The sequence below is a fragment of the Hirsutella rhossiliensis genome (assembly GCF_020360975.1).
Source record: "Hirsutella rhossiliensis strain HR02 chromosome Unknown scaffold00019, whole genome shotgun sequence".
NCBI lineage: Eukaryota > Fungi > Ascomycota > Sordariomycetes > Hypocreales > Ophiocordycipitaceae > Hirsutella > Hirsutella rhossiliensis.
The window spans coordinates 666,200-790,924 of NW_025408685.1; the positions used below are offsets into that span (position 1 = coordinate 666,200).

At 54.5% G+C, this 124,725-nt stretch overlaps 19 protein-coding genes across 19 annotated transcripts; 11 read left to right on the forward strand and 8 right to left on the reverse strand.

Moving 5' to 3' along the window:
• Window positions 1-11,407: 11,407 nt before the first annotated feature.
• HRG_11231 (endonuclease-reverse transcriptase domain-containing protein) lies at window positions 11,408-14,500 on the forward strand (the record flags this gene model as incomplete). Its single annotated transcript, XM_044869701.1, has 4 exons — window positions 11,408-11,423; window positions 11,491-12,965; window positions 13,021-13,866; window positions 14,144-14,500. 4 exons carry the CDS (start codon window positions 11,408-11,410, stop codon window positions 14,498-14,500), a joined length of 2,694 nt encoding a protein of 897 aa, XP_044715254.1.
• A 7,763-nt stretch (window positions 14,501-22,263) lies between these two features.
• On the forward strand, window positions 22,264-24,809 carry HRG_11232 (transcriptional activator of glycolytic enzymes domain-containing protein; the record flags this gene model as incomplete). Its single annotated transcript, XM_044869702.1, has 4 exons — window positions 22,264-22,398; window positions 22,479-22,961; window positions 23,420-24,028; window positions 24,153-24,809. The coding sequence occupies 4 exons, from the start codon at window positions 22,264-22,266 to the stop codon at window positions 24,807-24,809; spliced, it is 1,884 nt and encodes a 627-aa protein (XP_044715255.1).
• An 8,050-nt stretch (window positions 24,810-32,859) lies between these two features.
• Window positions 32,860-34,779, forward strand: HRG_11233 (centromere DNA-binding protein complex CBF3 subunit; the record flags this gene model as incomplete). Its single annotated transcript, XM_044869703.1, has 5 exons — window positions 32,860-32,916; window positions 32,966-33,193; window positions 33,452-33,787; window positions 33,870-34,478; window positions 34,552-34,779. 5 exons carry the CDS (start codon window positions 32,860-32,862, stop codon window positions 34,777-34,779), a joined length of 1,458 nt encoding a protein of 485 aa, XP_044715256.1.
• Window positions 34,780-35,513: 734 nt separating this feature from the next.
• HRG_11234 (centromere DNA-binding protein complex CBF3 subunit) lies at window positions 35,514-36,653 on the forward strand (the record flags this gene model as incomplete). The annotated part of the gene is made up of 1 exon (XM_044869704.1): window positions 35,514-36,653. One exon carries the CDS (start codon window positions 35,514-35,516, stop codon window positions 36,651-36,653), a length of 1,140 nt encoding a protein of 379 aa, XP_044715257.1.
• Window positions 36,654-36,753: 100 nt separating this feature from the next.
• On the forward strand, window positions 36,754-37,098 carry HRG_11235 (centromere DNA-binding protein complex CBF3 subunit; the record flags this gene model as incomplete). The annotated part of the gene is made up of 2 exons (XM_044869705.1): window positions 36,754-36,910; window positions 36,989-37,098. The coding sequence occupies 2 exons, from the start codon at window positions 36,754-36,756 to the stop codon at window positions 37,096-37,098; spliced, it is 267 nt and encodes an 88-aa protein (XP_044715258.1).
• A 3,666-nt stretch (window positions 37,099-40,764) lies between these two features.
• Window positions 40,765-43,943, forward strand: HRG_11236 (ATP-dependent DNA helicase PIF1; the record flags this gene model as incomplete). Its single annotated transcript, XM_044869706.1, has 4 exons — window positions 40,765-41,721; window positions 42,043-42,161; window positions 42,214-43,218; window positions 43,538-43,943. The coding sequence occupies 4 exons, from the start codon at window positions 40,765-40,767 to the stop codon at window positions 43,941-43,943; spliced, it is 2,487 nt and encodes an 828-aa protein (XP_044715259.1).
• A 2,012-nt stretch (window positions 43,944-45,955) lies between these two features.
• HRG_11237 (reverse transcriptase) lies at window positions 45,956-46,843 on the reverse strand (the record flags this gene model as incomplete). Its single annotated transcript, XM_044869707.1, has 1 exon — window positions 45,956-46,843. One exon carries the CDS (start codon window positions 46,841-46,843, stop codon window positions 45,956-45,958), a length of 888 nt encoding a protein of 295 aa, XP_044715260.1.
• A 1,474-nt stretch (window positions 46,844-48,317) lies between these two features.
• Window positions 48,318-49,579, reverse strand: HRG_11238 (uncharacterized protein; the record flags this gene model as incomplete). The annotated part of the gene is made up of 3 exons (XM_044869708.1): window positions 48,318-48,616; window positions 48,645-49,055; window positions 49,111-49,579. The coding sequence occupies 3 exons, from the start codon at window positions 49,577-49,579 to the stop codon at window positions 48,318-48,320; spliced, it is 1,179 nt and encodes a 392-aa protein (XP_044715261.1).
• A 14,176-nt stretch (window positions 49,580-63,755) lies between these two features.
• HRG_11239 (uncharacterized protein) lies at window positions 63,756-64,271 on the forward strand (the record flags this gene model as incomplete). The annotated part of the gene is made up of 1 exon (XM_044869709.1): window positions 63,756-64,271. One exon carries the CDS (start codon window positions 63,756-63,758, stop codon window positions 64,269-64,271), a length of 516 nt encoding a protein of 171 aa, XP_044715262.1.
• A 2,413-nt stretch (window positions 64,272-66,684) lies between these two features.
• Window positions 66,685-69,795, reverse strand: HRG_11240 (reverse transcriptase (RNA-dependent DNA polymerase) domain-containing protein; the record flags this gene model as incomplete). The annotated part of the gene is made up of 6 exons (XM_044869710.1): window positions 66,685-66,819; window positions 66,880-67,620; window positions 67,687-68,468; window positions 68,736-68,839; window positions 68,936-69,018; window positions 69,076-69,795. The coding sequence occupies 6 exons, from the start codon at window positions 69,793-69,795 to the stop codon at window positions 66,685-66,687; spliced, it is 2,565 nt and encodes an 854-aa protein (XP_044715263.1).
• Window positions 69,796-70,549: 754 nt separating this feature from the next.
• On the forward strand, window positions 70,550-71,680 carry HRG_11241 (uncharacterized protein; the record flags this gene model as incomplete). The annotated part of the gene is made up of 2 exons (XM_044869711.1): window positions 70,550-71,150; window positions 71,232-71,680. 2 exons carry the CDS (start codon window positions 70,550-70,552, stop codon window positions 71,678-71,680), a joined length of 1,050 nt encoding a protein of 349 aa, XP_044715264.1.
• A 644-nt stretch (window positions 71,681-72,324) lies between these two features.
• HRG_11242 (uncharacterized protein) lies at window positions 72,325-75,527 on the forward strand (the record flags this gene model as incomplete). Its single annotated transcript, XM_044869712.1, has 11 exons — window positions 72,325-72,561; window positions 72,766-72,863; window positions 72,938-73,011; window positions 73,180-73,263; window positions 73,522-73,757; window positions 73,819-74,074; window positions 74,123-74,143; window positions 74,581-74,799; window positions 74,872-75,067; window positions 75,113-75,257; window positions 75,354-75,527. The coding sequence occupies 11 exons, from the start codon at window positions 72,325-72,327 to the stop codon at window positions 75,525-75,527; spliced, it is 1,740 nt and encodes a 579-aa protein (XP_044715265.1).
• Window positions 75,528-77,026: 1,499 nt separating this feature from the next.
• On the reverse strand, window positions 77,027-80,335 carry HRG_11243 (PIF1 protein; the record flags this gene model as incomplete). The annotated part of the gene is made up of 8 exons (XM_044869713.1): window positions 77,027-77,794; window positions 77,868-78,058; window positions 78,169-78,435; window positions 78,499-79,049; window positions 79,113-79,210; window positions 79,404-79,904; window positions 80,128-80,172; window positions 80,255-80,335. The coding sequence occupies 8 exons, from the start codon at window positions 80,333-80,335 to the stop codon at window positions 77,027-77,029; spliced, it is 2,502 nt and encodes an 833-aa protein (XP_044715266.1).
• A 148-nt stretch (window positions 80,336-80,483) lies between these two features.
• Window positions 80,484-82,430, reverse strand: HRG_11244 (ATP-dependent DNA helicase PIF1; the record flags this gene model as incomplete). Its single annotated transcript, XM_044869714.1, has 7 exons — window positions 80,484-80,733; window positions 80,840-81,064; window positions 81,141-81,364; window positions 81,423-81,954; window positions 82,012-82,061; window positions 82,171-82,223; window positions 82,286-82,430. The coding sequence occupies 7 exons, from the start codon at window positions 82,428-82,430 to the stop codon at window positions 80,484-80,486; spliced, it is 1,479 nt and encodes a 492-aa protein (XP_044715267.1).
• A 5,153-nt stretch (window positions 82,431-87,583) lies between these two features.
• HRG_11245 (ATP-dependent DNA helicase PIF1) lies at window positions 87,584-92,956 on the reverse strand (the record flags this gene model as incomplete). Its single annotated transcript, XM_044869715.1, has 6 exons — window positions 87,584-88,160; window positions 88,226-88,611; window positions 88,832-89,774; window positions 89,842-90,905; window positions 90,964-92,323; window positions 92,367-92,956. The coding sequence occupies 6 exons, from the start codon at window positions 92,954-92,956 to the stop codon at window positions 87,584-87,586; spliced, it is 4,920 nt and encodes a 1,639-aa protein (XP_044715268.1).
• A 2,391-nt stretch (window positions 92,957-95,347) lies between these two features.
• Window positions 95,348-96,556, forward strand: HRG_11246 (uncharacterized protein; the record flags this gene model as incomplete). The annotated part of the gene is made up of 3 exons (XM_044869716.1): window positions 95,348-95,529; window positions 95,594-95,788; window positions 95,854-96,556. 3 exons carry the CDS (start codon window positions 95,348-95,350, stop codon window positions 96,554-96,556), a joined length of 1,080 nt encoding a protein of 359 aa, XP_044715269.1.
• Window positions 96,557-108,255: 11,699 nt separating this feature from the next.
• On the reverse strand, window positions 108,256-108,549 carry HRG_11247 (uncharacterized protein; the record flags this gene model as incomplete). Its single annotated transcript, XM_044869717.1, has 1 exon — window positions 108,256-108,549. The coding sequence occupies one exon, from the start codon at window positions 108,547-108,549 to the stop codon at window positions 108,256-108,258; it is 294 nt and encodes a 97-aa protein (XP_044715270.1).
• A 434-nt stretch (window positions 108,550-108,983) lies between these two features.
• HRG_11248 (uncharacterized protein) lies at window positions 108,984-109,857 on the reverse strand (the record flags this gene model as incomplete). The annotated part of the gene is made up of 3 exons (XM_044869718.1): window positions 108,984-109,035; window positions 109,403-109,477; window positions 109,550-109,857. The coding sequence occupies 3 exons, from the start codon at window positions 109,855-109,857 to the stop codon at window positions 108,984-108,986; spliced, it is 435 nt and encodes a 144-aa protein (XP_044715271.1).
• Window positions 109,858-116,766: 6,909 nt separating this feature from the next.
• HRG_11249 (uncharacterized protein) lies at window positions 116,767-118,092 on the forward strand (the record flags this gene model as incomplete). The annotated part of the gene is made up of 1 exon (XM_044869719.1): window positions 116,767-118,092. The coding sequence occupies one exon, from the start codon at window positions 116,767-116,769 to the stop codon at window positions 118,090-118,092; it is 1,326 nt and encodes a 441-aa protein (XP_044715272.1).
• Between the last annotated feature and the right edge of the window lie 6,633 nt (window positions 118,093-124,725).

Genomic DNA, 124,725 nt, shown 5'->3' on the forward strand with positions numbered 1-124,725 from the left:
GGGACGGCAAGCTAAATAAGACGGCGAGGAAGGAGTTTATGGGCGCGCTCCGGCACAAGGACCCTTATTCTGTACGCAAGGCCCTAGCACAGCTCTTCTTTGGCGCTGGCACGTCGCCGGCGAACCGCCCCGTCCTTCCGGCGCCGTCAGGACTGGTATCGGATCAAGGTCCTCGTCGGGCGGGACCGCGAGCAGGAGCTCGTACCCGACGCAGCTACAAGAGACCTGGCGTATCTTCGGCGCTGCCGGCCTTATCGCGTCGAAGAAGACGCACCTCCCGCGCAGGGTGGGCGCCCAGGACGCGGAGACCCATGGCACGTCGCTCGCCCAGATCTCGCAGGCCGGCCGCTGGAACCAGAGCGTGCTCTGCCAGGCATATCTTACGCACCTACCGCGGCAGTTCATGCGTATCGTCGCCGGCTTCTCGGCTTCCCCGGGGGACTACTTCCTCGCGCGTGCGGCTCACGAACCCCCGTACGTCTTACAACGGACTATTCCTCACTTGGCTTTGAAGGACGGATCGAGGACCATCCAGAATTCACCGTGCTCACGGACACTGCAACACAAGTTCGTGGCGTTTTAACTACCGAGGGTTATCTCGGTCACGTTTTTTGCCTTAGCCCTGATGCTCTCACACGTCTGAAGAGAGATGTTTCGCGTTGCAGTAACCTCGCAGAAATACGAAATTATTCAACAAATGACGTCCTCACCGCTTTAGCTTGGAAAACAGTAATGGACGCAAGGTACTCGGAGACAAGCCTTCGAGACAGCGACATCTCAGTCCTTAATTTCTGCGTTGGCGGACGCACCAGATTGAACCCTACTGTTCGCGCAGATACACTGGGATGTTTTATGACTTTCGGCCAGGTTGAACTACCAGTTCGACAAATAACTACTTCAGAGAGCCTCGCAGCCACTACGGTATTACAAACGGTTGGTAAGTTCTTGTATTCGTCTTCCCACAACCTCTTCACTCTTGTAAAAATCGTCCCATGCCATGCCTTTGGGCAAATTTTCTGTATATGAGTCCTTCCTCGGACATTGACCACCCTGCTTCCACCAGCTTCGCAGCGAAATTGGTAGTTTCTGAGCGGAGCGGGGTTACATAATACAGCAGTCCGAGTTGCACAGAGTTAGCTTCAGCAACCGATATGTTATTCAGGCATTCTCTCTATTTTTGTATCTATCGGAAAGAGTGGCCTTTCAGGACTAGGAGAATGGGCATTGGGCAAGCGCCAGGGTGCCGCCGACTTCCTTGCCTGACCATGTTGACCTCGGCACAACTTTATCCAGCGTATGTGTAAGAGGCTGGCCCGGAGTTTACTCAACAAGCAGGTGCCTATGTGTTGTCTATCTAGAGCTGAGGAGGAAAGGAAGCTGAACTTGAGGCGTAGCCTCGAGTGCGAGCTTATATTACCCTTCACAGAATGTTCTCGCAGCTTCCGGGTCAGCGCTCCTAATAGTGTGGACCATTAAGAGGACTATTAGTGCACACTGTGGTTTACACTATTAGTGCCGCACTATTAGTGTAGTGTGCGTTTCTCACACCACACTGGTGGTTCAGTGTAGCTTGCCCAAACTGAACGGGTAGTTCAGTGCAAGGGTCCAGACTAATAGTTGCACTATTAGTGCGCCCCATGATTACCAGCAACCCGGATTTTACTACCTTGAAATAGGGTTTCGGATTGATTTCCAACGAAAAACATGTATAATGTTGGATCCACCTGTGCACTAGGCACCGATCGCGCACGTATAACTAATCGACCGCGCTAGTCACGTGCGAGTAAGAGGTGAGACACAGGGAGGAAGGTCTTTGCACACAGTTTGTATGGGACACGTTTCCCTAGTTACACAAGATATAACCAATTGAACCAGTTCGAATAACCTCACTGCAGTGAAGAGCCTGTCCACATATAACCTGTAAGACGAAGTGCGTATTATCCAAGTGGCGGAACCCCGGTCGGGGAGTTATGATATACCCGTTATGTCACCGTATAAAGGCGGGGTGCCAGGTAGCCTCTAACCTATCTGTCATCTCTAGGGTAGGAGGCAGGCTGGCTCGTCAATATTTATGCGAAGCAGTTGAGATGCCAATACATTCGCTTCTTTCCGTTGTAATTAAGCATACTGGTAAGCGTCTAAACACAAGCTTTGCTAAGAGCTTCCGCCTGTTATTGACTTTATTATGCTATCAAAACATGTTGCTAAGTTATCGTTTCTGGTCGAGAAAACCCATTATACCGGATGTTGCCCTGCCAATTTGTTCAAGTTTGTCAGTCGGGTTACAGTCCAAAGCGCAGATTGAGCCTCGGCCACACTTCTACGGCCCCAGCTACACCAATCATTAGCTTCATAGGTCGATGCACCGCAAGCCTTCTGATGCTCTTCTCGTCGAGGCTCAACTGAGGATCTCCACCGCCGTTGCGTACGCAAATTGATGCCGACGTTAGGAACACTGGGGCGTGTCGCTTGGCTGGCACGAGATGAGCGCGAGACGAGCGCGAAGCGAGCACGTACGGAACAATTCGCGACGATGTAAAGTTTCGTTGTGCGCCGACGCTAAAAGGATATGACCGATCATTGGCCGGCAAACTCAAATTAATTGGATTCTGTGGTCCAAACCAAATCACTAGGACTTCCTAGGGTGGTCAAAAGAGGAAGTTGTCCACCACAGAATGATCTGACCGGAGCTGCCACAAACAATCCGGTTTATCCCACCAATCCTGCTCTCCGCCAGATTCCCATGATCGCCACTCTTATGGTCTAGTGCATTCCCTAGAGGATCATGTCCTCCATCGTGGATCACCTGAGGCTGGCACCTATATAGATGATTCTGACCTTATTAGTGGGACAGCGGCTTCCCGTCACCGGCACCATCCTCTTCGCCTGTCCTTAGCGTCTACCGCCGAAAGACGTCTCCTATTTGGCAGTATTGTCGAAGAGAAGAAGGTAGGAGTATTCCGGCAGCTTGGGTTGATTCCAATGGAACGAAATGGTGGCATTGCCAGCCCTGCTTCGACAAGAAAAGAGCGAAGAAATACAATTACTGTGGTGGGTCGTCCGCCATCGTCAATCATTTGCGAAAGGAGCACAATATCATTATTTCTGGGCGGCAGGAGACCAGGCGGGAAGTGACGCAAAGTCGCCTCGGAGACATCACCGCATTCCTGGCCAATGGAACTTTGGTCTCCACCAAGAAACGCAAGGCGACCGCAGAGGTAGATGCCCTAGACCAAGCGACTCTCCGCGAACTGTACTGCCGTTATACAGTAGCCTGCAGCCTCTCATTTGCTCATGTTGAGCAGCCGGCCTTTCGCGACTTTATCCGGTATATCCGTCCGGCCGCCGATGATCTCTCCCGAGGTCCGGCGACACGGTTAAAAATGACTTACAATGGGGCTACGACAACAAAAAGGAGTTTGTAAAGCGAGCTCTGCAGAATGCTCTCTCGTCAATCCACATTGTTCCAGACAATTGGACATCGCCGAATTGTTTGGGCGTAATAGGGTTTACAGTTCAATTCGTTACCGAAGATCATGGTCTGCAGTCCCTGGTGGTGAGGATAAAAGAATTGGAAGGACAGCACAGCGGCGAGAACATGGCAGAAGCCATCATGGAGTTCATACGAGAATATGGAATAGCGACAAAGTTGGATACTTTATGATGGATAATGCCACCAACATGAATACCATGATCGACAAAGTCTCCGACGACTTGGAGCACGAGTTCGAAGTTTTCTACGATCCTCTTCCTCACCGACTTCGCTGTTTCGGCCACATCATTAACCTGGCCGTGATGGAGTTCCTCATAGGAAAGCGACCACCCACAGCAGATTCCTACCACGGACCGTCCGACGACGAAGTTAAGCAATGGAGAAAGCGAGGGGCGATAGGCAAATTGCATAATATCGTGGTCTACATCACCTGGACTCCCAGCGACTTCAGACATTCACTGGTCTCACTGACGGTCTACGGCTACGGCGCGACAATGACACTCGTTGGAATTCGTGGCATAGCATGGTTGAGTGGGCCTTAGAACAAAAGTCCGTCAAGGCATCACCATATTTTGTGCTCAAGAGCCTGCCCTGCAAGACGATGCTCTGACTTCCTCTGACTGGGTTACTCTGGCTGAAATTCACAAATTTCTCGAACCTTTTCACGACGCTACAATGGCCAACGAAGGCACCGGCAATTCCATCTCTGACGTTCTGCCAACCATGGACTATCTCTTGCATCACATTGAAGCGGCCAAGGAGGCCACTACCATCCCCCACTTGGCTACAATGATGGAGACGACATGGGCCAAATTAGCCGACTACTACGAATTGACGGAAGATTCGCCAGTCTATTCAGCAGCGACGGTATTAAATCCTTCCCTCAAGTGGGCATATATGGAGAAGACTTGGGACGACAAGAATGAATGGATTGAGAGAGCTAAAGCTCGGGTAGGGGAGCTCTGGAGGGAGGCATACAAATCTACCACTCCCTGCCCTGTTCTTCGACCAGCTTCCGCACAAGAGCCAAGTGCAAGACGACCAAATGGGTACAAAATGTGGATGAAAGAGCAAAAGGCTACGATTTTCAACATGGATGACGACGAGTACGAAGTGTATTGCCGCGAGCCTGTGGTGATGGTATCGGATCCGTTGAAATGGTGGTTAGAGTCAGCGCAGCGGCGACGGTTCCCTAACTTATCTTTGATGGCCATTGACCTTCTATCGATTGCGCCTATGTCTACTGAGACAGAGCGGCTCTTCTCCAAAGCCAAACTTTCGGTAACCGACCAGCGAGGATCTATGAACATTGAAACTTTAAATCTCTTGGAATGCCTACGATCCTGGGACCGGAGCGCTCTGATACTCCCATCCGAGGTAAGATTTCTGTTTCGTCAGATGAAGATTGTCTAATTATGGATTCCAGTGTCGCTATATCGATCCGGAAGCCACCGGTACCGGGTCTGAGCCTCTGATTCAGGAAAGGGGCGAGGAAAGCTGCAGGTAAGGCAGGCAATTCGGTGAGGGCGCTGGAAAACTTGAAGGCAACCTTGCAGGTGCGACGGGTGCAATGCCAAATGTCAGACTATATGTTCACACTAATAGTGTAGACCACAGTTTGCACTGTAGTTCAGTTTGGCCGTGACGAACAGACTAATAGTTCAGTTTGAACATCTCAGGCACACTGGTAGTGTAGTGCGGCCAAGTCACACGCACTGAATGAGCAGTTTGAGGGGTCCAAACGCACTGGCCACACTATTAGGAGCATTGTTCCGGGTCCGCGGAGCGGGGCCGGTGCTGCCACCCGAGCACGACCCACCGGACCCGGTACAACCGGGTCCACCAAGCCGGGCACAGCCCGTGACAGTATGATCATATATGATCATACGCCTGGGGCTGTATGGTATATGTATATGGGCAATATATGATTTATATATGATTTAACTAAATCATACGCGTATGATTAGAAAGCCTGAGGCCTACTTGAAGGTCAGTTTCTCCAAGTGTTCAGCGTCCTACCTTCAGCGACTGAAGCGCGGTCTGCCAAGTTTAAGGCTGTTGTGCCGGTGCCGGTCAACGAAGCACATCACGAACTTCTCCTTCCAGGGGTCTAGCCACGTATTGATAGCGTAATCCACGGCGGCCTGCGGATGGCCGGCTGCTTCGAACGCGGGGACCAGTGTGTTATAGATAGCCTCATTAGGGGTGTTAACGATGCCTGCCCACTCTTTGAGGAAGGCTGTGAACGTAGGGGCTCGGATTGTGCGATCTCCTTCCTTTATTGCAGCAGGGAAGTGCTTTTTGCACTTGGTAAGAACGTTTTTGTTGATATGCCAGCGGCAGAGCAGGTGAACTACGTGGTTCTTTCCCCTTTCTCTCCTTGTAGACAATCACTTTGTCCAAGCCGCACTCGACCTCGTTCGTGCCTTGTACCGTCACATCGTGCAGCGCCCCCGGCTTGACAAGAAATTCAAGAATCATGAAGTGAAAAGTATCAGGGTTTTTGCATCTACGAGCGCGAGACTCAGGAAGTCGCATGCGCTATTGATGATCAGATTATCCCTAGGTCTGTGAAGACGTTAATTATTCTATTTACCCTTAGCCGTGTCCTGCGCGTACCATTATGTCGTAGATAACTAAATAGGCCATTAATTGCATGCGTAGCGACTAATGTGACGGTTCCAAACTTGTATGAGGATTAATGATACTAAGACGTAATAAGTTATTCCTAGCATTCCTAACTTCGTCTAGAGTTTTAGGCGATAACAGTGTACCACCTGCTAATTTGTATTCTGCACCTTCGCTATTAATGCGGGACGTTATTCCTAGCATTCCAAATTTAGTCTAGAGTTTTAGACGATAACAGTCTACTATCTATTCGTGTCACATTGACCATTGCACCACGCAGGCAAAAGTGGAATGCACACTCCAGCAGTTGACGCTGCAAATGGCGCACATAGCCTGTGTTTGACAATTCGCATTCCGCACCTTCGCTATTAATGCGGAACGCGGCACTAACATCATCTACTAGGGGGCCTAAAAGTCGGCCGCCGACCCTGTTCCACAGGGACGGGTCTCGCGAAGGAGAGAGCAAAAGTGGGCATAGAAGTGGATAAGGGGACTTTTCGAAGGTCGAGTATCATATGATCAGATGGTATAGTATACATTCTATCAGGAAGAGGGCACTTCTTGCCACTTACTGAAGGCCACGTAAGTCATCTACGTCAGCAACATCAGCTCCATCTCCCCGATCGAATAGCTCTTCTAGCTATGAAATCGATAGTTCAGTCTCTCGAGGTCCCCGAGCCAGTAATAGTTATGCCGGACTCCTCAAAAGGTCCCCGTTCGAATAGGAGATCCTCCGGACCCCTCAGTGGTCTAGGAAGAAGAAACAACAGTCTGCAGACTTCCCTTCTTACCTGGTTTCAAGCTGTATTACCTAGAGAGACCTAGAGACCTCAACTCGTTCGGACCTTCTTCTCGACAACGGGGGGTGCGTTGATTGAGGACAAACGCGTTGATTGGGGAAAGGCAGGTACTTCTTAGCCCCGCAAATTTATTAGCTAAACAAAGTATTACATTTAATCGGTTAAACGCACAACTAATCCCGCCAGTACGATGTATGCAACAAGTCGGGGATTCTACATACCATCGTGACCTGAAACTGATGAAGATACTATTATTCTAGCTCTGCCTTGATGACTTCAAATTTATGCCCGGTACCCTCAATGAAGCTGTCACCTATTATTTATACCCCATCAGCCTCAAGGGTCAGTACCTGCAATGTGGCACGCTCTATGGCCTCCAAGGTCACCAAGTCAGCCGCCTCTTGTATGACATCGCGATCTTAGGTTCTCGGCCAAGTGATGTGTTGCTATACGAAAATGCGTGTTGGTGTTGATGGAATTTGAAATTAGCGCGGTTATGTAAGAAAACAGTAGTACTTACATTTATGTAGTAGGATCATCATTCTATGTAATTTTTTTTTCCTTCCCGATCAACGCGTTTGTCCTTAATCAACGCACCCCGTCCCTGTAGAACAGGGTCGGCGGCCGACTTTTAGGCCCACCAGGCTTGTAGCTTATATGCTGATAAGGCCGGGCAATTTTCTTCCTAAACCTATCCTAGCATCGCGTACGTACCTGGGTTTGATCGCGCTAGCTCCCCGTAAGACGTCCTCAGCTACATTTATGCCCCATACGGTTGCGACCCACACCTTGTATATATACGTTTCTGCCGACATAGTCTGTTTTAAGCAGAAGACTCTAGCGGAATGTAGTAGAACGCTGCTAGCATCTAAGCATCTGCTTCATATCCATCCTTTATACCTCGATTAATAAAGTAAGGAAGTGTGAGACAATACTATATAGGCAAACCATTTACCTATAAAAGCTGCAGAGCATCTTCGGACTTAAGGACGAATAGCAGCTCCTCTCTATCACTTATCGAGCATTGATCGATTCCTCTTGTTCACCGCTGTGGCCCAAGTAGCAGGGCCACTATCAGCTAGTCAAGGCGTCCGGCTAGTCAAAATCACCACCACTGGTGGGGCAGCACACGTAGCCGACCCGGTCAACGTGTGGCCCCTACCAGCCAAAGGCAAGGCCCCGCCCGCCGCCATAAGTAGCAGCTCGGGAAAGCATTGCCTGCGGTCACATCCGCACCGTGCCCGACACCGCCAGTGCTGGCCGAGCCTCGCGTCACAAGCAGTGCGACCGGCTCTCGTCAGATTACGAGGTTATCTACTGGTCAGCCGCACCAGACACGAGGACAGCTGGCAGTCCGGGTAAAGGTGGCAAGCCGACGTCCGGACCCAGCCTACAACCGCCTCGACATGGCGCCCACCACTCCCCTCTCGCCGGCCACCGTTTGTGCCAAACTCCCGATCGTTGGCCCGCCTCCTTTATGGGCGTTGGTGGCCGGTGTGACTACAGCGCTACTGTTTCCACGCGTACCGACCGTGGACATTACGGCGTCGGAGCAGCAGTGTGTGCCGCTGGGCCGCCCGCTGGTCACGGTCGCCTGTTGGCTCGGTGGACCGGCCGGCACCCCGAGTTACTTCGTAATGTGCACAAGGCCCGACCGTGGCGGGGTTGGCGGCGATGTGCACGGAAGGCTGATTGTATCGGACGGAATGTTCTTCGGCTGTACGCCCGTTAGCGTGTCAGCTCCCGGCCGCGGGGACACAGTGCATCCGTTGCCCCAATGTGAAAAACCCGCTCCTATGGGTAAACCCAGCCAGGGGAAGGATCAACGCCTGTGAAGCGCCAAGAAAAGATCCCGGCGCGAAAGGACCGAAGGCCGGTCGGGTCGATCCGAAGGCAGCCCGAGCTCTCGCGACGGCGCCGTATGGGACTAGAGCCCGGACGGAACCGCCGAGCCACAAACGGCGGTCGTCTTTGGGAAGCCACCTCCCGCCCGACCCCCGGCCCAGGCATGGCGAGTGCTGTCGTACTGCGACAGCCACGGTCTGCCATCCTTAGTGGCGTTGTGTAACATGGTCGGTGTGAACGAACTGTTGCACTTCTGCAGCGATCACGAGCGCGGTTGGTGGTACGACCTGTTCGGTAACCAGATGGCTGACGATACGGCTGGCTGTTACTGCCACGTGGTGGGTTTCAGGGTGCCCCCGACCCGTTACTGGCCGCACGCATCCGGAAGGCGGCGGCCCATACGGCAAACGGGGCTACATTTCGATTACTCACCACACCCCGCCGAATACTCCGGGTTAGCGTTCAATGTCGACAAGTCAAATCCGTGGGCTTACGTCTCAGATGTGGACCATACTCACCCCGGAATGGTGTGCAGGGATGGAAGTACGCCCCGTTTCACCTTGAACAGCAGCACGCCGGCCACTTTCAGACGACCCCTACCCGCTGAGCCGGACTAGGCAGTTAGCCCGTCCCACGGCGGACCGTCAGGCCTACGTACCGGCGATGGTCCGCCACCGGCCGGCTTGGGTGCATTGAAGGATGTTCCAGACTGGCGGGTGGAGCGTAGGCTCCGGTTGGCGTGCGGGTGTTGTAGTTGCACTGCGGTCAGCGGCCGGTTGGCGTGAGACGTTCCTCATGCAGCCGCGCGCGTCTACACCGTTGTGTTGGGGTGGTCGTACTAATACTAGTGCCGACCTGTCCTGTGGTGCCGTTTTGGCAAGGCCCATCCTTTGGGGCCCGAATCGACGGATGTCACAGTAGTACTTTCTCAGGTCCATGTCGCCCGTTGGCTCCCCTTGATCCAGAGCTACCATAAGGGCTCATTGGGAGTATTATTCGGCGTGTGTGGAGTCGGTTTAGGGAGGCTGTGATTGACGTAGTGACGGCTCGAAGGAGCCCAGTGGCCAGGCATCAAGAAGCCGCCTGGCATTCAAACCCTCGTGGCGTATTGGTCATACGCTTTGAGGCCGCCCTCGTGGCGGAGTCGGTTCGAATCCGACCGGGGACACGACCTTTGGGGGGAGGTCGAGACCGGCAGACTAGCCCATCCTGCCTTACAGTTAGGTTGTACCAAATGGGGAATACAGCCTCTAGGGACCTGGGTCATCCCTAGCGGGGGCGCTCCCGTCATTTTACCGCCGCCTTGAAGCACCCGTGTGGGCGACATCACACGCATGCGGACGACCTCGCCCGACGGTCGAAAAATCCTCGGGCCGCCTGCGCAGCGCGTTACCACGCAACCAACACCTCAACAACGCCGCAAAACTCTCAACGTCACCGTCCAACCCCTACGATATCCACCAACCACGATAGGCGACAAGATGCTCAACGTTGAAAGACATATGCGCAGACAGGATAGAATAAGGGGGGTTTTCATCCCGGGCTTCGGCTATAGGGTTTTTCCTGTATTGGTAACGAATAGAGGCTATCCGGGTCAGTTCATTGAAGTCCAAGTAATACTTTGCCATTGTAACGGTCTCAACTGAGTGTGTTGACAACTCGTTGAGCGACTGCGACGAGTATCCTAAAGCTAAGGAGAAAGAAAAGAAGAGGAAAGGAAAGGAAAGCTCTCGAAGATTGGTACGAGCTTATAAGCGGAGCTCCGGTGGGTCTTGTCGAGAGCGGAGCCGAGACCCTCACGGGCTCAGCCTGTTACAGCCATGAAATTTGCATCGATTGTAGTCTGTCCCCCATACAGCGGCATCGGGCATTGGGGCGTGAACGATTCTAGCTGTAATCCGATGGTATCCGAGGGCTTGCTGAGCACCGCTGATCTGGTCGGGTGGGGCGAGTCCAGAATCAGCGACCAGGCGAGTCAATCGTATCCGCGGATATCCATCCTGCCGTTACGGCAGGGGCCGTGGATATACAGATATCGTCGCCCCTGCTGATTGTGTAGCCGATTCCATGGAGGAGCCGCTATCCACGTTCGCTACGACGCCCTGTCCACGGGCGTTTAACGACCCACCGGCACGGCGGTGTGTATCATGGTCGCTGGATATAGTCTCTTGTAGCCCGCGCGCCGCCCCACCCGATCCGGACTGGTGGTGGGGCTCGAGGCGCGGGCCAATTAGGATGCTGGCGGCGTCCCCTTTGGGAAGTCGGCGGCACGGATTCAAAATTTGGGCAACTTCTCCAGGCACGCGGCTGCGATGGATTCCCACCAGTGGCAAGCCGCGAATAAATTTCAGGGATACTCGAGTACGAGAGTACGATGAGTAGCAAACCCACTTGAAACAATACAGCCCATGTGTCTTCATGCTCTACCCGAAGGTAAGGACATAGTTGTTTCCGGTAGATCGCACTTGGGGCTACCCTAGAGCGCGCCTGAAAATCCCGCTGACGGGCACCATCATCCTTCCTGCATTTTTACTTTCTTGGCACGCAAGTGTTAAGGAAGTAGCCTATCCATACAGCTTTTCGCTTAACAGTGCTCTTGAAAATTCCGCAACAGCGCCGCGCGAAAGCGCCGGCAGCGGCCATGGCACCAGCCTCAGGTTCGCGCGCCGCTCCTGTGCTGTCGACATACAATCGCCACCTGATCTAGCAGCCCGTGCATCTCAGCACCTACTGTCCTCTCCGGCGGAGGCTCGTCCAAATGTCTCAACCCTGGCGGCTCAGCAGCTCCTCGACCGACGTCTCCCAGCGACACGCCCAACGCTGCCGTCGCGGAAGGAACGCAGCCGGAAATAATCCCGAATGGCCCTGGTTCGACCGGGTCTACGGAAAATGCACCTGTCTCCATCATCGAAGCGGCTACAAAGATCGCTCGCGACCAAACGGCAGCCCATGATGCCAAGCTGGCAGTCTTTCGGGCCTTTAGCGAATCATTCGAACAGACAGCCAAACAATTCACGTCCGGCTCCCACAATAGCATCGCAAAGCAAGTTGCCACCAAGTTTCTGAACCTCTGGACTCAATCGCTCGCCGACCTTGAGGAACCACCGAAACCTACGTACAGCAGCGTTCTCGCATCCGGCAAAACGACACAAGGACAGCTGGCCATTACGGCCTCCGCCCCACCACAGCGAAAACAGCAAACCACCACTCGTCTCCAAGGACGACCGCCCGTGGCCCCACCCAAGGAAGACCTGCGTGTCTTTGTCCGACTTGACGCCGATGCTCCGGCCCGAAACCATGAAAGATACGCAATCCGGACCCACATCGCCGCCAGAGTCGGCATCGACCTACGCCGCATCCCGGCAGCCTTCCCGGTAAACACGGGTTGGGCCATCCTGGCATCGGATGTGGCCACGCGCGAACTACTCGTGCAGCGACAGGCGGATTGGGCCGTAGATCTGGACGCGACGGCCGTAGAGATTAGCCAGAAATGGCATTCGTATGTCGTAGCCGATTGCCCCCGTAGGCTCACGGACCTACGCGGCGTTGAGATCAACTTCGATGAGGCGGTCAAAGAAGAAATTGCCTGCCAAACCGGACTGAAGCCCATCAGCATACGGACCTCGCGACACGACTCGGGCGATATGCCTACCCAGACCCTTATTGTATCCTTCCTGGAACCCACGCAGAGACCCTGGCGACTGTTCGGCGCCAGCCGGTTCGCCCGCTATATCGACAAGCCCAGCATTCCTAGCCAATGTGACAAGTGCTGGGATTTCCACGTTCGACACAGCTGCGATCGAACGGCGCGCTGCAGGCGTTGTGGCAAAACCGGCCATCGTAGCCAAGAATGCACCGCCCTCGAGCAGTGTGCAAACTGCCTTGGACCCCATTGCGCGGATGACCCCAAATGCCCTGCCCGCCCCAAGCGCGTTCACGGCATGGTCCGGCGCCTGACGAAGGAGGAGAAGAGCCTGGTACGGCAGATGGGAGTTCAGCTCTGCGCAGCAGAAGCGGCAGACTCAAAGGCCAGAGTGTCCGACCAGTCTAATCAGAGCCCTGGCAGGCCGCAGATACTTTCCTTGGAGTCAACGGCGCCGCGGGCAGCTGGAGGAGATGGAAGCTCCGACATGGGCGCCATTTACGAGCCAGCCGCGCCGTCAACCCCATGCATCGTTGTGGCCACAACGCCGCCGCATGTAAGGGACGGCGACCAGTTCCTCCTGTCGTCCCATCGAAGAAACGACGCACTAGTCCTGTGACGCTACCCTAATGCCTCGCTGTTTTCCACGCAATCGAAGCGATAGGAGGATCTTGCGAATCTTCCAAGCCAACGTAGGCAAGATTCCGCCGGCACACGATTGTGCCCTTGCGTTGGCCGACTCGGAACAATACGACATTATTTTGTTGCAGGAGCCATGGACAGGACTGAAAGATGGCCGATGCCTCACTAAGACGCATCAGGCCTACGACACCTTCTCACCCGTCAACGACTGGGACGGCCGCGACACTCGCCCGAGAGTCATGACATACGTCCGGCGTTCCGCAGGTCTCGTCGCTGATCAAAAGAGACCTGCGGCGACTCGTGACATCCTTTGGCTCACCGTCAACGGCATAACAGTCGTCAACTTCTATCGGCAGCCGTACCACGACGGAGCCCTTGAAATCTTGCTTCAGTGGACCGTACCGGACAAGTGTCTTGTTGCTGGTGATTTCAATGCCAAACATCCCAGCTGGCAGGCCGGTCGACGAGAGGACCGCGGCGAAGAAATAGCGTTTTGGGCAATGGACAATCGACTCGGCTTACTGAATCCTGTCGATGTCCCGACCAACGCACACGGCAATACGGTTGATCTCGCCTTCTGCAACATACCTCTGGCCGACGCTGTTGTCGAGGATCATCTAGCAACCGGCTCCGATCATTTTACCCTTAGTATCACGCTGCCAGGACAAGTTCTGGCACCCCTTCCAATAGGAAAGATCCATCTCAACTCCGACGAGGAATTGAAGCGATTCATTGAATTAGTGGAGGCCGGTGCCGCCTTCATCCCGATCACCACGGCATCTCCTTCCGAGCTCGACAGCTTTGCGTCGGCGCTCGTGAACCTTCTTGGTTGTGCAGCCAGAGCTGCCGGTCGACCTGCCCGTAAGACTACGCATGGTGCGCGGTGGTGGACTGAAGAATGCGCAAAGGCGGCGGCCAATTACCGCGCGTGGAGGAGAGTTCACTCTCGGCTTCGACCGAGAAGTACAGCTAGCCAAGAGGAGCTCCATAGCGTGGTGCGCCGGGCCAAGCGCCTTTACTGGCGTAACTTGATTGACAGCTTCACCGATAGCGCCTCCGTCTTCAGGGCGGTCCGCTGGCTGAAGTCTCCAGGTCCGTTTCAAGCTCCTCCTGCAAATTGACGACCGAGTGTATGAGACGCAGCTGGAAAAGGCCACCGCCTTGCGACAAGCCACTCTGGAACGGCGCACGGCGAACGACGACATCCCAGATCCGTGGATCTCCGTGAACACAGATAGGACGATACCCTTCACCGACCGAGTCTCTCCGGAGGAGACCCGCGACGCCACGCTACGCACCGGGAATACGTCCCTGGTCCCGACAATATTACGGTGCGGATGCTCCGCGCTGTCTGGCATGCGATCGGAAGTCTCGTCCACCAGCTATATCAAGGCTGCCTCAGGATTGGCCACCATCCGAAGCCCTTCCGAGAAGCAGAAGTGGTCATGATTGCCAAGCCGGGGCGCAGGGATCTCTACACCCCGCGCTTGGCGCCCCATCTCCCTTTTGTCCTGTCTCGGCAAGGGCCTCGAGCGGCTCATCGCACGGCGTCTAGCGTGGGCCTCGGTCCATTTCGGCGTACTACACCACAACAAGCCGGCGCGCTCCCGAAGAGATCGGCCGTGGATCTCGTTGCTGCCTTGATTCATGACATCGAGGAGGCATTTGCCTGCAAGCAGGTTGCAACATTGGTGACTTTGGACATTCAGGGCGCCTTCGACACAGTCCTCCGCAACAGATTGATCCTTCGCCTACGGGAGCAAGGGTGGCCACCGAACCTCGCGCGATGGGTCGGCTCGTTTATGCAAGACAGGTCGGCACGCATCCGCTATCAAGATATCGCAACGAATTCATCGCCTCTCAGTGCGGGCTGCCACAGGGATCGCCAGTCTCGCCGATCCTCTTCCTACTGTATCCGGAACCAATCTACCGCTTGGGCAGCTCAAAGGGCGTTTCGGCTATGCGGACGACACTGCCATCCTTTGCGTCGGCGATAGCCTGGATGAGACGTCCGCCGAAGCATCTCATCATGTGCGTGAGCTTGTATCGTGGGGCGCCGCCAACGGATCTCCTTAGACCCTGAGAAGACAGAAGTGATGCACTTCTCTCGAACGACGCCCAAGACGGCGCCGCCAGTGCTCCATGGCGAATTTGAGAAACGGCCGGGCCGGGCGATGCGTTGGCTCGGCGTCTGGCTCGACAGCACTCTGTCTTTCAAGACTCATGTCGAGAAATGGACGGCCAAAGCGCAAGCAGTCGCCTTCCATCTCAGGAGACTGACAAACACCAGGCATGGTCCTCTACCGAGCGCTGTGCGACGAGCGGTCTGCGCTTGCGTCATTCCAGTGCTGCTCTACGCGGCGGAGGTCTGGTATCCTGGTTCTACGCGCCCGCGCTGGACCAAGCCGGGCAAGGAAGGACCGTCCAGGATCGGACACCTCGTAAAGAAGATGAGCAAGGCACTCTACACATCTCTTCGGGCTATCCTGCCAGTGTGGAGAACTACACCAACGAATGTTCTGCACCGGGAGGCAGGGATACCGCCGGTCCCTCTGCTGCTCGAGGCGCGCCGGACTGCATTTGCTGCGCGTCTCAAATCCCTGGACGAAGCTCATCCGCTCGTGAAGCGCACGTCGAGGCCAAAAGCCCTATACTGAATGAAATGATCAAGCTGAAGTACCAAAAGCAGCCAAAACCCTTCCGGACTAGGCTGCGGCGCTCCGACGAATTGCTACCAAGCTGCCCAAGGCCTGCCTTGCTGCAGCGCGGATTTGTCGAAGAGCAGACTGCGCCTCTGCAGAGTGCATCGAAAATGAGACGGCGAAGAAATTTCGCGATTGGCTCCAGGCACTATCGCCCCGAACTCTGGTCGTCTATTCCGACGGGTCCCGTTCTGCCGAAGGCCACGCCGGATATGGCTATGTTGTTCATCGGGACGGATCCACCGTCTTGCGCGACAAGGGCCGTCTCGGGCCCGCCGAGGTTTTCGACGCTGAGGCGAAAGGTGCGTTGGAGGGGTTGAAGGCTGCGGTGAGCCTTCCAGAAACTGACCGCATCTTTGTCTGCCTCGACAACCTCGCGACCGCAACATGCTTACGGGCACGCCGAGCGACTCCTCGCAAGAGGTCTTCCTTGAGTTTCAATCTTTGGCGCGAAAATACGGAGCTGTGGAGGTCCATTGGATCCCCGGCCATGCTGACATCCCAGGCAACGAGGAGGCTGATGCTCTGGCAAAGGCGGGAGCATCACTGCCAGAACCCGCTGATAACGTCCCGACGCTAGCGCACCTGCGAAAGATTGCCCGACAGCAGCCGGAAGAGGCTTTCAAGGCCTGGTGGGAAGCCTCTGCGCCGGAGCGATACAGAGACCTGAGGCTTAAAGCCACAACCAGCTGCCCGTCAGAATTGGCGCTCTCTCGGCCCCTGCTTCATAACTTGCTTGCAGCAAGAACCCACCATGGGGATTTTGCTGACTACCACGAAAGGTTTGGTCACGACAATGCGCGACTGACGTGCTCGTGCGGAAGACGAAAGAGCCAGCACACATCTTTTACTGCAGAAAGGTTGCGCCACGGCATCGTATGCGGCTTGCACCTTCGCCGCCTGCAGCCATCAACCGCGCAATCGGCAAGGACTTTGACAAATTCGTCAGGCTGGCGAAAGCGAGCTCCTTCTTCGGAGGATCTGCCCACGCCACTAGACGGTCATCATTCTCTCACCCTACCTTTTCCTCTCAATCCTTTCTGTTACCTGCTCCGATCTCGGGCGGCGTCAAGATCTCGCGACCATGCGATCGCCGAGGTCATCAAGGGCTGCAAGGCCCCAGAAGCAAATTGGCTGATCTGACCACGGGACAGCTTTCTCTTCATGCCTGGACGTCCCGCTGACGGGCAACAGGTTTGTCATGAGCGCCGTTGAGCCGATGAAATGCTGGATAGTGGGTGAAGTGTACGATATGTAGCATGTAGACACCTGCTAGCTCAGCACGTCCTGTGCTCCCCTGCGGAGACCTGAGCGACCAAAAGTTGCTGGACGGAAAATACACTAAACTAAACTAAACCAATTCCGTCAATCCCGTCAATCAACGCGAGATCGGATTGAATTGCCGGCTTAATCAGCCGACCATCGATTGCGTTGATTGAGTTGCCAGTTGCTCAACTGGATTGAGCAACCGGTTGCCAGGATTGAGTGGTTTGCCAGCCTGCTCTATCCACTGCCAATCCTCACGCCGCAGCTCGTTCTCCTCTCGCGAGGGCCAAGACGAGGAGCAAGATAGGGAGCAAGACGAGGGGCAGGACGAGGGAGAAGGCGAGGCCTCTACAGATACAGAGGCGGCGAGAGGGCCAGCTTATAACACCAGGCACCTCCAGAAGAGACGACTCTAACTGGTGCCCGGCTCAGGCACATTATCAATGCCTTCCTCTCCAAATAGTTGGAATTGGTGTTGAGCGCTTAGTGGAATAGCATCGCCCTGAAGCTGGGCTTGAGCTCGTCGGAGAGAATGGTTTGTTCGAGGATTTGGTCTAGTTGTACCTATATTATTTTAATACGCACATGTATTTACACCAAGAGTGAAGTTGCTCACATATCTTGCCAGCCCGCCTCGTGGCGGCTCCATTACTGCAAGAATTGGCTGGTGACCACTTTCCTGATGCTGCCGTATTCGACGGCGAAGTTCCATATATTCCTCAAAGAAGGGGTGCTTGTGATCTTGCCTTGAATCAAGCAACCCGTCAAACCCCATCGCTGTCAGCTCTTGCATACACCAGTCTGCTGTCTCTTGTGGCAAGAAGGAATCGATGTCGATATCTTGTATCGGCTCGAGTAAATCCTGCAGAACCTCGCTGGCCATACCCTCATCACCCTCGCTAAGATGCACACCCCAGTTCGGTGCCTGATCCGTATTATAGAGATCTATAGGTCGGCCGCTTATTACATGTTGACGATTTCGTTGTGTGCGGATCTTGTGAGAGTTCAAAGGTCCACGAAGGTTGCAAATTCGTCCCTGATCATCGGTGTATAGATTGCGTATAGCGCAATCTGGTCACTAACATCGACTCAATGAATAAAGCCGAGTGTGCAAGCTCATTGAAGAAAGACTACTCTATAATTAGCGTATATATGTAGTCTAATAGTTCGATTGACTTACAATCCATCGCTCTGACGCTCCAACTCGAAGGCTTCGCCACCATGACTCGATTCGCACATTCCGTGTACTTGGCCCGTACATATGACAAGACTCAATAAGGTCTCCTTGGCGATACATGTGACGCATACCATTTATATCCTCATACGTAAATCGTGCTGACCCAGCTCTTGCAATCGCCGCTTGTGCCGCAACCCAAAGAGGAGTCTCGACGCCGTGGTCACAGCGAGTGAAAAAGGGCGCATTCAAGATGCTGTACAGCAACAAGATACTGCTTGAGTGTGCTTAACGCTGTAGTCGCTGACCTTCCCAAGAAGAACCAGACAATACAGCGCGAATATGCATCAATGCAAGCATAGACTTGAAAGCCGAAGCGCTTGAGCTTCTCGTACCCATCGAGGCACCAAAGGAAGTTTGGTCCCGGCACGGTAAAGTCAGTACGATGCTTGAAGTTGCCCTCGCGGCGCCTTTGGACTTCCTCCGGAAAGACTGAACGGTAAAAGTCATAGAGACGGTTTTGCGATACCAAGACGCCACCTTTTAGTCGGACATAGTTGTAGAGATAGCCTCTGCCAAATGAACGAACCGCAGATGTCTCTTGGAGGTCCCTTCCAATGAATTCAATCGCGGCACGAAGAGCTGCTTGCCGTTCGTCGTCCGTGCGATAACGGCGTTTCATTCCATTCTGTAGTCGAGTGCGTACGACTGTGTGAAGGGATACTGTCGCATTCAGGATGCGTATAATGAAATGCGCGGTTGATAAGCGATGTCATCGAACTTTCTAGATAACATTACAAAAGCACCCTGGGTGGCAAGTGGCAATTCGCCACCGCAAGGCAGTCATATTCCCTCAGGACTATAAGGAGACAGAACTTCTCACATTCATTTTAGATAGACGACAATGAACAGATTGACTCTTACCCTCATTTTATTGCGAGAGATACCGTCATTCCATCCTTGGTCCGTAAGTCACGAACGATTGAAGAGTCACTATACCCGTATGTATAGAAGTAAAAGCGAACTCGTTCAATAAGCTCTTCAGTGATGTGTATATTCTGCCGTGAAAGACCCAGAGTGGCCAGATGGCTCTTTAATGTGCGTAACGAGATCTCTGCCCTGCTTCTTGCACGAAGGGTATCATTGACTTGAGCCAGTATACCCGTAAGTGTAAACTTTAACTCATGCATCTCAACGATCTCTTCGAACAAGTCATCAAGCCGTAATTGACGAGATAGTCCCCAGGCGGCAATTTGGGTCTGAAGGGTCCGTAAGCTGATTGTCGGAGAGTCTTGGGCGACGAGCAGGCTGTTCAACGATTGCAGCATTTCCTGTTGCGTAGACCTTGACAGGAAGAGACCATTAATGTGATCCCGGAAGGGCTCAAGATCAATACTGCGTTTAGGCATCGTTGTATCGCAGATATAGCAATGCAGTGGTCTCAATTGGGTTATTTGACGTCGGACGAGGGCTCCATACGGTCTTGTGCCTTGAGGCAGGCGGGGTTGAGGGGTCAGGCGGCGTCGTGGCGGTTTAGCGCGATTTCTTTTTTGCGGTGCGTGCCTTTGTTGCTTAATGTGCGACCGTATTCCACGTAAAACAGATGCTGACTAACGTACCCCACTGCGTCATGCAACGCACTAGGTCATGCAACAATTTTCAACACCTGACGCTGTCGAGAAGAAGGTCCGAACGAGTTGAGGTCTCTAGGTCTCTAGGTAATACAGCTTGAAACCAGGTAAGAAGGAAGTCTGCAGACTGTTCTTTCTTCTTCCTAGACCACGAGGGGTCCGGAGGATCTCCTATTCGAACGGGGACCTTTTGAGGAGTCCGGCGTAATTATTACTGGCTCGGGGACCTCGAGAGACTGAACTATCTATCTAATAGCTAGAAGAGCTATTTGATCGGGGAGATGGAGCTGATGTTGCTGACGTAGATGACTTACGTGGCCTTCAGTAAGTGGCAAGAAGTGCCCTCTTTCTGATAGAATGTATACTATACCTGAAAACGGGATATCAACTTGGGAGAAGCTTGGAGGGATACAAAAGAGGCCGTTTGGACGGGAAAAGGGCAACCGGGGGCAGAGCAATCAACACATGCATTCTCGCATACCATCTGATCATATGATACTCGAAAAGTCCCTTTATCCACTTCTATGCCCACTTTTGCTCTCATCTTCGCGAGATTCACAGAATGTTCTCGCAGCTTCCGGGTCCGCGGAGCGGGGCCGGTGCTGCCACCCGAGCACGACCCACCGGACCCGGTACAACCGGGTCCACCAAGCTGGGCACAGCCCGTGACATTAGCCCCTTCCTCCTCCGACCAGGTCGGCGTCTGCGGGGTTCTTGCTTTCCTGCCAGCGTCTCGTTCCCTAGGGCCATCATTGGTCTTGATTGGCCCGTACTTGTCCTCGAATGCCTTCATCGCAATTGTTCCTTGCAACCACTCAAGTGGCTCCCAAGTCGGTTCTGCGTAGCCCGTCCATCGCACTAGTGCTTGCCTGAATTCCCCTCGTCCGCGCTTCTTCCATCTCGCGCTATGAGCTTTTAGTTCTTTGACCCACTTATCCCAATCTTGGGGTTCCCGTAGGATCGTTCGTTGGGTCGAAGTCCCGGTCTTTGTCATCTTTGCGGACGGAGGGTGGGGATAGGTGTAATGATCAGATGATCGGTGCTTCTTGCAGCAGCCGGAAGTTACAGAAACGTCTGTTCTCCCGGGCTCATAACCCTCGCGAATAGAGCAGGGCAAGGGGCATAATATTTTTAAGGTGCATCTGTTTTCGTTGTGTTCCTCCTCCTGTCTGCTGTACCGTTCTCCCATTTATGCTCTTTGCCCTCTCTTCTTCAGTCTTCCATCTCCTTCATAGGCACCTCTCTCCGCGTCAGCTTGCCACGTCATCCCTGTTTCATCCTGTCTCGTCCCTATACCTTCAGCTAGCTATCAGGGCTTCAGGAACGAGTCTTAGACCCTTCTTCTCGACAAGTTCAGATCGACCATCGAGGACCAAAGGAACCTCTTCATCGTAGAATGTATATCCTCCACAATAGAGGTCGTCGCGTGGCCAAGGTGACGATGGCGGTCAACGAAGCACATCACGAATTTCTCCTTCCAAGGGTCCAGTCTGCCGTCCGTGCCCTCAGGGGCCCTCAGGGGCTTCCGATATCCATCCACCTTGTCAACGGCCGGCCGACCGACCGAAATGCCGCCGCTTGAAGGGCCAATACTCGGGGGCTTGAGTACGTACCTAGTAGGCCCCCTCTCCGCATTGTGTATCGAAGTTAACCCCTGTGCAGATGTCAACGTGGGCAGCACTTTTTCCACTGGCCTCCGTCTCTCAAGACACTGTTGATTGGATGGAACAAGCATCTCGATGTCCACCTTCAGCTCGTTGACAAGTTCAGAGGTTCTGTAGTCTAGGCCGCCGCTTAGCGCCATGGGTCTTGAAACAAGATCCCAAAATCGAGGTTGAGTCCCGTCCTTACTAAAAAGATGCGAGTCAGATCCTAGCCGACAACGCCGTCCCTACAAATCACGATGGCGTTCGTTCATGCACCGTGGATCCCGGTTGTACAGGGGGCGGGGTTGGGGGGGGGTTGGGGGGGCAGGTCTACTCTACGGCAGGGCATCCTGTAGACTCCCGCTGAAGAACAAACGCCAAATCAACCAGCGAGTCGGACCCATGAAACGTATGCAGCCCACTACGACATTTTGTTCTTGCGGCAGGACATTTTCCGCATGAGGGAGAGCCCAGAAGTTGGAGTGTGCATTCCACTTTTGCCAGGTGCACTGGTGCAGCGGCATTGCGACATTTAATGGCATTATGACTAGCTGGTGGAGCCGCTGGATCCCAACGGAAACTCCGTGCTTGTAGCTGCTTATCGGTGGTGCCCGCAATTGCGTCGTAATTCACTTAGGCCACGTGACCACTTATCGCCCGCAAAACGCCGCCCGTGAAATCGTGTGCAGGACGCCTGATAAGTGCATTTGATAAGTTCCCACCCGACTTATCGGGTTTCCGGCCAACCCAGCCCAGACATTCGCCCCGTAGGAAGGTTGCCCGATCGACCGAGATGGCCGCGGACGACTCGTACACGGCAGCTGACGAGCGCGCCCGTGCCGCCCGGAGGGCGGGCATCCAGGCGAAGAAGGACGAACAGCCGGCGAACACGACGCGGAGTTACGCGGCGAAGCAGCGGGAGTGGAAGGCGCGTCCCCCCGGCCGGTCCTCCACTTCGATCCCTGTCACGTACGGCCCCCTAGGCGGCTAACAGACAAATGCGTATAGGCCTGGTGCCATACGCCTCGGGCTGCAGCAGACGGCTCGCTCTATAGCTGGCCCGACGGCGAGCTCGTAACGCCGGACAAGCTGGCGGCGTGGCTCAAAGAGGATATCCTGTTACGACGCGTTGTGCCGCCGCAGAAGAAGAAGCCGCGCGCGCGGGGTAAGATTAGGGGCAACGGCAACGGCGAGGCCGTACAGGTACGGCAACAGCGCGAACAGGAGCAGCTCGAGGCCGCGGCCATGGCAGAGGCCGAAAGCCTGGCCGAAGCTTTGGAGGTCCCCCTGGCCGAGGCCGCCGAGCTGCTCGCTGACGACCGCGAGGGCTACGTGCCACCCACAGGCCTCGCGACGGCTGCAGTAGACCTTACCGAAGGGTCTTTGCTTACGAGGGGCACTATCGACGCCTATATCGCGGCCGTTATCGAGCTATGGAGGCTCCAGGTGGCTCACGGCAACGCGAATACGGAGAATCCCCGGGGCGCCGCCGTACGAGGATTCCTTGAGCAACGGGGCCGGCAGCGGGGAAGCACGACCGCGCCTCCTTTAAAGACCGCGGAAGCGACGGGATCAGGCCGGCTACCTCCCCGATGAATGGCTTCGGATCCAGGATCTCCTTCTCACTGGCGCCGCGTATACGCCGCAAAACCTCCGTACGCGAGTCGACCTCCTCTTCGGCCACTACTACCTCTTACGGGGGGAGAACCGGCGCAAGATGGAGCTTGCAGACCTATCCCTACTCGACTATCCGCCTTCGGAGGCCCGACCCCTGTGGTTGCCTGGTAAGCCTTTTACGGGACGGCAAGCTAAATAAGACGGCGAGGAAGGAGTTTATGGGCGCGCTCCGGCACAAGGACCCCTTATTCTGTACGCAAGGGCCCTAGCACAGCTCTTCTTTGGCGCTGGCACGTCGCCGGCGAACCGCCCCGTCCTTCCGGCGCCGTCAGGACTGGTATCGGATCAAGGTCCTCGTCGGGCGGGACCGCGAGCAGGAGCTCTCGTACCCGACGCAGCTACAAGAGACCTGGCGTATCTTCGGCGCTGCCGGCCTTATCGCGTCGAAGAAGACGCACCTCCCGCGCAGGGTGGGCGCCCAGGACGCGGAGACCCATGGCACGTCGCTCGCCCAGATCTCGCAGGCCGGCCGCTGGAACCAGAGCGTGCTCTGCCAGGCATATCTTACGCACCTACCGCGGCAGTTCATGCGTATCGTCGCCGGCTTCTCGGCCTCCCGGGGACTACTTCCTCGCGCGTGCGGCTCACGAACCCCGTACGTCTTACAAAGCAGCTGTGGCCGTGGATCGAGGTGGGAACCCCGCTTTGAGGCGCGGGCGCGCCGGCAATGCTGGGCAGAAGGCGGTCTCGACGACGACGACCTAGCCGCTGACGGCTTCCTGCTTATGCGGCGCCTGCGTATAGTACTTCTGCAGGACCTGGCCGTCCTACAGCTCCGCTACCCGTCGCTACCGTTCTTCGCCTACGCCCCTTTTGGCGGGCCCGAGTGGGACGAGTTCGCCGTCGCCGTGCGGTCCACCGCGGTAGGGGCTATGGAGCCGGTAAGCCTGCTCGTACGACGCGCGCTGCCGGAACTAAGCGGCGTCATAGAGAGCACGCGGGAGGCCCTGTTACAGAATAGTCAGCGGCTCGCCATCCGGCGAGGCCCGGCTGGACGGGATTCAGGGCGGCCTCGATGCCCTCCTCCAAGGCAAGGTCCCTATCACCTTTACCGGCTACTTCGGAGCCGGGTCAGCAGAGGCGCTGGCCCCAGCCCCGGCCCCGGCCCCGTCAACAGTACCTACCTTGAATCTCAATACAGCTCCGGCCCCGGCCCCGGCCCCCGCCCCAGAGCCTCTGGTACCAGGCATGCCTATCGTCACAGCCCTGGCAAGGGTCTTTACGGTGGGGGACGTCTGGAAGGAATGGGGTGAAGGGTTTGCAGGTCAGAAGGCCGTACGGGAGCTGGAAGAGACGTGGGGAAGCCGCTGGCGCCCGGGGAACGGGGTCAGAGTGCAGTTCTGTCGCCGGAAGGTGATCTGGGACGAGCTGTTGGCCCGTATGGCGTCCGGCAAATGCAAGGAGGCGGCCGTTGCAGAGCTAGAGCTGTTACGCGCCGGCCGAAGCTTGAACCGACTCGTCGACGAGCTCAAACAGCGCCGACGGCGGGGCCAGGATCGGGGCCAGGGCCAGGGCCAGATACGGGTACAGGTAGGGACCCCCGTGCCCGATGACCCAGGTCCAGGCCGGGACCAGGTCCAACTCGAGGTCAGGGCCGTCGGGGCGGAGGACCCGGCTGGGAAAGCGGACCGCCCTCGTCGACGTAAGCCAGCCGCCTCGTAGAGTCTTTATACATATTTATATCCATGTAACTAGACATATTTTTGAGGATCAAAGGGCCGTAGGATCGGTGCATTACTATCTCGCAGTTCCTGTAGCCGAGCCTAGCCCCCCCATTACCCATTCGCGGCGCTGCAACGCAAATATCTCGACGGACAGTAGCCTATACGGAGTGCTCCTCGACCAAACGCGCCGCCGGAGTGGAGTAGTCCCCCAGGCCCCGGAATGGCCTCGATTGGGCTGCTGGCCGTGGAGATATTCGCGTGCGCGGCGCCGGGCACTTATCAGATGGTAGATATGTAATCGCATACGATTTCCCGAAATTACTCCGCAAATCGACCCCACGATAAGTCCTGCTTCTAGATCTGCTTATGCCTCGATTATGGTACTACCGGTAACTTTTATCACGCGCGAGTCAGATCAGGCGAACCCAGTCATGGGCAGGCAGCCCAGGCTTGTGGATCAGCGCTCCTAAGTGCAAACTTTGGCGGAGACTATTAAATAGTTTGCGCATTTACTAGCCTGACCTGTGTGTGTAAGAGTCATTCCTGTGCAGTAATTCTTCATGACAGTCTAGTAATTGCCAAAACTACTGGGCGGCTCGAACTTATAAAGTGCGAGCATTCCACCTCGAGCTGGAAAGTCTTCGCATGCTACTTACTTCTTCTACTAGCACCATCATCGATTTTACCTCACTCCCTTTTGGTGTCCCCCTTTTGAGTACCTTTTTGCTAACATGAAGGCTTCAATTGCCCTTTTCATGTGCCTGCCGGGACTGGGACTAGCGTCCCAACGCCGGACCAAGTTATAGCACCAAGAGAAAACGATTCGGCTCAACAAGTTGATGGTCAAGGTAATTATCTTAATGCTCAAGGTCAAAAACTTGATCCCAGTACTGGTCAATGGGTTGATGTCCCTGGTGCTCATCGACTTGATGGCTCAATAATTTCTGGTAAGACAACAAGGTCAAATTCCTACTCAGAAAATAATGTCGGTTCTGATGAGCTTCTTCCTCAAGCCGATAGCCAACCCGGTAAAGAGAAACAAGATAAACCCACAGGTGGTCCAGGCTGGGATACACTAAACGGCCTGTGGGGATAAAATGCTTCTCCGAGTTCAAAGAATATTGAACTGTGTCGGTAGGTCTCTACACAGGCCTGCGTGCAAATCGCAATGGTATGTGTAATCGTTGATGTCTGTTCTAGAAAGGGGGAAGAGGGGGCAAAGGGCACGGAGCTAGCTATGTGTCCTCCGCTATCCTCAACTGCACACGTGAGAGCGCACGTGACCTATCTAGATGGGTACAATGGATTACTACAATTCCCACACTGGCAACTTTTCTTTTGTGGTTGCAATCGCTGTAACGAGCAGGGAAAGAGAGGGAGAGACCAGCTGCATTGGTGGCAAAATGTCAACAGGCCCAAAAAGTGGGGCCATAATGAAAAGAGGGAAAAGAGTGTATTGGGGTCAAAGAGGTGAACAGTCGAAGAAGATTTGGAAGACTTGTCGGTGACAGGAACTGTTTGATTGTGTATACCTTGAACGTAGCGCTGATGCTTGAACGTAGCGCTGGTGCTAATCAAATGCGTTGGAGTCAACCGTTGTACTTGTGGTCATCGAGGTCTTTGGCTTGGCTCGAAATTGTGCTTCCTCGAGCTTTTCTTCTTTGTGGGCATATGGCTCCTCTAGGGACTACAGGCACATATTGTTATTTGCTCTTGTGTGCCGGCCGGTCCTCGAGGCTCCGTGTGCTGCGGGCTGGGGCTTGTTCTTTGATCCGGGCGGGCGTCCTCTCTTGTGGGGTGCGGGGGTTTCATACCAGTTTGGGGGTTCTTCTTCTTCCTAGGTAGGGGTCTGAAGGATGTGGAACGTAATCCTTCCGACTGGTGTTTTGAGGGCGATGGAACCAATCGAGTGAATGGCTTCGCCGTGTCCAAATGTGATGGTAGCCTGGCCGGAGGTTGAGCTGTCTAAGGCTACAGAGGGGTCTTCTCATTATAGAGCAATGTACTAAGAGTGACCGGCTGTAGAGACTTTTGCTGCACCTGTGTCAATCATGATGCCTGGGAAATTGTCCACTGAATATTGATCTTCAATGACGAATTGCTAGGCGGGAACAATGGTTTGATCCGTCCGGTAGACTTCTCCATTGTCTAGGGTGATTGTTGGTGCCATTGTCAGGTTCTTCCCATATGTCGTCGGTAGTGAGTTCATCAAGCTCATGACCTTCGTAGTCTATAAGATAGGCTATGAAGTTTGGAGGTTGTATGCCTGTGAATTGACAACGTGCGACATATTGGTCCTGGCCTCTTGTCGTTCTTCTGCAGAGTGTTTGGTTGACCAGCAACCTTCTTGTCCACAAACAAAGCACTTTTTGGTCCAATTGCGATTGGTGTGGCTAGGGGTGTAGTTGCTATGGCTTGAGGGCCTGTAGCTTCCACGGTTGTAGCCTTGTCCATATCCGCGATTGGGTCGTTGTCCTGAGTATCCGTATCTTCCTCGTACGCGGTTGTTATGGTATCGGCGATCGAGGTAGTACTGATTGTTCGGATTCGTTGGTCCAAATGATCCGTCAGGGCTTTGCAAGTACTGAGGGTTTGTCTGTCGGGCAAGGTGGGTCTCAACGGAAGATCGTAGATCTGCAAAGAGGTCTCGATCTTTGCTGCAGGTTTGAAGAGGGCGTGTTCAAGTTCGGGTACACCACGGCATGCGATGATAAGCGTAGTACGCAGTGGAATGTTTCCTGCGTAGTCAGGGCCAAGGGCTCTCTGACAGAGTTGTAGCTTATCGAAGAGTAGTTGAAGGACTTCATGGAGGGATTTGGAAGCATCTTGGGCACGAATCGAGTTGAAAGTGGTTGTGGTCCAATCTGTATAGTAATGGACGTGGTTAACTTCCGTGTCAAAGCGTTGTTTGATGCTGTCGTATGCCTTCCTAAACGTGGTAGTCCATTCGATCTTGTCAATGTAGAACGTTTGTGCTCTTCCGGCGAGGATTCGCGGAAAAGGGCGTGAAATTGTGACGGTTTCACTTGGATGTTGTAGCAGATGCTCATGAAGATTCGGAGTTTCTCATCGAGGAGGTCGTACGGCTCTCCTGTGTAGTTCTGGTCCTTATCCCAGAGCTTCATGAACATATATTGGGTATCTGCGTCAACAGTGGCATTCGGGGTATCATCCGGGGGAAGTTTTGTATATGCGTCGAGATGCATATGCTCGGACGGAGGTTTAGGTGGGGTTTTGGGCGGATTGGACGAGTTCAGGGTGCTTGAAGCGGTGGGTTGTCGGATGGGCTGTACGAGAGTTCAAGTTAGGTGCATCTTGGGTCAGAGCGGAAGTCGTGGGAGGTGATGTTGTTATCGGTAGTGCCTCAGTGATGGGTTCCTGGGCAGGTGGCTTCGTTAAGGTCTTAATGGGCTGTTGTTCGTTAAGACTGTAACGAGGTGTTGCTACCGGTGGCGATTGGGGTTCTCGGGAGAAGTTAGGGCATTTGATCCTGTTGCTCGTAACTTATAAGCGGTCGTCCCAATGTCAAAATCCATCTCCATGTACTCTCGTTCTGGCCATGCAGGTCGGTCCTCCACAGTTTGCAACATGATGAATTGGGGTGCAAAGGGCCATTTTCCGTCCTGTATAGATGCCACGTCTCCTTAGAAGTAATCTAAGGGCTCTCTTGTAGTCCATATGTACCCGGTTCCATATGTCTTGGTTCCAGCCTTCGAAGTGTTGTTGGAAGTGGTCAGGATGTCGTCTCCTTCTAGGCGTTCGAATTGGGCATTGGACATGAACCTAGCGGCGTACGTCGTAACTGCGATCTCATCTTCCTCGTCAGGTTTGATGTCTTGTCCCCAAAGGGTAACATCAACTTTATCGAATACGGATGTCTGGATAGCTAGTCCTTGCATCCGTTCGCTCAATTGTTCGAGCTGGGCGCTCTCGTTCGAGTCGTAGCTCGGTCGGTCAGGGTCATCGTTGATCAAGTGAATGAGACGATGGAGTCGTATCTGGCTGTCGAAATACGTCTTTGTCGGGTCTAGTAACAACTGTTGATCGATGCCTTGCAGCCGATAATAGAAGTCGCTAGGCGATGTGGTCGCACTACTAATCGATGCCTTGCAGCCGATTAATAGCTTGGTAGGTTCTCCCAGATGCCTGGCAGCCTGAGATAGCCACTTAGCACAAATAACCTTCCTCAACCGATGCCTTGCAGCCGATCTTGAAGGTTAGCGATTTGTCTCTTCTTCCTAGCTGTCTGTGATCGACCAAGTCGACCACTGATCAGTGTCGGTAGGTCTCTACACAGGCCTGCGTGCAAATCGCAATGGTATGTGTAATCGTTGATGTCTGTTCTAGAAAGGGGGAAGAGGGGGCAAAGGGCACGGAGCTAGCTATGTGTCCTCCGCTATCCTCAACTGCACACGTGAGAGCGCACGTGACCTATCTAGATGGGTACAATGGATTACTACAATTCCCACAAACTGAAAGATTCGGAAAAGCTGAGTAAAAGCAAGGGTTTCTTGCGTAAGCAAGCCCGCAGGGTGAGCTATGGGGGACTCCATTGCGGAGGAACTTCTCTCGTTTGCTAGGCCTCGGTATTAGTTCTTATCCCCTACTTGGTTGTCCCGGTATCATTTCGCGAATGCAGAGGTGTTAGTTCAATCAAATTTTGTCGAGATTAATGCCGGTGGCTTACCTCAGCATTGATAGTGATGCATGTCCACGTCTCCATACCATGTGCAGAGCCATTCATACCGGCCGCACATTTTTATCTACAAATACCCGTTGGTCTAAGCGTGGTGGGGCCACGGCAGCCCACTAAAGGTCTTACGCCCTTTAGTTGGCACAAAAAATCCGTGACATCACAAAAATTCCGTGACAGTCGCCTCTCTTTTGAGTACCGTCTCAATTGCCGTCAACGCGTATTTTTCAACCCAAACCAACTTGAGAGGTTATTCTCTATTTCATACGGTATGACTCCCAATGACAATGCCCTAGCCGCCGCGCGAGCCGTCATCGCCTCTCGCCGGCCGCCTAGAGCGGCCCTACGTCGTGCCACAACACCACAGCGAACCCCCCTTTCTATCCGCAAAGCGGCTTCTAGGTACAAAGTCAATAGAGGCGCTGTCGAGAGGGCCATCCGTTCTTTGGAAAACCCATTTGCCCGAGGTCAGGGCGCCCAACTGCGTTGACTGAGGATGAAGATAACGCCCTTGTGGCGTACATACAGTGGATGGAGCGTACTGGTATTCCAGCGGGAAAGGAGCAGCTTGAGGCTGCCGCAAATACAATCAGCGCAGCGACGAGATCCATCATCAAGACCTATGTCTCAGAACTGGCTCGCAGGCTGGCGCCAAAGTCACCCTGAGGTCAAGAAGACTTACTTGAAGGCCGTCGAGAGAGCACGGAAGTCTTTTGAAGCGCAGAGTGTTGAGGAAGTGAATGACTTCTTCTCTAACCTCGATGAGACTATCAAGAAGTTTCGCATTGGGGCATCGGAGATTTGGAATGAAGATGAAGCCGGCATTCGGATCGGCTGCTTGCGAGAACGCGTACACGTTCTCGTGACCCGCACCACACGCGTGAAGAGTCGGGTGGAAGTTCTCGATCCGGCGAATCGAGAATCCTGCACAGTTATTGGCACGATCAATGCTGCAGGGGACTCTCTTCCTCCCTGGATCATCTTCGCGCATTTCCCTACCACGAATTGGGCCGGTAACTTATCGCTATTGATAGTGGCGTCCGCTTTGCTCAATCACCAACCGGCTTCAGCAACGCTCAGATACATCTCGAATGGGCGAGGCACTTCAATCGCTGGTCCTGGGCATCCTCAGCGCAAGCACAACGCTCTGGGAAGTCACTAGAACAATGGTTTGGCTGTGATGAGCATCTTCGTGTTCCAAACCTTGGGATGACGACGGTTGAGGCACCTCCGACCCAACGGGACGAGAAAGATAGGATTTTCCGGTTGCTCGTTGTAGATGGCTTTACAGGGCACACGACTCTCGAATTCGCTGAATACTGCATCAATTTTGATATCATCATCGCCATTCTCCCCCTCATTCCACACATCATGCAGCCGCTAGATGTTGGTGTTTTCCAACCACTGAAAGCGGCACACCAGAAAGCTCTACGAAAAACACTCGCAGAGGGCCACCTTGCTTTCTCGCGGGTTGACTTCCTCAACGCTTTTCAAAAAGTCTACGAGGCTGGGTTCACGCGCCATAACATCATTGCGGGCTTCGAAAAAACAGGTCTTTACCCCGTGACACCAAAACCCGTTGTTGCAAGGCTTCTCAACGAGCAGCTTCGGCAGCAGAGACTTGTGAACCCGGCTTATAACTCACTTTTGCCTAATGAAGCCCGTTTCCAGATCGCTGCGGATACTACGAACAGGATTAGGCAGCGGTACCATGACGTACTGAGTTCACCAACTCGTGAGGGTTTGCGTCAGACTGCTAAGGTGGTGACAGAAGCCCTCATCCTGCAATCTCAAGTCCAATCCTTTATAAAGGACCGAAATAGCCGTATAGAAGCGTGGGCAAGCAGGAAGAAGCGAGGCAAGATCGTTAAGCCGTCCGGTCAATTCATCACGAGCTGCAACATCGAGGACATCCAGCGCGAATACGAATGCAGTCTCGAGCAGCATACAAGCGGCAAACCCGGCGAGAGCTACGGATGCATCTCAAACGAATTCGCGACGAGATGGCGGGTATAAGGGCGGATTACAGCGCTAGCAAGAAGCAGGAAGTCAACGGGAAACTCAAGACGATGAATTTCAAGCCTTGGCTACAACATACGGGGCGTGATATTGAGTTCTACACACTCCAAGAGTCCCACGAGACATTCACAAAGGCCCTGAAAGAACCTAAAGCAGACCCATTCTTTGTAGACACTACAAAGGCGAATAACACTGCAAGCGATATCCTCGCCCGCGCAGTTAGGCGGCCGCATCCCTAGAGATATGTCGTCTTTACCTGGCAGTGAGGATACAGTTCACTTTCACGGTCTCGGCCCCTTCAACAACGACGACGAAGACGACGAAGAAGAGTACAATGATGACGAAATGCTCCAGCGATCTATAGAGGAAGACATAGCATTGGGGGAATCGTGGATGCCTTCATCGCCTCCAGTTGTCATGGCTGAATCTCTCGCAGATACTCCATGCCCACAACATCACACTCGGCCCTACGATAACATACAAGAGATGCTACGAGACTTTCGTGAGGTGCGAAAATGCTGAATAGAGCAAGAAACATACGGGATTAGCGTATACGTAGCCATTCTTGGGCAGTTGAGATAACCCGACTTGTCTCGAAACCAGTCTGCCGGCGAGCTCGAATGGTCGCCTGTAAAGCTATATTTAACTTCTTCTTCATGTCAGAGACTAAAGAGGAGCCCCAGAAGTCGAATCTAATGTGTATTCCGAATGATAACTTATTGTGTACGGTAGTGTGATGTAGTTCGTTGAGATGCACTCATTTTCATGCCCAAAATTTAGGGAGGCGACTGTCACGGAATTTTTGTGGTATCCGAGGGTTTGCTGAGCGCCGCTGATCTGGTCGGGTGGGGCAATCCGAGAATCAGCGACCAGGCGGGCCAATCGTATCTGCGGATATCCACCCCACCCGAACGGCGCGCGCCGTGGATATACGCAGATATCGGTCCCCCCCGCTGATTGCGTCGCTGATTCGATGGAGAAGCCGCTATTCACGTTCGCTACGGCGCCCTGTCCACTGGAATTTTAGCGGGCGACCCGACCAGGCGGTGCGCATCGTGATCGCTAGATAGGGCATCTCTCGTCGCCGCGCGCCACCCCGCTCCAACCCGGACTGGTGGTCACTCGCAGGCTTGCCTTGGTCTTCCCCGTCACGATATATCCCATGGCCCGGACGCCAAATCGACGGAAGGCGAAGACAAAGCGGGGCCCAAGCCGAAGCTCGCAGGAGCAGCGGCCGGGGCAGGGGCAGGGGCAGGGAGTCGCGCAAAGCCGTCGAGCGTACGAGTGGACCAACGCATCCGGCAGAACGCGATAAACGACGCGGAGCTACGCGCCAATGCGCAGACGATCCTCTCTGCGATCCACGAGTCTCGGCCAGGAATACGACCTCGGCGTACGCACCGAAGCAAGAGGAATTCGAGCAATTCTGCCGCCACAAACAGTACTGTGACGGCGCTACGGTCACAGAGGAGAAGCTCCTCTTCCTCGTCGAGGAGGTGGCCGGTCGGCCCTTGAAGGTCAGGAGCCGCAAGGCCGCCACTGATACTCCGCAGGACGAGACCCGCCTGGCCTGGCGGTCGGTCCGAACTTATGTCACCGCAATCACGGATCTTTACCGGACGCAGAAGGCCCTCGGAATGAATACGCACCCGTCGCCGCGCGAGGACAACGTACGAGTACCTCAAGTCCCTACAGCGCCGGGACGCCCAACGAGACAGGGAGAACTATGCCTATAAAGGCCGCGATACTCTGCTCGATGGTTACTCGAGTCCGAGTTCGAACGAGTATGCCACGAGCTGTGGGCCCACAGCGGCACATCGCCCGAGTGTCATTTTCGGACCCTCGTGGATCTCCTCTTTGGCCATTATCTTCTCACCCGTGGCGGCGATCGTCGGGCTGCAGAGATCTCAGACCTATTCACCTTTGAGTTTGCCGGGGAGGGCTCGACCCGGTGCATGCCGCTCATCTTTACGACACGAGCCGGCAAGCAGAACCAGCACGGCCGCCTCGAGACCGCCGGCGCGTATCGGAATAGGAACCCGCTAATCTGCATCTTGGGTGGCCTCTCGTTCTACCTCTTGTATCGTTGGGATCTCGGTAGTGAGCCGTTTCCCGATTTCAGCAGGCGGTCCTCGTGGTACGACATCCGGCTAATCAAGGGTAACGGCACCGGCCGGACGGCGGCTTTCTCGTACAACTCACAGCGCGAGTGGGTTGTCAAGGCCTTCGCCTACGCCGGCGTCACGTCGCAGAAGAAGACGCATGTCGGCCGCAGCTCGGGGCGAGGACGGCTGAACTAATGGGATTAGCGAAGACCAGATCCGTCGCGCGGGTCGTTGGAACCAGGAGCAGATGGTCGGCTGTTACCTGAACTCGTTGCCTCGCAAGTTCATGCGTACGATGGCCGGGCACCCGCCGCAGGCCGGATGCTTCGAGATACGCCGTGCCGGCGTGACGCCGCCGGAGGTCCTGCTCTCGATGATCTGGCCCGAGCTGGACCGTTGGCGAGGCCGGTTCGGTCCCGGTACCGAGCAGGAGAACGACCTGGCAGCGATGGGTTCGACGAACCTCATCTTCTATTTACGGGAGGTTGTCTTGCAGGATTCCGTTGTCCTGATGAAGAAATACCCCGGCAGCCCCGTTTGGAACCACCCGGTCTTCCGGCATCCGGCCTACGCCCCGTTCGCGCACCAGCTATCGGACTTCATCCTTGAAGAGGAGCGTCCAAGCCAGCTTGCAGTCCTAGTCCAGGCGATGCCGGTCCTCGCGGACTATCTTAAATCCATCGACGCGCGGAACGAAGCAAGGACGATCCAGCTTAAAACAGAGCTAAGCGAGCAGCTTCGAGCCACCGAAGAACGTCTTGCGGTAGCCCAGTCGTCCCTTTTTTCGAATGGTTTCAACTTCCAAGTTACGGCCGCGACGACCACCACTGCCACCACGGCCCCGGCCGTGGTTGATGTCGTTGGGCAGGAGGACGAGGAGATGGAAGCCGATTCGTCTCGGCTCAGTCGAGCATTGTTGATAGCCGTGCCACGAGCCGACGGCGACAGATACGATCACGGTTAAGACAGAGCCACCGCCACGGTATCAGATGTGCCGAGCAGTAAAAATGGTCGAGGCGCTCTGGAGCGAGTGGACGGTTGGCCTTCGAGGCGGGCCAGCCATTGCCGACCTCGACGGTAGATGGGAAGCCGGTGGCGCGCCGGGCGACAAAATGAATTGCAGTGGTATTCGTTACGGCTCGAGGTTATAAGGGAGATTCGCAAGGTGGCGAAGGCCCACAGGTGTAGCGAGGAGGCCGCGATGCACATTGTCAACTTACAACAGCAGCAAACCGGCTGCTCGCTGGACTTATTTTGCAAACAGCTCCGAGCCAACAGAAAGGCAAAAGTTGTACAACTAAAGAGGTAGAAATACACTATTTTTGTTTCCCCTCCCCCTCGTAATTTGACGAGCTCGTCGAGCCTTGAGAGCCCTTCAAGACGCGGCGTTCCGGGCGGCGGTCGGCCGGACGGCCGACCGTGGACAAGGGTGGATATTGGAAGCCGCTGAGGGCACGGACGCTAAACTGCGGTGTTGTGGCGCTCAGCCGCTGAATCAGCCACCAAAACCCCGCTGTGGATATCCTATTGGTATCCGAGGGTTTGCTGAGCGCCGCTGATCTGGTCGGGTGGGGCAATCCGAGAATCAGCGACCAGGCGGGCCAATCGTATCTGCGGATATCCACCCCACCCGAACGGCGCGCGCCGTGGATATACGCAGATATCGGTGCCCCCCGCTGATTGCGTCGCTGATTCGATGGAGAAGCCGCTATTCACGTTCGCTACGGCGCCCTGTCCACTGGAATTTTAGCGGGCGACCCGACCAGGCGGTGCGCATCGTGATCGCTAGATAGGGCATCTCTCGTCGCCGCGCGCCACCCCGCTCCAACCCGGACTGGTGGTCACTCGCAGGCTTGCCTTGGTCTTCCCCGTCACGATATATCCCATGGCCCGGACGCCAAATCGACGGAAGGCGAAGACAAAGCGGGGCCCAAGCCGAAGCTCGCAGGAGCAGCGGCCGGGGCAGGGGCAGGGCAGGAGTCGCGCAAAGCCGTCGAGCGTACGAGTGGACCAACGCATCCGGCAGAACGCGATAAACGACGCGGAGCTACGCGCCAATGCGCAGACGATCCTCTCTGCGATCCACGAGTCTCGGCCAAGGAATACGACCTCGGCGTACGCACCGAAGCAAGAGGAATTCGAGCAATTCTGCCGCCACAAACAGTACTGTGACGGCGCTACGGTCACAGAGGAGAAGCTCCTCCTCTTCCTCGTCGAGGAGGTGGCCGGTCGGCCCTTGAAGGTCAGGAGCCGCAAGGCCGCCACTGATACTCCGCAGGACGAGACCCGCCTGGCCTGGCGGTCGGTCCGAACTTATGTCACCGCAATCACGGATCTTTACCGGACGCAGAAGGCCCTCGGAATGAATACGCACCCGTCGCCGCGCGAGGACAACGTACGAGTACCTCAAGTCCCTACAGCGCCGGGACGCCCAACGAGACAGGAGAACTATGCCGATAAAGGCCGCGATACTCTGCTCGATGGTTACTCGGAGTCCGAGTTCGAACGAGTATGCCACGAGCTGTGGGCCCACAGCGGCACATCGCCCGAGTGTCATTTTCGGACCCTCGTGGATCTCCTCTTTGGCCATTATCTTCTCACCCGTGGCGGCGATCGTCGGGCTGCAGAGATCTCAGACCTATTCACCTTTGAGTTTGCCGGGGAGGGCTCGACCCGGTGCATGCCGCTCATCTTTACGACACGAGCCGGCAAGCAGAACCAGCACGGCCGCCTCGAGACCGCCGGCGCGTATCGGAATAGGAACCCGCTAATCTGCATCTTGGGTGGCCTCTCGTTCTACCTCTTGTATCGTTGGGATCTCGGTAGTGAGCCGTTTCCCGATTTCAGCAGGCGGTCCTCGTGGTACGACATCCGGCTAATCAAGGGTAACGGCACCGGCCGGACGGCGGCTTTCTCGTACAACTCACAGCGCGAGTGGGTTGTCAAGGCCTTCGCCTACGCCGGCGTCACGTCGCAGAAGAAGACGCATGTCGGCCGCAGCTCGGGGCGAGGACGGCTGAACTAAAGGGATTAGCGAAGACCAGATCCGTCGCGCGGGTCGTTGGAACCAGGAGCAGATGGTCGGCTGTTACCTGAACTCGTTGCCTCGCAAGTTCATGCGTACGATGGCCGGGCACCCGCCGCAGGCCGGATGCTTCGAGATACGCCGTGCCGGCGTGACGCCGCCGGAGGTCCTGCTCTCGATGATCTGGCCCGAGCTGGACCGTTGGCGAGGCCGGTTCGGTCCCGGTACCGAGCAGGAGAACGACCTGGCAGCGATGGGTTCGACGAACCTCATCTTCTATTTACGGAGGTTGTCTTGCAGGATTCCGTTGTCCTGATGAAGAAATACCCCGGCAGCCCCGTTTGGAACCACCCGGTCTTCCGGCATCCGGCCTACGCCCCGTTCGCGCACCAGCTATCGGACTTCATCCTTGAAGAGGAGCGTCCAAGCCAGCTTGCAGTCCTAGTCCAGGCGATGCCGGTCCTCGCGGACTATCTTAAATCCATCGACGCGCGGAACGAAGCAAGGACGATCCAGCTTAAAACAGAGCTAAGCGAGCAGCTTCGAGCCACCGAAGAACGTCTTGCGGTAGCCCAGTCGTCCCTTTTTTCGAATGGTTTCAACTTCCGTTACGGCCGCGACGACCACCACTGCCACCACGGCCCCGGCCGTGGTTGATGTCGTTGGGCAGGAGGACGAGGAGATGGAAGCCGATTCGTCTCGGCTCAGTCGAGCATTGTTGATAGCCGTGCCACGAGCCCGACGGCGACAGATACGATCACGGTTAAGACAGAGCCACCGCCACGGTATCAGATGTGCCGAGCAGTAAAAATGGTCGAGGCGCTCTGGAGCGAGTGGACGGTTGGCCTTCGAGGCAGGCCAGCCATTGCCGACCTCGACGGTAGATGGGAAGCCGGTGGCGCGCCGGGCGACAAAATGAATTGCAGTGGTATTCGTTACGGCTCGAGGTTATAAGGGAGATTCGCAAGGTGGCGAAGGCCCACAGGTGTAGCGAGGAGGCCGCGATGCACATTGTCAACTTACAACAGCAGCAAACCGGCTGCTCGCTGGACTTATTTTGCAAACAGCTCCGAGCCAACAGAAAGGCAAAAGTTGTACAACTAAAGAGGTAGAAATACACTATTTTTGTTTCCCCTCCCCCTCGTAATTTGACGAGCTCGTCGAGCCTTGAGAGCCCTTCAAGACGCGGCGTTCCGGGCGGCGGTCGGCCGGACGGCCGACCGTGGACAAGGGTGGATATTGGAAGCCGCTGAGGGCACGGACGCTAAACTGCGGTGTTGTGGCGCTCAGCCGCTGAATCAGCCACCAAAACCCCGCTGTGGATATCCTATTGCTATGGCGCCCAGCAAGAATCCGGCGTTGGAAGATCAGAGGGCTCACGGAGTGCGTAGGTCAGGGTCAAGACCCTTGGTCCCGCTGGTTGGTAGAAGAATGGCGGTCACGAAGTGAGGGGCGAGCCGCCGACCGGCCGGAGCATGGCCGGAGCGGTCAGGCGGCCCGGGAGAGGGGCCGGAGCGGGCAGCAGGAAGCAGTGGCTCTGTTTGGCCGGAAGTAGGTGGCAGTGAAGAGTGGCTGGGGAGCGCACGGGGCACCATGCGGTCCGTGTTTACGGAAGGGGCGGAAGGAAGAGCCTTTCGTTCCTCAAGGCACCTACTTCCGGCCAAACAGAGCCACTGCTTCCTGCTGCCCGCTCCGGCCCCTCTCCCCGGGCCGCCTGACCGCTCCGGCCATGCTCCGGCCGGTCGGCGGCTCGCCCCTCACTTCGTGACCGCCATTCTTCTACCAACCAGCGGGACCAGGGTCTTGACCCTGACCTACGCTGAGCCCTCTGATCTTCCAACGCCGGATTCTTGCTGGGCGCCATAGCAGATCATTCCCCCACTTCGTCCCAGCTCTCGTTCGCAGCACCATGCCGCGAGAACGCCCAGCCACTGTCGCACCCGAAGAGGTTCACCGCACCTTGAGGATCTTGAATCGCAGGCGTCCTATCGGCGCCGGTCCTTACAACGCCCTTCACCGCTTGCCAGAGTCCCCACGATGAGATCCTCCGTGTCTTGCGAGATATGGACCGCCAGCGCGCCGAAGACCGAACCCGCCGCCGTGAAGCTCAATCCCGATTTGCTGCACAGACGCCGCCGCCCGCCACTCCATCACCGAAACGACCTAGACAAGAGCAAGCGCCTCTCACTCCGCCGCCGACGCAGCCAAGGCGCTCCCAAAAGACCCCGGCCGATGCGAGAAACCGTTCAACTTCAACGAGACTCTGTCGAATCCATACTGCATCACTACAACGCCACTTTCCGCGTCAAGGAGCAGGCATCATCGACAAGATCCTGGTGCAACGAAGTTCCGGTTGCCCTCCAGGTAGAGGCTGCTAAATCTTTCTACCAAGCGTTTACCGAGGAACGGACGTTGCCGGTTTCCCACTGCGTCTTCTGCTATAGGAAGACACCGCCTTGCGAACTCGCCACCATACAGTGGAGGGATCGCTTGTCGCCCTCCATGCTGCAGGCGACCAAGACTGTCCAAGTGTGGCGCGTGCCTTCCGTCACACGAGGGCGCCAGAGTTGACGTGTGCCGCGAGTGTCGCGCCGGCTTCGACAGTGGACGGCTGCCCAAAGCCTGCTCGGTCAACAACATGGCCATCGGTTGCGAACATCGGTACCCCGAAGAGCTTGATGACCTCTCCCCCGTTGAAGAGAGACTCATTGCCCTGCATGCACCTTTGGCTATATCACCAAGTTCACGGTCGACAACAAGACCCGTTCGGGAATCAGCTACCGCAAGCACGTGAAAGGACACATCGTCGTCTTCCCGAACAAAGTGGATGATCTTGTGGCCACGGTTCTTCCTCATCCCTTACTGCAGGCCATTGAGAACATCCACGTCTCTTGGAGCGGTCCGGGCAAGCCTGGCTCCGCAGACGTCAGACACCTGCTTCAAGTGCGCAAATCTCGAGTGGCAGCTGCCCTGGCATGGCTGCAAAGGAACAACCCGCTCTACGAGGATATCGCAATTAACCAAGCAGAGATAGATGGCTGGCAGTATGCCGACGGCTCCACTGTTCCGACCGTCATCATGGACCGCATGCGAAGGAGGAACCGTCGACCGTTGAGAAGACACAAACGGACCACATAGTCCCGGACACTGATCGAGGCTTGGAGGAAAACAGCTTCAGAAGCATCGATGAACTGGTGAACTCGATCAACCCCACTTTTGCGGCTGAATCCTGCGATTTAGATCGTACTCTGTCCCCCGAGCAGACTCAACCATCCCCTGGTGAGCCGGCGACTCTTGTCCCCGACTCGGCTGCCATCGGCCTGGAAGTTGACGCCGTCTGTGAGATGTCTGCTTCCGGCATGTTTCCTCTCAATGGACCGGCTGCCTTCGCCGAGACCGATAAACTGTCGTTTCTGGCCGACATCGTCAACGCCAATCCGGATCGACATGGCAACTCTGTGCCGTGCGTTATGCAGGTCCAAACTGCGGGAGACCAGCCGTTTGTCCGAGTAGAGCGTGGTGCGGATTTTGCAGACAACTTGCACGAAGATTTCTTCCCTCGAACATTTCGAAGCTTTTTCCGTGGGAAGGGTGGCCCGAAATCAAAGGGCGACTCGAGTCACAGCCGACAAAGCGTTGTTGCCGACCGTCGTCCGAATCACTCGCTTAATTACTGGGCCAGATACGTATTGCGACGGCACGGAGGCCGATTTGCCACCCATCCTGTCTTTTGTTTCTTAGTATTCAACACCCTCCTTCGCTCCTCCAACCGCCGCATCAGCATGGTTCGTGTCGCTAAAGATTCCTTCCACAGGCTCGAGCAAGCGTATGCGAACTTGAACGAGGACCGACTGAAGAGAGCCGAGGCGGAGATGCGGGAGGCAAGGACCACGTCGGACCCTGACATATCGGTCTTGCTTCGCGAGCTGTCGATTTTGGCCACGCACAGCCGCTCTCGAACGAATCCCGTTTGCTTATGCGGAGGAAGATACAAGCTGTTAACATTTGGGCCGGTATGCCTGCAGTTTGGATTACCATCAGTCCCAACGACATTAATAATCCGATAAAGATGAAACTTGCCATTCATAGGCTGCACGATTATGACTCTGCAATGGAGCTTTTAGCCGATCTCCGTGAAAGGTACGACAGAATCGCCCTCAGCACCATGGATCCGGTTAGCTCGGCCATCTTCTTCCACCGAGAAATATCCTTATTCTTTGACAAGTACGTGAACACGGGCCAGGAATCGATCTTTGGAAAGATTAGCCACTACTACGCCACGGTGGAAACGAACGAGCGAGGCAGCCTCCACTTACATGGACTCCTCTGGCTGGACGGCAACATGCGGTTACCGAACCTGGTAGACGATATGGCCAATCCTGCGGAAGAAGGATACCGTGCCCAAGTGACCCGGTACGTAGACTCTGTCTTTCACGAGTGTTTAGATGAAGATGCTGGAAAAACCCTGCGACAACAGAGGAAGCCCATCCATCCCGTGGAGGAGGTCATGACCAGCACCTCGGCTCTCACTGCGGCCTTCGAAGACGAATCCAACTTCATCGCGTACTGTTGCCAAGTGCACTCCCACACGTACACCTGCCTCAAGTATTCTCTGAAGGGGATCGTTGAACAGGGTGCAGATCCACAGAGACGGACGGCCTGCCGCTTCAAAGCACCGTGGAAGATCGTCGACGAGACAGGGTTCACAGAGGACGGCTTGCTTCAGATCCGGCGCAACCATCCACTCGTCAATCGGTATAACAAGTCATTGGCGGTCGGCCTTCGTCATAACCATGACGTCTCGATGATCTTGACCAAAACCAAGGGCCTGGCCATGGTGTACTACATCACGAACTACGCCACCAAACTGGATACGCCGATGTGGAAACGCATTGCTCTTGCCGCCGAGGTTGCCCGCCAACTTCGCGAAGCCGGTCGTCCGACGTCTCGCGCACCAGATCCCACCCTGCCCGACGACAGGCAGCAGGCAGTATTGAATGAAAGCCGTCAATTCCTGATGAGAACGGCAAATCGGATCTTCTCCGAGCGACAACTCTCGGCCGTAGAGGTCTGTTACCATCTCCTTGGATATGACACCGACTTTACCAACGTGCCGCATTGGTCTTTCCTGAACCTGACGGCGCTCTATTGGGCAATCTTTCGGCTATGGGCACATCTCCGCCATCAGGCCGGCGAGCTGACGGACGCTGAACAGCCCCCGGAGACAATCCGTCTGAGGCAAGGAGGGCGAACCCTTTTATACCTGGACGCGTACGCGTACCGGGGCCATGTTCTACGAGACCTATGCCTGTACGACTATATGTCAATGATTCATTTGATGCGTCGAAAAGTCGGGTGAAGACGACTCTCACATTTTCTCGATGGGCAGGATTCCGACTGTGACGGCTGGATGCAAAAGCTTCGACGGCCAGACCAGTACGCCGTCCCGATCTTCCAAGGATACATCAGCGACGACCATGAGGACGATCACCCAGTGTATATTAAGCGGTACGCTCTAACCCCCCAGCAACATTTTGGCCCCGTCTGACAGCCTGTGCAGAAATTCGGTCCTACATTTGGCGTTATTCGTCCCTTGGGAAAACTTCGTTTCTGAAAGCCAAGGCGATATAACCGACATATGGACGAGGCATCGGGCCGGGCTTTGTCCCCGCCTCCGTTTCCATGTCTCCAACATTTGTCTTTTGAGAAAGTCTGCCGAAGACGCGCGTAAAGACACGAAGCTCTGGGCCAGTCGATCGGAGGGTGACGACACAATTGACGTTGAGTACCCACTGGACGACGGCCACTACGAGGATGAGCCTCCAGCGATGGCTCAACATCAGGCTTACACAGCTCTACTCCAGATTTTGCGGAATTCCGTGCAAAATACTGACGCCACAAAGGACTCCCTCGTCCTCTTGGATCTAATACGCGACGTGCGTAAGGGGAACCTCGCTGGAGGACAACCCTTTGTCCAACGTCAGGAGGATCTGTACCTCAATATACCCCACGACCAAGGCGACACCTTGTGCCAATTCCCAATATTATCTCGAGATGATGTCCAAGCAGCAGCCAAGGCCCAAGACCTGTTGCATCTTCGAATGCTGGACGACATCGAGGGTGGTTCTCAGGGCACCGTACTATCCACGAATGGCGCCGACATCGACGATACCCTAGCTCGCTACGGCGATATGGACACCGCCGCTGCGCTCACAGGCAGTGACCTCAATGAACAAGGCCCTCGAATGCTCGTTGACGTCACTCCGGCGACTAGCTTCGCGGAGATGGGGCACACCACCGCAGCCACCTTCACACTGAACTATCTACAGACCATGGCCCTTCAACTCGTTTGCGCATTTCTAGACAGGTATACGGCTAATCCGGACTCAGCTGGCCAACATCTCCAGTATACCGGCGGGCCGGGTGGCACGGGAAAGTCGAGGATCATCGATGCCCTGAAGGACGTGTTCGCGGCGAGAAACCAGCCACATCTTCTGCAGATAACCGGCACATCGGGCAGTTCGGCGGCCCAGATTGGCGGCACGACGATCCACTCGGCCTGTGGGTTAGATTCCCATCGCGATCCAAACAAACCGCCTCCCCTTTCTCGGAGGCGAAGAAATGGATCTGGAAACAGAAGCTGGTACTCGTGATTGACGAGGTCAGTATGCTTGGGGGGGCCACTCTGCACAACGTCAGTCGTCATCTCCAGGCACTCCGTGACTGTCCGGACGAGCCATTTGGTGGGATGCCTGTAGTTCTGCTGATGGGAGACTTCTACCAGTTCGCCCCTGTGCGGAAACAAGCCTCCTGATCAATAGACCGCCGGACGGAACCCAGGCACCTCTGCGACAAGCGACCGTCTCTCACCATAGCGGCTGTAGATTGTGGCATCTGTTCAAAACCGTTGTGCTCCTCGAAGACCAGGTCCGGGCACGCGACGATCCCCAACTCGGCGCACTCCTGGATCGAGTTCGTGACGGGCGGCAGACACGGCAAGACCTCGACTTGCTCAACGCCAACATTGTAGGACGCTCCCAAATCACCTTCGACAATGGTTTGCGTGCTATAACGCCGCTGAACCGCACCCGCTGGGCCCTCAACATGGAAGCTGTCGTAGGCTGGGCGCGCTTCAACAAGCAACATATCCGTATCTTTATCTCGACTCACACCTGGCGCAACGGCACGCTTTCTCCAAACATCATAGCACAAACCATTGGACAAGGTGATGACTCTGTCTGCAAAGTCCCTGGTGTCTTTTCTACGCCCAAGGTATGCCGGTGGTTGTGAACAAGAACATCTATACTGGCTTGAAAGTTGTCAACGGAGCCGAGTTTACTGCCGTGGACGTTATACTCGATCCCAATCACCCAGGATACTACTTGGCAGATGACGTGACAATCCACTTCGGGCCACCGCTAGGCATTCTTCTGCAGTCTCAAGAGACGAAAACGTTGGCGATACCGTCCCTGCCGTTGGGGACCGTGCTCATCCGACCCATGTCACATACGCTCGATTCGACTAACTCTCACTTCAAATTCTTGTCAGCAAGATGCACACGACGTGGATTACCCGTGGCACCAGCGTTTGTTCTTACCGATTACAAGAGGGCATCAAGCTTCTCGGTCCCGTGAGACAGCATGATTTCATTGGCAATGGGCTGGATCAGGCCATAGTTGATGGAATGCAGAGACTTAAGAACTTGGCCGTAGAAACGAGACGAATGTACGAGAATTAGGGTTGCGAAAGATAGGCATACTGACCAAGTTCGGGAACGGGGGGGGGGGGGTCCTTTAGCACTGCCGGGCGCGTTGATACTTGCCGCCGGCCAACTAATGCTTTAGTCCGTTCCTCAAGGCATTGGCGGACCCTGGAAGGGGCCGGTCTCCTGTGGCAGTGAAGAGTGGCTGGGGAGCGCACGGGGCACCATGCGGTCCGTGTTTACGGAAGGGGCGGAAGGAAGAGCCTTTCGTTCCTCAAGGCAGGGGGGGGGTCCTTTAGCACTGCCGGGCGCGTTGATACTTGCCGCCGGCCAACTAATGCTTTAGTCCGTTCCTCAAGGCATTGGCGGACCCTGGAAGGGGCCGGTCTCCTGTGGCAGTGAAGAGTGGCTGGGGAGCGCACGGGGCACCATGCGGTCCGTGTTTACGGAAGGGGCGGAAGGAAGAGCCTTTCGTTCCTCCCGTTCCTCAAGGCATTGGCGGACCCTGGAAGGGGCCGGTCTCCTGTGGCAGTGAAGAGTGGCTGGGGAGCGCACGGGGCACCATGCGGTCCGTGTTTACGGAAGGGGCGGAAGGAAGAGCCTTTCGTTCCTCAAGGCACAGGTGGCGGTGAAGAGTGGCTGGTGGGCACGGAGCGGCATGCGGTCCGTGCGTAAGGGGTAGAGGATGTGGAGGTGTGGCGAAGGGCGCGGAAGAAGGATCCTTTCGTCTCTTCGTTCCTCAAGGCAAAGATCCTTTCGTCACGTCGTTCCTCGTTCCTCAAGGCAAAGAGGCGGAAGGAAGAACCTTTCGTTCCTCAAGGCATCTTCTTAAGCCGGTTGTTGACGTCTTTACGGATTCAGATCCCCTTGCCGTTGCTAGTAGAGTGTGATAACTCGCAGACAATCAGGCTCCTCGGAGAAGGAAGCGCGAAGCTGTCTACACGGCTAAGGCATGTCGATATCCATCAACACTGGCTACGTCAGGAATGCCAGGAAGGCCGAATCCGGGTCCGTTGGGTCCCCACGGCACATATGAGAGCCGATGGCTTGACCAAAGCTCTGCCAAAGCAGAAACTCTTCGAGTTCCAAAGGATGACTGGGCTCGACGATCTCACGGAGCGGCTACGCCTAGAGGCCTGGTTAGAAGACCTCCGAGACCAGATCAAAGACCATAGGAAGCCTATGCCGCCGGGAAGGTAAAGCATTCGTATCTCCTATTCACACCGGTCGATCGGCCCTTCGATCGTGTTGCCCTTAAAGGCTGTTTAGCTACACCCGATCGGGATAGGCTATAGCTAAGGGGGTGTGTCGTGAAAACGGGTTAACGATCTAAGTCCGAGGGTTACCTAGTCGGGTTGACTCTAGCAAAGGTGACTGAGAAGGATGAATAATGTCGTTGGTAAGCGGTGGTATCGAACCTTCTAGATGACAACGTCATCTTGGCAGCCTGGGTGGCGATATCGCCACCCCAAGGCAGCCACAGGTGACAGAACTATAAGAAGTCACTTTTTGTTAGGGAGGAGGAAGAATCTAAGCCTCTAAGGACAAGGAACTTAATCAATTCATCACTTGCACCCTCTCTTCGCGAGAGCTTAGTGTCTTATGCATTGGAGTGGATGTTTCGCACGCGGCAGTTCCGGCTGAACGACTCGTGCGGTCCGCCGCACAAGACGCATCTAGGGTCCATTGCATGGCACTCCCTGTGGTGATGACCCGCACCGGCACACCTTCCGCACACCTGAGGCTTGCTGCACCTGGAGGCTTTATGGCCCATGTCTTGAAGAGCCTCAGCCGCACCTTGTAGGATGTTGCCTTCTCCGTCGAGGATCGCGGTACGATTGACATTGTCGACTTTGACTGGGTAAAGCTGGTCTCTCATCACTCGAGCTCCAGTCACCGCCGTTTTCTGCGCGGCTTCCTTGATTCGTTGCAGCTCGATTTCATCTCTGCAAATGACCTTGACTTGCTTTGTGTTTCGAGAGTTCCTCACAACTGCTGCGCACTTCCAGTTCACCTGACCTTCCTTTGTTCTGACCTCATTTTCAATGGCTTGCCGAATCGAGCCTATCTGTGCTCGGCCTCTGTCCTGTTCCTCTACTCGGGATGTATCAATCATGCAGAAAAACTCGTTCGCGGTAGGTTCTGCAGTATTACCAGGCGGGAGCGACAGGGCAATGCTCTGTTGTGGCGACGGCGATGATCGCGCGACCTCAGCGAACGTTTTGGGCGGGGTAACCGCTGCGCCGGCGACGATGGCTTCGAGTTGCTTTCGGACCTGCTCAAGTTGGTCGTTCATCTGCTGCTTCATGTCTTCCAGATGAATGCTGAGCTCTCGGTTGATAGTTCCTTGCTTTTCTATTTCTTCTTTCTGTTTTCGGATTATCTCTTGCTGCTCACGGATGATCTCATTTTGCTCTCTGAGTGTCTCTTTCAATCCTCGGAATTCCGCACGATACTCGTCCAGCAGCTCCCAAACCTTCTCAATCATCGCCACTTCTTCCTGACTGCTGTTGACATTTTCATTTCCCGGTAGTCTCGCGCATTCAATTTCACCTGTTTCCTTTCTTGTCGCTCTTGTCGCATATCGGCTGCTTTTATTCAACTCTTTTGCTGTCCCATTGAGTAGCTTGCGTTTCACGATTCTGCCTCCGGTCGGCGACGACGAGGGGCCGCGCGGCCCCACCCTAGGCCCCGCATTCACCAGCATGCTCATGCTGCCGACTCGACCACCACACAGCTTTTCCGATTCAATAGAGAGATAATAATTCAAGCTTCTGAGCTTTCAATCCGGGTTCGCTCTCCTCCAGAATGTCGGTAGGTCGCCGACCCCTCTGTGTAAGTCCGGCGGGTCACGGGATCCGGCAGATCACCGGTAAATCCCTTAAAGGGACCTCCCTCCGGGCGAAATAAATCCATACCATACTGTCGATGGACTGTTATTCTGGTACTCATGAGGTAGGGGCAGCACAAGAAGGGATAAAGATGCATGATCTAGCTAGAAAGAAGCGGCCACAGGGCCCTATTTATGCCGTAGTCAGAGGGACCCTCAGGTGACTTACATAGGCACCAAGCTGGCCCCATACGTGAGGTCTTTATGGGTCCCCGATACATGGCCTCATAATGATCCTTCAGGTGGCCCTCCCTTGATCCTTCAGGTGACCTACTAACAGCGGTGCCTATAATAGCCAACACATACCGTAGTCGACGACGTCAGCGACGCCGCACGTGACTACATGACAGCTGAGGCCGAGGTCGAGAATGGCCTCGCAGTTGGGCATTGCGGGCAGCCGGACGTGAAGCAGCGTCTCGGCCACCAACAGCCAAGAACGATATTCATCGAGCAAAGCGGAAATGCAACTCATACAAGGCTCGGCTGGATTCCGCCGACTGGCCGCTCAGGTGGACGTCGATGCCGCCAAGATGGCGCAGATGGAGGTGGAAGGAATGCGCCTTAACGACTGGAGGCTGGAGGGCCCGCTCCCGACATCGGCTCAGCAGCTCCTCGATGCTTTCTATGAGGGAGAGGTCAGCATGCCACTCACTGCACGCCGAGCGACGTTTAAAGCGGCTGACTAGATAAGTTTGTCGATATCGAGAGTTGGCTGAGACGCAACGGCAGGCATATTTGCCACCGTGAGAACTCGCAGCATCCTCATGGCGTCTGCAACGTCATACGCGTCGACTCTGGCGGGTCGCTTGTCGTATCTCGAGACCGACTCGTCGTCCACATCATTCTGCCGGAGCAAGGACGGGCCCGACAGACGGCCCAAGACAAGGAGTACAGGTGTACCATCCGACGGCCCATCGCCGGGAGCATAACGGTGCCGTTGCACGTACGAGGACGTGTAGGCGACATAGTCGTGCTGGAGGAGGACGAGCAGATGCATGGGGGCGACGTTGAGGTGAGGGGGCAGGAAAAGGTCGAGATTTATTTCTTGGCTTTTTTATACATGACCTGTAGATTATAACCTGAATAGCTGGAGCTGGAGCAACTCATCGTAACTGAGCGATGATGAGCAGCCATCAGTGACGTGGCCGGCTGACCATGGGTCGAACTGTAGAAACGAGTCGTAGCTCGGCAGAACACCACAATGGCCGACTGTGCCCAACGCCATTTCATCCGTGACCAGCGAAGCCTCGGTAGTCTCGCTGCTTAGAAGGGCATCCAGATGGGCGGATTTCCCATCCTTCATCAGCGCATTCCCGCACTGTGCTGCTTCTTCTTCGCAAGTCCAAAGACCACCGAAGACGCCGTTGTGCGCTAGAAGAAGAATTAGTAAACCGGCCACTATCCAAAGGGTCTTTATGATACTCGCCTAATGGCACTGCGCACGAGGCACCGGCAAGGATGCGCTCCATGAAAGGTGTCGGCACAGCCATACAGTTCCCCGTGCACTCATCGAGTATTCGAGGCTCCTCCATGCCTCGTGCGAGCTCCGCCAGAGACTCAAGGCCGATTCTTTCGCAAACCAAGTCAAACCTGGCCCAGAGAATAAGCAGTCGCTCGACATGTAGAAGGACCGAGCCGATTACTGACGGGGCCTTTGTCGCTTGGGCGATCAAGAAGACGGGGCAAAAGACGGGACCGTCCAGCTTGGCTGCGGAGAAATGGCACTCGTCGAAGAATTGCAGAGCCCTTTGCGCAATGCTGCTTGACTTGGCATGGTGCTCGGCCGGCTTGGACAGCAACGTCTGGACAGCTGTATCTATCATTAGCTCAACCCATCATGATGTCGCAAGGAGACTCGAGTGCACCCCTACCACTCCAGTCTTGATAGAGACAAAAGCCTCGGATCCCATAGAGGCAGCGGGCACGGTCCATCGTCGAGTTGGCCACACGAGCTGCTCTCGCCGGGCGGGAACCACTTCCCTCGCCCCATCGCCGCTGCGGCTCGACAAAAGTGATGAAGGATATCACGAAGAACCAGTTATACCACAGTAGTCTGGCCGTCGTCGTCTCGTTGTGAATGCTCGACTTCCTAGAGCGACGGCGAAGCTGCCGTCGGAGTTGCTCTTCCAGCTCTAGCAAGGGATGCCAGAGCTTGTCGGCGAGTGACGGTAATTCGATGGCGACATCGCAATGCGTCGAGAGAAAAGCATTGACTAGGTCGTTGGGGGAAAAGTCGTCGAGGCATAATTCATCTTCTCCGTAAGCCAGTCGTAACCGCCCTTGCTTCGCGTGCTCGGTCAGATGGTTGGCAGCATCAACCCACCTGTCTTCCATGTCGCGACAAAGAATCGGATAGCCTCAAGAGTTGTTCAACTTATAGTGTGAAGAAGCTCAGGTCCAGGTTTCTGCAAGGGCACGCAAAAGTGAAGGCAGAGGTGGCTGGCTGGACGGCAGCCAGAGCCACCCTGCCCCTTCTCTCGGCCCCCCTGCTTCGAAAGAATCGGTGGGGCAGGTTAAAGGGGCGTCTTGCAGGTGGCACAGGAGCGACTACGAACACACCATAAGTCACGGCCGCACCATCTGCTGGAGACGGGACTGGCTGGTAAAAGCTTCACCCCCCGGTGATCGGACTCCCCGGGTCTGGTTTCTGGCCACACTAATGCAGTCATCATCACAATATGCTACACAAACGTCGTACTCGACCTCATGCTCGATGCGAAGCAGGCACTATAGTGTCTGCCAAGCAAGGTGACGCGAAGGAGCGAGCAGGAACTGGGATAAGAGCGCCCTCGGTTGGGGATGCCTCGCACCCTAATAAGACATGTATTGATGTACAAGGACCGGAATAGACGATAGCAAATCGCGACGTGAAAAACTGTTTAAAACCATTCAATGTTCCGTCTTGCTCATCCTATTCTAAGCCACAAGTATCCCAGTACTGCCTCGCTTTGCCTGCTACCTCGATCCTCCGCAGCCCCGACTACAATGTGCAACTACATCTATGTGCGTCAAGAATCGACGTTACTCCTGGCAACTGATATCGTCTCGTGCAGCAATGGCCTGATTTTCCTCCTTCAGAAAGAGCTCAGCTGCCAGCATCACTACTTCCTTGTTGATTCCTGGTGCTCCGAGTACCCCAGAACAGAACGCAGATGCCCTCCCACAATCGTCAGTAGGCAATACTGGTAGGTGACTAGTCCCTTGCATGGTGACGAGGAAGTGCGTTTACTAAAAGAAAACAGGGGTAACGATATCTGCTGTATGCTTCTGAGATCCCCTGTCCTTTTACACAGTTCAGTGCTAAGTGTACTACCAGCCGCCTGTCGACAACAGGAGCAGACAAGACGTCCTCCGTGGGCCAAGTGGATTCGACCGCGGCGGCAAATGGTGCAAGATCCATATAATGCTTCCTCGAAGTAGCTCATCGTGGGAATTGGGGACGTTTCGTCGTTCTTGCTCGGGGACAAAATGATGCCCCACTTCATTTGTTAGGCCATAAACTACATGTAATATTCGAGCCATCCTAATGCCCCAACTCTTCCGCTTCCTTGCCCAGGCCAGTTTCGCGACCTTGCTCAGTCCCCTGATGACAACTGTCCAGGTCTGCAATGCATTGTGACCAAGTAGAACTCAAGACCTCTTGCTGAAGGTGGACGACAAGCGAGCGAGCATAGAAATAGAATCTTGACAGGTGCTCCGACGATTCCGGCAGTTTTTGTTGGAGAAGACGCAACGGCCACTGTATGCCGAGTCGTCTCGTGCGATCTGCCATCTCAGACAAACCACGTCGAACCACATCGGTCGCCGCCGGATGGCTCGCCGCCAAGAGATAGTCGTAGTATGCATCCAAGAGTGGAACAAAGGTGGAAAAGAGCTCAAGATAGTAGTCGCGAGAGTGCTCACTTCCCTTCCTCGACACAAAGTCGTCACACGCCCTTTCAAGCGCCCGCAACCCTTGAGTCATTGCCTGTATCTCTGATTCTAGTGTGCAGCTGCTGAGCACTTGAATAAGAGGCTGGCGGATCATTGATGTCTCTGCGGCGTCATCGTATCCTAGGTCGCTCTGTCTTGGTTGGTTTTCGTCGGTCGGGGCCTCATGCTGGGTGAGGATTGAACGAGTAGGTCCGTGTTCATACATGTCGTGGGAAAAACACGTGGAGTGTAGGAGTGCCGAGTCGATCGGTTGGCCAAGGCCCTCCTTCTTTGGGTGGTCTGATGGGCTTTTTTACTCTACCGAATATTGTAAGTACATATAGCGCAACCGATTTAGCCGAGATGGTTCGCATTTGCCTTGCCTTAGAACCCTGGAATGATTGATTCCTACAGGATATTGAGATGTCACAACTCACAATCGCAGTGCCTTTGCAGTCCGCCACCGCTCGCTCAAGGACGGGGCGGCGTGGGCGCTGCCTGCGCGTGGGAGTGAACGTAACCGGCCTGGATGTAAGCCCATCCGGCATGAATGTGAAGCATCGATGATTGACTGATGAGATGAGGTCTGGTGGTTGTAGGTAGGAGTGAGTCCCGTGAGCCCTAATTCGAGAAGTTTTGCTGCGCGTCCGCTTTGGCTTTCTCCCTTCATTTTGTTGTCGCCGTCTTTGCCGTGTCATGTTGTCATATTTTGCTCAAAATAGAGCATTCAGTAGAGTGAAATCTGGGGGAAAAAGGAGGCGGGAAATGAATAGTGTGATCGATGGCGAGCAGATGAGAACAGAGCTGGCGAGGCAATACTTCCTCCCTGACTTTGAGAGAACCACGGTTGTGTTGCCGTGCGCGCGTCACGGTCATCACGGGCTGGCTGGATGATTGGAGGTAACCAACAACTCCAACCGTTATGCCTAGTTCTAGTTCAAACTGTAACGCATGTCTCACCGAGGTGCTTCTTTTTACTCCCGGAGTTATTGTGCCGACATGGGCAACCCGGTTCCCGTCGCAGCCATCCTTCCCTGTCAATTTTGCCTTCTCCGGCCTCTTTACCGGTATCTTCTCGTTCAGCCGCGCAGGATAAAATTTCGTTGATGCTACAGGCTAGAGCAACAAAGCAGTATGAGGTGTATCAAAGTGGCCAGAATCCGGCCTCATCGTCTAGCACCTCCCCCACGCCCCCTCCATTATAAACATTCTCCTTACACTCCCTTCTTCCCGGCGTTAAGTATCCCAGTCATCGACACCACGAGCAGGTAGCTACACCGGCTCTGGGCTGAGTCGAGACCACCCCCTTAGGCTGTCCTCTAGTCGTCCCGGCTTCCCCGGGCACGACCTTGGGGCCGATTTTCCCTTCCCTCGAATCGTCTCTGAGACGCGCTCGACTATGGCTTGCAGATTGGAGATGCAATGTGGCCACCACGTTGTGCAGCCATCTGCAATCTGTTCACCGACTTGACACGCTTCTTGAAGCTGTTAATCTCGACGTCAGCATCCTGCCCCTTGCCCCGGTGGCAGCCTCTCCGCAAGCTACGTCGCTTCCCGTTACTTCCAATATATATATATATATATTGCCTTGCTTCAAGCTAAGCTGATGGTGTAGAGATCAATGCGTAATCCTGCCACATGCCCACGCTAGTCTGACTTAAGACTCCCTAATCACTTTGGAAGCCTGCCCCTGCTCTTACTTGGTAGTTGGCTGCTAATGACGTTAGTAAGGGGGGTGACCGGTGCATAAATGCAGAAGCTGACAGTGTTCCGGCCAAGGATGCAAGCATCATCTGATGGAAGGGTGGCCAAAGAGAAAGGCCAACTGCTATGCATTCCCTCCCTGGGGCGGCTCGCAGGCATCAGCCAAGGACTAGTATATCACAGTTCCGAGAGAGGAGGAAGGCGCATGAGTAAACTGGGCAGATAGATGCCACTAGACGGCTAGAGTCGCATTGCTGCGACTCACGGGATGATTTGCTGGAGCTCACATCAGGGGCTACAAAGAAGCTCGACAGGGAATCGGGAAGTCTGTTCTACTCTTATATGACGGTGCCGGTGACATGTTGTGTCAATACACATCGGAATAAGGGGGTCACCACAGCTAGATTCAAGATGCATATTCTATCTCTAAAGGGGCAGTCTGAAGGGGCTATTTATACAGGAGGCTTTAGGGACTTCTGGAGACCTCCTGAGTATGGGGCTCTACCCACGCATACTTGGCTGTGCCGACGCATAAAGGGGTAACCTTCCTTACTCAGGAAGTCCTCATCCGTTACTGCTACATAGGCCAGGAATCCCTTTTCCAGGTCCTCCCTAACGGGGCTGCCCTGGTCCACAGACAGAAGGATATCAGAAGGCTTTAGTGAATCGGTAAGGGCATGGCCAACAGTGCCAATCTCCAATATATATTTAAAACAACCCATGGAATCGGCGATACGCCCCTGCGGGTGCTCATCAACGCGTGTCCGCAGGTGCTCCCCAGGGGATCATAATGTGGCATCACCGCGTTTGGATAAGTAGGCACAGAATAATGCGAGTGCATTACCGTACGGCCGCCAGTAGACGTAGGCTGTGTTGTTACCATGGCTTGGCCGGGACTATCGTGCATCGACGGGGACGGTTGCCCACCATAGACACGGCCTGGTCGCGTGGTGCTCGCGCGACTCAATGGGGTTGTCGGTGGATACGGAAAATGAACAGCCGATCCCATGACAGCGGTAGCCACGCCCATGTGATGTTGATAGCCGTACGAGGTCACGAGCTGCGACGGCTCCCAGACGGACGAACTCGTCGTCGACCCCCCGGTGGTGGAGTGGTCCCGAATCGACTGTCTCGATAAATATAGGGAGAAGTCTTCATCTAGACTGGCCGGTTGTCGCGGCATCAGGAGCCATTGCAGCGACTGGATAGCGGCACTTGGGTCGTCGGCGTGAAAGGGTTGGCCTTGGTTGGAATCAAGCGGCAAGGTGCCCGACTGCAAGAAACGGGCTATGTGGTCGTAGCTAATGCCATGCCTGTTGAGGAGCTCCTGGAGCTGCTTGTTCTCCTCGGCTACTCTTCTCGCGGCCATCTGGACTTCGGTAGAGACCTCGATGCCCTGAGTCTCGTATTCTCTACCGGTATGTCTCGTTTTCCACCCCAAGGGGTGCCCCTGGGGGTGCTCTAGAGCCGCTCCTTTGGAGCCCCAGCTAATTTTCATATATTGCAGAGTATTGCTATCTCGTTAGGCGTAAATGCAGGTCGCGCAAAGGTCGCCGTCTTCTTCCCGAAGTTGATGCCGACGTGGGCAGCCCTCCCTTTGTCAAGAGGCTCCCTCCGCTGCAAGCTTCGCCACCCCCAATACTTCCCAGGCATGTGCATGTACATTGTCATACATTAGGTAGGATGAGGGAATAGAAAATTTACTCACACGTCCTGCCTCGTGTTCCCTTCCTGAACCCCGACGCAGGGGAGGCTGCGAACTAGTCTGCACGATTCGGTTCGCCCCCCTGCCCCTACAGAGAAGTTTGCTACTTGTAACTTTGCAGCATTAGGGAATGTGATCGGCGCATCGACGCAGAAGCTGAAGATTTCCAGGCCAAAGATACATAAACCACCCCAGGGGTAGCCAGCAGGCATCAGCGAAGCAACAGTGGACCACAGCCCGGAAGGGGAAGAAGGCGCATGATCCCACCCGACGATATGTGCAGTGACATGGCCAAAGCTGCTCCTTGGGGATTCTTGGGATGATTTGCTGGAGCTCTTGTCCCGACCCCGACCAAGGCAGCCCGTTCCATAACCGTGTAGATAGTGAAGGAGCGTAGGCACCCCCTTCCCCTCCCCTCCCCTCCCCTCCTCCTTTGTCTCGGTTCCCATTTTCTCCTTTTCTCGCAACTCTCTGAGAGCTAATAATCTTTAAACGACCTAACGAGGCTCTCATGCTGCCATGTCGATTGACTCTGCCTCGACAATACAGGGGAGTACAAGTTCTACCGAATCGATTGCCTGTGGACAAACTAGTCATATCCGTGCTCTCGATATGTTTTTCTGCCCTGCCTCGCCTACATCGGAGTTTTGGGATACCGAAAGTCAATACAACGACGAAAGCTGTCGAGACAAACATGCGCAAGACGAGATTGCAGTGTCACCTACAACAAAAACACAGCCTGTGTTCGCACCTAGCGATCTTGAAGAGAGTGATTACTCTTCCTCTTACGGCAATGGCAAGGAGAATCGTCCTCCTGCCGGCCTTGCTTTTCGAATCGCTATATTCGATACTTGCCATCGACTAGAGGCCAGCGGTACCGTCGATAACGGACGAGACAAACATGTTGAGATGGAGTTTGACCTCACTCTCTGCAAGCCCATCAAAATTGCTATCAGCCTCTCCCAGTCTTCTCCTCCTGACTCGTCGCGACGCACCAAGCAATGCGAGCGGAGAGACCATGGCGGGATATCCGGGAGTGTGGATACAGGATTTCGAGTGCCTGAGCGAGGATGGCATAGCCATGAGCAAGGGCACAAGCGACAGCGGATTCACAAATTTCGGAGGAGCAAGCGACCGACCGTGGAGTGTTGAACTCTCTTTTCTTCACCAGCCTTTACAATGGTAGTGGTCTCCAGATACATCCTCCAAGAAACGTTGGTTCCACAGGCTGGCATTTGCATTCACGCTCGCCTTCATGCAAGACTTGTCAAGGAATTGCCCTAGGTTTACTAAACCGTGCGATGCGTGTCTATATCCCAAGACCGTGTCGGTTGTGAACGCCCCCTGCTGCCTTTCAGGCACGAGTCTAAGTCTGAGTGAGTCGGTCAACTCAGTCGTGAGCATACTGCGGCGAGTCACTCGTGGCGATAGAACTGCCCGAGCTTTCCCGCGGTCGCATGTGTCTTGATCATCTTGAAAATTGAATCGAGGCGCTTCGCTGAATGCCTTGTCTGAGGTTGACTGTTGCTTTTTTGCACTCTCCACCATAAGCGTGATGAGTGATTGCCGCTGCTTTTCCCTAGGTTGGGGTGTTGTACGCTGGAACAGCTGCCACTGCATGCTCGGCTTGCCGCCGTCACTGCCATCAGAGCTGTAGTCGTATGCGGTGGGCTCGTCGCAGCCCACAGTTTGGAATCCGATTAATGCCTCGCTTGTGGTGATAAGTAGAGCATATCTAGACGTCTGGACACTCCCTACACTGTGGAGTTTAGGGCGAGACGAGCCGGTATTCTTTAGCGAGCCCTTCTGCGAGTCCTAGGAAGTCCTTCGCTGGGACATGTCTTTCAGACGACTGGTGGATATTTGCGTGAACTAAAGTAGGGATGTCGGTCGAGGAGAGCGTAACTAAACTGAATATCATGCATACGAGATAATTTCCAAGGAAGGCATGGCCTCCTTTAATGCTATGGAAGGCACCTTTGCGTCGCGCTTCCAACTACGAAAGATTTAATTGAGCATTTGCAACGGCCTGAACGCGGCGACTGTGTATGGCCCAAGCTCGGGACAGTTAAATTGAAGGAGGTAGCGTAGGCAGAGGGCCGACAGTGATGTAAATTATCGTCGCTCTGATCCAGAACCCTCAGAATGATACCAGGTGCTCCGTTGAGCGTTCAGTACCGTTTGTCACCACAGATAGTTGCATCTCTCTGTCTACCCGTTTCCTCTGGCGCTCTCTAATCATATTGTCTAGAGGTACTGCCGGGATAATTAAAATCGCCAGGCAAAGTCCACACTGACCTCCAAACTGGTGTCTCACCCAACCAGTCATAGAACATACTAGGAGCACAGATGATGCTAGGAATACCATTCCGCTTACTGCTCCAAGCCACGGCACCCCCTGGTTTGACGTCGGCTGCTCTGGCTGAGGCTGGTTAGAGCGCCGGTCAACCCGATGAAAACACTGTGTCTTCCTCCATATCGCAATAACCATAATAACGGTAATCAAGTGAGACACCATTGGAGCAGCCCACCAGTATTCGACGCCAGATAGCCGGATTTGCCAGGCAGTCGCCCCAATAAAGGGAAGGTGGAAGACCAATGCTAGTCCAAAAATGATGATTCTCGCCCGATTGGCGACGGGAGAAAAGTAGGCGTCAATCAAGGGATCGACAACTTGAATAAGCTTTAAACCAATGAGTATGTTGGGGAGATAACTAGGCGGGCCTGAATGGAGAGTACCTCGATGATATCGACGCATAACATGGTGACCCCTTTCCAGGCTGTGAAGAAGGGGTAGGCAAGGACACTCGGTAAGAGTGCATTTCTAGCACTGCCGAACAAAGCGGCAAATACCAGTCCGGTACCCAAGAGGAGACAGGCCGTGAAAATCAACGCCCAAGTTCGCCTACACGTAGCTTCTCTTGGCCTGACTCTGATCATCCAGTACAGGTAAGTCACCAGAAAGACCGCGGTCACGGCAAACACGGCACAGGCCTCGGTGACCTCCTTGGTGGTAATATCGTCCTGCATGTCGAAATGCCCCAACCTTGAACCGTGGAGAGAGCGGAATTCGGATTTAGAGTAATGAGAAGGGCATATGAGCACCGGACTTGCTCGGAACGAGACGTGCTTTATATAATGTTAAGTCATACTTAATGGCGAATGTTGGTACTTGGAAAGTAACGCTTAGATGAAGAGAGCCACAAGACGCTCTCTAGTCGCTTTGCCAACGGGAAGATATCCCTAGAGTGAGGTCGTGATGAAGTGCTTTGTGTATCGTAAGGTAACACCATCATTGTCTTGAGACTGGGCTATAGTTGATATGATGATTTACATATATGAGGCGGGTGAGCTTCCTCCAAGTTGTAACGGCACGCCTTCAACTAGTAATTGCGGTTGGCCCCCTGTTATGAGGCCATCCAGTATATCTACATCACCAGCAGTGCATACAACCCGGTTCATGCACTATGGCTTGCATGCGTCCAAGCTCGCATTGACAAGGGACATCGGAACGCCATGGGCCTGCGCAGAGTGCAACTTTCCCGTGTCTGCAGTCAAAATGAACGTGGACGTGACGAACCGTGAGCTCGCAGGTGGAGATGGACCAAACTACGGTGGGCGATAGGGGTCACTGTTGCAAAACTCCCTGTCATTTTCTTTTGGGTTTAGGCGCCCAGCCCCCTGGTCATCCGGATACTTCAGGTCAGCATGAGAGTATGTACTGCGGACTAGCAGCGGGCCCGCACGGTCATCCTCTGCCAGTCTAATTGCCAGTTTGCCGCACCAGTCGTAAAATGGTATCCGGCTCGCAAACCACTTACACACGTATGGATGCGCATGATGCTGTACCCAAAATTCGTTCCTGAAAAGCTGATCGATATTTTTCCAAGTGAAATCGAGCGAGCGGCGCGGTGTTTTCGCCAACAACTTTACTTTGGTATTGTCGCGGCCCGAAGACAGCGACAATACCAAAGACAAAGACGGCGAATATCGCCAAGTCCCCTCCCCTGGATGACGCTGGGAACTTGTGAAAGCCGGGCCCCTACAGACAAAGAATGCAAATACACACGAGAGTTTGAGGTCTTCTGCTATACGGTGCCGAGTTGAAACTTTGGACTTTAATGTTTCCACTTCCCCTCCTGGCCACCACAGCTGTGTTCAGTTTTCATCCTAACGTTCATAGGAGTAACTGGGACGAGGAGCGGCGCCATGAGGCAGCAGAGGATTACCGCAGTAATCCCGCTACTGGTCAGCACCGGACTAGCGTTGAAGTCTCTTGCTAAGCCTGGCGATCTTCATTCGCCATGGCAAGGGGATATTGTTCTGTAACTATTCTGCTTATATTAAAATCCCGTTTCCGAGTCCGATCCTATTTGTCCTCCTTTTCCCTGGTTCTACCTCTTCTCCTCAACCGAAATGGGCCCTCCACAGATTCCCCTGAGCATGTCTACTGCGTCCAAGCCGGACAGAAGCACTATGACCTCTTCACTACCATATACGTTGGCGCGAACTATTGCGGCCGTTGCGGCTTGGCCAACCCTTTCGGCCGCAGCGTCGGGCCAGGTCTAAAACTCCGGCACTTCCTGGCCCATATGATGAGGTGGTCGAGGTCGAGGACTCTCCGCCACGGCCAGTCAGTCCAGCAAGTCAGCTGCTGCGTGACAGACTGAAACCAGTGTCATCCATCGGCGTTGGACACGCCGCCCAACTACTCCCCAATGAAGTTGCTGGTACCGGTGCGATGAATACACGGGCACGCATACCTCCCTTCGAGGCGTCAAGCAATCCCCAGTTCATGACCGTCGCATCAACGGCCAGTCGAGCCATTCAAAACTCCAAAGGCAGCACCAGGAAGCCTGCGAGGCAACGAACTGGCTACCAGTGGGTCCATGTAAGCCTGCTGCTTGTGAGTTTGGAGACCAGGTACTTCAACGGGCTTGCAGTGGAGGTTCCAGAGACGGTGCTGCCTCTGAAGGATACGGTGATCAAGTTTCCTCGGCAGATCTACTGACTTGGCCTCGTTCACCGAGACTTTATTCGATCACCTCCGTCCGCTTCCGCCCACGATCGATCCTGCCAATAAAGATCTCTGGAACCTTTCTTACGCTTCGACCTTCTCTGGCAAGAAAATCGTTACCGTTCCAAACACCGACAAGTACACGACACCGTCAAGCATGCTCGCATCGGGGCACTTTTCGAACAACCAAGCAGGGCAGTTGAAGGTGCTAGTCGTTCTGACATCCACGGATGTGGTTGATAAGCAGGAGCCGGTCACACCGTTGAGGCCAGATCAATGCTCGACGCCAGTCAAGGAAGACAAGAAACGGAGGGTCAAGCAAGAAGACATAAGCCCAGCCTCTAGACGCAAGAAGCGCGTTAAGCAAGAGGAGCAAGTCAAGGAAGAGATACGCGTCAAGATTAAGCACGAAGAGCCCGTTTCAACTTCATCCTGCCAGAGCCCGACACGCGACGAGCTTGGATATACTGCCAAAGAAATTGTTGGACATGGGGATGCGGTAGGCCTTGGTGAGCTGGAAGATCCACTATGCGATTTAGTGTTTGGCAGTGACCCTAGTGGAAAGGTGTATAAAGGCGTGGTGGCCGAAGGAGTCGAAGTGGACGAAGAAGATAGAGAGGAGGAGACAAGTTTTGTTCCGGAGTTCGTAAGAAACCGAACCAACTCATCAACGAGCCGAGCGCTAACTTCAACAGGTAAACCCGGAGTCAATTTCCCAAGCCTTCAGGGAAACTCAAACTCGACTGTCCGACACTAACGCTGCTAAAGCGCTTCCTCCAGCTCACTCTACACGCTTCAAGGGTGCAAAGATCCCTACAACGTTTGCTATTCGATATAGGAAAAGGAAGTATTGACTACTCAGGCTCCCCATTCGAACCATCGCTATCCTCCCGTCATCACTTACCGGTATTTTCTCCATGTCGCTTCCCTGCTCGTCCTCAAACCCAAGCTCAACAAGTGGCTGCTCTGCTGGTTCCCCATCTCCAAATTCACCTTCTCGGGCTTGGTTTGCTTGCTCAAGTAATGCTTGCTATACGCGCTTAGATTGGTCGACTCGCAAATAAATAGTATGTCTTACATATTCAGCAACGCCTCCAGTTGGCGCTTTACGGTATGCCAGCGTAGGCTGTCGGCCACTTTCGATATGTTGAATTATCTTATCTCGAAGACCAAGGTAAAAACGCTTGAAAGGTCGCAACTTGTCCGGCTCCTGGTGAGTTCCAAGGACTACGTGATCGTAGCCCATTTCAAGGAGAACTTGGCGGCACCAGTTCTTTGTCTCCGGCTCCAAACTCGTGCTAATGTCAATATCAGCCAACGGCCGCTCCATTTCGTCTAGAATGGAGCGGTCAATCGATACCCCAATTGCATGCCTTGTCTGGGTCGGGGTAATGGTAGTTCATCCAGGGCTGGCCGTGGACCACATGGGGACGGTTCTTTGGAGGCGTATCCGATGAAGATTCCACGCCTCCACGAAGTCGAAGAGTTCTCGGCGTAGTAAGTCTTCGAAGACGGCGTAGATGGAAATCTGATCTTCCAGCATATCGCCGTCGAAGTCCCCGTCCCTGGCGAGTTCTCCAAAGTAGTCTACCCACTGCCGGGACGAGACATGCAGCATGCGCTCCCACCAACTCTCGATCTTAACGTTCTTCGTACTTGGAGCCGCCTTGTACGAATCCTTTAGTCGATTTCCTTGTTGGAAAACTTGCCCATGCCATTCCACTCGCCCGTCTGTTGCCAAGACAAAGTTCCAGTGTGCTGCTGCGACCAATGGCGTTTCGCTCCCCCTGTCTGCTTGCAAATACCATGGCCGAAAGCCGTAGGCGCCACACGCGGCCAAGTACTGCTTCAATACGCTCAAAGCAGTTGTAGCGGAGTGGCCAATATAAAACCAGATAATGTTGCGCGAGTATGCATCGATTGCTGCATATATCTCGAATCCATACGCCTTGAGCTTGTCGTGACCGTCAATGCACCACTGGTAGTTTGGTCCTGGGACAAGAAACTGTCCTTCTTCCTCCGAAACATCCTTTTTCGGAGTTCGACCTCATTTGGGAACATGATTTTGTACATCGCAAAGAGGGGGTCTCTCGGGACCCAGAGCTGCTTTTGCTGACGAAGATAAGGCTGGAGAAGGCTTTTGCCATATCCCGAAATGGCATTGGACCGTCGCGTCATCTCGATGATAACCTGTTCTGTCTTTTCCAGCAACACAAGGCGCTCCTCGTCACTATTGAGCCTGCGTACCCAGCGGCGGTCCGGGTGAAGTCTGATGCGCTTTAGACCTCGTTTCGTGATCGGCCAGCCTTGTCTTTGTAGCACGCTCAGCGTCTGCTTCTCGGTAAGCCCAACGCGAAAGATCAGGTCACGGATGGTTTCTATCAGCTCTGGAGTTTCTTTGGTACGGGCTTGCTGGCGCGGGAGACCCCAGTTTGCGATTCGGCGAGAGAGTGTACTGAGATTGACGGCGACATGGTAATGCTTCCGAAGCTTATACTTAATCTTGCTTCGCGAGACACCGTTGAGGTATAGATGAGTGATATAGGTACGGTATTGATCGATTGGATTGGGCGGACGTGCCATTGTTGCCGGTAACGTCGAAGGGATGGTGATTTTCTTAGTCCTCATGCCAGGAAAAAGGGGGACAGCGATATAAATTGACTTACCGCGTTTTCCCGCAGCGGTGGTGCCGCTGGCCCGCAGCGGCTTAGTGCCAGGGGGCTGTTCGTGGAACGGTTACCAAACCAGGCACAGATCGACGCTGCTCACCCGCAAATATTTACAGAACCCAGATCCTCCAACCCTAGTTCCTACCTTTCCTTCTGTATCATCATTGCCGTGGAAAGCCAATGGTCAGCAGCGTTGTCATGTCTACAGCAGATTCCGCTATCGTAAGTGAAACTGCAGTCGCTGGCCCGATGGATGGGGACTCGCCTAGCAGGAATAAAATAGTCAAGGGTAGAGGATTGGTCCGACCCAACGCCCGCAAATCCACGGCCAAGATTACCGTACAATCCAATAAGTTCTTCTATGAAGAAGAGGCGGCTGCTAACTTGCTCGCCCGAGCAGAAGAAGAAGCAGACAAAAAAGGCCCCTCCCGTCGGCTCGGTGCGAGACTTCCCATGCCGTCCTTGCGTCACACGCGCCACCAAGACTCCCGGCCATGAATGTGCCTCCCAGGACAGTACGTTGATTGTCCCCTGTAGTATACGTCTGCCTCACTAATTTGCCGGGATAGATACCGGTGCTGCGTGCTGGGACTGCGCAAAGAACGCTCACACGTGCAGGCCAGTATGAGACCTTTGTTTGCTCCAAAGAAGCGAGAAATTAATCGAGTTGAATGTTCTAGGTCCCTGCTGGGGCTGTTGCTGCCGTGCGTGCCTTTGGGACGTGAATCGGCATCTCAAGCTTGCAGATGCCGAACCCGATGACACCTGGCGCATCGCTGCGCAGCGAGCAGCACAACAGCTACGTGCTTGCGGTGGTAGTGCGGCTCCTTCTACCGCTTCAGGACCAGCTCCCGCTTTGGCCCCCGAAGAGCGGAAGCTTATGGCGTTAGAAACCATCGCTGAGGCTGCTCGGCTCTGGATTGTGAGCGAACTGAAGTTGTGAGTTGCATTTCGGCTGCTAACTGAATATAGCAGCTTAACAAGCCGGAGGATGAGGACGAGGAGAATGTATAGATAGAATAAGGGAACACATTAAAGCGTTGGAATTACCGTGCGGTATTTTCGCCATAGGCGACTGATATGTTTGTGACGAGAGACGCGCTGCTGGTCCGCAGCGGCCCCGTAGCTGTGACTACACCTGCCGTAACGCCAAATTTTCCAACGAAGTTGGGCCGAGATACATAGACCAATGTACCGTGGGGCGGGCCGTTCATGCCGCTAACCCATTTTGACTCTCGCGCGGTGACTTTTTGGGTTTTGCAACAGTGACCCCTATAGCCTGCCGTACCAAACAAGGAAGCTCAAAGACACGAGCAAAAGGTGTTGTTGATTGGTCCAGGGTCCTTACCCCGCATGGCCCAGGTGAGACCGGATGTGCTCACTTAAGGCGGTCAGGCAGCCGCGTCGGGCCTCGTTCTGTAATACAAAACCGTCTTGCACCCCTGCAGATTTATTTTTGGTGCGCCTCTTCCTCCGCAAGGCAAATCAGCCTCACGAGTCGACATGTCCATCCAGTTATTGCAGCAGCTTGTGCTCAATGGGGACGAGATCAAAGAGGATGTCTGGTGCTACAATGGCCTAGATCTCACTCTTGACAAAGTGCTCAAAATAACCTCTGAGCTCAAAACACAGCTCGAAGTACAGACCACCCTGTGGTCGACTGCTAAATTGTTGCAGAGACACCCGAACAATCAACAGCTTCCAAATCAACAAGCCACCCGGGTGAAACACTTCATTAAGTTTGTTTTCGGGCCACCTTCCCGTGCCAAAGATAGGCAACTGCAACTGCGAGAGTTAGACTGCACATCTCTGAAACTCTGCGGGCTGTCCTTTACAGTTCGAGAGATCATTGAAATGGATCAGCAGGAGTTTGACTTTCTCGTTGCCAAGCTCGCGAGCTTCGCAGAGGTCCACAATCTTGCATTCCTCTTATGTCGAGACGATATAAACAAAATTGTTCATGGCGACTTTGAACCCGACGAGGAAGAAAAGTTTAAGGCATTCCTTCTGGGTAAGTAGTCCTTCCGACTTTGGTTTGTTATGGAGTGTTAACGATATAGCACATATCGAATTTCGGCTTGCCTACCGTAAAAGCCTTGACAGAGGCATGCAAGACTCTGTGGATGTACTAGCTCAACTTAACAACAACAGCGCCGCGGAACAGACGCAATCAACACCTCCTCAGGTTGCTTCCGAAGTTCACGAATCGAGAAAGCGACCTCGACGCGGAGAAGACGGGTACCAGAGCATGGATTCGGGCGAAGCACGAAGGCGTAGGTACCACCAATGAAGGTGCGTTCATATGCTAATACATGGACAGAAATCCGATATATGTATTCAAAAGCCCCAATTACCCAGATCTCTTTCCTAGGAGACCTGTTATGTGAGGCGATTCGGGGTGTGAAAGGCCTCTAGTGAGTTGATACAACTAACTAGTCCCTATGCTGTTTACTATCAAGATAGAGAAGAAAGAAAGAAAGAGAATCTACTACATGAGAGCACAATAGCATTTTATAGCTTCGAGCCAATGGAAGGTTCTAGAAGCTAGGCGGCGCAGCCGCCGTTAAAGCGGCTTGCCCGTTACATTACCTCCCTCCCTTCCAACGTTTCCTCTTCCGGGGGATCGTGGAAATCTGTGGCAAGATGACTTGAGAAGGTGACACTCCTTTTATGCTTCTTCCATTGCTTCCATGCATCCGTGTGTCGAATAGTGGTAAGGGGTTCCCACGTAGGCTGCGAGTAATCATGCCATTTTACGAGCACCTTCTTATGCGTACCTTCCATTCTTTCATCCAGAATTCTTTCGACAAGGTACATCTTTTCGCCGTCCACCAGCACCGGTGGGGCACTCTCTGATCGAGTTTCTGCGAAGGCAATGGGTCTCCGGGGACTGGCCGGAGTAGGTCGACGTGAAAGACTGGATGGATGCGCCCAGGCACATCCAACCTGTAGGCATGTGGGCTAACTTCCGCGAGCACTTGATATTTGGCATGTAGCCAATCGAGCTTCTTGCAGGGTCGCGATGTTTTGACATTTCTCAAGTTGAGGTATACCCAATCCCCAGGCTCGTATCTCGGTGCGGCTGTCCTGTGCTTGTTGGCTTGCGCTTGCTGTATTTCCTGGGCCATAGCTATCGCTGCTTGCGCAAACTCCGTGGCGTCCTGTAGTCTCTGAATAAAATCCTCCGCTGTCGCTTCCCCCTGCGTCGTGTCTTCCGTTCTTCGATGCTCAACTAACTGGATTGGCTCGTTGTGGTAGCCGTGCATGAAGAAGAACGGCTCAGTCCGGTGGAGGTTGCTTCCTCTCGTTAATAGTCGCCATCGCGATTGGAAGCAAGTCTAACCAGTTCTCCTGCAGATAATTCGTCCATATCCGAAGAATCCTCTCTACCTCTTGGTTCATTCGTTCTGTTGCACCGTCGGTTTGTGGATGGTACGCCGTCGACAACCGCTGCTCGATCCCTAGCATCTGACAGAAACTTTTCCACATACCACTGACAAACTGGGGACCCCGATCACTGGTGATAGCCGTTGGGATGCCATGGACAGGGTAGTGTCGTTCGAAGAGTCTTCTTGCAACCGCTTCTGTGGAAATATCGTTCAATCCTTCGAGTTCGACGCCTTTGGTGAGTCGGTCCGTGACCACCATGCAGTTCGTCGCGCCATCTTTCCCCGACGGTGGGAGGTCAGTAATAAAGTCAATGGTAATTTCGCTCCATATGCGTTGCGGAATAGGGAGCGGCTTTAGGAGTCCTTTCTTTGTATCCTCCAGATGGTGTTTCGTCCGCAAACCTCGCAGTTGCGCACAAACCGACGTACATCGCTAGCGGCACCCGGCCAGAAGAAGCGTCTCGACAGAGTCGAGTACGTGAGGTCCCTTCCAGGATGTCCGGTGATATGAGAGTCGTGAGTTTCCTGGATGATCCTCGTACGTAGCGGCTCCGAACCGGGTATCCAGACGCGTTCTCTAAAGCACAGCAGGCCTCTATTGTCTAATGAGCATTCTGAAATGCTGACAACCTTCTCCTTCTGTAACTCTGTTGGCAAACTCTTCGCTCCATCTGCTACCAGCTTCGTGAGTTCTTGATAAAGCTTGTCTTCTTGGCGTGCGGCGTGCCACAGCTGCTGTAACTCCTCATCTTCAAATATCCTCATCTCTTTTCCGAAGTTGATTTCCTGGGCACCCTCGGTGTTGGTAGACAATGTCGATATTGGGATCCTTCTAAGGTGATCATCTTGGAATAGCCTCATAATGCGTCCCTTTAGTCGTTCATCGGAGTAGTTGGCCGGCATGTCCTGGTCCCGTCGAGAGAGTGCGTCAGGCAATCCGCCCTTGCGGCCCGGCCTCCATTCGAGCTCGAACTGGAACCTGGACAGGAACTCCGACCACCGCACTTGTCTCTCTGTCAACCTCCTTTCCGAGTAGAAGTATCTCAGGTTTTGTGGTCCGTTAGGACCTTGAAGTGCTCTACTGCCCGTAGCTCCGGTTCCCACTGCTCCAAACATCTGAGAATGGCGAGTAGCTCCTTGTCATGGATAGCGTAGTTCGCTTCGGCTGCCGAATGTTTCTTCGAGAAGTATGCGACAGGTCGTACCAGTCCATCCTTATCATCTCTCTGCAAGAGCACGCCTCCCGACGCGAATCCTGAAGCGTCTGCTTCCACGATGGTCTCCCTTTCTGGATGGAAGTGCGCAAGGATCGGGGCCGTGATCAACAGGTCCTTGAGCTTCTCGAAGGCTTCTTCGCACAGTCCATCCCAACGGAATGGCACGTCCTTCTTCGTTAGCCGCGTTAGCGGCTCCGCTATCACCGAGAAGTCTGGCATAAATATCCTGTAGAAGTTCGCGAATCCGATAAAACTCCTCACGGATTTAACATTCGTCGGGGTTGTCCATCCCTTCACAGCCTCAACCTTCTCCGGGTCGACTCGGATCCCACACTCCGCCTCGATGATAAACCCAAGGTATTTCACAGCCTTGACTTCGAATTCGCTCTTGTTGATGTCCAGTTGCAGCCCAGCATCCATCAGTCGTTGGAGGACCTTGCCGACTTTGTCGCGGTGGTCTTGCAGGCTTCCAGAGGAGAAGATCAGGACATCGTCGATATACGCTGACACAAAATCATCGAGGTAATCCTGGAGCACGCTGTTAATATACCGTTGAAAGGCTGCTGGTGCGCCTGTCAGGCCGAATGGAACTACCAGCCATTCGAAGGATCCATAGCGCGTTCTGAAAGCTGTCTTTTCTTCGTCGCCGGGGGCGACCCTGATCTTATGGAACGCTGCTATAACATCTACCTTGGTGAACCACCTTGCCTTGGCTATAGTTCGCAAGGTCTCGCTCAGTAAGGGCAAGGGATAGCGGTCCCTCTTCGTTATATGGTTCAAACCTCTGTAATCCACGCAGAAGCGGATGCCTCCGCCGGGCTTCTTCACCATAAGGACTGGTGCTGCGGCTGGCGAGCTGCTGACTCTAATAAATCCCTTGTCGAGTAGTTCTGTGAGAGTCTTCCGTAGCACTAATAGCTCCTCGCGGGACATGCTGTAAAGCGGTCCCCAGGGTAGGGGCTTCTCTCGGCCATGCTCGTCTTTCAGCACTTCGATCTTCAGGTCCACACCTGGCCGATGGGGGGGCAGCTGGTCGGCCAGTTGCTGAGAGAAAGCTCGAGACCACGTGTGGTACTGTGGTGGCAGCTTCTCCATCACGTCAGTCTTCGGTTTCGGTCTTAGGGCCTTGTCAATATCCGCCATCGTGACCGAGTGAACTCCAATGCCGCCTTTGCGTTTGTCACGGCGTGCTTCTGCTAAAAAGGTTGCGGCCATGACATTAGAGACGTCTAGCTGAGGAGGCTGGTGACGTCGTCGGTCTCGTACTTGGACTCCATTGGACCCGATCTCGAGATATCCTTCCTTCGCATGGATGTGAACATCCTGGTCTTCCATCCATCGTTTACCCAGGATCATATCCCAGTTCAGATCGTTGATGACGTACATGAAAACACGATGCTGCTGATGTCCATCGAGGTCGATCGACACATACGTGATCTTGTCAATTTTGACCTCTTTGCCGTCTCCCGCTGCATTCTCCAAGATGCGCGGCTGGACGCGTATATGTGGCAACTGGAGAGAGTGAAATGTGCGCTTGCTAACCGCGCCGTAGCAGAGGCAGCCATAGTCGACAAGAGATGGCACAAAGTCTGTGCCGTTCACCCTGACGTCTGCTATGAACGGTTCTCCGTCCATTTTTGCTTTTCCGCTCACATCCCATTCTCTCACAGCCGCCGCGTGTCCCTAGTCTGAATCTTCATAGCTATGAGAAGAAGCATCGTCTTCGGCGATCTCGGCTTTAGTGACTGCTGGTCGTGACGGGGTCACGGCATTGACCTGGGTGCGTCGGGTTGTGTTTGCGGGCCGCATAGGCGCAGCCAATGGGCAGCGCTCGATTCTGCAGTTGTCTCTTCCGCAACGAAGGCAACGCCCTTCACGGTAACGGGCGTCCATCTCGGCCTGGTCGACCCACTTGGCACGCTTTCCTAACAACGCTTGGTCCTCCGGTCGCTTAGATTGATGGCCATATGTGTTCTTATCACTGCGGGTGCGCGCAGCGTTTACTTTCGTGGATGCTTGTGGAGTTGGCTCCCATTCCATCATATCTTCTCGTCTAACATCGGATTTCTGGCCAGACTGTTTCTGGGAAGCCTGGCCTCCATGGTTCTGGTAGTTCTCATAGTTGTCCGAACTCTTTGTTTTGCCTCGGGGCCCTTTCCACTGACCCAACAGTTCCATCTGGCTGCTCAGCGAATCGCACCTCCTCGCCAGCCCAACATAGCTGCTGATGGTAGAGGGGTCAGAGCCTATGAGGGCTGCTTTCATTTTATCGTTTAGTGCCTCCTGGAGGTAGGAAATCTTGCTGTCGTCTGGCCAATACTCGGCGTTGGCATTGGCGATCTCCCTCTCAAAGCGGGGGTAAAAGGACGTGAATGGTTCATTCTCTCCTTGCTTAATCGAATGCAGATTGCGTGTAGCTCTCTGCTTGCGATCCCTCTCCCCGTACAACAACTCGAGGCGGTTGAGTAGTTCAGCAACATTGAACGTTCTCTTCTCGGTTTGCATCTCCACAAATGTGGTCACGTTGTCTTTAGCCTTGCCTTCTAGGCTCATGAAGATGTACATAAAGTGGCCCTCTGCATCTCCAAGGGCTTCTTTATCGACTCGTAGTTTTCCTTCGGTTTCTAGTTTCCAGCTTCGCCACTGGGCCTTGTCGCCGCCGAATTTCGGTATGTCTCGTAATTTGGGGCGCTTGGTTGGGTGAGGCTTGTGAGTGGCGACCACACGGGTGTCCTCGATGGGGACAGCCGGGGTGACAGATGGCGTTGGCTCTAGGGGTTCAGACGAGCGGGCTTGCTGGTGTTGTTGGAGTTCCAGGGCAATAAAACGTTCTTCAAACTGGGTATTTCTTCGGGAACTCTCTTCTCTTAGACTTCGTATCTCGGCAACCAGGGCGCTGAGGACGTCCGGCTGCATGTTGTTGTTATCTTCGGCCATCGCGACTTCGCTGAACGCTAATATTTCGACGGGACTCAGTTACTTTGGTGCCTTTGGTGTCTTCGGTGTCTTCAGTGTCTTCGGTGTCTTCAGTGTCTTCGGTGTCTTCGGTGTCTTCAGTGATCTTGATAGTATGTGAAAGGCCTCTAGTGAGTTGATACAACTAACTAGTCCCTATGCTGTTTACTATCAAGATAGAGAAGAAAGAAAGAAAGAGAATCTACTACATGAGTGTCTGATCATTTGTACGATAGAGCGCACATCGCAGGAGGGTATCACGTGCGTCAGCAGGGAACAACGTTTACCCGACACGCGCACAACCTATCAAACCTCACAGCATGGTCTAGATAGCGAAGAATAACAAGAACAACACGATCACCGATCAAAGACCCAACTGAGCCTCAGTTAGCCTATCCACACTGATCAGTGGTTACCTGGCTGGTAACCTCAGAGCAGCAAGATAGAAGAGAGTCTTTTCTAAGCATCATCTGCATCAGATTGCCCTGCGAAGTTAAGATTGCTAGAACGCGAGACTGACTACGAAGACCCGACCGGCGCCCACTCTATTCAGTCAACCGTGCCTAGTTGTTTGCCTCAGCCGCTGACCTCTTAGGCGTGCCCTATCGCACATACAAATCTCTGGTATCCCGCTTGATTATCAGCTTCATTGATCACTCTCGATCAATTTGACCTCTCTTGACACCTTCTTGCCCTATTCCCTCGCAGATTTTCCTGTCAAGCCCCATCCGACATCATGAGCAGCAGCGCAAGCGGCACCAGCGCGAACGCGAACGCACCGGCGCTCGACATCAACGAATTCCTCGATATTGCTGAATTCAACCGTGGCCTCGCCACAATCTTCAACATGGACCTCTTCAACACCCCAGTCAACGAGACTTCCGATGAGATCCACTATAATACCTACGTTCTCGCCCGCATCGTTGATTATAAAGTCTCCTCAACATGTCAAGGTCTCGAGCTGCTTGGATCATTCCAAGAAGACTTTGAGGATTGGGAGGAAGACGACTTCAAGAAGGTCGATCCAAGGGTCCGTAAGGTCCTACGGAATACCCTAAGGTTCAGAGGAATCTATACAGGAAAGCTGAACGCAAAGATCACGGCATTCCTAGTAAATCTGAAGAACCGTGACCGACTTCCTGAGTGGGATGAAGACGATCTTCGTGATGCCATCTTATACGAGAAAACGGCCGCCTACCGACGCCAACAAGAACTCCTCAGACGATCGCCATCGCTAGCAACAACCCCAGCACCAACCCCAGCACCAACCCCAGCACCAGTCACTCCCGATCTAAACCTCCCGCAAGACCCCCCCCCAATGACCAATCCCTACCCCTGTCACGATCGAATCAACAGCAGCAGGAACTTATGATCAGACCAGCTATCGACCGCGAAGCTTACCGGACCGTGCCCCCCAGTCCAGGTCCCCAATGAAGACCTCGATCCTGCCATCGCCAACCAGTTTTCTAAGCTATGGGATCGAAAGCTCAACTATTCAGGTGACGCCTACGATATCCTAGATGATAAGATCCGTTACTTTCTCGATGCCTGCCTCACAGCTAGCATCAAACCGTCACAATTCCACGCTTTGTTCTCAAATATCCTCACGAAGAGAGCAAAGAACTTCTTCGTGCATCAAGTCAGCCGCGATTCAACGTTCGCGGAGATGTATCAGAAGATGAAGCAGCACTTTGATACGGAAGTCAATAAGCAACAGTATCACACTGACTGGACCTCGATCAATTTCACACAGCTTCGGAAGGAATCTCCGAGAAGCCTCTCTGTGAAATCCTCCAGGCTCTTCTTGACAAATTGCAGCTATGCCAGAGAGCTCTTGGGAATAGCTATGGCGGCGAAGACCAGCTAATTTCAACGACAATTCGAGCATGCCGTGGCGTGCCTGAATTAGAATTCGCCCTCTTCGTGCCGGCTAAGACCTTCGAGGGACTATCTTCACAGCTAAGATCGTCACTCACAACCGTCAGCCAAAGACAGCCCGGACAGCCCAGTCAATATCTTCAAGATCAAGACCAATTCTTTACTGACCGCCGCTATCAGCACCCCGCTGACAAAAGGAAGAAGTGGACGAAGCGCTGCTACGTCTGCGGCAAAGAAGGCTGTTTTTCAACGAAGCATCCGGATGACGAGAGAAAGAGGGCCAAGGAAAGATATCTTCGAGAACGAGGATTTCACGGCCAGAAGTCATCTTCCCGTCCATTTACTACGTTCCTTGCCGATTACGAAGGGGACCCAGATGAAGATCAGACCTCTGATTCTGCTGACGATGACTCTGACGATCAAAGCGATAGCTTCTTTGCAGCTGCCTTCCTATCTAATAGAGCTTTTCGCCACCGCATTCACACCGTCGAGGGAGAATCGATATGCGAGGAATCACAGCATTTCTTGCTCGATCGCTACAACCGGACCTCTTTCCAAGGGATCCTGCCTGACACGGGTGCAGCGAAGATATCTACAGCTGGGATCGACCAATTCCGCGCGCTCCAACGAGAGATGCCGACGGTCCAGCTACGGAAGAATGCGACGATCGCAACGGTCAGATTCGGTGGAAACGAGCCGACGAACACGATCGGGATCACAACAGTCATTACCCCGATTGGAGAAGTCGTTTTCCACGTTATCAATATGTCAACGCCCTTCTTGCTATGCCTCAAGGATATGGACCGTCTCGGTGCCTATCTCAACAACGTCACGAACGAATTGATCTGCGGCGATAAGAGGATTCCGATCGTACGCAAATGGGGTCATCCGTGGTTCTTCCTACGGAAGGATGAAGCCGCTATTGCCTTCCTATCCGAAGCCGAGCTTCGGCGCCTACACACTCGCTTTGGCCACCCGTCAGTACACAAGCTACATAAGCTACTGACAAGCGCTGGGCATGATGTTGAATTCGAAGCAATCGCGATGATCCGAAAATTCCGTCATTTTTGCCAGATCAAGGCAGACGCACCGCGCAGGTTCAAATTCACGTTAAAGGATAACTGCGATTTCAACTACGAATTGATCGTCGATGTAATGCATCTTGACAGCCGGCCAGTCCTTCATGCCGTTGACCTAGCAACCTCTTTCCAAGCCGGACGATTTCTTCAGAATATATCGGCTAAAGAGACGTGGAAGCACTCAAATTGTGTTGGATTGACACATACCTAGGCCCTCCAGATGTTATCACGCACGACGCTGGTACGAATTTTGCCTCCTCTGAGTTCCAAGCAGAAGCGAAGCTGCTAGGAATAACCTGTCACCAAGTGCCCGTCGAAGCCCACTGGTCAATTGGCAAGGTGGAGAGATATCACGCCCCGATTCGAAGGGCATACGAGATCTTGAAAGCCGAGCTAAAAACAGCATCAGCTGAGTCGTTGCTTCAAATGGCCTTCAAATCCGTCAATGATACCGCCGGACCTGACGGTCTAGTGCCCACACTACTAGTCTTTGGTGCCTACCCTCGGATAACGATGGATTCGCCGCCTTCTGCTTCCGCGATCACACGTGCGAAAGCCGTGACGAAAGCTATGGCAGAGCTACGCAAGCTTGTAGCTAAAAGGAAGGTCAATGACGCCCTCAATGCCCGTAATGGGCCCAACACGATTGAGAAGATGCCACTATCATTGCCGCTTGGTAGTGAAGTTCGAGTATTTCGTGAGAAAGGAGGATGGAAAGGCCCATACAAGGTCCTAGCTGTGACAGACACAGAGGTCACAGTTGAGCTAGACAACGGGCCAGCTAAATTTCGCAGCACGGCTGTCCAGCCCTACTTTCGCCACCCGGATTCGCAGCAGCAACGAAGTCACGATGTTCTACAGCAGCCACACGCTGACAATCAGACTGCTGACAATCAGGCTGATAGCATCAACGTTGAGACCGAAGTGCCTAAGCCATTCGAATATCCCGAGCCGGAGAGACCACGCAGACGCGGCAGACCAAGAAAAGTCCTCGAGATCAGCAGCAATACGATACCTTCGTTCCTTCTAGTTATTTCCTTAGTCTTAGCCCTTTTCGTTACCTCGATCTCAATTTTCACCCGCTAATATGTTTCTATCGCATAAGGAGTGCGCCGCCCTCGACCTTGCCGTAAAGTTACGTGCAGAGAAGAAAATCACTACCGCCGGACGACCGTTTGAAGCCTCTGATGACCTCGAAATCACGAACCTGCTAGGCGCAGGCGTCATCGTGCCCGAACGATACGATATGAATAAGCATGGAAAACACAGGCTATTCAAGTCACGAATGGTCCGGGAGGTCAAAGGCAAGAACACTGCTACACCGTACGAGAAGTCTCGTCTTGTGGTACAAGGATATGGTGACGACGAGAAGCGTGAGATCCTCACGCAGGCTCCAACAATCTCCCGTCCTGCCCAGCGGGTAGTACTCGCTCTTTCCCCTTTCCTTTGCTCTTTGAAGATGTCTCTGCTATCCGAGACATTACGATGGCCTATACGCAGGCATCGACCACTTTGAATCGCACTATCCTCATCTCTTTGCCACACGAATTAAAGAGAGATACCCAGGGGAACCATCCTTCGTGTGGTCAAGCCATTGTACGGAATCGCTGAAGCAGGCGCTCATTGGTTCAATACGTATCATGAGCATCACCGCATCAAGCTACAGATGGAGCCGTCAACGTTTGATCCATGTTTAATGATAACGACCGCAGAGATCAACGTCACGACCGCAGAGACCAACGCGGATACCGCACTTCAGGTTAATGCCTCGGCGTTGCCGCGCTTCAGACTGATGATACGTTATTGGTAGGCACAACAACATTCCTGCAACGTGAAGACCGCGAGCTATGCTTCCAAGCCAAGCCAAAGAAGACCCTACGAGAAGGCGATACCTGTGATTTCAACGGCAGCCTCATTGCTCTAGAGAAGGGCTATCTTCTAGTCATGCAGAAAGGTCAGGTCAACAACCTCAAAATTATCGATCTATCCACGGAAGATCGGGCCCAACGATACGTGGAACAACGTGCCCGTGGCGCCTATATAGCCTCAATTTGTCAACCAGAGGCTAGCTTCGATTATTCAATCGCGGCACAATCACAAGATCCAACCGCGGAGGATTTTCAGGCGTTGAATAAACGGATCCAATGGCAGATCGACAATCCACAAAGAGGCCTTCGATTCGTCCCAATAGGTCTAGAAGCAGCAAAGGTCTTCGTCTTCACAGACGGATCATTCGCCAACAACAAGGACTTAAGCTCTCAGATCGGATTCGTTATAATCATTGCAACCGAGACTAAGTCAGATGAGTCATTCACGATCCACGGAAACCTGATCCATTGGAGCTCGACGAAGTGCAAGAGAGTCACCCGCAGCGTCTTGGCTTCTGAGATATATGGATTAGCTTCAGGCTTCGATTTGGCATATGTGGTTGCAGGGACGATCAACCAGATTACAAGCCGCCTTGGATTACCGCAAATCCCGCTCGTTGTGTGTACAGATTCGTACAGCCTGTACGAGTGCCTAGTGAAGCTTGGCACCACCACGGAGAAACGTCTGATGATCGATATCATGGCGTTGAGACAGGCCTACGAACAACGCGAAATCACCAACATCCGCTGGATCAACGGAGCGGATAACCCGGCCGATGCAATGACGAAGCTATCTCCAAACGGGGCCTTAACCCGATTCGTTAACGACAACGAGATCACGATCCGGCTCGAAGGCTGGGTTCAAAGGAAGGAAGATATGACCGCATGATTGACGATTTTGATTTAAGCTTGCTATCGATTGTTCCTTTGTGTTGAGATACCCGTTTTTACATGTTGTTTGGGTGTTACGTTTAGTGCGTTTTGTTCGATTCTTAAAGAGATGCCAGTGTCTGATCATTTGTACGATAGAGCGCACATCGCAGGAGGGTATCACGTGCGTCAGCAGGGAACAACGTTTACCCGACACGCGCACAACCTATCAAACCTCACAGCATGGTCTAGATAGCGAAGAATAACAAGAACAACACGATCACCGATCAAAGACCCAACTGAGCCTCAGTTAGCCTATCCACATGAGAGCACAATAGCATTTTATAGCTTCGAGCCAATGGAAGGTTCTAGAAGCTAGGCGGCGCAGCCGCCGTTAAAGCGGCTTGCCCGTTACACGGGGCAGCCGGCAGTGGCAACTGGAAAGACGCTTGGGGGATCCAACAACAGATTGCTTGACCACATTGATACCCAAGGACCCGACACAAGATATCTCCGTTACTCTATGGGTCGGCCAAGAAGCAGGTCTTCAGATGAACGACACTTTCAATCTGGTGCCGAAGTGGATATCTTCACCCAAGCATGTAGGACCTTGATCCTGTACCCTTTTGGAACAAGTTGCCAGCTGCTATACACGTCCTCCGCAGTCCACTCCCAATATAATGCTGTATTCTCTGGTGCTTCGGGGTCGAACACCAGGATCAATGTCCCTCTGCCTATGATCCAACTGTCCTCACTCGCAGCTGGAAATAGATGGCTGGGGATATATTCTTCGGACCCACTGAGTGCAAGATCGCCACGCTGTACGGGGGAAGGTCAGCAATCGAAGATGGCGATACAAGAGCTCCGTACGTACTGCCGTCATTATTGACATACACCAAGCTTGTTGACTCGAGTACCGATCAGTTCGGAGTATGAGAAAGCGACTGCTGATGCAAATTCGGCCGACTTAATTTAGCTGCTAGATCTGTCGCAGTCGTTGTTCCGACTCCCTAGTGCTTCGTGTACCGAACTGCGCTGGCAGGTCAGGACTCGCGGGACAAGCGCGGGGTCGAAGTGCGTTTCGCATGAGTGCCCGAAGCACTTGAATTAGGCCGGAAAGACAACTCACAGGAGCTGGGAGAGTGTAGAACAAAGTGATGCGGCACCGGCGTGGGGGTCAGAGGAATGAGCCCTCATCCTTTTCGACAATATATGTGTGATTCGATGACACGATCGTGACCACGCTGGGAGGGGCAGTTGATGCTGTCGCCACGTGTTAGGTTGTGGCAAGTGGGGTAATTTCATCCGGCGACTCATAGATCCGCGCCGGGGCTGGAGCCAATTACAGGCACGGACCCCCGTGCCCAAAGCCGGAACAACCTTCGGCCCGTCCAGCGCCATGAATGAGACGCCAACATCTGCACGCGAAGGCTGCTGCGCACGGCAATCCCTTCCGGCTGACGTCGTTCTGCTGCTACGGCCGCTTTCGTTGGCAGTGTATCCTGACGCTCATCGGCGTTAACAAGATCGTGCCCGGCGGCATCCCGACGAAGTGGAGGTCCTTTGTCGTCGCCGATTCCAGTAATATCCCGCCGGCGGCCCGAAGTGGATCGTCATGTCGGACGAGATTCGATGCCCTGGGGACGCCTTGTCGACAATGACCTCCACCGCCGAGTAGCCGGCGCCGTTCACCAGCTTCAGCCCCTGATGGGTGTTGTGGTTCACGACGACCGGCATCCCGGCCACGAACATGAAGACGGCCGGCACGGGGATCGCGCTATCGTCGCCTTGATTGAGTATCATGATCGCTTCTTCCTCGGTCGGCAGGCCCTCCTTCCACTTGTGCTCGGAGATGAAGATGCGCATCGTCGACCGCTGCTGGACCCGGAACGCCAAGCTTGCCTCCATGTTTAGGTTCCACCGATTCCTGTTCAGCGGCGTCACCACGGTGATGCCAGTCTCCCAAGGGATCCGCCTGCCCTCGCGGTAGCACCTTGAGTTGAGGAGGTCCAGATCCGTGCGGTCCTGCACACCCTGCCGGATCCGCTTCAGCAGCCCCTGCAATTCCGGATCCCCGGCGGCGCGCATTTGCTCGTTCAACATGACGACCGTCGTGAATCTCTTCCACAGCGCGTGCGCTTTGTCGTGCTGGTGCCGCTGCTCGGCCTTGAACGAGTTGTCTACGTCCCACGAGATGGCCGCGCTCGGCAGGACGATCGACCTCTCTTGGACCGGCCGGAACTGCTGAAAGTCTCCGCAGAAGAGGACGATGGGGATCCCCGAAATCTTTCTGCGATCCGCGAAGCCGACAGAGTCGCTCGTTTATGGCGTGCAGCGTCCGCGCTCCGAGCATGCTCACCTCGTCGATGACAAGCACGTCCTTCTCCTGCCAGTCCATCCGAGACTGGCCGTGGATGAACCGCTCCGCCCGTTTTGTCAGCCGCACCCCGTCAAGGTCCTTGGCTGTGTTCGCGCCGTCCGCCCCTTGGTCTTTAGTGAACCCGCAGGCGGAGTGGATCGTGATGCCGTTGGTCTGCGCCGCGGCAGTCCCTGACGTCGCCGTGATCAGCAGACGATTCGAAAGGCTCTTCCCACTGAACAGCTCGACGAGTGCCCCAATGATCCGCGACTTGCCGGTGCCCCCCTCGCCGCCGACGAACTGGCAGAGCTGGCCGGCATCGCCCTATTCGTTTGTCGCATCAAATCGAGCTGGCGGCATATTATTAGGAAAGCGATCGACTGCCTCTTGTTCAGCGTTAGCCGTGTTGACAACTCCTTGCCCGCCGCGAAGAAGGAGGTCGATGGGCCAAACTGGACGCGCATTCCCGCTTCTGCGTCGCTAGCCGTCTCGTCGGAGTCGGCTGTCGTCATTTCGACGTCGTCCTCCCGAAGCCGGTCATCTCCTCCGCAACGCAGCTCGGCGATCGCTTTACCGGACTGCGATTGTGGTTTGTACGCCTTGGATCATTCTCTCCCTTTCCTCGACGCACTTATCTGCTGCGACTTGATAGCCTTGACCTGATCCTGCGGCGGTAGTGCGGCCCCGGAAAATACCCGCCCTGGCATGCTTATGCACCTCAACCCTTGTTCGGGAATCGCGATGGCCTCGAGCTCGGCCGTTGAGCAGAGCGCCGATTGCTGGAATCGACAGAGCTGCCGCATCATTGCCATGAGCTCCGGCGACTTGGCCGTCACCTGATTCGTGCCCACTGCGCCTCGGACGACGTCGATCAGGCGCGTTGCGTCTCCGATGTTGTTGGACCGATATGTCGCTGCAAATTCTGCGCCCGCCTCGCCTGTCTCGCCCTCCTCGACGTGGGCGACCGTGGAATCGCCATCGCCGGATGAGGCCGCCCATTGCTTGGCGTCGCGCTTTGCGTCTTCGGCTGATCGTCGAAGCAGCTGCACGTTGTCGACGAGACATGATATTCTCGGGGCCAGCGCCTCTCGCGCCCGCTCCCAGATGCTATTGATCTCACCTGTTTCTTCGCACAGAAAGGACTCCCACGGCACAAATAGCGCAAGATGCTGCACGGCTGCCCTTTAAGGGGAGGGGGTTAGCCACTCTGATGATGCCTGCCGGCAGGGCGGTTGCTATACACACCTCCGGTGGCACGACTCCTCGTCGTCGTTGTGGCCGAAGTCCTTGCTCAGGTAGCCATCGAGGCAGACGGTAGCATGCTTGCCCGGCCGCCTGAGCACCTGGACCCAGCGTCTCCCGGCGCCCATCCATCCTCGAAGGGCACCTCCCAGGCCGCACAGCTCTCATCCTTACTGGTGCGTTTTAGTCTAACGAGCGATATGTAGTCGTATAAGCATAGCCCTCGCAGGAGCTCTCCCGGTGCTGGTACGCCTCAACGTGGGAGATCCTCAGGCCTGCTTCTTCGACAACGACCGACTCATTCAGAGCATCATCTATGGCCGCCGCGCCATTTGCTCGTCGGAGATACGGCCACCGTCGAAAGACTTCCCAGTACAGCAGAGATGTGTTCAGGTACGCCCAGGCGCTGCTGTTGGTGAACTCGGCCGGATATCCCAGAAGATGAGCAATGACCTCGACCTGAGACAGCGGACGCTCCGTGAACACACGATTCGCCACCCTCATCAAGAACTGTCGCGTCCTGTTCCCCTTGGCGGCGTCATCGCCAACAGCACCTCCACCGTCGTCCTGTCCTCCGTTGGCCGTGCCGTCACCCGTTGAGGCGGCCAGGAGATCGGCCGCGGCCGCCACACGCTTCCACACCGGGTCCTCCACCTTCGTCGCGTAGTTCGTGACATAATACATAAGGGCCATGGTCTTGCGCTGCGTCGCAATGAAGGAAATGTCGTGGTTGTGCCGGAGCCCAACAGCGATAGCCTTGTTCCATCGATTGACCATGCTGTGAGTCCTCCGGATCTGCAACACCCCGTCTGCCGTGATGGCGGTCTTGTCGACCAACCTCCATGGAGACTTAAACCGGCATAGATTCCTTTCCGCGCTCCTTTGCCCAAGGAATACTTGACACAGGTCGGGCTATGCGTGTGAACCTGTGTAGCGCCGGCACAGAAGTTGGCCTCCTCGTCAAATGCGGCCGAAAACTGCTCGGTGTTGTCCAGCAGGAGGAAATATCGGACGTCACAGATCGCTCCGCTTGCACGGCGCAGAACCCTTCCTGATCCAGATCCTATCTTGCACGTCAGCCTGGCCCCGTTTGTCCATCGGACGAGCAATTCAGGTTCTCAGTGACACGTCTTAGCTATTCTTACCTCGGAGAAGACACTATCGACGTATCGTATGATTCGCTCGCGATACGCCGCCTGATCCTCCCCGTGGATGTCGGCAAGCATCGAGCTGAGATGCGCGTTTCCGTGCAACCAGAGCAAGCCGTGAACATGAAGCGCCCTCGTTCGTTGGTCTCCACAGCGCCATAGTACTTGCCGATGCGCCCGAATACCGACTCTTCTCCGACCTTCACGTAATGATCGAAGAACAGCTTCATCTCCGGTGGAAGAATACGGCGGCGCTCATCGGATCGGACATGGCCAGCCTTGTCCGCTTGTACGCACTCCCAAGGCCTTCTAGGAACTCCTCGGCCGCGCCGGGATCGCGTGTCCGATATGCCGCCAGTCGCAGCTTCACCGGGTTCGTAATGTCGTTTGGGTTGATGGTGAACCAGATGGCCGGAACGCCGTAGCCAACGATGAGCGACTGGATTTTCCGCCGCATATTGAGCCGAACCTCTCGACTTGGGTTGCCGGTGGCCGTACAGCGAGAGGCTCCTGAGAAGCTCCTTCACGCCCTCATCGGTCGTCTTGCCCGAGCTCTCCAACTCGACCCTCGCCGCCGCTAACCTTTGCGCGGTCATCGAGCGGGCAACGCGCTCGACCTTGCCGAAGTCCTTCCTCGCCACACTCAGCATGCTGACGCGGCGGTTCCTCGACCGCACCCCCATGTTGAAGACGAGAAATGCAAATATGTGGTGCAACGCAAACCGGCCACCATGGCGCCGGAGCACGATGTCGGCCCAAATCCGGAGGTTCAAGCTTCGGGAGGATACGATGTCTCCGCTGCCGCCCCTGCCTCAGCAGCTCTACCGGTGCCTCGCAAGTTGGTAAGGGCCTTCCCGCCTCGGCTATGGCCTCTTCGGCCAGCCTTGGTCCCCCAACGCCAAATGGGAACAGGGTCGGGAACGTTCTGGCGAAGAAGGACGTCTCAAAGGAGTCGGCAAACTCATCCCCCCGCGAGACTCGAATGTATGGCTCACTGCCATCGTCGCCACGCCCTCGACCCCCCCCCACCGAGGATCCGACCCACGTTCTCGGGCCCGCGCGGCCGTCGTCGGCACCTGCGCCAACAGCGTCACAGGCAAACCGCAGCTTCTCGACATCCGCCACGTCTGGCGGTCCGTCCAGCAAACATGCCGGAAGACGTCACCTCGTTGATTGGTCGAACGTTCTGATCGGGGCTAGCACCAACTCCATCACGACCCGCGCCTTCTTCGTTGGGCCCGTGCCCTTCAGCCTCGCCTCCCGTTTCCTGCCTTTGGTTGAGCAGAGCGAAGAGTTCCTCGATCTCCACCGACCCCTCGTCGTCCATGGCGCGCTCCGTGGGCGGCACAACGTGCGCCGTCCGCGTTTTCTCCCATGCGGACGGCTCGTTCCGCTCCATGCGATCATACACCAAGGCCGGCACCCCGTCTATCGGGTCTCCCCAACTCTCCATCTCCGCCACGTCGATCTCGATCTCGGCGTAGTGGGGGTTGCTCCTCTTCAGCCAAACAAGAGCCCTCTCGACGACCCGCCGCCTCACCGACAAGAGACTCGACAGGTCGCTCGGTGCCGGCTTCTCCACGCCCTGCCACGAAACGTGGATCTCGTCCAGTGCTTGCAAAAGGGGGTGCGGGAGCACCTTGGTCGCCAGCTCCTGCACGTTGTTGGGAAACACTGTGATGTGGCCCTTGACGTGCCTCGGATACCTCACGGCCTGCCTCTGCCCGCCCGGAATGCTATATCTCGTGACAAACCCATAGCAGGAGTTGAGCGAGACGAGCTTCTCTTCGACCAGCGTGAGTCCCTTGAGCTCGTCAGGGAACATGTGCTCACAGCCAAGGCGAGTGTGAAGATGGACCGCCGGCGACAGACTCCCGCGCGCCAGGCATCGGGCACACTCCGCACACACCGACACGGGCTCGCCTTCGGGAAAGCAGCTCCGGCATGAAAATGGTGAGCGGCCGCCCTCTGGCACGCAGCTTGACAGCCATTGATCCCATCTGATCTCCCTCAGCTCTTTTCTCGTACGCTTGCGGTAGCACATCATGCAGGTCCGTATCGGCAACGTGCTCGCATCGTGGAACGCCTGATAAAAATCCCGCACCGTCGACACCTTCCTGTCGTGCGGTATTGGCGTACACCACGTCTGATCGTTAGACAGCCTCTCCTTCATGGCGAAGTCTTCCTCCAAAAAACGCAGCACACTCGCCAGGTCTTCGGCCCGCAGCTCCCGACTCCTCTGCCTTCCGATTCCACTCCGAATCTGTTTTCTCGGGCGCTCGTCCGGACCAGGAAGACGTTTTCTTCTCCCGCCTCCGGGGCCGCCTCCGGGGCCGCCTCCGATCCATGATTTCTTCTCTCCGTGGCTGATTCGCTTCTTCGCAAGCCGTCGGATGCGGCAGCTTTGGCGACGACTGCCCGACTACGTGCGCATCCCCTGACACGCCATCCGGCCCTTTGCACTGGACAGGCACCGGGCCGTGCTGGCGAACGTTTTCCACGCCGAACCTTGACCTCAGTCCTTGCCCTCCAGCACTCTCCTCGTTCTTGCTGCCGATCAAACTGCACGGGCTCCCAGCCGCCACCCGCGATGAGCCGCCCACCTCCCTTTGCTGCAGCCTCCGCCCGCTCAGCGAAGCGTCCGCTGGCTCTGCCGCGGCGTCGCCCACCCCCACAGGAGACGGCCCCGGATGCTGCGCCGTACCTGCTGCGTTGGAGACACCCCTGCGGCCTGGTACTCCTTTACCCGCCAACTCCGTCCCCGACGGCGCTTGGGCAAACCAGACGCAATCGCTGCTGCTAATTGCCCGTTTTCTCTTAAGTTGTCGAATACCGGTTCCCTAGGCTGGATGGATCGAAGCTTCGGTACCTCCTTCGAATGAACACTCGGGACATCGCCCGCCGCCGCCGTAACACGTTGCTCCTCATCTTCAGGATCTCCTCCTGAGGCAGAAAGTGCCGATGAGGAGCGGACGATCAGAGTCCGCTACCCCATATCTCCACGTTCCCTAGGCAACAGGGGCCTCGGAAGCTGACCCGGTGACTGATGTTGCGCGGAACTTCCGCTGCTAACCATATTATGGAACTTCCGTGCTCTGTTTGACCGCAAACCGCCTCGCGGCGGTCTTCTCGGCAACGACCTCGCAATTGCTTCTGCGTGCTGTCTCCATGCGGTGTCTTCAACCACAGGTTTCCTAGGCTGAATCGGCCGGAACGTTGATGCCGCATTCGCCCGTGATTCGTATCTTCGTAACCGTCCCAGGCTCTCCCCGTGCTCTGCGGCCCTCTCAGAAGCTGCCACCACATCTACACCGGCTCCTGTCGCACCATCTCCGAGCCCCGAACCCGACCCGCTCACGTTCTCACCCTCTTCTCCATCCCCGACTGACAACGAACAGGCTTCAGGGTGAGCAACCGCCTCGCTTAACTTCACTGCAGGACTGTCCGCCATGCTGCTGCCTCCTCGACGTCGACTGCCGTAAATTGGCAACAGGCTATAAAGCTTTGGCTCCGGAGCACCTCCACTTGGACAGTCTCGCTTGTTGACGACGCTACTTCTCCCGAATGGGAAGCTCCCTAGCCATCACTTCCCTCATGGCCGTGGCGTTTCTTCCCCTTATAATGCTTGCCTATGGTACCGAAGCGATGCAATACTACTCCCGTTACCATGCCTATCTATGTGCGTCCACCGTCCCGGCCTCGCCTGGTCTCCACGTGCGACCTGCTACCCCGGCTTTGCCAAAGCGACCCTTCCATCGCCGTGCTCTCTTTGCGCACTCCAGCGAATCCCTGGCCACTGCCGACCTCCGGCACATGGAGATGGCCGCGACAACCGCCTGCCGCACACTTCAAACCATACTCTTCAGCCCTTCCAACACCATCCTACCAACCTTGCGCATCAGTTCACCATCAATACCCGCCAATCCGCCTCGTCGAGCAACAGCCACAAGGCTGCCGGCGATAACATGTCCATGACGTCCTCATGCAGCCGGACTACCCTTCTAGATTTGCTCCTCGCCAGCACCAATGTCGCATCAACGGCCTTAATGCTAAAGCGATAGCCAGGACCCCTGCCTGTCCTCTTGTAGTCGCTAGCCACCGGAGTCTCGACTTGCAAACCCTCTTGGAAAGTTCTCGTGACCAACTCGCATCCTCCTCCTCAGGTCGACCCATATATCCGACTTCACCGTGTCCCAATAGTAGACTCGACACGGTCGGCACCCGCCTCGCTCAGCCGCACGCAATGCCCATCCAACTACCGACGACCGTCAAAAGGAGTCCTGCAATACTACCATAACCTCTTTCTTTCCTTCACTCTCATTCGTTATTGCCCCCTTTGCTATCTACTCCATGCAACGATGACACCGAAGGGGACTACTGGACTTTCTTTCTCCGCAGTCTTACCCACACTAACCTTACCGTTCGCCGACCTCCAACTTCTCGCAACATAGCCATCACCCCTACTCAACTTCCAACCCCCGGCTCCCTACTTCACTCACGACCACAGAACCAGATGGTCGAGACTGCTCGAGAACCTCGCCAGCTCATTCCCGCATACCCCCGCTTCTGATCTATCACCTAGGTAGCATTCACTGACTCTCAAGTCTCCCCGACCCGAGCCACGAGCCCTCTTTCGAGCAGCAAGAAAACCTGCTTTATAGGATGCCTACCTCTACTCTGCCTAACCCTCCTTTACACTTCCACGGTGACCACATCTGCCATGTTCTCACGATGTCGGCCTCCCAGCTCAACGTCGATACCTCGTCCTCCCGCGGCAACCTCTTGACAGCCAGAAAATGCTGGCGCCGACATGTCCATGATGGCCTTTGTCCAGCCCGGCTGCCCGTCTAGGTTCGCCTACCAGAATGAGCATCGTGTCAAAGGGCTCAACGCAGAAACCCTAGCGAGGGTCTTCCTTCCAACGCCCTCATGGCTGTCGACTCCAGAGTATGCAGCAATCCGGTCAGATCCTGACAATCCATCGACCTGCATCTTCTTGAGCCTTAATATTTCCATATACAACCAACAGATAATCCCCTCGGAATGGACCGAGCAGTGGTTCTTTATGGTCGGCCGTGTTCATCCCTTTGCCCTGACGTGGGAAATCGAGCGACGTGATAGCTTCGAGTCGGAGGATGACAACATTACAGAATACACCATCCCGGCTCTCATCGTCCGCGACCACAGCTACCAGCCGTAGGTGTATGCTCCAGACCTCCGTCACCACTACCATCTCTGACGATGGCCACAGAGTCATCCTCGCACCTCGGCTCGGCGGATGCCTTCCCAGCGATACAACCCATTGTCTCCTTCACGGGACCTGTCATCGGTTCCGGCCGCGACCTTCTGCATGGAAACTCGGCTGCGGCCCTTGACGACACCCAGCTGAGCTGTTGCGGCTTTGTCCAGCTCTCGACCTTTATCTGTCCTGGGATTCCGGGCAAAACACCCTTCAAGGGCTCTCATCCCTTTCAACTTTTCGTCATCTTCCCCATTCACGCCAATCCTTGGACCTCCCTATGCAAGAAGATGACCGAGAGGCGCGATAGCCAGTTCCAGCCGAACGCTCTCCTCACCTGCACGGGCAAAATCGCCGGCTTACTCGATCACCAGATCATGACACATGCCCCGGCCTTCGAGCAAGACTATATCTTCATCGTCGTCCCCGATACATGGACTTTCCTTGACAGGGCCATGTCCAACCAGGCTTCTGCGACACAGCTACTGCCGACGACACCCAAGGGCTCAGTCGGCAACCCTCGGACTATAGCGATGCGTTGGCCAGGTTTACCTCTACCAAAAACGCAATGCCGCCCCAAGCGGCGCCTCCCACGCCGCCTGCATCTAGGTCAGTCGATCCTTATGATGACATCAAAGCGGTCATTGCCCGATCCCGACCAAACCCCAACCAAGAGACCGCGACTTTCTCCAGAAATTTCCACCATAGTCGCCGCCTGTGATAGTCGAGGCCCCGCCAAATCCGACACTTCCTCCCTTCTGTCCCACGAAGACCCGGAGACTCAGAGACGGACACCGAGCCAGTCAATCACCCAGCCACATCCGCCTCTGGCCCTATCAGACCTCCGGCGTCAATCTCTTCCCGACCCCACCGCGCCCGACATCCGCCCAAGAATATTCTGTAAAGCAACGAACGAAACAACACAACATGACAAGGAACATGTTTCATCATCCTCAAACTCAAGTGCGAAAGGCCCTAATGGGATATTTCCTTCTCCTCTTGCTCTCCTTTTCACAAAGACAATCCAGTCAAAACTTCTCCAATATACTCCTTATTCTGTTTATATCCACCACTTATAGCACCTGTAAATCCTCAGAGCCTTCCACTCGCCCACACATGCATTACCCACCCACAACTCTCTTCACCCCTGCCGCCTCTCCACGCCCTTTGCGCCTTTGCAAAGCAAAATCTCCTTGCAGCGGCCTAGGCTGCCTCTCTGACGCTCTGTCTCGATTTCACTCACGATAATGCTCTACGTCTCTCGCCGGATCTCCATCTCATATCTCTTATCTCACTCTTCTTCCTGTCTTCCTCTCACTTCCCCTGTCTCCTATCTCCTGTCGCCAACTCTCTCCTCTCCCCGACTTTCTCCTATCGCCATCGCCAACTTTCGTTCCGAAAGGCCTCTGCCTTGAGGAACGAAAGGACTTTGCCTTGAGGAACGAAAGGACTTTATGCCCCCGGATTTTTTGTCCCCCCGGATTCGCGCCCCTGATTCGCCAGCTTTTGTCCGCTTCTCGTTGGTTGGCTTTTTCTCCCGGCCTGCTTTCCGGTTGGCTTGAAAATTGCCTCTTTCGTCTTGTTTCGTCTTAAAATGGTTGCTTTCCGGTTGGCCTAAAGGTTTGCCCTCTTTCGTCTTGTCCCTTTGCCCTTTGTGCGAATCCCGCCTTCCTGTTGGGTGTGAAAAGCCGTTGCCGTTCCCGCTCAAATTCCCCAAATTCCGCTTTCCGGTTGGCCTCCGATTGGCCTGGCAGTTACGTCCTTTTGCCTTAAGTCTCTTGCTTATACGTTGGCCGTTTCCCCGCGTCCGACGTCATTCATGCAATTCATGCCTGTCCAGGGCTTCTCTGTTTCTGCGCGAATTCAATTCGAAGTCGTCGCCGAGCCAGCACAGCGCCTCCCGGACGGTTCGGTCGCTCAGTTCCTCTAGCCTCGCTTGTGCGGCCGTCATCTCCCGGGGGACCCGGTTTCCCAGGTCCCTCTCGCACCTTCGACACGAGCATGATGCCGTCCAGCGTCGGGCACCGCGACAGCTGCACGTACAGGCTATACGGGTCGCACTGCGAGGACGGCACGTCCGCCGACGTTTATCGTCCTCGTCCTCGCAGCTCGAGCGCGACGCGCTCGAGCGTCCCCCCCTGCACCTTGTAATCCGTGCATGCGAAGGCGGCGGCGCACGGCAGGCCCTTGCGGCTGACGTCGTTCTGCTGCCACGGTCGCTTCCGGTGACACTGGATCCTGACGCTCATGGGCGTCAGGAGGATGGTGCCAGGCGGCATCCCGACGAAGTGGAAGTCCTTGGTCGTCTCCGACCCCAGTATGATCGCCGCCGGCGGCCCGAAGTGGATCACCATGTCGGCCGAGAGCCGATGCCCCGGGTGCGCCTTGTCGACGATGACCTCCGCCGCCGTGTAGCCGGCGCCGTTCACCAGCTTTAGCCCCTGGTGGGTGTTGCGGTTCACGACGACCGGCATCCCCGGCACGAACATGAAGACGGCCGGCACCGGGATCGCGCTGTCGTCGCCCTGGTTCAACATCATGATGGCCTCTTCCTCGGTCGGCAGGCCGTCCTTCCATTTGTGCTCGGAGAGGAAGATGCGCACCGTCGACCGCTGCTGGATCTGGAACGCCAGGCTCGCCTCCATGTTGAGGTTCCACCGGTTCCTGTTGAGCGGCGTCACCACCGTGATACCCGTCTCCCACGGGATCCGCCTGCCTTCCGGTGGCACCTCGAGTTGAGGAGATCCAGGTCCGTGTGGTCCTGCACGCCCCGTCGGATCCGCTTCAGCAGCCGCCGCAGCTCCGGGTCGCCGGCGGCGCGCATCTGCTCGTCCAGAATGACGACGGTCGTGAACCCCTTCCACAGCGCGTGCGCCTTGTCGTGCTGGTGCCGCTGCTCGGCACTGAACGAGTTGTCCTCGTCCCACGAGACGGCCGCGCTCGGCAACAGGATCGACCTCTCCTGGACGGGGCGGAACTGGTGGAAGTCCCGCAGAAGAGGACGATGGGGATCCCCGAAGTCCCGCTTCGATCCCCGCAGCTGGCAGAGCCGCTCGTTGACGGCGTGCAGCGTCCGCGCGCCGAGCATGCTCACCTCGTCGATGACGAGCACGTCCTATCCTGCCAGTCCATCCTGGACTGGCCGTTAACGAACCGCTCCGCCTGCCTCGGCAACCGCGCCCCGTCGACGTCCCTCGCCGTGTTCGCGCCCGGCCCTTGGTCCTGGTGAAGCCGCAGGCGGGTGGATGGTGATGCCATTGACCCGCGCCGCGGCGGTCCCCGACGTCGCCGTTATCAGCAGGCGGCGAGATGCCCTTCGCGGCGAAAAGGCCCACGAGTGCTCCGATGACGCGAGACTTGCCGGTGCCGCCCTCGCCGCCGACGAATTGGCAGAGCTGGCTGACGTCGCCTCCGTCTCCTTGCCGCATCGAGTCCAGGTGGCGGCATAGTATGGAGAAGGCGATCGCCTGTTTCTTGTTCAGCGTCAAGCGTGTCGTCAAGCCTTTCCCGGCCTCGAGGAAGGAGGTCGACGGGCCGAGGCGGACTTCCATTCCAGCCCCCGCGTTACCTGCCGTCTCCTCGGCTTCCGCTCGCGTCATCTGCACGTCTTCCTCCCCGAAGCCGGTCAGCACGCTCCTCTCCGCTGCACCACGATCGGTGCCGTGGGCCGGGGCCATGCTTTGTATGCCCTGGATCATCTTCACCCTCTCCCTAGAGGCGCATGTCTGCTGCGACTTGATGGCCTTGACCTGGTCCTGCGGCGGCACCGCAGCCCCGGAAAACACCTGCCCCGGCATGTCGATGTGCCTCCCGTCCCGTTCCCTCACGATGGCGGCCTGAAGCTCGGCGGTCGAGACCAGCGCTGATTGCTGGAAGCGGCACAGCTGCTGTATCATTCCCGAAAGCTCGCGCGATCCCGCCGTGATCTGGCTCGCTCCGGCCGCGCTTCGGACGACGTCGATTAGTCGCGTTGCGTTTCCGACGTTGTCGGACTGGTACGCCGAGGCCGCGTCGTGGTCCCCCGGGTGTTGGCCCCCCTCCTCCCCCGCGCCGAGAGCGCCGCCGGGATCCCCGTCACCGCCCGAGGCCGCCCACTGCTTGGCGTCTCGCCTTGCGTCCTCGGCGGACCGCCGGAGCAGTTGAACGTTATCGACGAGGCAGAGAGTTCTCGGCGGCAGCTGCTCTCGCGCCCGCCTCCATATATCATTGATGTCGCCTCGCTCTTCGCCGAGAAAGGCCTCCCACGGCACAAACAGGGCAAGATGCTGCACGGCTGCTCTGCGACGGCACAGTAAGCCCCCCCGCGTCGCGACCCCTCTTCGCCCCGCCGTCATGCCGAACTTACCTGCGATGGCCCGATTCCTCGTCGTCCTGCTCGAAATCCTTGCTTAGGTAGCCGTCAAGGCAGACGACGGCGTGCTTTCCCGGCCGCCTTAACACCTGCACCCAGTCCCTACCGGCCTCCCAGCCGCTCTCGAACGGCACCTCTCCCCAGGCACCGGAGCACCCTTCCTTGCCGACGCGTTGGAGCCTAACGAGCGAGACATAGTCATATAGGCACAAGCCTCGTAGGACGTGTCCGCGATGATGGTACGCCTCGGCGAAGCTGATCCGTTCGCCTGCTTCATCCACGACGACCGACTCGTCCACGGACACGTCTGCGACCGCGGTGCCGCTCTCCTGCCGAAGGTGTCGCCACCGCCTGGAGACGTGCCAGTAGAGCACCGACACGTTCAGGTACGCCCAGGCGCTGCTGCCCGTGAACTCGCTCGGGTATCCCAGGAGATGGGCGACGACCTCGACTTGTGACAGAGCCCGCTCCGTGAATACCCGATTCGCCACTCTCATCAGAAACTGCCGCGTCTTGTTTTTAGTTCCATCGCCGTCGCCGACGACGCCACCACGGGCGTCATCCCCGGCACCCGGCTGGCCGCCGGCCGAGAGAACGGGCAGCAGTTCCGCCGCGGCGGCGACGCGCTTCCACGTCGGGTCCTCCACCTTGGTCGCGTAGTTCGTGACGTAGTAGACGAGCGCCATGGTCTTCCGTTGCGTCGCTATGAAGGAAATGTCATGGTTGTGGCGGAGCCCCACGGCGATGGCCTTGTTCCACCGGTTCACCATGGGGTGTGTCCTGCGGATCCGCAGTACACCGTCCGATGAGAAGGCAGTCTCCTCGACCAGCTTCCATGGCGCCTTGAAGCGACAGAGGTCGCCCTTTCGCCCCTTGTTGCCCAGGGAGTACTTGACGCATGTCGGGCTATGGGTGTGGATCTGCGTCGCGCCGGCGCAGAAATTGGCTTCCTCTTCGAATGAGGCCGAGAACTGCTCGGCACTGTCCAGCAGGGATGATATATCAGACGTCGCCGAACGCTCCGCCTGGACGGCGCAGAACCCTTCCTGGTCTAAGTCCTAGTTTCCGCGTCAGCCTGCGTCCTCTTGGCCTATGACTACGACGCCCTGCCGTTACCTCGCTAAAGACACTATCGACGTAGCGGACGATTCGCTCGCGGTAGGCCGCCTGTTCCTCCCCGTCTGAGTCGGCAAGCATCCAGCTCAGGCGCGTGTTTCCGTCTAGCCAGAGCAGCCCGTGGACATGAAGAGATCCTCGCTCGTTGGTTTCCACGGCGCCATAGTACTGGCTGATGCGGCCGAAGACCGACTCCCCCCCCATGTTGACGTAATGCTCAAAGAACAGCGTCATCTCCCGGTGGAAGAAGATGGCTGAGCTCATCGGGTCGGAGACGGATAGCCGCACCCGTTTGAATGACTTATCGAGGCTCCGCAGGAACTCCTCGGCCGCTTCGGGGTCGCGCGCGCGGTGCGCTGCCAGTCGGAGCTTCACCGGGTTCGTGATGTCGTTTGGGTTGATCGTGAACCAGATCGCGGGCACGCCGTAACGGACGATGAGCGCCAAGATCCTATGCCGCATCCCGAGACGGAGCTCTCTGGACATGGGCTGACGATAGCCATACAACGAAAGGCTCCTGAGGAGCTCCTTTACGGCGTCGTCGGTCGTCTTGCCTGTGCTCTCCAGCTCGGCTCTAGCTGCCGCCAATCCGTCTGCGGTCAGCGACCGTACGATGCGCTCCACCTTGCGGAAGTTCTTCCTCGTCACGCTCAGCATGCTGACGCGACGGTTCCTCGACCGCACGCCCATGTTAAAGACGAGGAACGCGAATATGTGGTGCGTCGCGAACCGGCCGCCGTGGCGTCGCAACACCGTGTCGGCCCACGTCCGAAGGCTCATGTTCCGAGACGACAAGAGGTCCCGCGTCCCGGCCTCTTCCGCCTCGCGCGTGTTGGCGGTGCCTCTGCCCAACTGTACGGTTGCCTCTTCGACCGGTCGCGGCCCTCCGACGCCAAATGGCAACAGCGTGGGAAAGGTCTTTGCGAAAAAGGAGGCTTCGAACGAGTCGGCGAATTCATCCCCGCGGCGAATGCGTATGTGCGGCTCAGAACCATCGGCGTGCCCTAGCTGCCCCCTTGCCGAGGTTTGCACCCACGTCCTCGGGCCCGTGCCGCCGTCGCCTGCGCCTTCGCGGACGACATCGCACGCGAACCGCAATTTGTCCACGTCGGCCACGTCGGGCGGCCCGTCCAACGCAAATATTCCGGATGAGGTCACCTCGTTGATCGTCTTCGCATCTTGATTAGGCTCGCCGCCGCTCTGGCCACGCGCCTCGTCTACCTCGTTTGACTCTGGCTCGTCGTCCTCGCGAATCGTCGTGCTTCCCCCTTGGTTGAGCAGAGAGAGGATTTCTTCGATCTCTACCGCCCCCTCGTCGTCCATGGCCCGCTCCGTGGGCGGCACGACGCGCCGTCCGCGTCTTCTCCCACGCCGACGCCTCGTTCCGCTCGAGGCGCTCGTACACCAACGGCGGCACCCCGTCGGCCGAGTCTCCCCAGCTCTCCATCTCCGCCGCGTCGATCTCGATCCCGGCGTAGTGTGGGTTGTTCCTCTTCAACCAGATGAGGGCCCTCTCGACCACTCGCCGCCTCACCGACAGGAGGCTCGACATGTCACTTGGTGTCGGCCTTACCGCCCCCTGCCACGAGACGTGGATCTCGTCCATCACCCGGACGAGCGGATGCGGCAGCACGTTCGTTGCCAGCTCTTGCACGTTGTTCGGGAACACCGTGATGTGGCCCTTGACGTGCTTGGGGTACGTTAGCGTCTGCTTCTGGCCGCCTGAGACGTTGTACCTTGTGACGAACCCATAACATGAGTTCAGCGCGATCAGCTTCTCCTCCACCGGCGTTAGGCCCTTGAGCTCGTCGGGGAAGACGTGCTCGCAACCGAGGCGGCCATGGAGCAGCGCCGCCGGCGACAGCACCCGCGCGCCAGGTGTCGAGAACACTCCGCGCAGAGCGGGACGGGCTCGCCCTCGCGGAAGCAGCCTCGGCACGCAAACGGCGAGCTCCCACCCTTGGGAATGGGACTCGACAGCCACCGGTCCCATGCCGTCTCCTCAGCTCTTTTCTTGTGCTCTTCCGGTAGCATAGCATGCACCTCTGTATCGGCAGCGTGTCCACGTCGTGGAACGCCCGATAGAAGCGTCGTACCGTCGACACCTTCCTCTCATGCGGTACTGGTATGCACCAGGTTTGCTCGTTGGATAGCCTCTCCTTTACGGCGAATTCCTCCTCAAGATAACGTAAGACGCTGTCTAGGTCTTCCACCTGTAGCTCACTTCTCCTCTGCCTCTGACGGCCGCGTCGACTACGTTTTGTTGGGGGCTGGTCTCGGTCGGGCTCGCGGATCCTCTTTCTCTGTTCCACGGGCTCCGAAGATCTCGCCGCCGCCTCGACTCGCCTCGGCCGATCCTCCTCTCCTACCGCTGCCTGGCGTGGTGGACGTGGTGGCAACCGTCCGGATGACTGCGTATCTCCTGCTCCATCTCCCGGCTCTTTGGGCTGGATTGCCTGCACGGGGGGCTCCCTGACGGCTGTGGAGGATAACCCGAGTGTCGTTGCCGGCCGATCCTGTCCTGCCTGGCGTGACGGCCGTGGTGATAACCGTCCGGATGACTGCAGACCTCCTGCTCTGTCTTCCATCGCTTTCGCTCGGATTGACTGGACGAGGGGCCCCCTATCGACTCTATGCGACCCACCCTCGTCTGAGGAGGGCCCTTGTCCAGCCGTCTTCCTGATCTCTCTGGGCTGGATGGGTTGCGGCGAGTGCTGGCTTACATTCTCTAGCCGAAATCTTGTTAAACATCGCGCTTGCCCTCCATTTGAAGAGGCACCATTGGCGCGCGTCGTATTTTCTCGCGGCCGACTGCCTAGCCGGCTTCCCTGAGGCATCGCTCTTTCGAGTGCTTCTGCCTGTTCTCTTCGTGAGGCCTCCTCGGACACCGGCGCCTGCTTCGCCTCGATAGGCCGTAACCTGCGTGCCGGGCCCGCTCGACCTTCGTGGCCCAGCACCCGCTTCGGTCCCCCCGTCCGTTGCACTTCGGCTCGCGTCCGCGGTACTACTCGTTGTAGCGGCGACCGCTGCCCCGACGCACGACCCGCCCTCGCCAAAGGGGGGGGGGATGTGCCCGGCCGCGTCCCTGATCTCTTTGGGCTGGATGGGTTGCGGCGAGTGCTGACTTGGCTCTCCCAGCGGATATCTCATCCTCTTTCTACTTGTCGGTCTCCCCCTCCCGTGTTTCCCCCCGGCGCCAGTTGTCCGCTCAACAAGACCCTTCAGAGTCAGCTGCATGCCACCGCTAGGTTGCCTAGGCCGAACGGTCTCGGGGCCATCTCCGGCCACAACGGAAGATCCCCTGACGCCTAGGCCTTCGTTTCGCCTGACCAAGACCCCTGGGGCGGATGGTGCTTGTAGAGCAACCCCTTCTCCCTCCAACACTGCGCCAACGGACGGCACAAAACCCCCCATGGCCGGCTCAGCACTTACCGGCCCTAATCTGACAGCGTCCGCTTCTATGATTAGAGGCATATCCCGCACGTTTGTCGATGCTGAGCGTCGCGCTCGCCCTCCCTTTGAGGAGGCACCATTGACATGCGTCGTCCTTCTCCGCGGCCGGCCGCCTCGCCGACTTCCCTTGGGCAACGCTCTTTTGAGCGCCTCTGCCTGCTCTCTTCGTGAGGCCTCGTCGGCCGCGGCGGCCGGCTTGGCCTCAATAGGCCGGAACGTGGGTGCCGCGTTTGCTTGACTTTTGTGGCCCGACGCCCGCTTCGGCCCTTCGTCCATTGCGCTCGATCTCGCCGCCGCAATCCTCCTCGTCGCGGCAGCGGCCGCTGCTGCTGCCCCTGTTTCGCACTCTCCTGCCACCGACCTTACCTCGCGGCTACGATTCTCCCCCATGATGGTGCTGTCTTATCGGCAGGGCTCTGCAAACGAACGATAGATTGGAAGCCTTCGCCCGGGATATGCCCCGAAATTGTCTCGCTCCCTGGCAATGGCGTTCTGCCGTGTTGGCATTCTTCCTACTAACGGTTATATCCTTCCTTGTTGATATCCCCTTTCTGCATTAGACCTCTCCTCTCTCGGACCTGCCGGGCTTCCTCTGGACGTATCGGCAGGCTTATCTGCCGACGGCCCTAGTTTTCGGCATCCTATGCCGGTAGCCCTGCCGGACACCTTAATCCGCGTCGCCCTTGGTGCCCGATCAGTACCCAGCTCCGCAACACCACGACGCATCTCTTTGACGTCTGCTTACTTACAGCGGCAAGGCTCCTCGCTCTTCCCGGCGAATCCATACCACTATTGATCTACTATAAGTGCGTTTACGCTCGACTTCTTCCCTACTCCTTTCTTGACGCCGAGAACCCGTCCTTTTAGTGCGTGCGACTGGCCTATCGACCTGCGCAGATACACTATGTCTTCCTCTCTACTTCCTACCGATATGCCCGCACCGCACCTTCGAAAGCCGCTCGATAGCCAAAGGGGCGCTGGCGGTGAGATGTCTATGATGTCTTTTGTCCAGCCGGACTGTCCTGCTAGATTTTCCCACCAGGACGACCACCGCATTAGGGGTCTTAACGCCGAGGCCATGGCCCGCGTCTTCCTGCCTCCGCCCGCCTGGCTGCTCGCGACGGAATATGCGCCCTCCGATCGGATGCCGCTGATTCCCCGACATCCGTCTTTTTAGCCTCAACCTCTCCATCTACGGCCAGCCTATTGATCCATCCGACTGGACCGAAGAGTGGTTTTTCATGCATGCCCGCGTCCACCCCTACGCGCTCGCATGGGAGGTTGAGCAACGCGACGGCCTGGAGTCTGGCACGGGCCGCACCCTTCTCTATACGATGCCCGCCCTTGCCGTCCGCGATCAGGGCTACCAGCCGTAAGCCGTGCCCTGACCCTTCGCGAGTGCCGACGGAACGGTATATGGCTAAGATGGGCCTGAAGCGTTCTCCCTAGGCTCTTTGCCTCTATGGGCGACTTCCCCTGCATCCCGCCTATTGTTTCCTTTACCGGCCTTGTCGTCGGCACCGGCCACTCCTCGCTGCGGCGGGACCTACTGCCCGGTCTAGACGCCGCCCAACTTAACTGTTGCGGCTTTGTCCGCCTTTCTACCTATGTCGCTCCTGGGATGCCCAATAAGGTCCCCTTCAAGGGCTTCCACCCGTTCCAGGTCTTCGTTATCTTCCCTATTCGCGCTAACCCCTGGGCCGTCTTGTGTAGGAAGATGGCCGAGAGGCAGGACTCTCAATTTCAGCCTAACGTCCCCTTTACCTGCACAGGCAAGGTCGCTGGCCTGCTCCGGCATGACGTTATGCTCTACCCCCCGGGCTCTTACCGGGACAACGTCTTTATCGTCGTCCCAGATTCCTGGACTTTTCTCGACAAGGCCGCCGCCGCCGTCACCACGATGGCACCGCTTCTCTCTACGCCACAGAGGCAACAAGCTTCCTCCGCTTCCGCGGCCTTCCAGGACATGCGCGCTGCCTCTTTGTCTTTGATCACCCCTGGCACCCTCCGCCCAGTCCTCCACCTTTGGCTTCGGCTTCGCCCTCGACCGGCCACCTTACGCCGCCCGGGAAACGATATTGCCCTGAGCCTGCCGATACGGCGACGAAGCGACCGTGTCTGCTGCATAAGGCCCCGGTGATCTCGTCTTCCCTAAGCCCGCCTCCTCTGCCACCCAGTCGTTCTCTGTTTCGGCTGCCTCCGCCGCTCATGAGCCGGACAACCTAAACCGGGTCCTGACCTACGGGACTCTTCCCTCGATTCCATTGTCGCCCATGGCTTGGGCTCGCCGGCCCGTCCCCTTCGAAACCGCCACCTATATAAGAAAGCTACGGAAATGGAATAGCGTACGCTGCTATAACTTCTTAAATGGGAAGTGTTTTTCGTCTAGCCTGACTGCCCGTTGGTCGCCGTTACCTTTCTGCCTCTGTACATCTGCCCCTGTACATCTCCCCCTGTACATCTGCCCCTTGTGTAGACTTTCGTTCCTCAAGGCTCTTTGCGCAACCCCTGTTGGGTTGCCTCTCCCGTTTGCGCGAGCCGCGGCTGGCGAGCCTTCCCCTCGTGAGGAACGAAAGGCTCTTCTGGACGGGAAAAAAACCCAAAACTACCTTCACCCTCGAAAATCTTGGCTTCTGATTGGAGAACCTTTCTTGCCTGCTGATTGGAGAACCTAAAAACCCCAAAACTTCTAAATCCCGCCTTCCGATTTGGTTGTTTAAGGATTACCTTTTTCGTCCTAGCCCCCCTTTTTTTTGCCCTCCGGCGCTATTGGACTCAGCCCCTCGCTTCGTCCGTCTTTCTTCCCACGCCCGTGCCTTTAGAAACCACGCCCATTACTACACGGATTGGACTACAACTACATTCACTAAGCTTCGTATGGATAATGCCAACGCTACGAGGTCACTCCAGGAAGTGCTCCAGCTACTCTTCGACAAGTTGCAACGGTGTCAGCGTGCCCTCGGCAGGAATTTGCTGATGAAGTTCACCTTCGAACAACCCTTATCAACGCCTGCCGCGGCGTGCCAGAATTGAGCACGCCCTCTTCAAGCCATCAAACAAGATAGAGGCGTTGTTTGCAGATCTTCGTTCTTCCATTGAAACACATCTCGCACGCGGCACAACCCCCCAATACGCCCAGGATGATAACCAGCAGTACTACCTTGATCGTCGATACAACAACAACCGCGAAAGAGGTAGTGGATACAGAGGAAGCAGAGACTTCAGATGCCAGAGCTACAACCGCGGTAGATTCAACCAACGCCCTCAAGGCAACAACAACCGCCCCTGGACTAGGAAGTGCTTCGTGTGCAACAAAGAAGGCTGCTGGTCCATCAAACACACGGCCGAAGAACGTCAGAAGGCCAAGAGTCAATATGTAGCCCACTGTCACTTCACGGGCACGCCCGTGGAACTCGCGGCCTATGTGACGGACTACGAAGGCATTGAAGGCGACCCCGCTGACGATGACGGCGACTGGGATGAGAATCAGGATGACGATGCTAACCCGAAACAGTGGCAAGCAAGTCAAATGCTCTGCCAGCAAGCGTTCAACCATTTGATCACTGGTGAAGACGCTTACCGTACAGATCAAAACACTGTTCCCGCCTCACAATTTGTTATTGAAGACCGCTATTCAAAAGACAAATTCCAAGGCATCATGATTGACACAGGTGCAGCCAAAGTCTCTACAGCCGGTCACTCTCAGTACATTGCTTTACAACGAGAAGATCGCTCTGTAGCCTAGACAGCTCCAAGTCCGGCCAGGCTACCATCAAATTCGGGAATGGCGAAGCCATTCACTCGGTTAACTCCATCGCCCTCAAAACACCAGTCGGACGGATCACGTTCCATATTCTTCAGACTCCTACCCCTTTCCTGCTTTCTTTGGCCGATATGGACCGTCTTGGAATATATTTTAACAACATCAAAGACACCATCGAATGTACTAATCATTGTACTAATCGCCAAATGAGCATCCCTGTCACCCGTAAATGGGGACACCTGGTTCTTTCTCTCTAAGGCCGAAGACTCCATCACGTTTCTCACAGAGGCTGAGATTCGTACACTTCACCGACGATTTGGACACCCAGCAGTCCCTAGGCTATATCACCTTCTGAAGCAAGCTGGCCACAGCGACGTCTCGATAGGCACATTAGAGACTGTCTCTAAGTTCTGCCATCACTGTCAAATGCACTCGCAAGCCCCGAGACGCTTCAAATTCACCCTCAAGGATGACCAAGAGTTCAATTACGAAATCATCGTTGATGTGATGTACCTAGGAAGCCCACAACGCCCTGTTTTGCACGTTGTGGACGCAGCCACTGCTTTCCAGGGAGCAAGATTCCTACCCTCAATGTCAGCTAAGGATACATGGGAGACCCTTCGGACCGCCTGGATCGACACGTACCTTGGACCCCCTGACACCATTCGACACGACGCAGGGACCAACTTTGCTTCAATGGAGTTCCGCCAAGAAGCAAAACTCATGGGGATCAAATGCTCTCAAGTGCCTGTTGAGACGCATTGGTCCATCGGAAAAATTGAAAGATATCACGCCCCCCTCCGACGCGCGTATGACATCCTAAACGCGGAACTAAGCAACGTCACCTCCGCCGAAGCAGTGCTCCAAATGGCTGTAAAAGCTATTAACGACACAGCTGGACCTGACGGGATTGTTCCAACTTTGCTTGTCTTTGGCGCCTACCCTCGTTTAACTGCGGAATCGCCCCCTTCTGCTTCTACCCTGAAAAGGTCGGCCGCGATGCAGAAAGCGATGAAGACGCTCCGCCAACTCTCAGCGGAAAGACAAGTTAAAGATGCCCTTCGCACGCGCAACGGACCGTCCACCGCCGACGTTTTATCCTCCCACTGCAAAGTGAAGTTCGTGTTTGAGAGAAAAGACGGCTGGCAAGGACCTTTCAAGATTGCTTCGATTGACGGACATAACGTCACGATTGATACAGTCAATGGCCCCAAGTCTTTCGTTCCACGCACGTACAGCCGTACCTGCGTGATGACTCCACAATCCCTCAAGTTCCTGCCCTGCCCAGGACGAAGAAGAAACCCTGCCCGACCTGACCCCGGCACCCCGCAAGAGGACGCCCACCCGGATCCAAGAACAAGCCAAAGGATTTGATCATGATGACCGCTCCTCCAGGCCAAAGTTTCCTGACTCAGAAGGAAGAAGATGCATACGCTTTATCCATCAAACTCAGGAATGAAGGCATCATCACTGCTCCCGGCGCCCCATTTGAAGAATCCGATAACATCGAGATCACTGACCTCGTAGGACGAGGTGTATTCAGCTTTGAACGATACGATCGAATGATTCACGGTAATCATCACATCTTTCGCTCCCGAATGGTTCGTGAAGTCAAAGGCAAAGACACCAAACCGTACGAGAAATCACGACTTGTTGTTCAAGGACATAGCGACTTTGAGAAGACCACCCTACTAACGCAATCTCCGACAATTCAACGCGTTAGTCAAAGACTCATTTAGCTATTGCCCCGGACTTCTTCAAGGCAACGGCATGACCTTTCCCTTCGCGACATCACTCAAGCATACCCACAATCCCAAACCGAGCTATTCCGGACAATTCTGACCTATTTGCCCACCGAATTGCAAGGCAAATACCCCCATGGAACGATCATTCGTGTTATCAAGCCCCTATACGGAATTGCAGAAGCTGGAGTCCATTGGTATCGTACATATCAACAACATCACCTCAAGAACCTTGATATGTCTACTTCAACCTATGATTCCTGCCTTTTGATCACAAACACCGGCCCTAACACGTTTGGCATTGTTGGAATGCAGACAGATGATACCCTTATGCTTGGAACAGACAGCTTTTCCGCCCGTGAAGAAGAAAAGCTCGAGGAAGCACAATTTCGAGCCAAACCAAAGACATCGATGACCCCAGGAACAACGGTTGACTTCAATGGTGCAAAACTTACCCTGCTGGACATAGGATCCCTATCGCTTCAGCAAAAAGGACAAGCCACCAAAATCGCCACCATTGACCCCAAAGCATTTGATCATAGCCAACGCTACGTCGAGCAACGAGCGCGCGGATCGTACATGTTGCACTGTTACACTGGCACATCAATATCTACAAGCCTCATCAACCTTTCTTTTGCAAGGCTTATTCACCATTCCCTCAGCCGAGGCATATTCGGCCGTATACTCAGCCAAGACTCATTTTGTCTTCCAGTCAACCTAGGCTAATGCAGGCAATTAACCTTCCTTTTGCCTACGCTTTTCACAGCCACAACCCAACAGCTGGGTTATTCATTCACTTCCACTGTTCTTCTAGCTATATAAGATCATTTACACTCCCTCTCTAGATAGAAGAATCAAGAGCTTTATTCCACTCAAGATTAATGCTTGCTGCCCATCTCGTACTGCAATATATATTAATAATTATTGATAAGCTTAAGAATACATAACAATATGGAGAATCCGTAAACAATACATAACAATATGCCAAAAGTATGTATTTATTTATTATTTAGATGTCTGCCGATCCGAATGCCGGCCTCATTTTTTCCAAATCTCCGGCACAGCGGCCGACAGCACTTAGACTAAGGGGCCCGGCGTCAAAGACAACGCGTACGGAAGCGGCAAGACCGTTCAGAGGGAGCTTCGCGGCGACTCTCCCTCAGACATACAAATGAGCAGATAGTACTCGATACGTTGCTTCTTGCTCTGGAGACGTCTTCGGGTATGATAATAGTGATACTGTGGGTAGGCACCTGCGGCAGCTGCTGCAATGAGACGGTACTAGGGTTAACCTGTGATGTTGTATTCGTCTTGTTCTCTATCTAAGGAGGCAGAGGCCAGCGTGGAGAAAGGGGGCACGCTGCCCTCAGCCGCACACGTGACCGTACGGGTCACGTGCCAACCATGGTTGGTCACACCACTAGATAGATACATTCCTACACAGGCAACTCTTCTTTTGCTGTGAGAAGCACAGCAACACCTTGAACAGGTCTAAAGGATAGTAGCGTTAAGGCCGTGAAGGAATGTGCCGTGAGGGCGTGTGTCATTATTGCGAAAAAGTGGGTCCGACGTCTTGTTCTTAGCTGTAGATATCGGGGAAGAAGTGAAGGGTCTTCCTGATAGGAGCAATCATTTGATCATAGGGATAAGGAGCGGTTAGGAACGTTGTACGTATCCTTCGACTCGAATTGTCAGACTATTGGTATCGATGAAGCGTTCCAGGGCTCGGTTTGGTGATGCTTTCGTCATTGCATCTGCTGGGTTGTCTGCGCCGTTGATCCAACGAATATCTGTTATCTCTCTCTTCTCGTATGACTGGCGAAGGGCCATGATATCAATCATCAATCGTTTTCCTTCGTCGTACCGAGCTTGACTAGGCATTCGTAGAGAGTACGAATCCGTACAGACGATGAGAGGATAGGAGGAAGGTTGAGTCGTTCCGTAATTATCTTCATAGTCATCGCAAGGGAGATGCCTATGTCGAATCCGTTGGCCATACCGTAGATCTCTGATGCTAGGACGCTACGGGTAACACGTTTGCACTTTGTTGAACTCCAGTGTACGATGTTACCACTAATCTCGAACTGTTTTTCTTTGTGGTTTGTCTCGTTAACGAGGGCAATGACGAATCCTAGTTGGGAGGATAAGTCCTTGTTGTTTGCGAAAGAACCATCGGTGAAAACCATCAGCTTTGCAGTAGCTAGATCAATTGGTTTGTACGTGAGGCCACGTAGTTGGTGATCCATTTGCCATTGCAGTCGCTTGTTCAAAATTGCGTAATCTTTATCCTCAGGGTCTGTACTTGGGCGGCGACTGAAACATCGAAAGAAGCTTCCGGTTGAGCAATTGAAGCAATGTATGAGGCTCGCGCTCGTTCCTCAACGTAGCGCTGGTGACGATCAATTGCTTTAGGGTCAATGGTGGTCATTTTGCTGCTTGTCCCTTCTGTTGAAGTAAAGGGATCCTTTCTTAAGGGGTTATTATTCAGCAACGTCAGTCTTGCACCATTAAAGTCAACCGTTGTTCCGTATGTGATGTCAGTCTTGGGCTTGGAACGAAATTCTGCCTTTGTAGCTCTTCTTCTTCACGGGTAGAAAAGTTGTTCGTTCCAAGGATGAGGGTGTCATCAGTTTGCATTCCAACAATACCGAGCGTGTCAGGGCCAGTATTCGAAATCAGTAGGCAGGAGTCATAGGTGGAGGTAGACATATCCAGCTTTTCGAGGTGATGCTGCTGATATGTGCGGAACCAATGGACTCCGGCTTCTGCGATACCGTACAGGGGCTTAATAACACGAATAATTGTTCCGTTAGGGTATTTGCCTTGTAGTTCCGTGGGCAAATACGTAAGAATGGTCCGGGAAAGCTTGGTCTGGGATTGCGGGTATGCCTGAGTGATATCACGGAGGGAGAGGGTTAAGTCCCTGCACATAGAAATGGGCACCCCCCTGTTTTGGGCACCCCAAAAAATCACGACCATTTTCAACACCATTAATTCAATCCCTTCTCACTGCCCACCACCGTGCACTACGATACAATCGTCACCTATTTCTGAAACCTCAGCTTCGGTTTCATCAGATTCTTCATTCTCAGCTGCGTTCACCTCCTCCTGCGCCCGTCGTATTGCCTCAATATTGGCGAACCTCGAATTCGGGCTCGTGACCACCCTCTTCCTTTTTTTCGGCTTGACGGCCGCCAATTGTGTTTCCAGTGCCTGAATCTGCAATTGAGCTTTTGCTAAAAGGCCATCCTTCTCGTCAAACCCTTTTGTGATCTTCCTGAACAGCAATCTCTTCGTGGGCACGTCGTCGTCTAGCTGGTTGAATTGAACTACCTGAACCTTCAGATCTTGCGAGCGCCTCGGGGTCGACCACGCAATCTGGGATGTGTCTGATTGCCAGTCACTGGTGGGTAAGTGGCTATTGAATGCATTGGCCACATTTTCGCGTTCTTTTGCGTCTGTTGCTGTTCTCCAGCAGAAGAGGGCTCAAAAGTGGCTTCGCCATCGACACCGGCCACAAACCCGTCGCTTTCCAGCCACCCTTGATGTTTGACACAGTGAGCGCTTGCTCGCGTGCTTTCTGGTAGCAGGAAAGAAAGTTTTGCTTGCCGACTGGGCTTGAATCGGTCAGGAGGCTGAGAAATCCGACCTGTTTGCGGTAGTAGTGCTTAAGAGCGGAGAAGACAGACAAATCGAGCGGTTGCAGCACATGAGAGGTATGGGAGGTAAGAAAGAAGGTGAATCTGATGCTGGTAGCATAGATACATGAAGTCAACCGTCTCGTGACTTCCGTGGCCGTCCAATACTAGCAGTCTTCGCTCCGAAGGGTCGGGTGGCTGGGTTCTTGGAATGAACACCTTTCGAGCCACTCCACCGCAGTTTGGTCCGAAGTCCAGCCGTTCTTTGTCGCAGTGAATTGCCAGTCACTAAAAGTACTGAGATCTTCTGGGAACCACTGTTGCTGGACCGATTTGCCCTTGAAAATGACGGGTGGAGGAGGAAGGTGCCGGCAGCGGACACGCACTCGATGAACGACGTCCAGACCCGAGAACCATGCGTCTTCTTTTGTACAGATCGTTTTCAGCACTGCCAACGACCAGGCCATTCTCCCCAAGTCCTTCCATGATGCCTGCTTCATCCATGTTGTACCTGTTCTCCGGCTTAATAGCCAGAATCTCGGGAAGGAAGAAATTGTTGAACCAAGGCCGAATTACCTCGGTAGAAGCGCCGTTGACACGCGCAGAGTCTCTGTGATGGCACTTCTGGGTCCGAACTGCAGGATTTCGTCTTAAAAATGCTTGCATCCAGTGTTTTCCGAGCGGTGTGTGGTCTCCTTTGACGGCGAGCATGCGCTGCGCGAACTGCCTGATCTGCGAGTGAGTGGGAGGAAGGCCCAAGGCGTCCTGAATGAGAATCCATTCGGTAAGTTGCTTTTCCTGTGTCTGAGAAAGCCTCTGAAGAGCAGAAAATGCATCCTTTCTGCATTCGTGACCATGCATGCGATTGTAAAGAGTTGCCCTCAGGACGCCCCAATCGCGAGCAGCCTTCTTGGCGGATCCGCCATTGGCGATTGCCTCAAGGGCGCTGTGAATGTCAGACTCTGTATATTTCATCAGTAGTGGCTTGAAGACACATGCGTCAATTTTTTAGCAGATTGGATGCGTTTCCGCGGTGAAATTTGCTGTTGAAGTTGACGCAGCCGTTTAGGTTGGGCACCCATCTTGGGTGCCCAAAACAGGGGGGTGCCCATTTCTATGTGCAGGGACTTATGCCGTAGTTTTGAAGAAGTCCGGGGGCAATAGCGAGGATGAGTCTCTGGCTAACGCGTTGAATTGTCGGAGATTGCGTCAGGAGGGTGGTCTTCTCAAAGTCGTTATGTCCTTGAATAACAAGTCGAGACTTTTCGTAGGGCTTAGTGTTGATTCCTTTGACTTCACGAACCATTCGAGAGCGAAAGATTCTATAGTTTCCATGACTCATTTGATCGTATCGTTCAAATTGGAATACACCGCGGCCAACGAGGTCAGTAATCTCTTTGTTATCGGATTCTTCGAAGGGTCACCAGGAGAGGTGATTATGCCATCAGACCGTAGCTTGAGGGAAAGAGCTTGTGCATCTTCCTCCTTTTGGGTCAAGAAGCTCTGGTCTACGGCAGGCCATCATGATCAAATCCTTTGGCTTGTTCTTTGATCCTGGTGGGCGTCCTCTCTTGCGGGGGGCCGGGGGTTCGGGTCGGGCAGGCAGGTCCGTTAGGGTCTTAACGGGGTCTTGAGCCGGTTGTTCATTAAGATCTGAACGAATGCCTGAGGGTCTGTGTCGTGTGTAGGGTCGGAAAGAGTGGTATCATCACGCAGATACGGTTGTACAAGGGTCGATCGAAAGACTTGGGGCCGTTGACTGTGTCAATGGTGATGTTATGGGTATCAATCGATGCAATCTTGAAGGGTCCTTGCCAACCGTCTTTCTCTCTCAAACGCGAACTTCACTTTGCAGCGGGAGGGATAGCACTTCTGTCGTGCTCGGGCCGTTGCGTGCATGGAGGGCATCCTTAACTCGTCTTTCTGCCGAGAGTTGGCGGAGCATTTTCATCGCTTTCTGCATAGCTTCCGATCTTTTGAGGGTAGAAGCGGAAGGGGCGAGTCTGTAGATACGCGAGGGTATGCGCCGAAAACAAGCAACGTAGGCACAAGACCGTCAGGTCCTGCCGTATCATTGATTGCTTTAACAGCCATTTGAAGGACTGTTTCGGCGGAAGTGGTGTGGCCAATCTCAGCATGGAGGATGTTAAAGGCGCGTCGGAGGGTGCGTGATAGCGTTCAATCTTTCCAATGGACCAATGCGTCTCAACAGGTACTTGAGAGCATTTGATTCCCATAATCTTTGCTTCGTTCCGGAATTCGAGAGAAGCAAAGTTAGTTCCTGCATCATGACGGAGGGTATCAGGAGGTCCAAGATACGTGTCGATCCAGAGGGTCCGGAGGGTCTCCATGTATCTTTAGCTGACATTGACGGTAAAAATCTGGCTCCTTGGAAAGCAGTAGCTGAGTCCACAACGTGTAGAACAGGGCGTTGTGGTGTTCCTAGGTGCATCACATCAACGATGATTTCGTAGTTGAACTCTTGATCATCGTTAAGGGTGAACTTGAAGCGGCGTGGGGCTTGTGAGTGCATTTGACAGTGGTGACAGAACTTAGAGATAGTCTCTAATGTGTCTATCGAGACGTCACTGTGCCCGGCTTGCTTCAAGAGGTGATGGAGCCTAGGGACTGCTGGGTGTCCAAAGCGTCGGTGAAGTGTACGAATCTCTGTTTCCGTAAGAAACGAGATGGACTCTTCATCTTTCGTAAGGAAGAACCAGGGATGTCCCCATTTGCGTACGACTGGAATGCTTGTAGGGCGATTAGTACAATGATTAGTACAATTGATGGTATCTGTGATGTTGTTGAAATAGATACCAAGCCGGTCCATATCAGCAAGGCAGAGCAAAAGGGAGTTGGGGTTTGAAGGACGTGGAACGTGATCCTTCCGAGGGTGTGTTAAGGGCGACTGTGCCGAGGGTGGATGGCGTCGCTGTTGCCGAATTTGATGGAGGCCTGGCCGGATGTGGAGCTGTCGAGAGCTACAGAAGGGTCTTCTCGTTGTAGGGCGATGTACTGAGAGTATCCTGCTGTGGAAAATGTTGCTGCACCTGTGTCGATCATGATACCTTGGAATCTATCCCTTGAATAGCGATCTTCAATAATAAATTGCGAGGCTGGAACAACGGTTTGATCCGTCTGATAGACGTCTTCTCCTGTGATCAAATGATTGAATGCCTGTTGACAGAGCATTTGGCTTGCTTGCCATTGTTCCGGGTGATCGTTGGTGCTATTGTCATGTTCTTCCCATGTATCTTCAGTGTCATCAAAGCTGCTCATCTCATGACCTTCGTAGTCTAGAATATAGCCTCCGATGTCCGTGAGTTGTACACCTATGAAGTGACATTGAGTGATATGTTGGTCCTTGGCCTTTGCCGTTCATCCGTAGAGTGTTTAGTTGACCAACAGCCTTCTTGTCCACAAACAAAACACTTCTTCGTCCAGTTTCGGTTACTGTAGCTATGATTGTAGTTACTACGGCTTTGAGGCCGGTAGTTTCCACGGTTGTAGCTTTGTCTGTATCCGCGGCTGGGTCGTTGACCTGAATATCCGTATCTACCTCGAGAGCGGTTGTTATTGTATCGACGGTCGAGGTAGTACTGATGGTGTGGATCGTTATGATCAAATGATCCAGCAAAGTCAAGGGAAATTGAGAAGTTGTTATGAGGGCAAGATGGGTTTCAACGGATGCACGAAGATCTGCAAGAAGGTGCTCGACGTTATCGGCGGGTTTGAAAAGAGCGTATTGGAGTTCGGGTACTCCACGGCATGCTTTCATAAGCGTTGTACGCAGTAGAAGGTCTCCTGCGTACTCCCTGCCAAGGGCTCGTTGGCAGAGCTGAAGCTTATCAAAGAGGATTTGAAGCACTTCGTGGGGGGTCTTCGAAGCATCTTGGGCACGGATGGAGTTGAAGGTTATTGTTGTCCAGTCAGTATGGTAGTGGACATGGTTGACTTCCGTGTCAAAGTGTTGTTTGAAGATATCATACGCTTGTCGGAACGTCGTAGCCCATGTGATCTTATCAAGATAGAATCTTTGGGCTCTTCCATCAAGGATCCGGGAAAGAGTGCGTGAAATTGTGATGGTTTCACTGGGATATGAGAGCAGTTGCTTAAGAAGAGGCGGAGCTTATCATCAAGGAGATCGTACGGCTCTCCTGTGTAGTTCCGATCTTTGTTCCAGGTCTTCATAAACTTCTGCTGGATGTCGCTATCGACGATAGCGTTCGGGATGTTATCCGGGGGGAGTTTCATGTATTCTCCAAAGGTTGCAGGGCCGGATAAGTGTTCGGGGATGGAGTTGGTGACGGGTTGGACGAGATCGGGGTTCTGGAAGCGGTAGGAAGTCGGATGAATAGTAAGAGAGGTCGGAGCAGGTTTATCTTGGATAGTCGGAGCAGGAGTAGGTGCGTTAGGAGGGCTCGTTAGGGTCTTAATAGGTTGTGGTTCGTTAAGACCTTGATGAGGTGCTGCTAAGGGCGTAACTGATGGTGAAGGAGGTTGAGACGGATGGGGATTAGTGGAAGCATTTGATCCTAGTAATGCTGTCTGCCTCCTGAAGGCAGCAGTCCTCTCATCAAACACCATCTCCGTAAACTCCTGCTCTGGCCAGGTTTGTGGGTTCTCGATAGTTTGTAATATGAGAAATTGTGTTGCGAATTTCCCCTTTGTGAACCTGTGTAGATACCTCTTTTCCTTAGTAGTTTCCTGAGGGCTCTCTTGTATTCATTCGGGCGCGGTCCCATGTGTCTTCGGTCCATTCTTCAAAATGCTGTTGGAAGTAACCAAGGAGGTCGTATCCTTGATCACTGCCAGATTGAACGATGAATATGAACTTTGCCACATATGTCGTTACTGCGATCTTGTCCTTTTCGTCGTGTGTGATATCGTTGTCCCAAAGGTCGATATTAATTTGTCGGAATGCGGATGCTTGGATGTCTAGTGCCTGCATCTGGTCGCATATTTCTTCGAGCTGGGCTTCTGGGGACATAGCTCGGGCGGTCAGGGCTATCGTGATCAAATGAATGAGACGATGTGGGGTTCGTATTGGTCTCTTCGTATACGAGTTGTCGCTAATAGGAGGTCGAGCGTCGCGTACTAAGTAGGTCGTTCGCGGCCAGACTGAACTGACGGGGATCTTGCTACTTAACGTCAAGGGTCGAACGTTCTTACTAGTTGTTTGCGATGTGGTCGCCTGTCGATTCCGGTGCTCACGGCTAGGCAAACTAGCGGGCGATCGTAATCAACAGTTGGAAGGACTCTCGCGCGGCTGGGCAAACCAGCGGGAGATTCCTTGTTCTTAGCACAAATAACCTTCTTCTGAGCGCTACTCAGGGCCACAGTAAAGTGACGCGGACTATAGCACCTTCGAAGGTTGAGGAATTTGTCTCTTCTACTTAGCTGTCTGTGACGGGCGTGGGCCGGTCACTGATCAGTGTGGGTAGGCACCTGCGGCAGCTGCTGCAATGAGACGGTACTAGGGTTAACCTGTGATGTTGTATTCGTCTTGTTCTCTATCTAAGGAGGCAGAGGCCAGCGTGGAGAAAGGGGGCACGCTGCCCTCAGCCGCACACGTGACCGTACGGGTCACGTGCCAACCATGGTTGGTCACACCACTAGATAGATACATTCCTACAGATACATGTATTACTCGAATAGGCTATCCAATAACTTTCAAATGAGATTTCTATTGCCTAGTGCAACAACTCGTCAAACAATTGCTTCACGTGATATATATGTGTTCGAGCGGAGGGACGAGTATTTTTTCGTAGAATACGTAAAGACTGCTGCAAAGTATGAACCAGCCCCCCGTCACTCCGGCGGTGATTTTAGCTGTCACAGACCAGTGTCCGCCGTGCGTCGTGTAGACGTTCAACAGAGTCGACAAAAGGCCCATAGCTGAGTTCATCAGGATGGGTCTACATTGAGGAAGGGCGATATCAGAGGCAACTCCTCAGTTGAAATCAAGCTGTTTATGACTCTAGACTTACAGAAGGATGCGTCGCTGGACCCAAATGTAATTTGTCTGAAGCTTCCACCAGAGCCATAGCAGCCCAATCGTTGAGGACAGGCAAAAGAGCGAAGCAAAGACGGTGAGTGGCACATCGCGCGCCAGACTGTCCACCGAATGACCGATGGCGCCCGCCTTTTCAAGTACTGAAGACTTACGGAGCGAGGCGAATGTGGACGGGAAGACAAGGTAGCCGGCAAGGAGCAGCCACGAGAGCGCGCTCGCAGCGATGTTGTATTTGAGGGGCGTATTTTCAAATTCGCACAACATGGCCACGTATGCTGTCATACGCGCAGGTCGTTCGTCCGACGAAGCGCCATATCGTTCACGGCTCGCTTGGCCAAGGCTGTCTGTACAGTTCTTGATATTACTCAAAAGGGCTTTCGTACCATGCGAGTCCATAATAATGAGGTATGTATATAGACACTTCCACAACACGCGACTCGTGTGAAGACCAAAGAGCTTCCTTGTGATGGGGAAAGGCAGATCGACAGCTGACGTCAGATGGTGAAATCACCCTTCTTTATTGCTTTCTCGTCCCTTTTAAGGGGGGGGATGGGCCGTTATTTCTCCAAAAAGTGATTATCGAAGCCAGCGCCATATCATGCGCAATAAGAGCAATGGCCGTCTCTGGAGGCAAAAGCAAGATGAGGATAAGGCGAGCCGTCCCGTTGGGCCTCATATGGCGCCCTCGCAAGCGGGATTAGCTAATGGTCCAGCCTGCAAGCAATACGATTGCAAAACCAGCTTTTTTTTCTGGCGAACTCGGCCGCTTTCAGCGCTTTCGGGAGCTCAACGCCGCCCAAGTCAGCGGTCAAAGTCTTCCTCACCGACTCGTGAACAGGAAATGAGGGCTCTTACGATACCTGTATCGCCCGATCAGGCAGAAGATCTCCAGAGCTTCGCCGGCGACGAATCGAACGTTCTGCTTATCGATCTCATAGCCGAAATGAGGCGGGTGAATGGGAAACTCAATTTGGTACTTCAGAGTCCGGACTTCGCCGTTGCGAATTGGGTCGCAGTGTAGCAGCAGCGCCACGCACTCTATCAGATTATTCGTGGAAGGGAGATTCTTCCACTCATGAGGTAGAAAACCGAGAGTCTTTCGTGGCACGTTTCACTCGCATCTGGCGTTGGGGTCCTAGATGATGACGAGGCAGAGCGACTGAGGCACTTCTTCAGAGGGCAAGTCGAAAAGAACCGAAGTGAGCATGCGCGACCGAGACCGAGACAATATCCCAGAAATTTTCGTACAGGACGATCGACACCGTGGTGACACAGATAGTGCAGGGTAACGTCCCATATGTTCGAAAGTACCTTGGGACCCATTCCGATGCGAAAATCTTTCTGCATGGAGTTGACTCATGGGACGGGCTGCTTAGCGAGGCGTCCGATGATGAGGACGAGAAGACAAGCTTGAGGAAGCCGCGGTGGAGATATCTGGGACGACTGCTCTGCACATGGCTGCGTGCGAGCAGTACCTAAGACGGTTGACCTTCTTCTCTCCAAGGGTGCCAATGCGAACGCCGCAGACATCAACGGCCGCACTCCTCTCATGGAGGCAGCATTGTGGGGCCGCCTGCAAAACGTAGAGATCCTATTGAGGCACGGGGCCGACAAGTTTTTGGCATGCATCGAGCGGGACCGTCTTATGCTTCCTGTCGACTTTGCGAGACCGCTGAGGGAGAAAGCACAGTCCCGACGGTTATGTGAAGGTGGCTCTTCGAGCGCTGAGTACATGGAAAAGGAAGAAAGGAGTCCGCTAAATGAGTGAAGGTGACTTAATGGATATCATGTGATCCAGAGTGCAACACGCGGCGAAATCAGAAACCAGTATGGCTCAAGGGCAACAAGTGCGGAGACTGCTGTCGTGATTGCTGGTGTTTATTCCGTGCCTTACGAGGTCCAGTGCGTGATATGAAAATGGCTGATTTCGGCTGTGTTAATTAATAGAAGCCTCAGGCTTTTCCAGAGCCAACATTGTCATAAAGCAGCTTAATGCACTTGGCTGATACTTGCTGTTTCCCCCAGAAGAGCTCTGTGTATATATAATGGGTATGAACACCACATGACTGAAGAGTTATGTGCACACAGCTCTCTATAAGTCCTTGAAAAATGGTTGCTTCGGCTCTGACAAGAACTCCATACGATATTTTCATTCAAATCGTGAGCTACCTCTCACCGTTATCGAAAGACTCGCTTTTCAAAACGCAGAACCACCGCGAAGTTCCATCAAGGATCAAGGAATCTGCAAGTATATGGGCCCATTTGTTCAAGGACGAAGCTTGGCTTCAAGAAGTTGTTGATATAACATATGGGCATATCAACAAACAACCAGTCCCGTGCTTGATCGGCAAGGATCTCATCAAAGTCTCCAAGGGAAAGACACAAGGAGCGTACCTAGCATTGCTCACTAACGACTGGGGCGGGGACGTTCAATTCACAAAGCAAACCTTACTTCATTCCTTGAAGCCCCACATTCGATAAAGCCAATTCAGAGGTTCACCTTGAGGGTTCTGGAATTACCTTGCATATTTACGATGCTATTAGATCGTCCGAGTCCCTATCGATCCAAGATCCAGCAAGACTTCTTCGCCGAGAGGGACGTGGGGTGTCGACATATGCTATTTACTACGATAACCAGTCTGTCTTAGAAAAATTGGGCCCCGGCTAATTCAAGGGATCGAAGGGTAACGTGGAAGAGGAAAAGGCGGTTCGCGAAAGGTTTGCTATCGTACTTCGCCACCGTGATGGTCAGTCTGTTAAGCGATTCCTCGAGCCCGACTAAGACGATTAACTTCTTCTATACGCGGCGTCAAAGTGGTACATGGGATGGGTTTAGAGTAGCTCGACCCGGCGAGAGAAAACTGGTAGAATTTGCTTGGCTCATTATCTCGACTCGGCAGCACTTTTGTCAAAGGAAATGAGAGATGCCATGCATATGACGGTTATAGAGAGTCTATTGGCCTTAACCACTGCCCAAGTCAAGGGGACGAAGGTCCCAGTTATATACACAAGAACGGTGCCCATGTGGGTCGAGACACGTCCTCGACTGAGGCGGAATGTCGTTTGACACTCTTGTCACATTTGCCCGGCCTCAAATTGCACAGAACCTCTCGATCAGACATCGCAGCACTTCGCCGCAACTAGCCCCTTTCTCATGCAGAGCAATAGTAAGGGCGGCTATCGGAAATTATGTGGAGTTTGATTATCCATCTGAAGTCATTCGTCAAGGATACTAAGTCGCCGGCTGCTGAAAATGAGCGGCCTGTTTGTAATGTATTATCATCGGTTTCCAGCGTTCGGTTGCTGGCCTAATCAACGGGATACGGCTTGTATCCGCAAGTGATCTCTGACCTATTATTCTCAGTCTTGATCTACCGGAACGTTTGTGCCTTAAACATACGGTGCGATTTAGATCTGGTTGGTAAGTCCTCCCCACCAGGAACATGAGCTGCGCAAAGCAATCGGCGGCGCATTGGATTAGCATAGATTAAAATCGCCATGGTATTTCCGATTTCGCCCAATTCGATGATCTTCTTCTCAAGCGAAGAGCCCGACTTTCTAATCTTGTTCTTTTGGTCTGACTTTACTCATACGTATCCCATAACGAGAGTTGAGGCTCATACGTCGATGCTTTGCTATGGTTCACCATCGCTTGGTCAGCTTGGCACTTCCCAGTAGTCTACGGCGTTCCAAGCACGCGAATACGGTACTGTTGGTGGAACGTTATGCCAATACACATCGGAATAAGAAGGGGGTCACACACGAAGGTTCAAGATGCATGTTCTATGTCTAAAGGGGCAGTCTGAAGGGGCTATTTATACAGGAGGTCTTAGGGACTTCTGGGGACCTCCTGAGTAATGGGCTCTACCCACGCATACGTGGCTGTGCCCACGCATAAAGGGCCTTCCTTACTCAGGAAGTCCTCATGCGTTCCTGCTACATAGGCCAGGAATCCCTTCTCCGGGTCCCTGGACCCTCCTTAACAGGGCTACCCTGGTCCACCGACAGGTACCTATTGAGCCTTAGTTTAGAGTTACTGCAGCAATTATACATACCGGCCAATTCGAGGGCCAAATATTGAGCACCGACAGTGTTTCATATGAGCTTAAGGCGGCAGCTGTTTCTGTCTCCAAACCACCTTGATGGTGTGAATGCAATAGAGTCACCCCGCGGCTCGCTTGAACCTTGACAAGGAATCAGCTCAAAGTAGCGGCACGTCCAAGCGTAATGGCCGGCAGCGTATCCATGGCTGAGCCAGAAGCGGTGGACATGACGGAAACAAACCTTCAGAAGGCCATTGAGGCATTCGACCACGTGATTTAGAAGATTGAAGAGGTACGGGTGCTTCTCATTTGAGCTGAAGAAGCTATGGGGAAGGAAACGGACAGAGCAGGCACATTTGAAGCAATGAGTAAGTTTGGAAGGGAGGTCTGGATGGCCTGCGCGAGCTATACAGTAGCAAGGGACTCCATATGAGGTGCAGGTTGAACCTCAATGGGTCAAGGACAACCGAGGCGAGGCGAAAAGGACAACGTGAGAAACGAGTGATGAGCTCCAATATATCGGTGGCGGCCGTGAAATGGAGTTAGTAGCAGGGTTAGATGCGTGATATAAGCCTCGAGGACTCTTTCGAGAAGATCAAAGCGAGACATGAAGCATGAAGGATCTATGCTGTGCTAACCATTACTGTAAGGAAATGGAAGCACACGATGTGTCACGGCACCAACCTGGGTTCTGTCACGTGCCTCCCTATACTTAGTCTAGACTCTGTTCCACCTCCGTAGTTTGCCCTCCTCACAGCACAACATAGATCTTCCCTGGCATCCTAGGTCTGCCCCGTGATACGATGGATTATGGAATGGCTGCAGTCCACTTAGTAGCCCCGCAAAGGAACACATGCTTTTGCGGACGCCATCCCCAATTCATTGATAGCTTTCTCGTCTAACTCGACTCTGGCCGTGTCGTAGCTTGATACACCCACAAAATCCGACGGATAGTCGCGGCCTTCCGTAGCGTCATCGCGCAGCCTGGTCTTGACGCTCGAGCTGCTGCACTACGTAATGTGACACCCCAAAGAGAGTGATTCATTTCTGACGTCGTCGGTGGCTGCGTCGGCATTCTGTAACTTAACGATTTTCTTCCGGGACAGCGGGAAGCGCCTGTTGAGCATAATGAAGGTTGAAATTGGCCATTCGCATTTGTTCTAGGAACGGAAGCTACAGGACTCCCAACAGTAACTAATGCAATACAATGCAAGCGAGGTTGAGGAAGAGTCGCTGAATCTGGAATGACGAGGTTTAGAACGGCAATGTTTGATGGTTTGATATGGCAAGGATTTATTTGGCATGGTTTGACGTGGCAAGGTTTGATGCGGCAAGGTTTGATGTGGCAAGGTTTGATGTGGCAAGGTTCGACGTGGCAAGGTTCGACGTGGCAAGGTTTGAGATGGCAAGGTTTAATGTGGCAAGGTTTGATGTGGCAAGGTTTGACGTGGCAAGGTTTGAGATGGCAAGGTTTAATGTGGCAAGGTTTGATGTGGCAAGGTTCGACGTGGCAAGGTTTGATGCGGCAAGGTTTGATGTGGCAAGGTTCGACGTGGCAAGGTTTGACGTGGCAGGGTTTGAGATGGCAAGGTTTAATGTGGCAAGGTTTGATGTGGCAAGGTTCGACGTGGCAGGGTTTGGATGGGTACCCCCACCAACTGAACCTAACTGGTGCATTCGCGCTAATTCCAGAAGCTATTTAAGGTTACGTAGCGCCGGCTGCTATAAGTCTCGGGTTTCAGGAACCCTTCCCCCGACTTTGACCACAATCCTTTCACTGAGCACCGGAGGCCGGTTGATGGCCCACCTTCCGCTTCCTTACCGTCTCAAAAGCATTGACTGGGCTCAACCCTCGTAGCGGATTACTTATTCGAAGTCTCAGCTTCTTCCAGAGCGAAGTTCCTCGATTGCAGACGACCTATAAGCTTCCACTGCAGCGAGTGTCTGGGCGGGGGTTCAATCCAATGTCACGAGAATGGCGGCCTGTTCAGCGGCGAGGAGGCAAGGGGAAAAGGCTAACGTTGGTGATTGCTGAAAAACTTAAATCTGACGAGAATGCATTACTACGTCGAATTCAAGGTGCGAGCCACAAATTTGTCATGAAACTTTACGAGCTCGTTGAAAAGTTTCCACACGAGGACTTGGACGCCATCTTTTCCGCCCTAGACAGGGCTCGTCTGGAACGAAAACGGGGTAAACCAAGGCGCAAGGATACATGGACGCCGATAGACTGCGAAAAAGCCGAGCAAGTTCTCTTGCGAGACGCCTCGCCAGAGCGCTACGACCTCACCTACAAAACCCTTCGGGTGCTTCAAAATATTGGCCTGGTAAAAACCATGACAGTCAATGTCGATACGGCTGGGTGGGATGGAGAGCCACACCCTAATGACACAGCTATCATCGTCCTGGTGCTAAATATCGACAACCAAAAGGCCCTAACAGTCATCAACCGAGATCGAAGCTTTGCAACCATCTACGGATCAGGATCAGTGGCGAACTACGACATTGCGGGAACGGTCAAAGAGTTTTGCTTAAGCTATCTTTCGCTCCAACCCGATATCTCATTCGACTCTTTATCCTGCCACCAACCTAACGACGGCCCGAATGATCCTGGCCGTACTTGCGACTGTAGGAACGAGGCTGCTCGCGATCTTTATCTTGCTGTTAGTGGTTTGCGTAGCGTCCTAGGCATGACCATCACGGCATGCATTAATGCCTCTGCTTGGTCTCGTCTCTTTTCAACCCTGCTGACGTCGCGCGATGAGGACGGTCAACGAGGGCAGATATCGGACGAGATCTACCCCGCCAATCTACTCGATCACTTCGAGGAGCTTGGTCAAGGGATCTTCAAGGTTGCACGCCCAGACTTACCCGCGTTTAGCTGCCAATCGCGTATAGAGCGCCGCGACACTAAAGCTCTCCTTCCGCTGCAGTCGGAAAATACCTGGGCTATTGCGATCATTAGCAGCGGCCACGCAGCCGTCATCACCAGCGCCTCGACAGAGTCTATGCGAAAGAGATCCTAGACAAGGCCCGGCATAGCATCGAACGTTACCCGTGCTTTCGGGGTGCGACACTGAGCGAGATAGCACACCCCCTTGACTGAAGACTTCAACCTCTGTCTCCTCCTTGAAGCTTTTCCATTGCCATGAACGTTGAGATACAGGCTCCGATTGATCAAAACCTTTGGCGGGGATTTTTTCACCACTTGACAATACCGCTCAGAGGCGAACGCAATGCCCTGCAGCTACAGCGTCCTCTTCGCCCGGCAAAGACACGACACGTCGTGTGGGTCGGCATTCCAGCTGGCGACGGAAGCATCCGGGAAAACTCGTTCATCCACGTCCGTGTTTGCTTTAAAGACCTGGAACTCTTCAACGACCACTGTTCTCCATTTCAGTCAGTTTCCGAACACGTGGTGAAAGATCTCGAAGCCAGACTTGGATCTTCTTTCATTGAGTACGATAGTAACGGTGTGGTGTTCATACACCAGTCAGTCTTGATGATGCTCTTTGCTGTCCACATATCTTCCGCAACCGTCGATTTCTGCAACTGGAAGCTGGATGAACAGAACTTGATACATACGGTGCAAAATTCTAGCTGCGATGAAGTTCTTGTATATGTATCCGACACGAGCTGCGACACATCTGGCCTAGTGAGAAGGCTCTACGACACCACTGATTACTTGGAGGCTGTGATGGGTAATATGCGAGTCTACCCAAGCAAAACGGAACTGTCCTGGTGCCGGAATAAGGTAGGCGACGTCAGGGTAATGGACGACATCGCTGCGAAGCTGCAGACCTGGCGACCAAGGACGTGCTTCGGAAGGGGCCACTGTGCACTCCGTGATGTAGAGAGCGGTCTTATGGTCTTGAAGAGAAGCTACAGCTGCGCTGGGGTTCACGTTCATGTTGTCCCTGTCACACAACGCGGGAAGCTGCTATGCACGGCTCCGACGCAAGATCGAGTGGCTAGGCGCACCAAGCCTACCAAACGCGCTCAACGTTCGGGTGTGCGAGAACAAGGTATATTCTATTTCCATCAGGAATTTATTCCGACATTTAGGAAAATTGGCGAGTTCAGGGTCATGGTGTGCGGGGGACAAGTGCTCGCTGCCTTCAGAACAAAAGAAGATTGGGATGCGCGTGCCAAGCCGATGGCTCTGCGGCAACTCCAACTCAGCGACTTCAACTGGCACTCCCAGGACGATGAAACTGCCAGAAAGCAGAAGCGAGATGAGCTCTTGGATTTCGTACTGGAAACCGACACTCAGATTCGTCAATTAAAGGGCGAGAGGTTCGAGACTGTACATGTTGGAGCGCGATACGATTGTGGAATATCACCGGATGGTCATTTCTTCGTCAGCGAGCTGACACGTTTCACATTTGCGGACACTTTCTCGGGAGTTGGCGCCCCGTACGATCAGATAATTGGACCGCTGGCGCGAATGATTGCTCGGGTGCTCTTGGCGTAAGGGGTTTACATTGTTATTGAGCAATAGGTAGACGATACATCGGAGCCGGAAGGGAATGATAATATACATGCGCGTATGTATGTATTTGTTTCTAAAGCTCCGTTTCTTTTCGAAGCGCGCTGGCACCGATGAGCATCGGCATGCGCACACTCTACCGCCTTCCAGTATTATCGTCCTCTCGAGGATATCCGAACCCGGCATCTTAAGTCAAAATCAGGCTATACTTCTCTAAATACTCCTTGGACTGCCTTGGCAATAGCTTTGTTGCTCGTTCAGGCAGCTCCAACGTAGTGTTAAACTTGCAACTAGGCAAAAGGTATGTCGTCGGACAGGAGTGTTTTGGTGAAGCAGGCAGCCCCGACATGCAGACCTACCCACCCACTGTACCCGCAAACGCAACTTTCCCCCGACCGTGTGGCTTATGACTCAGGTGGTCTGTCTGGCACCTTGCCCTTCTTACGCACATGTGGGTCACTTTGCCAGTACGTTAGAACAGCGGCGTTGTTCTTCTGCTGGATTTTCTCCTCGGGTTCCCAAGTTTCTGTGCCATCTCCCCACTGGCAAGAGAGCTGAAAGCTCCGAAGGAGCTGTTCTTGCCGCTTCGATACACGCGATGACCGACGATCGTATCGAGCTTTGGTCCAGCTTTGTCGGTTGGGGAGTAGTATTCGGTATCACGTAAGTGGTAGTCATCGCACTCGCTCCGCCACCTACTTTTCACTGTCCTTTCGACGTACCATTTCGCTCGGGACGCAGGATACCCGACATTTTGCACGAGAAACTTGGATTGACCGTCGTCGCGAAGATCGTGTCCCACAACCAGAATGGCATGGGGGACACCATCCTCATCTGTCGCTAGCGGGCGCTTCCACAACTCTCGTCCCACCTCTTTTTGGTCTGTCGTAGAGCTTCCACCTCACCCCGCAACCCCAGTACGTGCACACTGCAGCAGAGGCCGCCCTCTGAACGACAGACTCGCGTATCCAATAATATTTGCCGTCCCGCAGGAGGCAGTACAGCTCAAAATATGGAGTGACTTCTTCGTTGACTTCGGGTTTCCGGTGGCTCTTGATGTACTGCAGATTCTCATTCAAATCGTCGATCTGGAGTTTGAGTATTCTGTTGAACCGTCGCTGACGTTTGAACCCTGGTCTGGAGCTCCTTTAGCGCCGCGAGTAAGTGGCTCGTCGGAGAATATAGGTTGCACCTTCGCCGCCACTGAGATTTTCGGTATCGGATACCTCGTAGTTGGACTTTTCTGCCTCTTGCTGGCTCGTCCGTGGGGGCTGTCGTCCTGCTGAGATCTTTGAAACTTCGATAGCGCCGAATCCCCAGCTTCTCGGCATTTTGCATCGTCACAATCGACACCGCTTCCAAAGTCGTTGTCACTGTCGCTTTTATTGCGTCGGTTTCTGCGAAGCGATGCTTTTGGCGTGCTTTGGCCGGTGAGTGGAATTCGGCTCGCACGAGCTTGGCTGGCTCCGGTCGTTGTGCTGCCGGTGCGGACTTTTGGATGCGTGCTTTTGTTTCTCGCCATCATTCTAGGGTCTGTCGTGGGAACTCTAACTGTCGGCGTGTTCTTGAGCGTTGCCTTACTTCTTTTGCTCAGAAACAATGAATTTTCGTCTGGCGGGGACAGCTTAGACCGGCTGGAATGCGGCTCCGTGGCTGTACTGTAACGAATAACCGCAAGAGAATCTAGCATGCGTCCCACGGTCCGTCTCGGCCCTCTTCCCCCTTCCACTTTAGCGTTGATGCGCTATTGGCTGCCGTTGGCTGCCGGCCCCATGTAACCTTGGCCCCCTGGCTCCCATCGACACACGCGGAAATGGCCTGTTTTGACTTTGGACTTTCTGCCGAGCTCTCCACTTTCCTTGCTAATTGGTTTGGAGCTGGAGGGTCTTCACAGCGCGCTGCATATGAGAGCGGATTTTGCCCGCGCTGCCGATGAAGTGTGGCGTGGCCAAACCGATGCAGAGTGCCCAATCCTAGCCACGGGTCTGCAGGTTGAGGTAGCACTAGGTGTGCAGGGCTGTCGGGGCCCAATTATGGCTACGAGATACGAATAGGAAGCGGTTCCGCTGCTTGTCTCCACATTTGACTCCAGTGATCAGCGGGCCAAGAAGTGACACCCCCTCTTCGGGCCTTGCTCCCTTTGAGTGCGCGAAGGCCGGTCTGAGGTTACCGGGCCCATATTAAGTCGAGACATATGCCTAAGCAAACTCTTGCTACTGATTGCTGCATTTGCTGGGATTAAGAAGTATTTGTTAAGCCGACGGTACCTAGTGTTTAGTGAGATTCGCGAGAGATACCAAGTATAGCTGCTATATGGTATGTTCATTGGCTAACATCTCTGTAAGTGACCTTCGACCGGCCTTCGCGCACTCAAAGGGATAGGGCGGGCTGACAGGGTAATTAGCGTCATGCGCCAACCTGACGTGACTCAATTCAGGGCTGCAGATATAATCGTAGGCTTTAACCGTGCCGTACCTTCCTCTCTCCACCTTCTGCTCCACTTTCTCTCGTCCCCTGCAGAAACCTGTTTTTTCCCCTATAAGTGCAAAATATGGTCCAGGACGAGGAAGGCGGCGGCAATAAAGAGTGCGTTTCCCCCGTTCCGCTTTGGTCCTTCATGGCTCGTGATTGGTGAGCCCTATCGTTGCATTGTTGGTCTGCTGTGCTGCTAATGGATCATCGCAGCCGTTGGTGGGCTCCACTTTAACATACTGGGATGCACTAGCGTATCACAGAGCATGAACCAGACGGGAGGAACGTCATCTGGGCGGCTATGGAAGCTGAGTGCGATCGATAAGAGCTAGCGTAGGATTTTGAGAGTGACAGGTCAGTCTGCAGGTCCAGGCAGCATGCAAAACACATGTCTGTAGGTTAGTTGGTTCCCACCAACTGGAGCAACCCTACATACATTCGATGCGTAGCACGTGAATGCGGCTCGCTGTGCCTCCCTTCCTCGCTCCACCTCTTATTGCGAAGCGGCAGTTGGGGCAGTATTACTCGTCTTCGCTTATCGATATGGAAGCCAAATAGCTCACGACTGTCGCCCGGTTCAGTTCAAAATACGACATGCTCACATGTAGACGCAGTCTTCGCCGAAACGGGAGCCATGCGCCTCGTATATGCGTATGACTCCGTTACTAGTTGCAAGGCCGCAACAAACCAAGAACCAACAACCGGCCTTTAAGACCAATCGAGGTGTCCCGCCCTGTAGGGCCTTCACTGCCTACCTAACCATTATCCTTCAGCACGAGCGTGCATTTCCATAACCTGCTGCCATAGGTGTTAATAATGCCCTGCCTACCAATCAAGCCTGAGCAGCTGCGTCTCGGGCTTGCTATGGTGTCGTGCAGCCGTGCAATTCAACTACCTACCGATTATTTCGAGCGCCGTTTTTGATCAAGTGTCATGAAAGCATCAGGGGATAGGGTTCTGCCGTAAGAGATGAATGTACGGCTCACTGTTGTTGGATACTTACCTGTGATTGTCGAGTGTTTAAAAATGGGCCACTAAAGTTTTACCCTACTTAAGCAGCCTGGTGTGACGAGTGAGTCCGCGTGCATCTCGTGCAACCATTTCTAGGTTCTCGGGAGATGAAGTGAGACTGTTGGTCGAGAAGCATTGAGGAGGGGGCAGAACGGTATCAAGAGAGAAACAGTGTTGGAGCTACTGATGTAGGTGTCGAGTACTTATAGGCGTCGGCTGGAGACGTTTTGATCTCTCATCTCTTCTACTCTGTTCACTTATAACGATGTCAGACACCTATCAGTATCAAGTACAGCAGAGTGCTGTGGCGGATAACTCGCAAGATTGCAGTTTGCTCCCGCAGCAGTATCCGGCCTTGCAACGCCCTCCCTACCCTTACCCCCGTCAGTATATAAACCACGTTCCACAACAGCACTCTGAACTCCCTGTTCAACAGCAGCACTCTGAGTCCCCTGCTCAACAGCATCCTTCATTTCTGCCGCCATGCATTATGCAAGCTTTCACCTCTAGCCTTCAGTACGTATTCTACCCTGCGTGAGTATGTCAATCGCTGATGGGCCTACGTAGAGGTCAAGCTGGGATCCTGGGAGCCAGCTTCAGTGCACGGATTCTCTTGGCATCATGGCTGGGGATGAAACCAACTTCTCGAATATAACACGTACCCACTTCCATGGCGAACATAGCAACGATTGGAACATTTACCACACCGACAATATCGATAACGACGGAGCGCTAGGCTCAGCGATGTGTGATCAGCGGGAAAATGATCGGCTAGGCCAACGAGGCTTATTTGAACAAAGGCACCACTCGCTCCCTCTGCCTCATCAACAGTTTTTATCTGGTGAATACCTAATCGAGGCCAAGAGCCCCGATATTTTGGCTCGCCAAGGCCAGCGAAAAGTCCACGTAAAGGACGTCGCCGTCGGAAGCGAGCCCTGACATCCTCCCGACAAGATCGTGGGCTTGACAGCGAAGAGGTCCTCAGGTATGCTTGGAACATTCCATGCAATAATCTGACCGGCAACGCAACGAACTGATCGGAAGTCGCTGACGTTTGACCAGTTCACCCCGCAAAGAAGTATCTAGTTTGCGAGACGACGCAGTCAACAAGTATTGCGCGTGGCAGTGTACAAAGGTCCGAAGCTCGATCCAGAAACAAAACTATGATCTGGCACGGGGGTTGACCATAGATCATGGACTTGATCTTGAGCTACTACAAATTAACCAGGACAGCGCAGTCCGGTTATATATGAGACACGGAGTGGTTGAGGGCGTGGCGTTTCGCTGGGTTCATGATATTGGGGCTTTTCTAGACCAGTCTTCTGAAGGAAACAATCTCCAGCGCGAGATCCTCAGTAAGAACACTCTGGGATCTGGACTTGACGATTAGGGGGCTGGCAAGCCTGTGATTTAAAAACGGAAGAAAATGTTTACAGGGCACTGGATAAAACGAGCACTGAGCCCCACTGTACAAGAATAAGGAAGATGCTCTCTGCAGATGCTTATTACTGAGCCTTGTAATGATGATCTGTGGCGACCCGCGTCACTCTGCCCGCGTTTTCTTATTAACAGATCTGGGGACGCTGAGCCTGAGCACCGCTATACGGTGTGTTCGGGTTTTGCGACTTCAATAGAAGAATGTAGACCAACCTCAAGGTATTTGTGGCTGTTATCAGTGTGATTTATCCGTACCTCCCGCCATATTGGCTCTATGCCTACAACTACCATAGACCGTCGAGGTACGTACATGCAGCACATCGTCCAACTCTCCCTGTAAAAATTCTGTCCCTGGAGCTGTTAGCGGCTTGCTAGCTGGGGTCAGATTTACAGCGCTTCAGCTGCGGGGTCCATCGTGGCCCTAACAGCACAGAGGAAAACCTTAGGAGAGTTCATATTCCTCTGCGAAGCCGGTCTCGACAACACGTCCACTCGGACCTCATGGCTCTCTTCGGAACCAAGGAGCTGTGGGTATTGGAAGGTCCGCCCTTCTAAACAACGGTGGCTGGTCGCGGAGGTTTTTCTCCTGAAGGCAAGCTGCGCGACAGCCTCTGATTCCTTCTGAGGGGTTTCCTACCGCCGCTCCTCGCTAAGTCCATCGCTTGGTTACCGGAGCATGGACTGCGGCAGCAGTCTTAGCAGCGAGCGAGATAATCCTGACCAGGAAAACCAAGGGTTGACCATTGTGGCAATTGCCACGCGCCTGGAAGTCGCGCTGACGGGAGACAGGCTTCGACAAGGAGCGCCAAAGAGCCTACGAAATGCTGGATGGACATTTGGGAGGACTGGCCGCGGGGGCTCTGGTCACTTGTATTGACGTTGTATTGACGTGCTCAGCGACAACCTACCGTCGGGCGTAGAGAGCCGCCTCCAGGGATCCACCTCGACAGCTTGCCTTTGCGAGGCCTTGCAGGGAGTACTGGGTGCCCTTTCGGTGGCAGGAATTTTAGATAGTCTAGCTCAGCACGTCCTGTGCCCCGTCTCGGGGACCTGAGCGGCCTGAAGGCCGCTGGACAAAAAATACACACATGTCAAGTTCTCAACGTGTTACCCAGCCTCAAAGCACTGGCTGGTGTTATACTCAGGGAAGGGATGCCTGGCTTTTGAAACAAATTTTGGGATCATCTCGTCACGGAACAGGCTGTTTGGATAGTTGCTTCTGTAGGGCTCGTGACATCGAAAGAGCTACCATCAGAGGACGACCACTTCGGAGTTCAAATCCTCTCAATTTCAGTCGAATTCTGCGAATAGTTGCTCGCTGCAGGAAGCTATTTTCGCGATGTCAATATGTGAGCGGACGTCAAGAACGAGAGTCTTAATATGCTTGTGTTGGGTCATACAATCTGGAGGCATTTCGTTCTTGGCATTACCGGACGATTCGAAGTGTGTCGGTGAAAGTGGAAGAAGTGGGGGAAAATTCCCCGCGACCAGCGGCGGGGGGGTCGCTACTCTACCCATCGTCCAAAGGCCAGCCAGCCGCTGTCGAATCGAGTTGACAAAGTGCCGGATACCTAGAGAACCGAGCGCTGTGCGACAGGTAAATGCTCGTGCTTTCAAGTTCCAATACGAGAAAATGCACACATGCGTTTTCGCCCCCATATACAGTATCGGTCACCATCCGAGCCCTTCCGCACAGAA